The sequence below is a fragment of the Saccopteryx bilineata genome, chromosome 2 (assembly GCF_036850765.1).
Source record: "Saccopteryx bilineata isolate mSacBil1 chromosome 2, mSacBil1_pri_phased_curated, whole genome shotgun sequence".
NCBI classification, from domain to species: domain Eukaryota; kingdom Metazoa; phylum Chordata; class Mammalia; order Chiroptera; family Emballonuridae; genus Saccopteryx; species Saccopteryx bilineata.
In genome coordinates, this window is record NC_089491.1 from 103,177,394 (window position 1) to 103,321,572 (window position 144,179).

Below are 144,179 nucleotides of genomic sequence, written 5' to 3' on the forward strand. Positions count from 1 at the left end.
ACCCAGGGGGAATGCAACGTGTGGCCCACCCTGTGCAGAAGCCACATTTCACTGGGCTCAATTGTCCTTTCTAAAGACAGCATCCCTTTGGCAGCATTTGTTCTGAAGGTGGACCTGCTACTTAAATTACTACCAGTCGGGCCACTGCCTGACATTGCAAAGTCTAGCAACAAGTTTCACAAAAGCAGATGAGTGATCATGACGCCATGACGGGAAAACTTGAACAAAACACGGATGCATACCTTTAATTAAAAAGGTCAGATGGACAGTCTAGCCCTTGGTTACAATAAAATAAACATTCTGCTGGAACATCCCACTAACATTTCAAGACTGCTTATTACAATTTGTAGGTATGTGGGAGGTGCTAGTTTTTTGGGGGGGAAAGAAACAAAAGAATGAAAATTTTCCTGACATTATGGAATAAATAAATGCAACTATAAGGAACTAAAAATGTAATTTCAAAAGTTTAAAAAAAAACGCAAAACACAGCAAGGTCTTAAACAGCAATGCTGCCGCAATCTGTAAGGCCCAGCCTCCTGAGAAAATCCCAGTATGAAGGGGCCACATCCCCTCTGCATCAAACTAAGGGTGGCATCATGCCCGCTCCAGTGTCACGCTGCAAAGTCCCAGGCAGGACAGTCCCCATCGGCAGACAAGGAGGACAAGTCGGAAGGGTAAGTTACTTGCCGCAGACACCACCAAGACTAAGTGGACAACCAGATCTAGAACTCCTGTTCTTTGTCATAAACCGTATTTATCTATCCTTTATAGCAAAACATGGCATTAGTATAATTTTAAAAATTAGTCTGTCAAAATAAATGGCCTGCCTATAAGATTTCTTTTCCGTTGTGGGGTTACCAGTACGGAAGCCAACTAAATTTTAATATTATATGCTATGGGCTGAACTGTAATCCTTCAAAATCCATGTTGGAGTTGTAAACCCCCAAAACCCCTGGCTCCTCAAAGAGTGACTGTATTTGGGGTCACGGCCTTTAAAGTGGTGACTAAGTTGAAATGAGGGCCTAATCTGGTATGGCGGTGTCCTTATAAGAAAGGGGCACACAAGAGAGGAAGAACAGGTCAGGACACAGGAGAAAGATGGGCATCTGCAAGCTCAGGAGAGGCCCAAGGAGAAACAAACCCTGCTGACATCCTGACCTTGCACTTTCAGCCTCTGTTGTTTCCATCACGCTGTCTGGTACATATGGTGTGTAGAATTTTATCACAAAGCTCCCTTTCAAGGGCCTACCACATACATTTAATTAATCACAGCATGGGCTCCAGCCAGTTGGCTCAGTGGATAGTGTTGGCCCAGTGTGCAGATGTCCCAGGCTCGATCCCTGGTCAAGACAAACATGAGAAGCAACCATCTGCTTCTCTTTCCCTCTTTTTTTTTTTTTTTTTTTTTTTTATACAGGGACAGAGAGTCAGAGAGAGGGATAGGTAGGGACAGACAGACCGGAACAGAGAGAGATGAGAAGCATCAATTATCAGTTTCTTGTTGTGACACCTTAGTTGTTCATTGATTGCTTTCTCATATGTGCCTTGACCGTGGGCCTTCAGCAGACCAAGTAATCCCTTGCTGGAGCCAGCGACCTTGGGTCCAAGCTGGTGAGCTTTTTTTTTTTTTGCTCAAACCAGATGAGGCCGCACGCAAGCTGGCAACCTCAGGGTCTCGAACCTGGGTCCTCCGCATCCCAGTCCGACGTTCTATCCACTGCGCCACCGCCTGGTCAGGCTCTCTCTTCCCCTTCTTGCAGCCAGTGGTTCAACTGGTTAGTGTCAGTACCAGGTGCTGAGGATTGCTCAGCTGGTCCAAGCATCCTCAGGTGCTAAGGATAGCTCGGTTGATCGGCCCCAGATGGGAGTTGCTGGGTGGATCCCAGTCAGGGTGCATGCAGGGTCTATCTCACTATCTTGCCTCCTCTCACTTAAAATTAGTTTTTTAATCACAGCATTACCCTTCTTAAAAGTAGGATTATCAAACAAAATAAGGGCCAGTGATGATGGCTGAGACATTTCTCTACTTTTCACAAATGTGAATTAAACAAATGCACATCCGTTTCCTATGTTCTGCTGTGCTCTCTGCCCCACTGAACTGCTCAGAGGCAGTTCCTGCAGTTGTGGGGCAGTGCAGACTGTGGACTCTGTCTACGCAGATATGCTGTCCAGACTTAACACCCTGCTTTCCCTGCAGGGCTGTCTGAAAAAGACCAAGTCTTGTCCCTCCTGGTGTGACAATCAGACTAGGGATAAATTAAGACACCAACCCAGTAGTTGGAACTATGTGACAAAAGTACTACAGGACAACTCAAAGCAACATTATGGGAACATCCCTGGCACAGACAGCAAGCGCAGTCTACAATAACAAACAACTTCCAGGAAGAACACCTCATCGCCAGAGGCCACTCATTCTTCCAGTGGGTGACACAGCCTGCCACATGGGCATGGACACAGTATAGGGAGCAATGGCCAGCTTGCCTGCAAATCCTTTAGGAGACAAATTTTTTTTTGTTAGAGAAAGGGACAGATAGGGACAGACAGACAGGAACACAGAGAGATGAGAAACATCAATTCTTCATTGCGGTTCCTTAGTTGTTCATTGATTGATTGATTTCTCATATGTGCCTTGACCGGGGGGCTACAGCAGACCAAGTGGCCCCTTGCTCAAGCCAGTGACCTTGGGCTCAAGCTGGTGAGCCTTGCTCAAACCCAATGAGCCCGCGCTCAAGCTGGCGACCTCAGGGGTCCCGAACCTGAGTCCTCTGCATCCCAGTCCGATGCTCTATCCACTGCGCCACCACCTGGTCAGGCTAGGAGACAAATTTAAGGCAAAAAAGCTTTAAAGCTATCTTCACCATATTTTTGAAGATGATTCAGAAAGCTGAATTTCAATGCCACTTGCTGAGGACCTGTGTTGACATCAGGGTCTTCTGAAGGCAGCCTCTGTCCATTTCATAGCACAACCTGCTTCAGCACTGTCAACAGGAAGACACTGGACTTTAAGGTTATGTGTAATGGGCCAATCCTATAAAAAGTCACAGGTCATTTGTGTGTTACTTCAAGCTCTTACATCCCCCAGAGCGTGAATTGTCAAGCATAAGTGAAAGTCACGGAGGATGAAGAAAAAGTGGAGGCAGGAACGTGCTCATGATACAGGTGGCAGCATCCTCACCCACTGGTAATGGCCAGCGTGAAAAAGACAAGACACACAGAAGGGTCAGCGCCTGCATCAGTGTTAACCATCGCCCCGGGCCCGGTGCCCTCATGTAGAACTCAAGCAGAAAGAATGCAATGTCCTACATATGCACAATGATGTGCCAGGCAGTACCCAACACCACCTGCCACTGAGCTCCCAGCAAGACAGTACCACCTGCCACTGGGCTCCCAGAACTTAAGTGCTGAAGGCCAATGTAAGGGCAGACAGAGATTATATAAGGATGTCTGTAGAAGTAATATAAAAACACCGAATTCTCTAAAACACAGCAGCCTAAAAAGAAACTCACAAACACATGACATAAAACAAACTATTCCTTTAAAAATTCTGTGTAAGATTTTGTGCTATGGACCTAAGAAATCCAGGTTTTATAAGAATATTAATGATATGTTTAAAAGGATCTTTGAAATAGAAAATAGTGTTTACATTCTCATAATGGAAATTACTCAATTTCTTAAACATTCTTCTCTCCAAATATATACTTATTTTTGCAGGAAAAAATAACTTCAGGTTCTAATTCTTACCATACAGAGACATAGATGCCTACAATCTAGTAACTAATGTAAAAATTTTTATTAGACAATTTGGAAAGAAATTAAGGTCACAGAAATTATCCATAGAAATTAGATTACAGATTATTCAAGTATCCCGCCCAGGTAATTTAATTCCAAGGCACTAGCACAGCGGCACTGAGAGTCCGAGTTCCGATGACCTCTGTAACCCTGGACACGACACATACAATCCCCCTCCCCGGTGACAACACCGCGAAAGCTTAAGAAATACATGAGACTAACAAGATTAAGAATTACGTGGAAGGCCCTGGCTGGTTGGCTCAGCGGTAGAGCATCGGCCTGGCGTGCGGGGGACCCGGGTTCGATTCCCGGCCAGGGCACACAGGAGAAGCACCCATTTGCTTCTCCACTCCCCCTCCTTCCTCTCTGTCTCTCTCTTCCCTTCCCGCAGCCAAGGCTCCATTGGAGCAAAGATGGACTGGGCACTGGGGATGGTTCCTTAGCCTCTGCCCCAGGCGCTAGAGTGGCTCTGGTCGCAGCAGAGCGACGCCCCAGATGGGCAGAGCATCGCCCCCTGGTGGGCAGAGCGTCGCCCCTGGTGGGTGTGCCGGGTGGATTCCGGTTAGGCGCATGCAGGAGTCTGTCTGACTGTCTCTCCCCGTTTCCAGCTTCAGAAAAATACAAAAAAAAAAAAAAGAATTACATGGAATGGGTGGAAGTCCCTGACAAGGTGCTTACTTGCGAGTGCTTTTCCATGTCGAGTGCTGTCACCATCACAGAGCTGTGACACAGGAGGCAGGCTCGCCCCTGCCACTCCCCAGGAGTAATAACAAGCTGTCACCAGACCCACTCAGTGGGTTGCAAATGCAGTCAGCAACCACCACCATCCAGACTGAACCCACTTTGTTACTTGGGGGCTGGGGGTGGGGGGAGGCAGGTGTATTTCTCGAGCCGTACCTTCAGTACCACAGTAGGACTAAGATCAGGCCCAGGACAGCACCTGCAACTCCAGGGGTACTGCCCCCACACCATCTAGACACAGCTCCTGCCTCCAGTGTGCAGGACAGCAGGACAAGCCAACCCTAGCCACTCTGCCAGAGGGGAAGGTGGCCCGGCCTGGCCCCAAGTCCTTGAGCCAAACTCAACACGGGAACATAAAAAAGCAGACCTAAGAACGGCACATCATAACACTGCTCCCTACCTCACTGAGTATAACTGCCTGGGCAGATGAAACGGGACACAGGTCAGTTAGCACCTCCACTTGTTTGTCCGACCACTGAGTGACCAAGGGTTTTCCCTGCAGTCTCACGACTATAGTTTAGTGTTAATAAAGTGTTGTAGGCAGCATACAAAGCAAGAATAGATATAAAAGTACAAAATACACATTTAATTCTATTGAAAACAAGTTAAAAATTTTATGATAAATAAAAGTTTCTCATTAATGGCAAATCACAAACTTGGAATACTTGGGCTATATAATATTTGGGATACTGAGTAATGCCCCCTCTTTCAAGTATTATTAAATATCATTGTTCAAATAAAAATTCTGTATGTATACTGACATTTACATGTGGTGAAAAGGGGTAGAAAATGTTGCTTAAAATCTTAAAGCAAAACTTTAAAAACTTTTTTCAGAGACTGACTTTAACACATCACATTTGCTCATAAGCACAAAATTTACAGTCAAAAGTTGCACATAAAGGGTTTATTTTAAATGTTTTAAGGATAGGATAGAGTTACATCATAATTATAAAAATTACTTACAGAATTAACAGATTTATATTGTTTATACTTCTAAATGCAGAGAACAGGGAACTGTCTACACATTGTATAAAATAAAATTAAAATTAAAAATGAATTCAAGCTTGAAGATGAGGTCATTACCTAATTTTCGGATGCGAACACGAGGACCTCTGAACTAGACACACTGGTTCACACTGCACTACAATGGTGGGAGATACAGAGCGCAGCATTTCCAAGGAACCACAGACATTTCACCCAGAATTCACTTGTTCCTGTTTTGTCTTTGGAAAACTTTAGTTTTTTATGTTTGTTTGTTTTTTAAGACAATCAGCTTAAGAGTGTTTTCAGGCACTACAATTTGTGACAATCAAAACAGTCTTCTAATGGGTCCACAGCGTTCAGAGATTTGAGCCCAATGCACTTCAGGGTTTGGCACGTAAAACATAATAGAAACAAAACCCGATTGAGAGGTCACTGTGACTGTTTAGGATGCACAGTCCCTTCAAATGCTGCGTGACACACGACTGGACAGTCACCGCCTGCCGGCACTGTCCACCTCACCAGTGCGCCACCTACAACCACTACGACAGCACAGTACGCAAATACACAGGAAACGGAAAACAAGGAAAACAAAGATAGAAAACAAAAACCTAAATATCTTTAACATGCGTTTTCGTTAGTTACATTGAACATTCTACTTAGAATAGAGCATGCAGAGAGGATGGTCTGCTTCTAAGGTTCTCCTTTGCAGCTTCCCATGGCAGCCAGACGTCACACACGCACACGACACGGTAACACTAGAGCAGGTCAGTGAGGAAGGCCAATACATTTTATACAGAGTCATGTCTTGTGTTGTCACAAGTCCCATGATAATTTTGGAAATTAATGTTGGACTCCTAGAACAAGGAGCCAACATTCAGACACCAGGAAAAGGCAAGCAGTGCATGCAGATCTGAGACGTGAGCCTGAACCAAGCCTGGAACACTCAGCTGGGAGTGGAATTGGTCACAGCATCAGTACGTGTGGGGTAAGCCACCAAAAAAAAAAAAAAAAAGGAAAAAAGAATGGAAAAACAAAGAAAACACTTCCCCCTCCTTCAGCCCTAAAAGCGAAAAATAGAACAGTAATTAAAATGACAACAGTAATCACTTGTCACATTTGTCTACATAGAGTGGCAGGTCATGTGGTATTGAAGTTGGTAAAGGTACTTGCAGAAAACCACAATGTAAGCCATTAGGTAATGCTAGAAATGTTTTAACCCAACGCTCAGGGCACTTCCAAAACAATGTTTTTCAACCCAAAGTCACTGTGCTGTGTATATATAGTGCACATGCTAGACACACTCTCTGGCCACACTTGTCATGTCCACTTGTGCTTAGGGAGCCGGGCTTGGCCTTGAGATTCACATGCAGGCCCTCTTCCGAGAGCCACCAGGGAAGTGGCTAACAGAAGTGCAGCATGACACTGTTTACACGCAGGAGGAGGGTCTGGACCTGGGTACCCACTTCAAGAAGACACTCACCCCCAAGGCCCCGGCAATGAGGCGCTAGATACACGACAGGAATGCTGCACGCGCGGCTGCCATCCGACAGCACGAGGCGTGGCCTTCCTGGAGGCAAAGTGGGCGTCGTGGAACCACACACGAAACCTCGAATCTATGAAATCTCTAATATCAAGGACAGCATGAAAGAGGTCACACAGACCTCTGGTGCTTGACTGACAGCATGAGCTAAGTTTCGCCTTCCACCCAAATCACAGGTAAGATTTTCTATTTCCCTGAGAGACTGGTGTCACCCAAGGCCTTTATCCTAGCATGCAAAGCGCCAGGGCTTCTCTAACACAAAGTGACAGGTGGTGCCTTGCTGTACATTAACCACTTTTTCAGTTAAAGCCGCCTTGAAGGAATCAGCCACAGAAGGGTTCCGTGGCCAAGGGCTGCTATCAGTCACACCTACAAGTGAGCACAGGCAACAGGTCCACAGCGGCAGCACCGTAAGCAAGAACAGCACCCAAAGGCATCAGGAGAGTTTAGCTGGTATCTGTCTCAACAACATTCTTTGTGGGGGAAAGCTAGGGGAAAAAGCTGTTGGACCATAACCATGTATCAGCAATAACAGTAATAAAAATACAAGTGACCCAGAGAACTTCTTAGAGGGCAATACCAGCATTCTCCAACTTACATTATTAATATAAAAGTATTGTGTTCTCCCAGGAACTTACCACATACACACTAATGACCGATGTACTGTTGCTCTTAAATCTGTATACCAAAATCTGGTTACTGCTCTGTACAAATAACGGGCCCAAAGTGGGTCCAAAACACACTGCGTTACACTGTGTGGACCAAGTACCTGGGCGTTGTTTTAAAAAAGAAGTATTTATGATAAAAAAATGTAAACAAAAAAATTTACAAAGCTTAGACTTAAAGGCAGCCTTTTATCTAGATTTTAACTATTTTATAAAATTCTAACATGGGTCAATAACTGTTGAAAAGATTCACATTTGGATTTATGGTTTAAAACCTTTAAATTGAAAAGGTGCTCTAAACTTCCGACTTTCCAAAAACAAGCTGAATATACCCACGTTTCCTGTGCCCAAATTTAATTTTAAATAAACAGCAGTAATATATTAAATATGACTGACGTGGGTCAAGCACTCCTATTAAACTGGAGAAAATTATTTAACCCCCTTCCCAATCTGCAAAGAAAGGACTGCCAATAAAGGGTTCATGTGTGTGCGTGCGCAGAGATCTAGGTGTGTGTATACATGTATACACACAGATATAGATACGTAGGTTTAGATACATATATCTCTCAAAAAAAGAAGTAACAAAAATACTAAACTATGCTTGCATTGTGGCAGCAGAGCAAGATAAGAGAATGTTGAGAGTGAAGGGGAACATGGGGGTAAGATCTATTACAGTTTTACTGGACTATGATAATACCTTAACTTTTACCGAACTTGCCTGTAACTCCCCTCCAGACAGACTTCTTTTCAAAGGAAGGAGTTCCTCACACAACGTTGTTTTGTGTTCACATAAATCTGTACTATTCAGAACAGACCAGGTCTGCGGGCAGAGATTGTGGGTTCGCAGGGACATTTAAGCTTTCATTAAACTGGAAAGCAATCAAGTCTTTATGTCTACAAATTATACATTTAATAGTTCCACAAATTTGGCAAAGTTCATGATGACATCTAGGATGTTTTCACCAAATCGTAGACATAAATATGGAAATCGTCATCAAACTTGATGAAATAGACAGACGGCTTGGCTTCTACTTGGTGAATGACCATGCCAGTCCTTTTGGAGCCGTCTTCTTTGGCATACTCCACTTGCTTGCCCACCAGGCTGTCCACCACTTCTCCTGGCTCCCTTTCCGCTGGAGGTGAATCATCTGTAAGTAAAGATGGGGAAAAGAATTGAAAGTCAATTTTAAATACACAGCAACTCACATGTCTATTTTTAACAATTTTTTAGATATCCTGAGTATATCTTTTTTTTTCCCCCCCTGAAGCTGGAAACGGGGAGAGACAGACAGACTCCCACATGCGCTCGACCGGGATCCACCCGGCATGCCCACCAGGGGCGACGCTCTGCCCACCAGGGGCGATGCTCTGCCGCAACCAGAGCCACTCTAACACCTGGGGCAGAGGCCAAGGAGCCATCCCCAGCGTCCGGGCCATCTTTGCTCCAATGGAGCCTCGCTGCAGGAGGGGGAGAGAGAGACAGAGAGGAAGGAGAGGGGGGGGGGGGTGGAGAAGCAGATGGGCGCTTCTCCTATGTGCCCTGGCCGGGAATCAAACCCGGGTCCCCCGCACGCCAGGCCAACGCTCTACCACTGAGCCAACCGGCCAGGGCCTCCTGAGTATATCTTATCAAGACCAACAATCAGCAAACTTTTCTTCAAGGGCCAAACAGTAAATATGTCCAACCTGAGGCCACATGGTCTCTGTATGAACCAGTTGGTTCTGCCTTGGAAGCACGCGCAGCCGTAGGTGATACGTAAGGGAGTGGTGAGGCTGCATACCGGGAAAACTTCATCCACACAATGACGACCCCCGAGATCCAGCCATGCCAACAAATTTTAAAGTCACCCCCAGAAAAGTTCCTCTGGCTCATGTTTAATTATGGCTGTAATTACATGAGGAGGTAAGGACTGAATGAAGAAAAGGACCAAGGGGAAAAAAACCTAAATTAGGTATATTCTTAAAAATAAGTATGAGTTACTCTGAGGATTTCAAAGCAGAGAGTGCCTCCTGGGATGACTGAAAACATGCCTCAGTGTTCCTGGTCTCACAGCTTCCTTTTCTTCCACTTCCCTTCACGTCATACTAACCCAGTTTCACAAGAGGTATCCTCTGCTGAGTAAACCCCACCCCCGGACCAATGTCAACTGAATCTCCGAGGATGGCTGAAGCCCGTTCTGTTTTAAAAGGTCCTCAGCAAAATCTAAGTGCTGGAAAGCATGGTCCTAAGCAGGAACTGTTCTGTAATACACACCTGTGAAAACTCCTGCTTACATGAACACTTCCCATTACACATCTATAACAAATGTACACAAACATTAAAAGAAAATTCTCAGAAGACAGAAAGGGCCTGATGAACTCATGAGTAAATTCACTGACTGGCTCGTTCCAGAACAACTTAATATGCCAAAACTACAGGTTCCATTCCCGGTCAGGGCACATACAAGAATCAACACTGAATGCACAATGAGTAGAACAACAAATCGATGTCTCCCCACACACATTAACTTCCTCTCTAAAATCAAAATAAAATTTTAAAAAATTTTTCAAAAGGGTCCAGATATACTGTCACATGACTAAATATAGTGAGTGTCTCAGTCAAGGTTTGGCATGTTTGAAGAAAGAATAGGGGTTTGTTTTGAAAAGAACAAGTGTACTCAAAACTGAAATGAGAAAATAATTCCATTCACAGTAACATTAAAAAGAAGTGTTTAGGCCCTGGCCGGTTGGCTCAGCGGTAGAGCGTCGGCCTGGCGTGCAGGGGACCCGGGTTCGATTCCCGGCCAGGGCACATAGGAGAAGCGCCCATTTGCTTCTCCACCCCCCACCCCTCCTTCCTCTCTGTCTCTCTCTTCCCCTCCCGCAGCCAAGGCTCCATTGGAGCAAAGATGGCCCGGGCGCTAGGGATGGCTCCTTGGCCTCTGCCCCAGGCGCTAGAGTCGCTCTGGTCGCGGCAGAGCGACGCCCCGGAGGGGCAGAGCATCGCCCCCTGGTAGACAGAGCGTCGCCCCTGGTGGGCGTGCCGGGTGGATCCCGGTCGGGCGCATGCGGGAGTCTGTCTGACTGTCTCTCCCCGTTTCCAGCTTCAGGAAAAGAAAAAAAAAAAAAAAAAAAAGAAGTGTTTAGGAATAAATTTAACCAAAGAAGTGCAAAACTTACAATGTGAAAACTACAAGACACCATGCATAAAACAATCTTAATAAATAGGGAAACACCCCACGCTCTTGTGTCAGAAAGTATAACTGTCAAATGGCAACAGTCCCTGAGCTAACCCTCAGAATCCCAGCTGGTTCCTTTGCAATAACTGACAGGCTAATTCCAAAATTCATAGGAAATTCTAAGAGACCCAGAAAAGCCAAAACAATACTGAAAATAAATAAGTAAATAAATAACCAGGATTCATACTTCTGAATTTTAAAGCTTATTACAAAGCAGCATAATCAAGTGTGGCACCAACATGACCAGATATAGGGGCAAATGGGACAGAAATGGAAGGCCCCAAACACACCCATACATCTGTAATGAACTGATTTTAAACAAGGCGCCAAAACCATTCAATAGAGGAAAGAATCATTTTTTCAAAAAATGGTGCTGGGACAACTGTATTGTCACATGCAAAAGAATAAAGCTGGAGCCTTAAGCAACATCATGAACAAAACTTAATTCAAAAAGTATCAAAGATCTAAACAAAAGAGCTAAAGACATACACATAAGAGCTAAAACTTAAGTCCCTTAGGAGAAAACATAGGGGTAAATCTTTAGAGCCTTTGATTTGGCCAGAGATTGCAAGATACAACATCAAAAGCACAAACAACAAAGAAAAAATATGTAAAATGGACTTCAGAACACCATCAGAGTGAAAGGAGAAGCCAGAGAATGAGAGAAAGTATCTGAAAATCATGTATCTGACAAGAGACTTGAGCCTAGAATACTCTTACAACTAATAAATAACCCACTGGAAAAAACGACCAAGAGCACAGTTCCCGCCAAAGACATAACAAATGGCCAATAAGAATGAAAAGATAGTGACAGTTTTAGTTATCAGGGAGATAAAATGCAAACCAAAACCACCATGAGATATAAAACCACTAGAATCAAAAAGTCAGTTAACAGTGTTGGTAAAGGTGTGAAGAAATGAGCCCTCAGACACTGTTGCCAAGAATGTATGATACTATAACTTACACTTTGACAACTCGTCTGGCAGGTCAGGTCCTTAAACCTATGGTTTTCAACAACCACTCTGCCAGAAACTTTGTGTGGGTCTGCGAAACAGTTACCCACCCTCCTTGATGCTGTATGAAGATCACAGACTCAACGATAACAGACACTGTAATCTTCATACAACATCAGGGTAACTCTTTTGTGGACCAGCACAAAATTCCTGGCAGACCAGTGGTTGAAAAACACAGCCCTACACAATTCAACATAGTCATCTCTGTGATCCATCAGTTCCACTCCTAGTTATATACTCAAGAGAACTAAAACCACATGTCTACTTGGAAGCCTGCACATTTACAGCAGTAGTCTTCATAACAACCAAGGCAGAGGACAATCTAAATGTCCATCAACAGATGAACGAACACATGCCACAGAGCCTACCCAAACAAGGAGCTGTATTTGGCCATAAGATAAATGAAGCACGGACACATGCTACAACAGATGTTACATACACCAAAACACAGGTAAGACCTGAAAACACTGTGGAGTGAAAGAGGCCACAAAGAACCACACATTACACACTTCATCCACAGGAAAGGCCAAAGTCCTGTGGAGGGACCCTGCACCGAATGAGTACAAGAATAACTGTACTCTCAGCAAAAGGGTAAGAATTTCACAACCTATGACATAGGATGTGACTAAAAGAATAACCACTTATCCCTAATAATTAAAATAAAAAACTGAAAAATAGTAAATCAGGTATCTTGCTCTAAAATTCAAATTACTTTTGAAACATCAAAAATAGAAGTTGTCAATGCATACTTACTAGAATCAGGCATAATTCGAAGGTCACCTTCTTTATAGTCATCTAAGAGCTGGTACATGTACAAGACGGGGTCTTTCTCATAGGTGATGTAGAACCACGTGTTCATGATAGGGGCGCGAGCTAGTACCATTCCCCTCCACTCGTCTTTAGAGCCATCCTCGGTTTCAAACATGTGCTCCACCGCTTTGCCAATCATTGTGTCGGCCAGGTGTGCGTCGCTGATCCGAGATGTTGCTGGGAACAAAGAAGCAACAATGGTCTCTAAAGGGCTTCACTGACTATGGACACAAAGCTGAGCTGATTCAATGGGACCCTGAAATGCTGTCCACACAGTAAATGAGCCACAGCATCAGAGGCACCTGGTGGGTTTTAAGAACCACACTCAAATTACATGCAGGGCCCGCCCCAGATTTGACTCCATAAGAACTATTTCATTGCCCCAAGTCAATTATTTTGAGAATGTTTTTTTCCTTGTAATTTTTTTGAATTCATATGCTATTGGTGCTATAGCTAAATTAGGAATTTCACTTGTTTATTCAAGGTATAAATTTTTTTTACTATTGCTTAATAGTGACTTTAAATTTTGAGACGACAGACTTCCAGAAGAGTGCAAAAATCCTAGCATCCCCATTTGCTCTTCCAACCACTCCCTTTTATATTACATCTGACATGAACAACACAGACCAGTTATTGAAGCTAAGAAACCACCGCACTCCAGGGGCAGGTCTATTCCGCTCCTTCACTGGACTGCCACAGCAAACGCCAGACTGAGTTACTCATCTGCTTAAAGTGCACCAGTATTTTCCCTTATAATGTGGATAACAAACTACTCTCCACAGGCCCTCTCCCCACCTAGTCTATCTGTCCCCTTCCTCCTGCCAGCCTCTGCCTCTCCTCATCCAGGCCATGGGCTGTCCACATGGGCAAGGCTGGCTTGTGAGCAGGTCTCCTCCCACAGGCTCTCCAGGAGCACCTTGGTGAAAGCAGCCGCCCACCCAGTTTTATTCCTTATCAGCATTTCCCATTACCTGCAGTTATCTGGTTTTACGTGTCTGTTTGCTTACTTTTAGCCTACACACCATGGCCTTTCCTGTCCTGTTTCCAACACCAAGCTCACAGTGGTTCAGTATTTGCTGTATGAATTAATTATGTCAGAGAGTGGGCTGTCCTGGACAGCCCTTGTGGTTAGGGGTGTGGATTCCCCACTCATGTAGCAACAGCCCTGCTCCACCTTTTTAAAGACGAAGGCAAAAATTACAAGCTTCATTTCTTTAACTGGAAAATTATAGAAATTCTAAATGTTTTTACGGTTTCTCCTGTCCTCAAGTTTCAGACACACGTTTTTAAAATACAACAGGAATTCTATTTTACTTGTAAGTGCTTTCCTTCCTATTAAATAAGTCAAATAAACAAAGATTAGAATTTCTTAGTAAAGATACTGCTATCCAACTTATCAGAATATTCTAAAAACATGTTTTCTTCAATTAATTATGGATTAATAAAGAATACATAAAATTCTCCCTGTGCGTAATGTTAAAACAAAATCCCACTTGAGTTTTCATACCAGAAGTTCTCAGGCTCTAATCTCAGGACTCCTTGACATTCTTCATAATGTGTAAGGACTCAGAAGAGCATTTGTTTACATGAAAGATAACTATCAGTATCAACTATTTTAGAAATTATAAATGACAAGCCTAAAAATGTTATTTATAAATACTACCATAAACACATTTCTAATAAAAAATATTGTCTAACAAAAATTTAGTAAAGAAAGTGCCATGATTTCACATTTTTGTAAATCTCTTAATGTCTAGCTTTAGAAAGGACAGCTAGATTACCTTATCTGCTTTAGCACTCTTATATATTCCTCTGAAAGATACGTTGTTGGAAAAGTAGTCTATCTTTTCAGGTATTTCTAGATTATCTTTTATCATACAACATCAAAACTCAATACTTCCTGACCTACATAGAGCCTCGGCCTGGTGCACATGAGAAGAAATCAATGAACAAAGAGAGGTGAAAATAACTAAGAATTGATGCTTCTCACTCTCTCTCTCTTACTGTCTCCAAAAATCAATAAATCTTAAAAAAAAAATTTTTCTCAACACATGGCAGTTTCTTAAAAGTTAACTGCAATGTAAAATCTAAAAATCGTTATCAAGAAACTTGCCACAGTTATTTAAATTAAAATAAAATGAATTAAAACTCATTTGTCTCTGGAATATATAAAGAACTGCAACTCAACAAATAAGATCAAATAATCTCATCAAAAATGGGCAAAGGACTTGGATAGACATTTCTGCTAAGATTACATACTAATGGTCAAAAAGTATATGAAAAGATGCTCAACACACTAGTCGTCAGAAAAATGCAAATCAAAGCCAACAGAAAATATCAAACACTGGTGAGGATGTAGAGAAACTGGACCCTGGTGCACTGCTGGTGGGACTGAAATGTTACATTATCGAATGCTGCTGCTCTACCCTGACCCAGCAAATCCATTTTGGGTATACACCCTAAAGAACTGAAAATAGGATATACCCAAGGGACATTTGTACACACATTTCAGAGCAGTATTGATCACAACGGCCAAAAGCTGAAGCCACTCGAGATGAAGAGATAAACAAAAGTGGTTTTTACATGCAATGGAACACTACTTAGTCTTTAAAAGGACAGCCTGACACATGCTACAACATGAATGAACCTTAAGGCCATTATCCTAAGAGAAAGAAGCCAGTCGCAAAGACAAATACTGTAAATTCCATTTATGAGGTATTTAAAATAATCAAATACATAGACACAGAAAACAGAATGGGCCCTGGTCGGTGGCTCAGTGGATAGAGCATCAGCATGGCATGCAGACATCCCAGGTTCAATCCCCAGTCAGGGCACACGGAAGAAGCGACCACCTACTTCTCTGACCCGCCCTCTCTCCCTTCTCTCTCTTTTCCCCTCTCACAGCCAGTGGCTTGTATTGATTCGAGGATAGCTTAGTTGATTCAAGCAGCACAGGCCCCACATGGGGGATGCCAGGTGGATCCAGTCAGGGTGCATGCAGGAGTCTGGGAGTCTGTCTCTCTATCTCCCCTCCTCTAACTTAAGAAGACGAAGAAAAAAAAATGGCCAATGCCAGGGACTACGGGGAGTTGTTCAAGGAAGACAGAGTCACGGATTTATATGGTGAAGAAGCTCAAAAACCTGTGTCACAACAATGTGAATATATGTAACACTACTGAACTATACGTAAAAAATAATTCATGTAGTAAATTTTATGTTATGTTTCTTACAACAAAAAAGTGTGACAGTCTTTGAATGGGTTTTTTACAAATAAATGGATTTGTTAACGCCACACACTGCTCACATAGAACATATCAAGTGTGGCAAAAGTAAGCTTACAGTTGGCATGAAAATTAAATACATCCTGGCCAGATGGCTTGGTTGGTAGAGCATCGTCCTGAAACCTAGAGGTTGCTGGTTCAATCCATAGTCTGGGCACATACAGGAGCAGACTGATGCTCCTGTCTCTCTCTCCCCCTTCCTCCCCTCTTCTCCAAAATCAGTGAGTTAAAAAAAAAATTTATTTTTTTTAAGAAATAAAATTAAATAAAAACACAGGAATCAAGTCTGTGCTTTACATACTCACAACTGTAAACCTAGTTTGCCCCACCCTGTACTGTGTCTGCTGCATTGTGCAGATCTTCCAGACAGTGGTAACTTCAGTGTATGACTGTGAAAGAACAGGAGTAAAACAGCAAGTTCCATCTTGTTATGAAAATAAAACCTGACTGCACAGATCTCCTGAATGAGCTCAGGAGAGCTCACTCTGGGAGCCACTTCCCTGTGCTGTCACAGGCTTTCAGGCTGGCCAACATATTTTCTCTCCACCTTTAGCTTAAGGAAAACAAAATTGTAACTTAGCCTAATACGCTGCCTGAAACAATTTAGCAGGCTTTTCTTACACAGAACCTCATTTTCAGGCTAAAGTACCATAGGGGATATGATAACTGGCTATTAGTTAAACTAGGCACATGGTGCTGCTGGTTTGCAGAGACCTTTGGGTTTCCTCTGCTGCACTGCTGTTCTGTTTGCAGACACTGGCAATCTATGTCTGTGGTCGGAAACTACAATGGTCCAGAAGTACAAAGAAAAACACTAAGTAACCCTTAATCCCACCACCCGAGATACATATTTTGGTTTTATCTTTTTTAATCAAGATTAAAAAAAAATAACTAACATGATTAACACACAGGTCATGCAGCAAAATGTAGGCAACTTCAAATGAGCTAGGAATCTTGGGCATACAGACTAAACCTCAGGGTCAGAAAAAAAGATGCATGATAATTCATATAAAGGTGTAGATAATGTTTTTTAAGCCCCAAAGTCATCAATGTGGGAAACAGACTGATGTCAAGATTGAGAGGAACTGGAGGGTGTGCCTCAGGAGGAAGAGTAAAGGTGTGCAGTTGCACTTAGATGATGTTAAAAATGCCAAAGATTTCTATTACACAATGAGTTACTTTTGGGAACAATATAAAAAACAAAAACTGAACTATGCTTAAGTAGTACAAATAAAGACTTACCAACATTTGCTACCTAAAGGGAAGATCAACAAAAACTTGCCACTCTGGAAAAGAACTTGCTGGGGTGAATGCGCATCCCCAGGAGACAATGGCAGAAACAACGGGGCAGGGGACTGGGTAAGCTAAACTTCCTCCCTTGACAGACAATGTGACCCCAAGAGCTCTACCCCCAAGCCCAGACCTGCTGAGGTGATGTTTGTTCACTGCACAGGCTTTTAAAGACAGTCTCAAAAGCACAAACAAGCATTCAGCAATAGCAGCACCACACTGTGACAGCAGAAACACATTTCCAAGTTCATACTCTGAGGAAAGACATTAATTTGTCTGTAGCCTACTAATCTTAAAAATATTTTATTTTTAAAATAAAATCAGTCATGCCCTGGCCAGGTAGGTCAGTTTGGTTAGAGCATTGTCCCGACACACCAAAGGTGCAGGTTCAGTCCACGGTCAGGGCACAAGAATCAACCAATGAATGCAAGAATAAGGGGAACTACTAATCAATGTTTCTCTTTCACTCTCTCTCCCCCCTTCCTCTCTTTCTAGAATCAATCAGTAAGTAATTTTAAAAAAAGTAAAATCAGTCATCATTATTTATTGACACCTTATGCCTTAAGGTATTTAAATTATGCAAGGCAAAACCAATATTGTATGACTTTTTTTAAAAGGGCTACTTATTTCCACAAATATTGTGCAAATAAACCCTAAGAAATTTATTATAAAGTTCACATTTTGGTTGCTTAGATTTTGGCTGAGAGTGCAATAATCATTTATGTAACAACACACAAGGAAAGATACATTTCACACAATATTCTAAAATTGTGCAAGGTTTCTCCTAGCTATTATAATCCAATAAAATAAATGTACATGATATTTGAGCTAATGAGAAATATTCTTACCCATCAAAGCACAGATAAACTGTGAGCAAACATCAGAGAAACAACCATATTAAGTTATTAGGTTGTAAACTTCGTGCAGAACAATTCTGTACAGATTTGTATCCTCCAATTTCTTAAACTATAGCTTTTGAACAAGTACTTATCAATTTTTGTGGTATTAATCAACTGATTTGTTTACATACAGAGTAGTTGTGCTCCAAAAAAAAATCAATAATACAAAATAATCAGAAAGCATCCATTTCAATAATTATTTTAAAGCATATAAATGCAGAAATAGTTAAGAGAACTTACCAACTCTATCAGGGAGGACTTCAAGCGCAGAAACTCTTTCATCTTTATTAAGTTCTAGTCCATAAACACAGTCAAATCCATCGTATTTTATAAGATACAAAGAAGGGTTTACAGGCACCTGGTCCAGAACGGTTCCTTTCCACTGGGTGACAGGGCCACTCCCCTCTTTCCACCCATGCTGAATCCTGCAGCCGACGATGTTCCGCCGAGGCTGGGACACAGGCTTGCTTGGCCCCACGCTGCTCCGGTGTTTTCTGTATTCACACACATGCACACGTAAGGTATCAGCTCAAAGGTACACACCACTAGACTCAACACAGCTGCTATTAGCTGGCATGTTCACTAGACAGCCCCAATTGCTAACTAACTATGCTGCCGCTCTCAGGCAACCCCATGGCATTCCAGAAGACTCACAGGTGGGCCCTGCCCCACTGCCATATGTGTTTGTGCTGGGTTGGCAGTAGGAGCTTCTTGTGACCCCCAACTGTGGACACGCAGAAAAACTCAACTAGTCAGCAGCAACTCAAGCCCCAACATTATAAGCATCAATTTTTCAGCTGAGTTTCCTAATATAATCAGCTCACAACTGTCACAGTTAATCAAAGAAAGACACATGCATTAGGCTTTATAAAATATAAATAAATCCATTTCTAGTAAAAAAAAAAATGTCTATTCAATTTAATCCATTCTAATGCTCACATAATTTTACCCCATCCCACTACTTAAACAGTAAAAATAAACTAGACATTGAACTTTATTCTTAAATTGGAGTCCAGAATGGCTATATCCATACATTATCCATCATTCCTTCTCTAAATAACATGTATCTTTAAACACTTATATTTGTGACAAATACTTACATATTAAAAATTATTGGAGCAACACCAAAATACAATCTTTCTGGATTATTAACGATTGAAAATTTTACATAGTGTTTACAAATAATATACCTGGCCCTTGACATCAGGGAAAAAAGTCTTTGTTTCACCCAGATATCCAAAGATATCCAAAGGGTTAAGATTTAACCTGAACACAAGCTGAAGCCAAAGCCATGCTGGTCCTGGACGCTGCTCTATGCAGAATGAGAAAATGTAGACACAGAAAAGAATTCCCTCCCACACTCTTGGGGCATAAAGCCCTCAGCTGGTACACCACAATTAAAGGTGATGAACAACTGCATAAACACAAGTAAAATTAACAATTTATTGTAGGCTGTAATGGATAAAACTACAAATATATATATATATATATATTTTTTTTTTTTTTAAATAGACAGTTTGGTAAATTTAGTGAGTTTTATGAAACAGAAATAAGTGACAGCAAACCATTAGCCCTGCCTTGATGAGGCCTGAAATTTTACCTAATCAAGATGAGGAGCACTATTTGGAGAACACTCCAGAAAAAACTCCCATCAGACCAAAAAAGGTTCAAGAGGCTTCATGCGGACCTTGAGGAGCCCAGGAAAGGCCAGAGCTTCCCCAGCCTCAAGGCTCTGCAACCACGCAGAAGGCAGAGCCAACAAAAAGGAGGCACAGCTGGGGACACCCGAAATGAGGACAGGGCCACAGAATAAAGGAAAGAGGGACTCAGAGGCTGAGGGCAAGGCACAAAGAAGGCAGACCTCAAAGGTATGACCAATACTACTCAAGGGCTTTCTGCTCTTCCTGGTGGAGAGACAAACAGGTCTTCCTGCTCAGTGCCAGGCGCAACCCTAAAGGAGTATGATAAAGGTCAGAGTGGATGGATTTGACTGTACTGGGAGTCTGGTCACCAGGGCTGCTTTGAACTCTAGCAAAGTGGGTATTGTCACTGTCACTGACCTCAGCTACACAGTCTACACATTCCAGTATGGAATCCACCCATGGCAAGTTCAAAAGTACAGTCAATGCTGAGAAAGGGAAGCTTGTCATCAATAGAAAGTTCATCTCCATCTTCCAGGATTAAGATCCCACCAATATCAGATGGGGCGATGCTGGTACTAAGTACACTGTGGCACCCATGGCGTCTTCACTACCTTCGAGAGGTCTGGGGCTCACCTGAAGGGTGGAACCAATAGGGTCATCATTTCTACCCTTTCTGTGGATGCCCCCCTGTTTGTGATGGGTGTGCACCATGACCAGTATGACACTCCCTCAAGGTTATCAGCAATGCCACTTGCACCATCAACTGCTGGGCCCCCTGGTCAAAGTCAACCATAACTTTGGCATTGTGGAAGGACTCATGACCACAGTCCACAGCATCACTGCCACCCAGAAGACCATGGATGACACCTCCCCCCCCCCGGGAAGCTATGGCATGGGGGCCAAGAAACTGCCCAGACATCATCTCTGCTTCTAGTGGTGCTGCCAAGGCTGTGGGCAAGGTCAACCCTGAGCTGAATGGGAAGCTCACTGGCATGGCCTTCGTGTCCCCACCTGAACATGTCAGCTGTGGATCTGACCTGCCACCAGGAGAAAGCTGCCAAATACGATGACATTAAGAGGATGGTGAAACCTGACCTGTGGTGGCGCAGTGGATAAAGCATTAACGTGGAATGATGAGGTCACTGGTTCGAAACCTCAGGCTTGCCTGGTCAAGGCATATACGAGAAGCAACTACTACAAGGTGATGACTCCTGCCTATCCCCCCCCCTTCTCACTCCTCTCCCTAAAATCAGTAAGTAAACTATTTTTAGAAAAAGGAGGGGGAGAAATAGGCATCAGAGGGATCTTATAGGTCAGGGGTCCCCAAACTTTTTACACAGGGGGCCAGTTCACTGTCCCTCAGACCACTGGAGGGCCAGACTATAAAAAAAACTATAAACAAATCCCTATGCACACTACACATATCTTATTTTAAAGTAAAAAAACAAAACAGGAACAAATACAATATTTAAAATAAAGAACAAGTAAATTTAAATCAACCAACTGACCAGTATTTCAATGGGAACTATGCTCCTCTCACTGACCACCAATGAAAGAGGTGCCCCTTCTAGAAGTGCGTTGGGGGCCGCATTTGGCCCGCGGGCCGTAGTTTGGGGACCCCTGTTATAGGTCTTACTGGGCCACAATGAGGACCAGGTTGTCTCCTGTGACTTTAGCAGTGACACAACTCCTCCATCTTTGATGCTTGGGCTGGCGTTTCCTCAATGACCACTTTGTCAGGCTCATTTCCTGGTAGGACAATTAATTTGGCTACAGAGTGGTTGATCTTAGGGTCCACATGGCCTCCAAAGAATAAAAACCTCCTGGACCACCAGCCCCAGTGAGAGGAAGAGAGGCTCTCAGCTACTCGGGAGTCCTTGCTCCTAAGAGATCTCTCAACACACTGAGAATCCCCTGACCTCCACAGCTTCTGTTCCAAACCCTGAAAAGGAGGAGCTTAGGGAATCTTACTTGTAATGTATCATCAATAAAGTTCACTGCACCCAGTAGAGGCGGGGGAAGGGAGGAAGACTATTCAAAGGTTCTATATTAAGTATGCCAAAGGAAAGCAGACAGTGGTATGCTCTGTAGAGGCGACAGCTAACCTTCTCGTGCACGGGCACAAAGTGGAGGATCATGGTGGAACCAACACAAGACAATACTGTGACAACCAGAAAAATGCACCAACAGGCAATGGAGGTCAACCCAAAACACATGCCCACAAGGCAGAGGAAACCACCCCCTAACAGTAAGCACACAACAGAGGCCATGAAGGACAGTCTCTCGTAAGAAACAAGACCTGAGAAAGAGCAGGCATGGTTTAGGAAAAAGGCAGCATTTGAAATTTTTTCAAAAATGAAGACTAAACTAGAGAAACAGAAGAAACAGACGCCATGGGGTAAGTGAGGCAAACAGATGATGAAAAACAGGCAGATGGGGCAAAAAGAAATTAAGAAACGGTGACATATAAATGTCAGTTTGTATATTAACAGAATCACCCAAAACCTAAAAATCAAAGAAACAGAATATTAAAATAATTGAAGAAAAACTTTCTGAAATAAAAGACTTAAATGTACAAACGACCCCTAGGAGAGCTGACCCAGAACTACTGACATGAAAACATTCTAGTAGCACAAATGTACTTTAAAGAAAATAACATCTTTTGGGCACCCAGGCAGAAGAACTGCATGACATGTAAGGGAAAGAAAAGCATACTGTGACAGCAACACCATGTGCCACAAGAAAATGCAGTGACAAACAAGGTTCTCAGGGGGAAAAAATGTAGTCAAAGATTTTATAATCAGCCAAGAATTCTATCCTGACCTCATAGTAAAAGGCCATGAACAACGGTGTGAACATGTGAGAACTTGGGGGACACTGTTATCACAGAAACTTCCTACAGAAGTTACAGGACAGTGTCAGATAAATAATGAAAGAATGCGTGGGACCTATACACCTGCAGATCCGTTGCGGGGACAGAGAAACAGAACAGCGTGGAACTTCTCTGCTCTGACAACAGGAGGGGAGAGAAGAACACGTAAAGCAGAAGCAGCCCAGTATGAGCAGGAATAAACAATTGACATTCAATGAAGAGAGCATAAATTCAATACTGATCACGTGAAGGAACCAAGCTCTATCATCGGGAAATTAAGTGAGTAACAGACTCTGCAATGTAAACCTCACTGGGGAGAAAAAAGCTTAATGAGTACTATCAAGTCTGTAACTTGTAAATATGAATAACACTCAAACGTGACCCAAAGAAAGTGAAATCCAAGATCTTTTCAGAATCCCTGGGAATGTGCCACTACCTCCAATCAGCCCTCTGTGGACAATGACTGGTGACAGTACCATTCCTTTAGAATACATAAGTTTTTATTACTGTTTCTCATCAGAGAAAATCAATTTCCTACCTGCTGATCTCAGCCTAGCGATTCACTTCACGAGGGACACAGATCAGCTTCCCTCACAGCAGAGGCAGAAGCTGGCTCCTACCCTTATTGAACTCAGCCCCAGGGACCAGCGTACGACTCACAACTAAAATTATAAGCAATGCAGCATCTTCACTAGTAGGATGGTTAATTTTAATGTCAACTTGGCTGAGCCACAGTGCTCAGGTCATTACTCTACATTTTCATTTTCTGTGGGGGATTTTGGTAGAGAAACAATGTGTATATCAGCAGACTGTCCTCCATAGTGTAGGTGGGCCATGTCCAATCAGTTGAACGCTGAATAAAAAAGTATTCTCCCAGGAAGAAGCAATTCCACCTTCCAACTGCAATGCCAGCTCTTCCCTGGGTCTCTAATCACGATGCACACACTCCTGTGCACGTGCACTGGTGCTCTGGAGGGCAGGCACTCATGACAACCAGAGAAAGGCTCTGTCCTAGACGCAGACATGGAATTCCTACTACCATGATGCTGAACAAAACCTATGAGCTATTGCCACATGGGAGCAGAAAGGGGCAACTGGCAGCCCAGGCAGTGGCTGTCTCGCTTGGCTATCCCTCCCTTCTGCACTCATCAGGAGCATCCTTCTGCAATGCACAACTGGCTCTTGAACAGCAGGACATTGATGGAAAGTTCCTTTAATCACCACATTCAGAATAGCAAGTTTTCTTCTCACTCACCTGCAGGTTTGTCCAAGGCTCTCTCTACCTCCTCAGAGCTTTAGAAAGGACTCAAATATGGCTCGTGGGCACTTCCTTCAATTGGCTCCTATATTCTCGTTAGTTCTGAATACACAACCACCCTTTCTTTTGCATGGATTTTTTCATCCTCACTTTCAGGGAATTTTAATTAACTTCTGCTGTAGGAAGGAACATGCTTAAGTCGATCCTAACATCCTGTTTTGTGTTTGCAATGTTTTCATGACCTCACCCCTCTCTTCCTTTAGCTGTACTACACTTAGAACAAGTGAGGTTTCTCTGCACCAAATAAAGCTTCTAATGAAAGCAACAAATCTTATTTCTAAGCATAGAGCAATTGCCTCTAACCTTCAAAATATCAAATTTAAACCTACATTTTTTTAGACCCTGGCCGGTTTGCTCAGTGGTAGAGCGTCGGGCTGGCGTGCAGAAGTCCCAGGTTAGATTCCCGGCCAGGGCACACAGGAGAAGCGCCCATCTGCTTCTCCACCCCTCCCCCTCTCCTTCCTCTCTGTCTCTCTCTTCCCTTCCTGCAGCGGGGCTCCATTGGAGCAAAGATGGCCCGGGAGCTGGGGATGGCTCCTTGGCCTCTGCCCCAGGCGTTGGAGTGGCTCTGGTCGGCAGAGCGTCACCCCCTGGTGGGCAGAGCGTTGCCCCTGGTGGGCGTGCCAGGTGGATCCCGGTGGGGTGCATGCGGGAGTCTGTCTGACTGTCTCTCCCCGTTTCCAGCTTCAAAAAAATACAAAAAAAAAAACCCTACATTTTTTAAAATTAAATTTAATGGGGTTACATTGATCAGTAAGAGTATACAGAGATTTCAGGTGAACCTCTCCATGACATTTGAATTCCTGATTATGTTCTATGCCCATCACCCAAAGTCAATCCTTTTCCGTAACCATATACTGTCCCCCCCTTTTTAAAATTAAATTTAAAGCAGTGACATTGATAAATCAGGGTACATATGTTGAGAGAAAACATCTCCAGATTATTTTGACATTTGATTGTGCTGTATACCCCTCCCCCAAAGTCAAATTGTCTTGTCACCTTCTATCTGGTTTTCTTTGTGCCCCTCCCCTCCTGTTGCCATCACATTCTTGTTCATCTCTCTGAGTCTCATTTTTATGTCCCATCTATATATGGATTCATATAGTTCTTAGTTTTATCTGATTTACTTATTTCACTCCGTATGATGTTATCAAGGTCCATCCATGTTATTGTAAATGATCCAATGTCGTCATTTCTTATGGCTGAGTAGTATTCCATAGTATATATGTACCAAAGCTTTTTAATCCACTCATTCTCTGACGGACACTTGGGCTGTTTCGAGATCTTTGCTATTGTGAACAATGCTGCCACAAACATGGGGGTGCATTTCTCCTTTTGGAGCAGTTCTATGGTGTCCTTGGGGTATATTCCTAAAAGTGGGATAGCTGGGTCAAAAGGCAGTTCGATTTTCAGTTTTTTGAGGAATCTCCATACTGTTTTCCACAGTGGCTGCACCAGTCTGCATTCCCACCAGCAGTGCAGGAGGGTTCCCTTTTCTCACATCCTCGCCAGCACTTATTCTGTGTTGTTTTGTTGATAAGCGCCATTCTGACTGGTGTGAGGTGATAACTCATTGTGGTTTTAATTTGCATTTCTCTAATGATTAGTGATGTTGAGCATTTTTTCATATGTCTATTGGCCATCTGTATGTCCTCTTTGGAGAAGTGTCTATTCATTTCTTTTGCCCATTTTTGGATTGGATTGTTTGTCTTCCTGGTATTAAGTTTTACAAGTTCTTTATACACTGTCCCCTCTTAATGTCCCCTTAGTCCCCTCCCCTGGATAGCCACTTCAGTTTTAACTGTGTCCATGAGTCTCAATTCTATATTCCACCTACTAAAATCAACAGGAAGTCAAAACAAACATTTTCCCTTTCCCAGACCAAGCAATACTAAAAATAAAAAATTCTTAGTCAAAAAAGAAGTAAAGCCTGACCTGTGGTGGCACAGTGGATAAAGCGTTGACCTGGAAATGCTGAGGTTGCCGGTTCGAAACCCTGGGCTTGCCTGGTCAAGGCACATATGGGAGTTGATGCTTCCAGCTCCTCCCCCGTTCTCTCTCTCTGTCTCTCTCTCTCTTTCTGTCTCTCCCTCTCTCTTTCTGTCTCTCCCTCTCCTCTCTAAAATGAACAAATAAAAAGAAGTAAAGCCTGACCAGGCGGTGGCGCAGTGGATAGAGCGTCAGACTAGAATGCGGAAGACCCCAGTTCGAGACCCCGAAGTCGCCAGCTTGGGCACGAGCTTATCTGGTTTGAGCAAAAGCTCACCAGCTTGGACCCAAGGTAGTTGGCTCAAGCAAGGGGTTACTCGGTCTGCGGTCTGCTGAAGGCCCGCGGTCACAGCACATGTGAGAAAGCAATCAATGAACAACTAAGGTGTTGCAACGCGCAACAAAAAACTAATGATTGATGCTTCTCATCTCTCCGTTCCTGTCTGTCTGTCTGTCCCTGTCTATCCCTCTCTCTGACTCTCTGTCTCTGTAAAGAAAAAAAAAGAATTCCTATCATGATCCTCATCTGAAACACCTGTGTGTCTGGTATCCACCAAGGCCTGGCCTTAGGGGGAGAAAAAAGTAAAAATTTAAAAAGCAAATACAGTAGCACATAGCAACCCCACTTGGCCACTTTCATTCACCACATTGTTGAAATTTAGACTTTTGTTCTGAATTGTTGTATTTCATTTTGCTACTATCTTAAATTTTTTTTTTCTTTTAAGCGAGAGAAAGGGTGGCAGAGATAGACTCCCGCATGTGCCCCAACCGGGACCCACCTGGCAAGCCCCATTTGGGGCCAATGCTTGAATCAGTCGAGCTATCCTCAGTGCCCAGGGCTGACGCTTGAACCAATGGAATCATTGGCTGTGAGAGGTGAAGAGGGAGCGAAGGGGGAAAGGGAGAAGAGAAGCAGGTGGTCGCTTCTCCTGTGTGCCCTGACCAGGGATTGACCCAAGATGACTGCATGTGGGGCCTACATGCTATCCACTGAGCCAACAGGCCAGGGGCCTATTTTAAAAATTATTTTAAACAGTGCCTTATTACAAATAATAAAAGGATTTTTTGTTGTTTTTTTCCTTAATTTTTTCATGTATTTTCTTCCTGTGTCTAATTTTGTCTTTCTGATTAATCAGATAGGGTTCATGGATTCAAACTCTAAATTCTTGCAAGAATCAAAATATTATTTTGCCCTCATCCCTAAATAACCTAAGAATACAAGTGAGGTCCCAAAACCTTTCCTTCAGCACTTGTTCATTTTCTTGTATCTCCCAGTTACAGACAACTGATGCCAGTCTGATCCTCGCTCCTCTAAGGGGAACCTGATCTTCTCTTTGAGCTGCTCTTAAGAATTTTCTTTGTTCCTCGATTCTGAAATGCCACCAGAACTTGTGCTGTGTTTTTAGTGGCCCCTCAATAGCACTTGGCCAACCTAAAGAGAGCTGTGCAAAATCACCTGTGATAGTCACTATTTCCCTCCTCTGTCTCCTTTGGAAACTCGAGATGAATGAATGCTGGTGCCTCAGATCTATTCATCCTGTGACTCAATTTCCCTCTCACATTGTTGTTCAAGAACTCCTCAGCTCCACTGCTCTTGAATTAGGTGAAAGGGATAGGTCTGAAATTCAGCCTATCTATTGAGTATCCATATGGTATTTTTAATTTCTACAACTTGTTTCCTTATCTTATCTTGATCCATTTTTCTTTTTCATGAACATGGCACTGACCATGAAGAGCATGTTCACATCCTTTCCTGACTTCCTAGAGGAACTCTGAGGGTTGGCCTTCTGTGCTGGGCCTGGAGCTATCTGAGGGGGGGTTGCTCACATTTGTTAGCTGTCCTGGTCTATGCAGGACTCCCTTCATGCTGTCAGTGTTCCTCGGGTAACTGGTGACTCCTGATGTCACATATAAAATACCAGGTGAGGTCAGGTGTCCATGGCTATGGTGTTCTTCAGGCCAGGCCAATTGCAGTTTCTAAGGAAGAGCGGCAGGAGCGAATCAGGGAGGCAGGTGAACACCGGCTGGTGAGGTGGGTGCTTGTCATGACAACGATGGCAGTCACAGCCAGCCTTTGCAGTCTCTGGCCTAAACAGTAGGGGCCTAGCGTCAGTATACACTTTTTGGAGGTCTTCCTTTTCAGTTCAGAGTGGCTGTGAGGTCCTCAGCTTAGCTTGGTTTATAGAATCTGCCCCACTGCTTTGTACCATTCAAAGATTTCTCAGTATCTAGTCTGCTGGTGAGACAACCTTTCTGTATCAGTTATAACGAGAGCTGCGAAGTCTGGGGAATTATTTGTGTAAATTATGGCGAAGTGCTATTTGCTATCAGCTTATAGGATAGACACAGCCCTCCTGGTAAACAGTCTGGCACTCCATTGTCCCAGGGATTCCACATCCAGGAAATTCACCAAATGACAACGGATGAGCTCGAACATACAGCTACCGTGCTGCTCCGAGCGGTCTTTGTAACAAGACACTGTAGACAAACTGCCCCACAACAGGTCGCACTGATTCAGTGACTAACAGTGTACCATTATAATGAAATAACTACACAGTGACTAAAATCACAGAAAAGAGTTTAAAGACATTTTAAATACCCACAAATGAAAAAAATGTGACCGCATGAAAAACTTCATACAATTATACATTCAGGTATCTAAAAAAACTTTTAAAATATGCACTTTAAATTATTTTTTTTTAATTTTTTATTTATTCATTTTAGAGAGGAGAGGGAGAGACAGAGAGAGAGAAGGGGGGAGGAGCAGGAAGCATCAACTTCCATATGTGCCTTGACCAGGCAAGCCCAGGGTTTCGAACCGGCAACCTCAGCATTTCCAGGTCGACGCTTTATCCACTGCGCCACCACAGGTCAGGCCCACTTTAAATTATTAACAATAATCTCTAAATGATGGCATTAAAAATAATTAAGTTGCCTGACCAGGCGATGGCACAGTGGATAGAGTGTCGGCCTGGGACACAAAGGACCCAGGTTCAAAACCTCAAGGTCGCTGGCTTAAGCACAAATTCATCTGGCTTGAGCACAGGCTCACTCACTTGAGCCTGGGATCAGACATGATCCCATGGTCGCTGGCTTGAGCCGAAGGTCACTGGCTTGAGCAAGGGGTCACTGGCTCAGCTGTAGCCCCCAGTCAAGGCACATGAGAGAGATTCAATGAACAACTAAGGTGCCACAATGAAGAAATGATGCTTCTCATCTCTTGCCCTTCCTGTCTGTCCCTATCTGTCCCTCTCTGTCTCTCTCGCTTAAAAAAAAAAAAAAGAAATTATATTATCATGTTCTGTGTCTACCTATCATCTTGTGTCTACCTATGTTTTCAAATTTTTCTACAAGTACTTAAGTATTTCACTTTTATAGGCAGATAAAACACAATTTTTAATTACTGATAGATTAATGCAGTGAATGTCCCAATTCTACAAGGAAATATATATAAAGACAAATTTATGTATTTGAATGCTATCAATTCCATATTTTTTTTCCCCACTGCCTTGTTTTAGTCAAAGATAATTCTACTTTTAGAAAATAATTTTACTAGGTCTAAAACAACATCTAATATAGATATCATTCTTTTCCAATCTGTTTAATAAAACTTACTTTGACTGAAAGGTAGAGGCAACAAAAATACTTTTAACCCCAATGAACTCTAAAGGTAAAATGAGTTATTAAAGTAAAATACTTTATAAAATCATTAGTCAACTTTCTGACTATTGGGCCCAGATGCCCTTGCTGCCACCATTTATAAAGTATTTAAAAATAAGTTCTTCCAACAAGCATCTAAATTGAAGACAAGATTTAGAACATCCCTAAATAACAAGTAATAAAATATCTAATAATGAGCAATGTTGATTATTACTGAAGCTGGGCTACAAGGTACAGTACTTTTATCTATAAATTTTTCCTATTAGAAAGTTAAAAATTATATAATAAACAAGTCCTTACATTTTACTTTCATTTCTAATTGCTAATTTAGATTTTAAGAGCAACAAAAAAAACCTTGAATAAAAGTTAAAGCTGACTTTAGTTCAGAGACTACACAGAGGCTACACCAGAACATATCAGATCATGTGGAGCAGGTGGGACACCTGGTCGTCTCTGGGCTACGCATCTAAAAGCAGCACAAATAGAAACAGATTACAGCTTTAAAGTAACTTACTTTTAACAACATCAAATCTTTTTCTTTAAAGAATTTATTAATTTTTTTTGAGAGAGAGAGAGGAGGAAGGGAGGAGACAGCGGGGGGGGGGGGGAGGGATCATCAACTTGTAGTAGATGCTTCTTGTGTGCCTTGACCATGCAAGCCTGAGGTTTTGAACCGCCAACCTTAGCATTACAGGTCAACACTCTACTCACTGCACTACCATAGGTCAGGTGTAAATAACATTTTAATCTAAAATGGGGACTCCTTGAATATGGTGACTTTGTTGTATTTTTTTTGGGGGGGGGTATTTTTCCTAAGTGAGAAGCAGGGAGACAGACTCCCATATGCGCCCAACTGGGATCTACCCGGCATGCCACCAGGGAGCGATGCTCGGCCCCTCCAATCCGTTGCTTCATTGAAACCGGAGCCATTCCAGCACCTGAGACAGCAGCCATGGAGCTGTCCTCAGCACCCAGGCCAACTTTGCTCCAATGGAGCCTTGGCTGCAAGAGGGGAAGAGATAAAGAGGAAGGAGAGGAAGAGGGGTGGAGAAGCAGATGGACGCTTCTCCTGTGTGCCCTGGCTGGGAATCAAACCCGGGAATACCACACACCGGGCCGATGCTCTACCACTGAGCCAACCATTCAGGGCTATTGTATGTATTTTTAACAGCCTTCAAATCTCATGTACTCTTCCCAGAAAAGAAACTAAAACGTTCTTAACTACCACCTACCAGGTAGTCCAATGGTTGGCAAACTGCAGCTCACGAGCCACATGTGGCTCTTTGGCCCCTTGAGTGTGGCTCTTCCACAAAATACCACGTGCGGCCAGACCAGGCAGTGGCACAGTAGATAGCGCATCGAACTGGGATGCAGAAGACCCAGGTTCAAGACCCCGAGGTCACCAGCTTGGGCGCGGGCTCATCTGGTTTGAGCAAAGCTCACCAGCTTGGACCCAAGGTCACTGGCTTGAGCAAGGGGTTACTCAGTCTGCTGTAGCCCCATGGTCAAGGCACATGTGAGAAAGCAATCAATGAACAACTAAAGCGCCACAACAAAAAACTGATGATTGATGCTTCTCATCTCTCTCTGTTCCTGTCTGTCTGTCCCTATCTATCCCTATCTCTGACTCTCTCTCTGTCAAAATAATAATAATAATAATAATACCATGTGCGGGCACTACCGCGTTAAGGAATGTACCTACCTATATAGTTTATTTAAAAAATTTGGCTCTCGGCCCTGGCGGGTTGGCTCAGTGGTAGAGCATCAGCCTGGCGTGGAGTCCCGGGTTTGATTCCCGGCCAGGGCACACAGGAGAAGCACCCATCTGCTTCTCCACCCATCCCCCTCTCCTTCCTCTCTGTCTCTCTCTTCCCCTCCCGCAGCCGAGGCTCCACTGGAGCAAAGATTGCCTGGGCGCTGAGGATGGCTCTGTGGCCTCTGCCTCAGGCACTAGAGTGGCTCTGGTTGCAACAGAGCGACGCCCCAGATGGGCAGAGCATTGCCCCCTGGTGGGCGTGCTGGGTGGATCCCGGTCGGGTGCATGCGGGAGTCTGTCTGACTGCCTCCCTGTTTCTGGCTTCGGAAAAATACAAAAAAAAAAAAATTTTGGCTCTCAAAAGAAATTTCAATCGTTGTACGTTGATATTTGACTCTGTTAACTAATCAGTTTGCCGAGCACTGAGGTAGTTAATAAACAGCAATACTGCACACAAACACCAAGACACCTCATTCAGCCCAAGCCATTTGAAATTACAGCCCAGTGCAAGTAACACGATGCTCTACATCACATCCCAAACAATTCAAGGATAAAAGAGAAACCAGAATTAAACAGTGGCCACCACTTTCCTTGTTTCTTGTCTCCAGAAACAAATACTTCCTGGAGAAAAATAATACAAAGATTAAAAAGCATGAAAGCATGGGGCTCCACTGGGTATTAACCAATAGTTGTCCTGACGGCCAACAGCTCTGCCCAGTGTTAGCAGGAGGAGGTGGTTACTGAGGGTGCAACATCTCCCACCTTCCACTGTAGCAGCTGTGTGTTCTGAGTTCTCCAATGAGCCTGAGATCTCAGCCTGGTTATGGCACAGGGCTTCTAGCACCCGGGCCACGCACGCCGTCCCCTGCAGAGACGGTGCAGGAAGAGCCTGCTCCACTTAGGGGAGTGGATAGGGAACAAAGGTTCCAAGTTGCCCCAAGGGCCACTGCATCTATTGACCCAGCATCACAGCTTGGGCAGTGCTGACTCAGAACAAACCCTAATTCCCTATGCAACCCAAGTTCCTAAAAGGGTAAACTGAGAGTGGAAATATTCTGCTCACAAAAATTAGGGGATATTTTATCGCTTCATATTCATTTTGAAGTAACCCCTAATTTTTGTGAGCAGTATATTTATGTACTTTGTTCAATGCTATAAGTAAGTTCTGAAAGTATCATTCTAATTATTGTCATCAAGAAGAAAATTCCTGTTGAAAGACCTTTCATCTTTTATTTAGATTTCTTTAATGACTTAAATTAACCACTATTCCTCATGAACTGTTAAATATTTTATTTTGGTAACCAATATTTAAAGGTGTTATACTTATGAAATCAAATTTTTTACTTATACTATTTTTAATTTATTTATTAACTATAGACAGAGGAAAGGAGAGGCAGAAACATTGATCTGTTCCTGTTTGTGCCCTGACCGAGGATCAAACACACAACCTTTGCATGTCAGGACAATGCTCTAACCAATCAAGCTATCCATCCAGGGCAAATTAAATTTTCAATGATTATAATTCTATGAGCTACACCTATCACACACTATGTACTTTATTATATAAGTTAATTACTGAAACTCTTTCCTTTTTCTATTTAGTACTGTAATATAAAAGTAGTTTCCTTACTCTGTTCCATCAGATTTCAGGGAAACAGTGATTAGATCAAAATAATTGTCTTTTTGCAAGATGCATATCAGCAAGTAGAGAGAAATACAATAAAACTGCACTTCTTGGTAACTTCTTGCTTGACAGAAGTCCTATAGCTGATACCATCATTCCTAGCTTCGAGTGAGAAACAGAAAAACAGGATGGAGTAAAGGTTCCCATCCCAATCATCCCGGTTTTTTTCATTGTTTTGCCTATACACTGTATACCCGAGACTACCTGAGATGTTCAAATGCCCACTTTCACTGGTGTGAATAAGTTACACCAAGTTGATTTTTAAAAGTATGACATTTCTTGACCAATTGAAGATTGTTCCCTGATCTGTGGTGGCACAATGGATAAAGCATCAACCTGGAACGCTGAGGTAGCCAGTTCGAAACCCTGGGCTTGCCTGGTCGGGCACATATGGGAGTTGATGCTTCCTGCTCCTCCCCCTTCTCTCTTTCTCCTCTGTAAAACTGAATAAATAAAATCTTGAAAGAAAAAAAAAGATTGTCAACACCATGCTTCATTTAGATAGCGCTGTAACAGTTACCTAGTCTTTTTGGTTATGACTGAAAAACATTTTTCAGATACAAAACAACAAAACATGCACTTCAGGAAATACAGTGTGGTAGTGAGTATGGTTCTAGAATCAGACTGTCCTGTTTCTGAATCCCAGCTCAGTCACATCTTTTATGCCCTCAAACAAGTTACTTGACCTCTGTGCACAGAGGGGTTCGTGGTTCCTACTTCAGAGGGATGCTGTGAAAACGAAAAGAAACCACAGCAGGGATACAGGAGGACAATGACAGTCTTTGTCAGTGATCAGAATTTGCATTTCATGGAAAGGAAGGACAGTTCTGGCCAGGTAGCTCAGATGGTTAAAGCATCGTTCTGATATGCCAAGGTGGCAAGTTCAATCCCCAGTTAGGGCACACACAAGAATCAAACAATGGATGCATAACATCTCTCTAAAATCAATTATATTAAAAAAAAAAAAAAAAAAAACAGGAAAAAGCCTGACCAGGTAGTGGCACAGTGGTTGGAGCGTCGAACTGGACACAGAGGGCCCAGGTTCAAAGCCCCAAGGTAGCTGGCTTGAGAGCATGGGCTCATCCAGCTTGAGCATGGGCTCATCCAGCTTGAGTTTGAGAGCAGGATCACTGGCTTGAATGTGGGATCATAGACAGGACCCCACAGTTGCTGGCATGAGCCCAAGGGTCACTTGCTCTGCTGTAGCCCCCCAGTCAAGGCACATATGAGAAAGCAATCAATGAACAGCTAAGGTGCTGCAACAAAGAACTGATGCTTCTCATCTCTCTCCCTTCCTGTCTGTCTGTCCCTATCTGTCCCTCTGATTCTGTCAAAAAGGGGGGGGGGGGGGGGACATTCCTTAGAAATACACCTAGTTAATGTGTAACAGTCACAGCTCCTATTTTCTAGATGTATATTAGTGGGCAGAAGGCAAAAGCCCAGTCAGCTCCTCCACCGTACCCAGAAACGAAAACCTACCCATTATTAAAATCAGGGAAGAAAAAACCAGATTTACATTTGGAAACTGAAATAAAAAACCTCTATAGCTAAATTCACCCAGACTCCCCCAACTAAACTATCCAGGCAAAGGCATCTCCCAAACAACCCCCTGGGAAGCCTAAAGGCCTGTCTACAGGTAGCAAGGGGCCTGGCCTGCCGGAAGCCACACTGTTTGTTTTCAATTACTTGAAAAACAAAACAAGAGCCAGCTGTATGACATCTCTGGGCACAAAGGCACTGCTCCAAGCATTGGTGCCTGACTCCCTGAACCTGCCTGGCACCCATGGGGACAACAGGGACTACTGTTCTGGGGACAGTGACTCAACTGCATTCGTCTCTTGTGTGTCCCAGTGACTTTCTCTCAAGCAGAGGTGTGTGCCCAAGAGGTTACTGCTCAGCCCACCCTGTGCCAACATGTACCAGTGGGACAGACGTGCCAGCAGGACAGCCACGAGCACAGGTGGAAAGCGCAGTGGCCACAAGGGGAGAGGAAGGCCCAGCTCTGCTTTGCTATGATCGTTTCCTTTATAGAAAGCTGATGTCCCACGGTTCTGATCAAACACTGACTTTAGCCCTGAGTAAACTGAACACTAGGCAAACAGAAGAGCCCGCTGAGCCCAGCTTCTGAGCAGGAACCTCTCCACCAGCTTGGCCGTGCTGACCCACCCCAGGATAACTACTAACAGCCACCACTGGTGAAATGGGGAAATTTTTGTTGCAGTCTTTTTCCACCCATCTTCACATTTATAGGTTAGAAAAAAAAGAGGAAAATATAGTTACTTTTTCTTTCATTTCAATTTCTCCCTTTTATTACACAGTGACATTGCAAGGCCTGTCTGTAAAAAAGACAGGCACACCTCTTGTTAAAGCACCGGACAAAGTTGCCCACATCACAGAACATAGCACAGATGACCCTTTAGCTGGTACACACATGAACAGCAAACAGTCAGCAAACAGTGACCCACACGTGTTAATTCCTTGTGCTCCAGGGAGGAAGGTAAATAGCATATCAAAGCGATGAGCTGACAAAGGACACCGTGTAGGAAGGCAACTGGAACCTCTCTCACGTAAAAGGCATTGTAACAGCCAAGAACTCATATCCACAAAAGCCTGAAATCCTCTCTCTGGAAATATGTGAAAATATATAAAACAGAATGCACATTACATTCTCAAAGGTATTTATTTTAACCTAAGTAACAAAATCTGCTTTGCATGAACTATCCTGGTCTCGTAAAGTTAATGTATAATTTGCTTTCATTCTCTCCTGTATTTAAGTTTTTATCATCCCCTTCCATCTGTGCCAGGAAAAGGTTTCCCACGTATTATAGCACGATGAGTGCAGGTATACCACATCAGTTGTCAGAGCACCAGAGACAGCAGAGCTCGAGTAACAGGAAATGAAATCAGACTTGAGAACTTCATCAAACCTCGGGAACACAAGAGCATACTTACCTGCACATTTTTACTTTCCAAGTCATTTCCTAAACTGAATATTACAAACATTTACATTTCATATTCATGTGTTCATGTAAATAAACACGGGTTTGCTTCATCACCAACAGCTAGTGAAAGGAACTGGATTTCACACAGACCTTCCACAACAGCCTAGACGTAGAGGCTTCTCACACTCTTCAACCACTATAGTGTGGTAACAACTGGCATAAGCCTTTCAATAGGAAGAATTTGGAAATAACTGCTATAATGAGAGAGGCTCAGGAGGTGCTAGGGTCAAGGAATCTATGATTAACACTCATACTATGAGAAGTAATTTGTTAAAAGCGGTTTCCATGGTGTAACAGCAGATACCAGTACTGGTGGCTACTTGTAAACCTATTAATGATAATATAATGCAGGTGGATAGTATTATTTAAGATAGTGTCTCAATTTTCTCCTTGGACATAGTTACATTATACACAAAGTAACAATTTGAGGAAGAAAAAAAGTGGCTTCTGTGTTCTAGTACCTACAGAACTTAGGATTTATAACACATTTGTTACTAAATGCAAATTATTTAATTATCTTTCAATATGCATTAGCTTTCTCTACATTACAAGTTCTTCCTTCATTTGACAATGTTATAAAGCAGGGAGTGTGCCAGGCTGTGTGCCAGCCCAGCCCTGTGCCAGCTAGACCCTGATCGATGAGCTCTGGTTTCTGCCTAAGAGGAGAGGAAATCCTTGTCCAATGGCGGAGCCAACACCCAGAGAGGATGAGGGTTGAGTGCAGCTCTTCCCAACAGAGAAGTGGGGGAGGTTCCTGATGCATTTGCCACAACTGATCTCTGCCATCCATCCAGCCCCCATCAGGCTGGAGGCAGATCCTGACCCAAAGGCTCTGAAAGGCTGAAGGGCAGACCCAGACACATCCAGGCCAAGGCCAAGGGAGTGCCATGAGGGCACGCAAGGCCGGCTGCTGTGAGCCAGGACCTCCTCATGAGGGGAGAGGCCTCACTCGGCTGACCACAAACCCAGAGAACCAAAGGCCACAATGCTACCTAACAGCAAGTTTTAGAGTTGCTTACTTGTGGGACGTCCTTTTCTTCATCATGCTTGCAGACACACCAGCATGGCCTAAAAAAGAAGTGAGTATAAGTCAATGAAAACTGGATAAAAAAAATAGTTCAAACTCAAAAAGAAATTAACTTATGGAAGCTGCGACGTAAAGCATGAAATGAAAATAAACTGCAAGCAGCCAGTGTGTAAGAGCCATCTGTTTACTGAACTTTCAGAGAGGAGGGGAGGGTGCTGGAAGAGAGAATGACAGACAATTCACCTCCCAGTACACAGAAAGCCACATCAGTGAACACAAAAATACAGCCAAATAAGAATGGCAATCCTAGCCACGACGTACTGAAAGCTACAGAACCTGTCTTCCTGCCACACAGCACCTAAAAATCAGGATAGAGATGTGAACATCTGGACCCTGAGACTGAAGGGACGAGACCCACAGGACCACAGAGCCAGGGAGCAGAGAGCTAGGTTGGGTCGTCCTATACTACCCTGGCTTGCCTTCCCAACAATGTGGGTAATGCTATATGACCCGTGGAGACACGTGGTTCTGCTTACCTGAAAGTCAGAGTAGAGTTGGGGGTGGAGGAGCTGGAAGTTTTGGACAATGAGGTCTCAGAGGAGCTCAGAACACTGAGGGCGGGAGAAGGCTTAAGAAACTAACATGCCAAGGCATGAAGATTGTTCAAAGCCCGTCTAGCCACCTCTCTGAACACAGTGGGGCAGTCAGTAAGAACTAATAAAAGGTGCCCCTCCCTTAACAGGAAGTCTAAAGTAGCCCTAAGGAAAAAAGCTACTCCAGACCCATCCTGTCATCTGCTTCCAAAACACACTTCAATATTCACCAACGGACATCAACAAAACCAAACATACCACAACCAATTTCAAAGGTCTAATGCCCCATCGACAATTACTAGACATCCAAGAGTCAACACTATATCCCTTTAAAACAAGCAAGATAAGACCAAAATAGTGTTATTAGCAGGCAAGAAAGGTGAGAAGCACTATAATAAATATGCTCAAATATCTAAAAGACACAAATACTCCAAACCAAAAAGTGATAAAAAAGCAAATTTTAAAAAAGTAGAGAATACATGATCTGAAAAATTTTTTTAAATCACTGAATGGGCCCTGGCTGGTTGGTTCAGTGGTAGAGCATCGGCCTGGTGTATGGATGTTCCAGGTTTGATTCCTGGTAAGAGCACACAGAAGAAGCACCCATCTGCCTCTCTACACTCCCCCTTTCCTTCTCTCTATCTCTCTCTCTCTCCACTCTCCTGCAGCCATGGCTCAGCTCAACTGGTTCTACCAAGTTGGTCCTGGCCTCCACTTTAGGAACTAAAAATAGCTCAGTTGCCAAGCAACACCCCAGAAGGGAGCCTGTCTCTCTGCCTCCCCTCTACTCACTTAAACATATCACTAAATGTGATTAATAGCAGATTCGATCCCATGGATAAAAAGATCAGTGAACAAACCTGAAACACAGCAATACAAAGTATCCAAAATGGAACAATACCAGCAAAAACACTGGGAAAACAAACAGCCTCAGTGACCCGTTGGACACACAACATAAATGAAACTGGACTCCACACAAGAAAGGACAGAGGGTAAAGGAAAAAAACAAAGCTGAAAACTGTAATGGCAGAAATTTTCCAGACGTGGTGAGTATACAGCCACACATCCACAAGACCAACATTGCCAAACTAAGATAAAAACACAGAATACTGTGCCAAGGCACATCCTAGTCAAATTTCTGAAAATTAATGACAAAGTTTCCCCCTCCCCCAAAGACAGAGTCAGAGAGAGGGATAGATAGGGACAGACAGGAATGGAGAGAGATGAGAAGCATCAATCATCAGTTTTTCGTTGTGACACCTTAGTTGTTCATTGATTGCTTTCTCATATGTGCCTTGACCGTGGGCCTTCAGCAGACCGAGTAACCCCTTGCTCGAGCCAGCGACCTTGGGTTCAAGCTGGTGAGCTTTTTCTCAAACCAGATGAGCCCACGCTAAAACTGGCAACCTTGGAGTCTCGAACCTGGGTCCTCCGCATCCCAGTCCGACGCTGTATCCACTGCGCCACCGCCCAGTCAGGCTAATGACAAAGTTTTTTAAAAACAGCCAAAGTACAAAAGACATTAAACATAGGGAAAGAGGAAATATTAATTCCAGACTTGTCAGAAACACTGCAAGCCAGAGGATGGTACAACTAAATCTTTTTTTCCTCATGATTTCTCTGGTGTTAAATATGACAAGACTGGTTTTTTAGTGTGTAAAAAGTAGTAAATTATTTGGGCATCGTCTTTATGTAGAAAAGAACATTCTTAACTAGTGTTCAGCTAAGGGATTAAAGTATATTTTACCTTTATATATTTTTTAATTTTTTATTGAATTTATTGGGGTAGCTATATAAAAGAGATGATATCAGACAAAGTAATTTTGGGGTACAAAAAATTTTTTTTAAATGACAAAAGGATCAATTATTGAAGAAGCCATAACAATCTTAAATGAGTCTAAACCTAATTACAAACTACTAAAATATATAAAGCAAAAATTGACAAGAAAAATTGACATTCCCATACTTAAGAGATTTGAACTCTTTTCTCTCCATGATTAATAATGAGCAGAAAATCAGAAAGGATATACAAGACATGATCAGAAGCAGTCAACCTGAGTTGATCGATTTAGAGTAGTAATCCAACAGTGCCAAAACACACTCCCCCCCCAAGTTCAAATGGAATATTAACTCAGATGCGCGATATGCTAATTATAAAGCAAACTCTCAGTACACTTAAAAAAAACTTAAAAATCAGATGAAGTACATTCTCTGACCCCATCAGAATTAAAGTAGAAATAAATAATAAGATATATGGAAAGACCCCAATGTTGAAAATTAAAAATCCATGCTCAAAATACAGTATCGTAATGAAAATTCAACCTATTTTGTAATTTAAAATATGAAAACTATCAAATCAGTAAAATACAGCAAAAGCAGTATTTATCATATAAATCAAAATTCACACTAAGTAATTAGAATATAAAGAAAACAAAAAAATTATTAACCATGAACTCAAACAAAGGGTACCCTGGATGGAGGGAAAAGGCTTCTGAGTTCTCTCTCCATACCCTTAGGTTAAGGCGACCATTTGTAAACAAAAACTTTCGTACTACTGTTACATTCACAATTTTAAAAAGTTAACTGAGACCGAGAGATCTGCGTGAGACTGCCGTCTAGCTCATAGATAACAGCAGGCACAGCAGTGATGCTGAGCCAAGCTTGCTTCCACTCTGCAGGTCTTCATGCACTCAAGGACGTGGGTAGCTCAGGATGAAGAAAGGTGCCTACTGGAGGGAGAGCAAAGCTACCTGAAGCATTCCTGGGACAACTCTACATTTCAAGTCGGTGAAAATGAGGAGATGAGAAACACAAAGTAGTTGGAAAATACAGTGTTCTATCACGTTTCATCAACACTGCACAGGCTTGAGCCTCCTCCCCTGTCTTCCCATGCTGAGCACACAGGAAAGGGCAGCTGATGTCAGCACTGAGCGCACCCCTAGACTAACAGACACGTCCCTGCCCACCTGTCCTAGACACAGCTCATCAGGCCCCACATATCCTGACCAAGCTGACTTTACCAATTATAAGAGAATCATGGTAGAAACAATTTTCTACTGATTACTCAAGAAAAGGTAAGCCATTTGTAATTCATCCTTAATTCTTAGGTATGAACGGACAAAGAATGATCAACAGTCACATGACAAAGCCTCAATGGCACAACTGAGAAGGACGAAAAGAGGCAGCACTACTGCTCACGAAATGTTCCAAGAACTAGAAAGATTTAATGAAGAAAGTAGTATTCTCAAGAAACTGAAGATACTATAGTATCACAAATGGGAACAAGACACTATAAAAAAAGGAGGGAAAAGCTCTTGAAAACTAGGAAGAGTCCCTGGCCGCTGGCTCAGTGGATAGAGCATCAGTCTGGTGTATGGACATCCCAGGTTCAATCCCAGGTTCAATCCCCGGTCAGGGCACACAGGAGAAGATACCTTCTGCTTCTTTTTCCCTCCCCCCTCCCCCTTCTCTCTCTCTTCCCCTCCAACAGCCAGTGGCTCGGTTGATTTGAGCATTGACCGCAGAGGGGGTTTGCCAGGTGGATCCTGGTCAGGGCACATGTGGGAGTCTGTCTCACTATCTCCCCTCCTCTCACTTAAAAAAACAAAAAGAGGCCCTGGCCGGTTGGCTCAGTGGTAGAGCGTTGGCCTGGCGTGCAGAAGTCCCGGGTTCAATTCCCAGCCAGGGCACACAGGAGAAGCACCCATCTGCTTCTCCACCCCTCCCCCTCTCCTTCCTCTCTGTCTCTCTCTTCCCCTCCCACAGCCAAGGCTCCATTGGAGCAAAGTTGGCCCGGGCGCTGAGGATGGCTCTGTGGCCTGTGCCTCAAGTGCTAGAATGGCTCTGGTTGCAACAGAGCGACGCCCCAGATGGGCAGAGCATCGACCCCTGGTGGGCATGCCGGGTGGATCCCAGTTGGGCGCATTCAGGAGTCTGTCTGACTGCCTCCCCGTTTCCAACTTCAGAAAGATACAAAAAAAAAAAAAAAAAGAATTATGTAAAATAATGTCCAATTAAAACCGTAGAAGGCAAAAAGAGAATAGAAGACAAAAACTGGAAGAATCAACATGGACAAGAAACAGAACACATTAACAAATAAGGCAAACAATCATTCAAAAATTATCTTAATGTCAATGGTCTAACACACCAGTACAAAGACAGATTGTCATAATCCAGCAACAACCAACATCACACTGTATGTTATCTATGAGAAATTCACTTTAGATATAAAAATACATTTAGGCCAGGCCTAGGATTGCATAGTGGGTAGAGCATCAAACTGGAGCACTGAGGTTGCCAGTTCCAAATCCTGGGCTTGCACAGTCAACGTACATACAACAAGCAACCAATGAACAACTGAAATGAGGTAACTATGAGTTGAAACTTCTTGCCCCCCTCTCCCTGTAAAAGCAGTAAATAAAACCTTAAAAAAAAGACGTATTTAGATTAAAAGAGATGGAAAATATATACTATTGCTAACAATGACTAAAATAGGTTAACCAGTGGTGGTGCATTAGATTGAGCTTCGGCTCAGGACGCTGAGAGCTCCGGTTCATAACCTCGAGGTTGCCAGCTAAAGCGCAGGCTCATCAGCTTGACCAAGGGGTCACTGGCTGGGCATGACAACCCCCCATCAAGGCACATATGAGAAGCAATCAATAAACAACTAAAGTGAAGCAATTACAAGTTGATGCTTCTTACTCTCTATCCTCCTCCCGCCTTCCTTTCTCTCTCTCTAGAAAAACAAAACAAAAAGCAGGAATCGCTATACTAGTTACAAGCAAGGACTGTCACTGGGGATAATGAGAAGCATTCCACTACGACAAAGATGTCAATCTTCAAACAAGACATATCAATTCTCACTGTGTACATACCTAACAAACTATAGGAGACAAAACTGACAGAACCACAAGGAAAAACAGAGACTGATATGTCTCTACCACACACACATGGACAGTCCAACCAGCTCACAGTTCATCTGCACAGCGATCTCTATCTGCTATTTCAGGGGTCCCCAAACTTTTTACACAGGGGGCCAGTTCACTGTCCCTCAGACCGTTGGGGGGCCGGACTATAAAAAAAACTATGAACAAATTCCTATGCACATTGCACACATCATATTTTAAAGTAAAAAAACAAAACAGGAACAAATACAATATTTAAAATAAAGAGCATGTAAATTTAAATCAACAAACTGACCAGTATTTCAATGGGAACTATGGCCTGCTTTTGGCTAATGAGATGGTCAATGTCCGGTTCCATATTTGTCACTGCTAGCCGTAACAAGTGATATGACACGACACGCTTCCAGAGCCCTGATGCATGTGTTCCACCGGAAGTAGTACTGTATGTGAATGACGCCGCGCTTTGCGGCGCCGCCACATACAGTGCTCCTCTCACTGACCACCAATGAAAGAGGTGCCCCTTCTGGAAGTGTGGTGGGGGCTGGATAAATGGCCTCAGGGGACCACATGCGGCCCACGGGCAGTAGTTTAGGGACCCCTGCGCTACTTCATCCAACAACAGCAGAACACACCTTCTCAAGCTCCCAAGAAGCATTCACCAAGACAGATCACATTCTGGACCATAAAACACACATTAACAAGTTTAAAAGAATAGAAATCAGCCTGACCAGGCGGTGGCGCAGTGGATAGAGCGTCGGACTGGGATGCAGAGAACCCGGGTTCAAGACCCTGAGGTCGCCAGCTTGAGTGCGGCCTCATCTGGTTTGAGGAAAAGCCCACCAGCTTGAACCCAAGGTCGCTGGCTCCAGCAAGAAATTACTCGGTCTGCTGAAGGCCCGTGGTCAAGGCACATATGAGAAAGCAATCAATGAACAACTAAGGTGTTGCAACGCGCAATAAAAAACTAATGACTGATGCTTCTCATCTCTCTCCGTTCCTGTCTGTCTGTCCCTGTCTATCCCTCTCTCTAACTCACTCTGTCTCTGTAAAAGATAAATAAATAAATAAATAAATAAATAAGAATAGAAATCACAGCATGTATGCTCTTAGACCACAATATAATCAAACTAGGTTCAGTAACAGAAAAATAGCAGGAAATTCCCAAACTACTTGGGATATTAACCAACACATAAGAAAAGTTTTAAAATATTCTGAACTAAATGAAACTATAACTTACCAAAATTTGTGGAATGCACAGAAAGCAGTGTTTAAAAGGAAATTTATAACTGAATGTATACAGCACTGAAACATTTCATCAAAGGGAAAATGTAAATGATCCAAAATTTAAAAAGCTAAGCTTCCATCTTAGGAAAATAAAAAAAGAAGAGCAAATTAAATGCAAATAAGCAGAGGAAAACACATTTTAAAAAAATCAAAATTTAAAACAGGAAATAAACAGAAAAACCAACAAAATCAAGAGCTGGTTCCTTGACAAGATCAATAGTGATAAATCTCTCGCCAGGATGACTAAGAACAAAGAGAGAAGACACAAATCACTAAATGAGAAAGAAATGCAAGAAAGGACATCACCGCAGACAAGATATACATGAGGTACACTACAAATCTGATGAAAGAAATGAAAGAACTATAGCCTGACCAGGCAGTGGCACAGTGGATAGTGTTGGACTGGGATGCAGAGGACCCAGGTTGAAAACCCCCAGGTCATCGGCTTGAGCGTGGGCTCATCCAGCTAGAGTGCAGGCTCACCAGCTTGAGCTCAGGGTCTCCAGCTTGAGCGTGGGATCATAGATCCCAAGGTTGCTGGCTTGAGCAAGGAGTCACTAGCTCTGCTGTAACCGCCTCACCACCCCCGCCTCCATCACAGCACATATGAGAAAGCAATCGATGAACAACTAAGGTGCCGCAACAAAGAATCAATGCCATTCACCTCTCTCTCTCACCAAAAAAAAAAAAAAAAAAACAACAACTATAAACACAGACAGATATTCCATGTTGACGGACAGGAAGACAATATTATTAAGATGTCAGTTCTGCCTGACCAGGCGGTAGCATAGTGGATAAAGCATTGACTGGGATGCGGAGGACTCGGGTTCAAAACCCTGAGGTCGTCAGGTTGAGTACGGGCTCATCCAGCTTGAGCGTGGGCTCACTACCTTGAGCGTGGGGTCAACGGCTTGGCATGGGACCAAAGACATGACTCCATGGTCGCTGGCTTGAGCCCAAGGTCACTGGCTTGAGGAAGGGGTCACTTGTTCTGCTGAGCCCCACCTGGGCAAGGCACACATGAGAAAGCAATCAGTGAAAAATGAAGGAGCCTCAACAAAGAATTGATGCTTCTCATCTCTCTCCCTTCCTGTCTGTCCCTATCTGTCCCTCTCTGTCAAAAAAATAAAAAGAAGCCCTGGCTGGTTGGCTCAGTGGTAGAGCGTCGGCCTGGCGTGCAGGAGTCCCGGGTTCAATTCCCGGCCAGGGCACACAGGAGAAGCACCCATCTGCTTCTCCTCTGTCTCTCCTTCCTCTCTGTCTCTCTCTTCCCCTCCCACAGCCAAGGCTCCATTGGAACAAAGTTGGCCCGGGCGCTGAGGATGGCTCTATGGCCTCTGCCTCAGGCACTAGAATGGCTCTGGTTGCAACAGAGCAACGCCCCGGATGGACAGAGCATTGCCCCCTGGTGGGCGTGCCGGGTGGATCCCGGTCGGGCGCATGCAGGAGTCTGTCTGACTGCCTCCCGGTTTCCAATTTCAGAAAAATACAACAACAACAAAAAAAAAGGACACAAAAAAAGAAAAAAGCCCTAGCCAGTTGGCTCAGTGGTAGAGCGTCGGCCTGGCGTGCAGAAGTCCCGGGTTCGATTCCCGACCAGGGCACACAGGAGAGGCACCCATCTGCTTCTCCACCCCTCCCCCTCTCCTTCCTCTCTGTCTCTCTCTTCCCCTCCCGCAGCGAGGCTCCATTGGAGCAAAGATGGCCCGGGTGCTGGGGATGGCTCCTTGGCCTCTGCCCCAGGCGCTACAGTGGCTCTGGTCGCAACAGAGTGACGCCCCGGAGGGGCAGAGCATCACCCCCTGGTGCGCAGAGCGTAGCCCCTGGTGGGCGTGCCAGGTAGATTCCGGTCGGGCACATGCGGGAGTCTGTCTGTCTCTCCCCGTTTCCAGCTTCAGAAAAAGAAAAAAGAAAAAGAAAAAGAAAAATAGGATGTCAGTTCTTTCCAACTTGATCTACAGAGTCAATGCATTCCCTAACAAAATCCTAGCAAGTTATTCTGTGGCTATATAAAAGAACTAATTCCAAAGTTAGTAAGGAGGAAAGGCAACAGATACGGAATAGCAAATAAAATACTGAAGTCAAAAGAAGTTGGAGGACTGACACTACCCCACTTCAAGACTTACTATAAAGACTCATTAAATGAAAAACTGCTCTGTGAAAGACATTTTCAAGGGAATAAAAAGACAAGAGAATGAGAAGACTAGGAAAAAATATTTGCAAAAGACATCTGAAAAGAATTTGTTATCTAAAAATATACAAAGAACTTTTTAGATAAAAAAAATGACCGAATTAAAAAATGGGCCAATCCCTGGCTGCATAGCTCGGTTAGTTAAGAGAATCATCCTAAAAACGCAGAGGTTGGTTTGATCCCTGGGCCAGGGAACATACAGGAACAGATCGATGTTCATTTCTCTCTCCCTTCCTCCCTCCCCCCTTCCTTTTTTTAAAATCAATCAATAATTTTTTTTAATGGGCCAAATACCCTTATAAAAACCTCACTGCGGATGATCTAGAAATAGCAAACAAGCTTTCAAAAAAGGCTTCACATTGTTATGTCATCAAGGAACTGGAAACCCAAAACAATGAGACACCACTGCACAGCTATCAGAATGGTGAGTATCCAGGACAACACCCAATGCCAACCAGGATGCAGAGCAACAGCAACTCTCACTCATCGCCACGGGAAATGTAAATCTGGCAATTTCTTATAAAACTAAACGAACTCTTACTATATGACCCAGAAATTATGCTCCTTAGACTTTTACCCAAAGGAACTGAAAATATGCCCACACAAATATATGAACACAGTTGTCTATAGTAGCTTTATTTATTCATAATTGTCAAAACTTGAAAGTAACCAGGATGTCCTTCAGTAGGACAATAAAAAGCCAGTGGTTGAAGGTATTAAGAATCACAAATTGGTACAAATACTGATCAACTTACGACCTATGCAACTTATGACCATTCAACTTTAGGACCACAATCACTAGCCATGGCTGCTCCGTGTCTGGCAGCTCAAGCGTTGCCCAGCTGGGTGTATGACAGTGCGGACCAGCCTCCAGCAGCACTACCATCTCCGCGTGCACCATTTCAACTGTTATCCCAGACTCAGTACAGCAATTTGTTTTGTGTCTTGAATGTTTTGTGTCTTGACCCCTCCCCAAGATGTCTACCAAGAGGAAATTGTCTTTGCAAATATTAAACCAGTTGTACTGGTAATGCAGTGTTTTATTTAAACCTGATGAATGTAAAAATAAGAAACAAAATGGTGTAGAGATGATACAAATAGCATAAAATGAACAAAGAAAATTATGATATATAATAATGAAAGAAAATTATGATAAAATATGACTTAAAGATTTTTATAACATCATTTCACAGTACTCTACATATAGCCTACTCAACCTACGACCAAACCGTGTTACGAATGGTCTGTCAAAACCAATCGTGGTCGTTAGGTCGAACACTAGCTGTAGTTACAGAATAGTCATGAGGATGTAAAGTACAGCATAGGGCATATGGTCAATAATACTGTAATAGCTGTGTGTGGGTGCTAGACTTACCAGGAACAATCACATAATAAGTTATATAAATGTCTAACCACTATGCCGTACACCTAAAACTAATACAATATTGAATGTCAACTGTAATTCAAAAAGAATTTAAAAAGTCAGTGATTGCCAGGGGTTAAGGAGGAAGAAGGGATGAATATTTGGAACACAAAGATTTTTAGGGCAATAAGACTGCATATGTCCATAATGGTGGATACGTTATCAATATATATTTGTTAAAACTCAAAGAATGTATACTACAAAGAGTGACCCTAAGGTAAACTCTTTGAGTCCGAGGGATGATGGGTCAGTGTAGGTTGATCAACTGTAACAAGTGTACATTCTGGTGTGAGACTCGGCTAGTGGGGGAAGCTGGGGAGAGGAAGAGGGTATATAAGAAATCGTTGTCCTCTCTGCTTGGCTTTGCTGTCAACTTAAATCTGTTCTTAAAAAAATAAAGTGCAAGTCCTTTTTAGAAAAATGAAGAGGTACTTAAGACTTATTCTTCCACCATCAAAACTGAACTAGACAAGAAACATGTGATGCCTTCAAAGTTGAGGTAAAAGGATTTTGAACTCTGTACCCAAGAAAATTACCAACTGACATTTACATTCATGTGTGGCCTCAGAATTCACATCTCATACAGGTCTCTCAACATTTTGGAGGAAACCCTTCAGAAAACGGAGAGAAAGCACCATAAACACTCGGGAGCTGAGAAACCATGGACCTAGCCCTAGAGTGCAGAGGTCCAAAGCTGACTGAGGCCCAAATCAAATTGTCGCAACATAGTGAGAAGATAAATTATTCCCAACAAAAAGATCAATTAACTCGGACATTTTTCAAAAGAGCTTCTGAAAGGATATTAAAGGGTGAGATAAATACAGAAAAAGAAAGGCCAAAGAGGCCCTTACAAGACAAGATATTCAGCCTCACACTTAAAACTACACTGAGACGCAACATATCTCACTCATGAGATGGACAAAAACCCATGTAGCTGTCAACATAGTACTCTGGCAAGACTGTGAGAGAGAAACGTTTACATACAGCTCACTGGAGGGATGAAAAACAGCACATGGCTATGGAGGGGAACCTGGCGGCATCTCACAGAACTACACAGACACTAGGACTTAATTATACTGCTGAGCATCTACCCCAATGACACACTGGCCAGACCTATGGACCAGTCTATTCACTGCGGTTATTACTAATAGCCCAAGAGTAGAAACAACCCAAATGTCCAAATAATCAACTACTGAGCAAACTAATATGGTACTAACGCACCTGGAATTTTTTAAAGATTTTACTTATTGATCTTTTAGAAAGAAGAGAGAGGAGAGAGAGAGAGAGGGGCAGAACGGAGGAAGGAGATGGAAGCATCAATTCATTACATCTCGCATGTTCCCTGACTGGGCAAGCCCAGGGTCTCAAACTGGCGACCTCAGCATTCCAGGTTAACGTTCCACCCACTGTGCCACCACAGGTCAGGTCACACCTGAAATTCTATGCAGTTGTAAAGAGCTGTAAGGAGGATCCATACACTTCTGAGGAGTGGTCACCAAGACACACACTTAAGTGGAAAACACAAATAACAAGACGGGATGAGCGTTTGCATATTCAGTGGGCACACTGACAGTCAGTTTGTAAAGGAAAGTAGCTTGTGTCGCCCATTGGAGCACCACAGGTTCTTCAGTAGAAACAAAAAAGAAGGTAGCTTACACCTATTTGTTGACTGAAGTGAAAAAGAAACAGCTGTGTTTACAAAATAAACTGTTCTAGGCATAAAAAAAAATACATACACTCAAACTGTTCTAACAGAAGCTCATTCAGACACGTTCCAAAATTACCAACTTTTAACTGTGTGTGAACTCAGATGTCCCAAAGATAAAGACGAAGTCTGTTCCAGCAACTCATTTAAATTAGAAATGCTCAGCAATGCCCTCCACACCACACTCACCACTTTCAACCCTATCAATTCACTCATTCCTCCCATAGGGACACCTCTTCCTCTTGTGAGGGCCAGTAAATAAAATTTTTTTTAAAATAAAATAGACCCTGGCCGGTTGGCTCAGCGGTAGAGCGTCAGCCTGGCGTGCGGGAGACCCGGGTTCGATTCCCGGCCAGGGCACACAGGAGAAGCGCCCATTTGCTTCTCCACCCCTCTGCCTAGCTTTCCTCTCTGTCTCTCTCTTCCCCTCCCGCAGCCAAGGCTCCATTGGAGCAAAGATGGCCCGGGCGCTGGGGATGGCTCCTTGGCCTCTGCCCCAGGCGCTACAGTGGCTCTGGTCGCGGCAGAGCGACACCCCCCGCCAAGGGGCAGAGCATCGCCCCCTGGTGGGCGTGCCAGGTGGATCCCGGTGGGGTGCATGCGGGAGTCTGTCTGACTGTCTCCCCGTTTCCAGCTTCAGAAAAAAAAAAATTTTTTTTAAATAAAATTGTCAGAATAAGAGAAATCTGTATACTTATACTTACAAATTTTGAAGATAATAATCAGAATAAATGGAGCACCTACTCTTTGTTCTAAGTCTTTGGCACTATTTGACTATTTCAATGGTGAATTTTTATTAATTTTATCAAATTAATAAAGTAAGTCTATCAAATTTATCAAAATAAAAGTTTTTTAAATATTTAAATTCAATATAGCAAAAATTAATTGTTAAGTCTGAGTGCTAGGTGCATGAATATCTATTATTACCATTCCTTGTATGTAACACTCTTGATTAAAATATGTCATAAAAGGAGAAAAACTGCAGCCTTTGGTAAACTAGTGAAAATGGAGGCTAAATCTAGGGTAAAAACATGAAAAGAGTTGTATGGTATAGAAGGACTTGCCACCTGAGAGATGGTACCAGTGGAGCCACCCTCAACGCTGGAACGCCTCCCTGGGCTTCCTGTTGTATAAGGAAAAGAAACCCCTCCTCCGATGAACTTTCTTTATTTGTAAAGGGCACACTCATTACAGATGTAGGGATTTAACAGCAACAGACCCTTGCCTTTGTTAACAGAATACTGATCAAGGAGTATGCAAACCTCTAAAATCACTCAACAGTGAAAACTAGTATGACCTCATGGTCTAACAATGAACTTAGAGCCCCTTTCCATTTTAGTTTTACAGCATATGCTCTATGAGGAAGAGTAAGAAGATATAAGATCTCACTATTGTTTGTGCTACCACTAAGTCTCATCTCTTTAATGCCAAGGCTGAAAAAACACTTCGCTGATCACACGAATCACTGCCTTCCAGAAAAGGGGCTTCCTTTCTGTAAAGTGTAGGTTTCCATGAACTTATTTTAAAATTGTATCCTGAACTTGTGTTGAGCAATACCAAAAACAACAAGCTTATTTAAATTAGTTGGGAAAAATCTACCATCTTTATCAGACTGCTGCTGACTCAATTTTCAACTGGTTGTTAATACTCCTAAAATAAAGACACAACTCCAGGACTTGGGCTCCACAACTCAGGCTCCAGGACTTGGGCTCCAGAACTAGGGAGGAAATGTGAGACAGGGAAGCAAAAGCCACCACACAGATTCTAGCATTTCAAATCATCAATTATGAAGAGCCAACTACTGTCAAGTTCTCTTTGATTCCTTTATGGAAATGAATACTTCTTCACCAATATCTACCAACTTCAGCCCTTCATCCCCTTCCATAAATCTCTGTGTGAACTCAATTTTTTTAAATTTATTCATTTTAGAAAGGAGAGGGAGAGAGAGGTGGGGGGGAGGAGCTGGAAGCATCAACTCCCATATGTGCCTTGACCAGGCAAGCCCAGGGTTTCGAACCGGCAACCTCAGCATTTCCAGGTCGACGCTTTATCCACTGCACCACCACAGGTCAGGCCTGAACTCAACTTTTTAATATCATAAATACCTCATCAGATTGCTACAGGGGCCATGCAAAAAACTTAACAGCAGAAGCAAAGCGGTAAGTAATATCTCGTTTACTGTATGTTGAACATAAAGTTACTAGTTTGGGGACCCCTTAAAATACCAAATATAAAAATTAAAGTTAAAATACATATATATAAAAGACCAAAGTACTGGCCAGCATTAACGATCTCTCCCTCAGAGATAATAACATCTCCTGGTTTAGCGCCTTCACTCACTTATACCATACCACACATTGCTCTGGTGAGAGCACTCTCCTCCTAAGATGACTTCAAGATCAGTAAGAAAATAGGAATGTTGAATTTGGAATGGCGTGCACAAAAAGAACTTTGGAAAATCAAACTATTTCATATTTTTTTAACAATTTTAATTACTGATTTTTTAGAGAGAGAATGGAGAGAAAAAAAGGCATGGGGAGGATTGAGAAGCATCAAATTATAAGTAGTTGCTTCTCCTTTTGCCTTGACCAGGCAAGCCTGGAGTTCTGAACTGGACACCTCAGCGATCCAGGTGGACGCTCTGTTCACTGCACCATCACAGGACAAACTCTTTTAAAATGACAAAAATGTGGGAGGTTTCACTAGTCAACCAAAACCTGAAATTTTTACAACAAATGAACTAAAATAACTATTTTACTGTGAACAGGGTTGTCACCAGCAATGCGTCTGCACAGGAGCACCTGGCTTAGCACCAGACACACAAGCTCATTAATTCCTCATAACACCTCCAACCCAGCACAGACCAACAGTCCCCACTGATCAGATGAGAAAAACCGAACCTTAAGCACACTGACATTCATACAGCTAATGAGAACACGACAGAGCTGACGGGAGCTGGGACCTGAACAACCCTCAGATGACTGAAACTTCAGTCTGTCATGGCTACAGGAAGTTCATTATCTCAATATTATCATTATAATATAAGAGAAATTAAGATCAAAAAGAGATAATGGGTCCTTAAAATTGTGAATCCCTGTGGCTCATCTATAAAGGAATTCCATATAATATAGTTAATAAATATAAGAAATAGTTCTAAATTACATAGCAACCATTTCTGTAAGATTAATAATTTCACTAGCACAATTCTCAGATTCAGTTATCAAAGAAGCTTAAAATGTATGACAGGCTTTTTTCAACATTCATATGTATTTCTGGAATGGAAAAGAACCTGAGTCCCACAGAAAATATCACTTACCTATTTTATCATAGAACCTATTAAGACTTTTTTTGTGTGTGAGAGTAAAAATCATGCAGTCTAAATTTCTTTCGTAGTTGCCTTAGCTAACTACATTCCATAAAAAGTAATTTCTATTAAATATTAATTTTCATACATTTCATTCCAGTCAAGTTCTTCCAAATAAATATACAAAAACTCAGTTTATTTTTCCTTCAAATTTTTAATAAATATCTTAAATCTTACCAAACCTAATATTCATCTACTCACCTTACTTTCACTTCTTCCTTCGAAAAGAAATGTCAACTCCTTTATTTACTATAACCCTATTAACTATGTATTTGCCGCTCACTTGCTAAATTTACTGAGCATCTGTAACCTGCTAGAAGGTGAGACACCACAGGCAGAACAGTATGATCCTGCCTCTCAAAAAAACTACACCTGCTGTTCTGCATGTGTGCATAAGAGATACTGGAAATCACAAAGCTTTAAGAAGTACAAACCACTAGGAATTATATAAAAGTATTCCTCAACTTTACAACTAAGTTCAGTTTATCACACTAAGGTATGCAGAGAACCACACTGCCTACCTGCATCAGCTCTGGACCGCTGGCCAGGTGTCTTCCCGAATGGGGTCTTCATTCATCTGTGTTTAAGTGAGCAGCAGAGCTGCTGAACTAGGGTGAAAATTCAGTGTGCTCCAATTAAAAAGTGTGCACAGAATTTCAGTGTTCTTGTTAATCCATCATCCAAGTGCCTCTTTTACAAGTCCAGCAAAAATACGTGAAATCATAAGCACTCTGTAAAATAGTGGAATAACAGTTTGTTACTACAGTATCACAAGAATAAGATTACCCGAGTCAGCCATCAAACATGACATCAGATTTTAAGAATAATGTTGCATGCCTGACCTGTGGTGGCGCAGTGGATAAAGCGTCGACCTGGAAATGCTGAGGTTGCTGGTTCGAAACCCTGGGCTTGCCTGGTCAAGGCACATATGGGAGTTGATGCTTCCAGCTCCTCCCCCCTTCTCTCTCTCTGTCTCTCTTCTCTCTCCCTTTCTGTCTCTCTCTCTCTCTCCTCTAAAAATGAATAAATAAAATAAAAATAAAATTTAAAAAAAAAAAAAAAAAGGAATAATGTTGCCTAGAATGCACCCTGCCCAGAAAGAAACGAACTTTATTTCCTCAGACCAGGGCACCCAGGACAGCACAGAGTTAGGGGAAAAGGAAGTGCTAGACTCTTCAATGAGGAAGTCTGGGGCATCTGCAAGAACCCAAAGTACATTCCTTTCAGGTCAGCTGGAACCCAATCTAGCACCCAGCTTCACTCACTGTGACTCGGGCCATTTTGCTGCTGAAGTTTGAAAAGGGCAGTGCTGGGGTGTCAGAAAAGATTTAGATTGGCATGGCTCATCTCCTCAAGTGGAAACAATGAATGACCCACTCACCCATCACATGAAGGCAGTGAGTGCCATGTGAGGTCGAGACAGAAAGGGCGGAACAACAGTTAGAGAGGGGACAACACAGGAATCAAATTCAAGACAGAGCTACAGGCTCAGGAGGCTAGGAGGACAGGAAGCCAGAGGCCTTGTACAAGAGAAAACAATCTCAGCCAACCAGATTTGGCAGTTCCCTTTCTGCTCCTAAGCTTCCAGAAACCCAAGGAAAAGACCCAGTAACTTTGGAGGCACCTCAAAGAAACATCCAGCTCATGTAAAAGTTAAGTTATCTTGCAGAAGCAGTTTATCATTTAAACCAAATTTTGTTCCAGTTTTAGTCCACATAGCAAGACATCCATGGAGACATATTCTCGTAAAACATGAAAATGTCTATGCCAATTTCATTTAACCACATGACTACACTTGGCTCTCCTGTATCAGTCTTCACATCTACACTTTATGACTCTGTGTCCACAGCGTAAGAATTAAAGGCAGAGCAGCACTGGACTCTGCCAGGCTGTCTCCCAAAACTCCTATCACAGTCGTGCTCTGGGTCCTGCCTTGGATCGCCAGTGAAGCTGCAGGTATGGAAAAAAAAATAAAGGCAATACATACTGAAATAATTTTCTAGAAACTAAAATATACTGAAATAGTTAAAAATAATTAATTTAAAAGCCTAATTAATGAGGGAGAAAGGAACCAGTTTAACTGGTAAAAATTCTTAAGCATATAAAACATATTCAAGGAAAATAGATTTAAAAGCAAATGAACTGTATAACTATTTCATTCAATAAATATTTACTGAGTGCCAAATGCTTGGGAATTTTATGTAGGAGGTGAGAGACAGTACACAAGTAGAATAGCATCTCAAGTGGCAATAAGTAATCCTGAGAAAGACACAGGAATAGACCTTCTCTGGAGGGAACTCTTTCCCAGGTGAGGTCCACGTGCCCTTCCTAAGAACTGCACCAGCCTGCTTCACAGCCCCAAAGGCCTAGGAGACAGAGCCTGGGGAACACTGCCAGGACGATTGGTCACGCATCTTTCCCTTAGTACACCCAAAACCACGCGAACCTCACATCCCTCCAGCAACAGACATCTCAGCTTTCCTCATCAAACTCTCCCCTCCCCACATTAATCTCTCACACCTACTGGGGCCCCACTGTGCTCCCCTCCCCCACTGATCTCCCCTGGCCTACCTTCCAGAAGGCAGTCTGCCTTGAGCAAGTCTGTCCAGGGTCCCATCTGTCCAGCAGCTCTCTGCAGAGCTGTTGTGTATGCTCCCCACTGTCTGTACTTATATTATAGCCTCTCCTGTGCTAACTCCCCACATGAAGGAATGTGTCACAACTCCAGTAACAGCAGCCGCCCTTTCTGCTGCTCTTTTCCTAGTAATCTCATCTGCACACATTTTGAGGACTTTAGTGTACCTCCTTTTCCATCACTGTCATCATATTCTTGCCAACATATGAACCTTTCAACAACCTGCCCCCTCGGTTCTTCAACGTCCTCACTTCCAACTATAGACAGCGCCTGACCAGGTAGTGGCGCAGTGGATAGAGCATCGGACTGGGATGTGGAGGACCCAGGTTCGAGACCCAGAGGTCGCCAGCTTGAGCGCGGGCTCATCAGGCTTGAGCAAAAAGCTCACCAGCTTGGACCCAAGGTCGCTGGCTCGAGCAAGGGGTTACTCAGCCTGCTGAAGGTCCGCAGTCAAGGCACATATGAGAAAGCAATCAATGAACAACTAAGGTGTCGCAATGCGCAACGAAAAACTGATCATTGATGCTTCTCATCTTTCTCCGTTTCTGTCTGTCTGTTCCTATCTAGCCCTCTCTCTGACTCTCTCTGTCCCTGTAAAAAAAAAAAAACAACAAACTATAGACAGCCCCCCCTTCAGGCCATCTGTCTCCAGGATCACAACCTTGACCTTTCATCACCTATGACTGCAATACCTAGAATCTCTGTTTCAAGCATCTCAAAACTCCAAACTGTTATGGTCAAGTGTATCCTCAGGTCTCAAAACTGCTCCCTCCCTACCTTCCCGTCAATATGTGAACTGTATTTAACCTTTAAGTTGATGAAACAGGAGCAGGATACCAATGCAGGGAGGAACAGAAACAACTGAAGAATACCACAAAGCCCAGGCCGATGCCTGGTAACCAGTGTCCACAGAAACTGCCAGAAGGAGGCAGCAGAGTATAAAACTAAGCCTCTCAACCCTGCTCGGGGCTGACTTCCTCATCAGACTCAGTCAGCTTGCACCAGGTGCTTACAATAAACCCTATTTTCTACACTTTGGGCTCTATGTTGTTGATGCAACTCCTGCCGGGTCAGGGACCTTCCACAAACCACCTCTGATGATTCCCCTTTCTAACATAACACCTCACTCTAACAACTCTTTGATGCAACATCCACCTCCCTAGTGACCCCTTTTTCACTGTCCTAACTCAGCGCAGATTCCATGGACTGTCAACCACTACAGTGACTCCCGGACTTTTTTCTGTTTTCTCCCTCCTCTTTCTGTCACTTTTGTGGCAAAACCCTCAGCTTAAGCTGATATGTATGGCCTAAAAACTGCAAATTTATCATCTCATGTCTCAAGTGAATGTTCAAGAATACAACCCCAACCCTGGTCAGATGGTTCAGTTGGTTAGAGCATCATTCCAATACACCAAGGTTGTGGGTTCAATCCCTGGTCAGGGCACACACAAGAATCCATCACTGAATGGTGTCTCTCGCCTTCTCTTTAAAAAAACAAAACAAAACAAAAAAACATAAAAAAAGGCCCTTAAGCATACTACCCCAATAATCTCAGCAGATAAAGCCTGTTATCTGCTAAGGAAACAAGCAAACAAAGAAATACCTTCCCACCACCAAATCCACCGACTACTATGCGCTGCTGCTACAGTAACAGATAAATTTCCCTTGTCTCATCTATCCCAGTTCTCTCAGCATTACTAATTCCTACGGGCATTAATAAACGATGTAGTATTTCCCAACTTTAAAAACATCCCATGACTCCGCTCCTTTTTATCCACTTCTCTTTACTCTTTACAAGACTACTTCAAAGACTGAGGAATATTTTAATATAAACACATACCACTGTAGCCTATCTTAAGTAAGTCACATTGGTTCTACAAAAATAATTTAGCTCACCAATGTTCTAAAGTGTTTACCCTTTTCACTAAGATATTTCAGCTTACCACTTTAAAAGTTTCAGGTTGAAATTGTTACACTTCTAAAAAATATAAGATGTAGCTGAAAAAAAGCTGCAGTGCGGGAAAGCTACAGGAGCATTCTGAATAATGTAAGATCGCAAGATCTCAGAGTCAAGTCCTTTCTCTGTGTAAGAATTGCAATTATACTGCTCACAAAATTTAGGGGATTTTTCGAAATGAATATGAAGCGATAAAATATCCCCTAATTTTTGTGAGCAGTAATATTCCAACTGACGTTATCCTGACCCCTGTGAGACCAGGAGGAAACATGCAGACTGAGGGAAAGAAAATCCTGAAGATGGTCATTAAGGAAACACTGGCTTCACGTGGCTTCGATAGTGGCCATATCATGCTTTGAAAATTCATTCAGAGCTTTCCTAAAATAAATCTCAACTCTTTTCTGACAAAACCTCCTTTCCAGGGCAAAACTTACTTCATGTTTTTCTAAAAAGCACCAGGTTTTACCCTACTTTATTCTACTAAATTGTTAATCTATTAAATAACACAAACTAAAGGGAGAAATTTTTTTTTTGTATTTTTCTGAAGTTGGAAACGGGGAGGCAGTCAGACAGACTCCGGCATGAGCCCTACTGGGATCCACCCGGCACAGCCACCAGGGGGCAATGCCCTGCCCATCTGGGGCGTTGCTCTGTTGCAACCAGAGCCATTCTCCATCTGGGGCGTTGCTCTGTTGCAACCAGAGCCATTCTAGAGCCTGAGGCAGAGGCCACAGAGCCATCCTCAGTGCCCGGGTCATCTTTGCTCCAATGGAGCCTCGCTGCCAGAGGGGAAGAGAGAGACAGAGAGGAAGGAGAGGGGGAGGGGTGGTGGAGAAGCAGATGGACGCTTCTCCTGTGTGCCTTGGCTGGGAATCGAACCCAGGACTCCTGCATGCCAGGCCGATGCTCTACCACTGAGCCAACCGTCCAGGGCCTTAAAGGGGAAAATTTTTTAACTTATTTAAGTGCTGATAAAATCTCATTTCTAGGACAGCAAGAATTATCAAGTTTTTTTCAAGTATTACAAAAATATTCTCAAATGGATCTTTACTTCAAGGCCATAAAAACATAGTTCTATATTCAGAGACCCCACAGATGTCAATACCAGTGGTTGGAAAAACAGTATTGTGTGGCACACAGGTCACCCAGAGTACCTGAGTATAAATGCCGCCTCATGACAGAGGATACAGCAGTGCCACACCAGCAGTGAGCACCACCACAGTGCACCAACAGTACAACAGCTGCAGTGAGCATACCACACCAGAGACTTCTTGATACAAAGGTTGTACACACATCTATGTGATTCTCCAGACCTAGTTTCCAGTTTATAGGAAATACAGGTCATACAGGAATGAGAAGTTTCTACAAGACCCATGGCCCACACTCTTCAAAAAGTCAATGTCATGGAAGGAAAAAAGGTAGCCATAATTGTTTTAGATAAAGAGGCTAAAGGGAGACTACAACACAGTGAGTAAGCCAAGAGGGAATGGTTTGGATAAAAACTCAAGGTATTTAAGACAAATGGGGAAATGTAAATTGGGGCACAAAGTATATGAAATTATGTAACTATAATAAACCTTTAAAAGAACAACAATCACACTGTGGTTAGCATGAAACTATATTTGTTTGTAGAAATGCATGTTGAAATTTCTAGAGGTAGACCGTCATAATATCTGCTGTGAACGTCAATGGTTCATGGAAAGAAAACTACATACACAACCTGACCTGTGGTGGTACAGTGGGTAAAGCATCGCCCTGGAATGCTGAGGTCGCTGGTTCAAAACCCCGAGCTTACCCAGTCAAGGCACATATGAGAAGCAACTACAAGGATTTGATGCTTCCTGTTCCTCCACCTTTCTCTCTGTGTCCTCTAAAAATCAATAAAATCTTAAAAAAAAAAAAAAAAAAGGCAAAAGAAAACTACATACACAAAGAATAAGGTAAAAATGGAAAAAATAATTTTTGAATCTAGGTGAAGAGCATACTAATTTTTTTTTAATTTTTATTTAACTTGAAATTTTTCGTAATAAAAAGTAAGGGGAGCCTGACCAGGCAGTGGCACAGCAAGAGTGTCAGACTGGGATGCAAAAGACCGAGGTTCGAGACGACCGAGGTCGCCAGCTTGAGCAAAAAGCTCACCAGCTTGGACCCAAGGTCGCTGGCTTGAGCAAGGGGTTACTCAGTCTGCTGAAGGCCCACAGTCAAGGTACATGAGAAAGCAATCAATGAACGACTAAGGTGTTGCAACAAAAAACTGATGATTGATGCTTCTCATCTCTCTGTTCCCATCTGTCAGTCCCTATCTATCCCTCTCTCTGACTCTCTCTCTGTCCCTGAAAAAAAAAAACTTTGTAAAAAAAAGTAAGGGGAAAGATCCTGATTGCCCCTTGCTAAGCTCACCTTTATTAAACACAGTGAACAATGAGGCTGGCAGTTTTGCTAAGTCATCTTGAAAACACTGACAACTCTATGATATGACTGCTGCTGGACCCTCATGCTGTGTTCAGCTGGATCTTGGCAGAGCAGTGTTTGCTTTTGTAAATCCCCTCAGACTGACTGACCAGCCCTCCCGTGCCCAGGAAGCTGCTCCGGAACAGGCATGCACGCAGGGTGTTCTTCCTTCTCCAGAGCAGCACACGCACCAGGACAAACCATCCTGCCTGGCCTGCACATGGCCCTTTGGCATCTGCCATGCAGCAGACAGGATCTGTGTCTTCCTGCCTCCACCCCAGACACACCTAGTATGTGCAGTAAGGCTGAAGTTGTCAGCCTCTTTCTTTGGCCTCTCACTCCAGAAAAAATTTCCCAACAGTCATGAATCTCTGAACCTCAAAGTTCTCATTCTGTAATGATCTCAAAGGGGATCAAAAAATTCTCAAAAACTACTTCACAGAAAAACTAGTGTCCCAAAGCACACACTGCAGTATATGCATCAACTCACGGGCTTTTCACGACAACCAGGAGGCACAGACTGTACCTGTTATGTTTTGGAAACTTAAAACCAGTAGCACAGCAATTAAAATAGCTCACGATCACAGAGTGCAAGTAGCATTGCTGAGATAAACTTCCTATATTAAAAATAAACATGTGGCCTGTCAAGCGGTGGTGCAGTGGATAGAGTGTTGGACTAGGACTCAGAGGACCCAGGTTCTAAGCCCTGAGGTCACCAGCCTGAGCACGGGCTCATCCGGCTTGAGTATAGGCTCACCAGCTTGAGTGAGAGATCACAGAAATGACCCCATGGTTGCTGGCTTGAGCCCAGAGGTCACTGGCTTGAAATCTAAGATCACTGGCTTGAACCCAAGGTTGCTGGATTGAGCAAGAGGTCATTCATCCTGCTGTATAGCCTCCTGGTCAAGGCACATATGAGAAAGCTATCAATGAACAACTAAGGTGCCACAATAAATAACTGATGCTTCTCATCTCCCTCCCTTCCGGTCTCTCTCTCTCTCTCTCTCACACACAAAAAAAAATTAAAAATAAACACATAGATTACTCTCAGAAAGGAAGAAGCAGTGTTGTAAAGTAAACGTATCTGAAATCCACGGGTTTACATAGAGACACCAAGTCCAGATTATTAAAAGAGGATTTATTAAATATGCCAGTCACATATAGCTGACATGGGGCAGTCTGAAAGCCCAAATCATGTGCCCCAAAAATATTTCAGGGGCTGTTTATATACCCTTGATCACACATGGGCGGGTGATAGCATGACATCATGGCACAAGCTTACGTTTGTTTAGGGCAGGGGTTCCCAAACTACAGCCAGGCTGTATGCGGCCCCCTGAGGCCATTTATCCGGCCCCCACCGCACTTCCAGAAGGAGCATCTCTTTCAATGGTGGTCAGTGAGAGGTCCTGGAGTACTGTATGTGGCGGCGCCGCCGCAAAGTATAGCATCACTCAATACAGTACTACTTCCGGTGATGCGGGACTCACGCGTCATATAACTTGTTACGGCTAGCAGTGACAAATATGGAACTGGACATTGACCATCTCATTACCAAAAGCAGGCCCATAGTTCCCATTGAAATACTGGTCAGTTTGTTGATTTAAATTTACTTGTTCTTTATTTTAAATATTGTATTTGTTTCCGGATTTGTTCATAGTTTTTTTTTATAGTCCGGCCCTCCAACGGTCTGAGGGACAGTTAACTGGCCCCCTGTGTAAAAAGTTTGGGGAACCCTGGCCTAGAGTTATGTTACTCTCCGGATTCCAGGGAGGGGGAGGAACTACAATCAATGTAGGGTGGTATGTAAATTGTTTCCTATTATAAGAGAAGAAGTTGCTTGGTTAATCTTTATTTTAGATTTAAAACTAAATGACCCATTGTTCTTGCAAGCGAGAAACTTCTACATTCTCCTCCCTCCCTTTCCCAAAGGAAGAAAGGGATAAGAAAGCCTGACCTTTCCTCCTAGAACAGGAGTCAGGAACCTATGGATCGCAAGCCAGGTGTAGCTCTTTTCGTGGCTGCATCTGGCTTGCAGACAAATCTTTAATTAAAAAAATAATAATGTTAAAAATATAAAACATTCTCATGTATTACAATCCATTCATTTCCTACCGCTCATGTTCATGGTTGCGTGTGGCTGGAGGCAATCACAGCTGTCTTCCAGGACAACACCAAATTTTATTTTTATTTTTTGTATTTTTCTGAAGCTGGAAACAGGGAGGCAGTCAGACTCCCCCATGCACTTGACCGGGATCCACCCAGCATGCCCACCAGGGGGCGATGCTCTGCCCCTCCAGGGGCGGGGGGGGGGGGGGGGTCGTCACTCTGTCGAGACCAGAGCCACTCTAGCGCCTGGGGCAGAGGCCAAGGAGCCATCCCCAGCGCCCGGGCCATCTTTTGCTCCAATGGAGCCTCGGCTGTGGGAGGGGAAGAGAGAGACAGAGAGGAAGGAGAAGGGGAAGGGTGGAGAAGCAGATGGGTGCCTCTCCTGTGTGCCCTGGCCAGGAATCGAACCCGGGACTTCCGCACACCAGGTCGACGCTCTACCACTGAACCAACCGGCCAAAGCCAACACCAAATTTTTATTGGATAATGCATAACGTGCACGGGTCGTTGTATGGGTCTCACGGAATTACATTTTAAAATATGTGGCATTCATGGCTCTCTCAGCCAAAAAGGTTCCCGACCCCTGTCCTAGAATATCAATATTTATTTTTTAGCTTTTTGGTACCTTACTACAGCACCACAAGTCATGCCACTGTATCCTGTCTCCAAAAAGGTTAAGAAATGATGTTTCAACATTTCAGATATAATAGTAATAAATACAAAATAGAAATTATGTATCAAAATATTTGCTGCCAACTGCTATCACCAAACAGTGCTATTTATGAAAAGAAAATAAATTTCCAGAATTGTTAAAGTCCCAAAGAGAGCACAACACCCAAATCACATAGAAAAGTACATAGGAGCAGCCACAAGCATGGCAAGTGTAAGCTGTAGGTGGAATGTCGTCACAGAGGGTTCAGCATGGTGGGAGGAATGCATGTTATCACAAATAACTGTAAAAAAGGACATATGGATAAAATATAAATAGGACCAAAATATTAAATAAATAACTGTCTTGTCTGCCCTGTGATGGTGCAGTGGATAAAGGGTCCAATGAGACGCTGAGGGGGCAGGTGTGAAACCCCAGGCTTGCCTAGTCAAGGCACAAATGGGAAGCAAGTACGAGTGGAGGCTTCCTGCTCCCTACTCCTCCCCTTTCTCTTTCCCTCATCTCTAAAATGAATAAATATCTTTTTTTTTAAATTGTCTTAATTATGATATTGGAGATACACAGAAATATAATTTATTTCAAGACATCTTGCCCTGGCTGGTTTGCTCAGTGGACAGAGTGTCAGCACAGCATACGGACAACCTGGTTTGACTCCCAATCAGGGCACACAAGAGAAACAACTATCTGCTCCTCTCCCCCTCTGCCTCCCATTCTCACACCCAGCGGCTCAAATGGGTTAAGCGTCAGCCTCAGGCACTAAAAGTAGCTCGAATGACTCAAGCATTGGCCCAAGACAGTGGATCCCAGTCTGGGCACCTGTGCGAGTCTGTCTCACTATCTCCCCTCCTCTCACTTGAAAAAAAAAAGTCTCATGTTGGCAATTTACTACATGTCCCAGTAGAACCAGAGCTCTAGTCAATCAAGCGATCCTGATCTGACATCCCCATGCAGTGGGACAATCCTGCTTAACAGTAGGGCTGGCAGCCTCTTCAAGACTATTTTTGAGGCAGCTGTGAGGATTCTACTTATCAGTACAGAGACCAATCGCCACCGGAGGAAAGACATGACCAAAACACACAAATTAGTTGCAAGAATAACGGGCAGTTAATTACACTCAGATCCTATGGTGCACCTGGGTACAGCTTAAGCCCCCCACTCCATCGTGCTCCTCTCAGCTGTCCTTGGTCAGAGCAGTGTGTAGCAATCCACATTCAACATTGGAGTCTGGATGACTGTATCTTGGCCCCTTCTGTTTAAGTACCCTTTCTGGCACATGCCTTCTAACAGGTGTTAATCTACAAGATTATCACAACAAGCCACTTTTAGGGAATTCCTCCCAGGGAGTTCTTTTTATCTACATATCATTTCACACAAACATACTGACTGAGCCCTGCATAAGCCTGGCCTTGCCTAGCACATCTCTACACGCTAGGTTAGCTCTTGTCCAAAGGGTGTAGTCTTATTCACTTGCCTTCATGGCTTTTAATATTATATCCTTATTTCTATGTTTTCTATATTTTTCTATATATTTACTATGTTATATATTACTGTAACACTGCACCTTTCAAATAGCTTAACAAAAAAAGTTAACAGGAGCAAATGAACATCAAGGGATAATATCTCTAAGCTAATATCTATAACTCAGCTACAGTTTCAACTTTTCTATGTTTAGAAAATTACCTTTTAAACGCTTGGGGAAGAAAACAGCAGACGAAGAACAGCCATATTTGGAACTGGTGATAACAATATGGGTTTACTACAGGTGCGCAAAAGTCTGTAACCTATTTTCAAAGTTCTGAGTTTTAAAAATTAAGATGGCAAAATATTTGCAATTCCCAAATCTGAGTGGTGAGATATTCAAACTGCCTATTTCAATTTTTCTATGTGCTTGAAAATTTTTACAATAAACACTTCAGATAAGGGTCTGTGGTTTTAGATTCTATATATCTGGAAAGAAAAGGCACTAAAATGTAACTCAGAACCTTTCCAGGTACCTGAAGGAATTTACTAGAGAGCTGTTGGGTAAACAAATGTTTTTTAGGTATGCTAGCTAGTACTGGGGCAGCACCAGGTGTGTATAGTCTATGGAAGGCTGCGGGAATGCTTGCCCTCAGGGCAGCAGATTGCAAACTACAATAGCCTTCCTGCTTGGGCCATTGTTTGCAGTTTGCTGGAGAAGGGATTTTTCCCCAGCCAGTTTTGGCTAGAGAGTCTAGAGCTGGCATGGCCAACTTATGGCCCACAGGCCGGATCCAGCCAACCTAATGAGTTTATGCAGCCCGCGATTAAATTTTTAATATTCTCCACTACTTTAAAATCTCAGCTACTCAGAAGCGGAAGCATCTTTGATTATTGGAAAGTGAGATATTTAAGAAGACAGTGATACGTGGAAAAGAAATCCGCGTGTGACTAATCTAAGGTTAACTTCCAATAATTGGTTGAATGGATTCACGATACTTCATTTTTTAAAAAAATTCCATTATAAAGATTTACAACTTTTGTACTCGTCTGTACTTGATATGAACTGTTTGACGTTTAGCGGCAGTGTGAAACCCACATTCTTTTAGGCGGAGTTTGCTAGTGTGCACCCAAGGTCAAACAATCATTATTTTTGTGGTCAAGTGTGCTGAATCAAGTGGCACTGTAGCATAGACAATAGCTGCAATTGATAACTGAAAACGTGTTCAGGTTGTTTGTAAAATGAAATAATTGTTTTATTTGCAATATAACCCCCTCAAGCTCATCCTATTAATTAAAGTTTTGACTGATTGCGATACAGTTTGGATATTTATATGGTATATAATTATATTTTTATTTAAAAATTGTATATTAAAATTTTTTCACTCACATTTATTCATAAACAAATTACATAATAAAATTTTGTTTACTTAAACGTATCATTTTGTATTTAACATTTTTTAATTTTAATATTTCGACCAGCCGTGAAAAGTTTTCTTTCTAATCTGGCCCGGGGGCAAAAACTGTTCGCCATGCTTGGTCTAGAAGGTGAGTCTGGAGAATGAGTCCAGATTGTGAACCCAGAGACCAAGTCAGGAGGTGGGAGCCCTGAGAAAAAGGGAAGCAGTTTTCCCTGTTTGCTCATCCGCTTTTATAAGACTAATAAACCCAACAGCTCACCATTTTCTGGCTCACAGTTCCTTTACCATCTGCCCAAATCTAGTGTGAACCTGCATGGCCACGGTGGTGGCCACAGCCTTACAAAAGCCCACTCACAAACATTTCAATGGGTGGCACCTGAACACAACACTCTAGAGGCCTCAAGTACGGTCTGGTCTGTCTCTTTGGCTAGAATCTCAAAATTAAAGTACTCAATCTGAATAAAGCATTTTTAGTTACCCAGTGTTTAGCTATAACACCTACTAAGTCAGAATGTGAAGGCCTTCAGAGCCCTAACCTCTCATAACCAATATAAAAAAAATTTTTTTTAAGCCAAATCACTAAAAATCTAAACACCAAGATCTAATGAACATAAGAGCTCTTCAACAAGAGTGAAATCCAGGGGTACTATGAATTTGGATGGGGGGGGGGACAAAACTCGACCTTCCTTTTCCTAGCCTTCGTATAAAATATATCACTTCCTTCATCACAAATGTATGCAACTGTGCCCCAAAACCAGGATGTGCAACAACCCTGACAAGCTCAGGGCCTCATGCCTGACAAGCTCAGTCACTATTGGTCAGATCACAAACTCCTAATTAGGCAGGTCAAAGCAGTAGTCAGGCCCCAGGCCTTTAGCTTCCCTACTAAATGGTCAATCTTTAAGCAAGCCTACCCATTGTTCTGAGGCATCTAGAATAAGAGACCTTTAAAATGCAGAGTAATTTTCCTTTCTAGGCCCCAGAGGCACAACCTTGGCACCAAAGCACAGACCAGAAGATAACTTGTACTGATAATAAGGTACCTGTAATTTGTTACTGGCATACCATCTCTTTACCATAAATATTAAAATTAAGTGTGCATCTCTCTTGTTTATCACATCCTAGATATCTCCCCACATTGCTTTCTCCCACCTCCCTTAATCTACCACCAATGGAGTCCATCAAAGCTTCCTTACATTCTCTCCTTTTGACACCATGCACACAATGAGCTGCAAAGCTGCCCTTTTCTCCAGAGCATTTTCTCAACTGGTAAAATCCTGTTTAGTCCTGTTTACAATGTCCTCAGACTTGGCTTGAATCAATGCTTATAAAATGTTTTAATAGGTTCAAAAAGTTCTTCTGTCAACACAACAATCCACAGTATTATTAACTAGTACCCCTTACTTTCTCAACCAAAAAAATCACAGATATTCCCAAAACAGTGCACTTGTTGCTGATCTCAAAATAGCTTAAGCTCATAAACTACTTCTAAATTTGGTTACTAGGCCCATCACGGAATGGGTATGCAGAGATCAGCTGTCAGATCACTAGTGATCAAACTGGAAAAACAGAATTGGTGAGTGTTGTAAAACAAAGTCTAGTTGGACCTAGTCCCAGTTCTTGGGAAGCACCCTTTCATTCCTGGGATTTCCTCAGTGACAGTTCTTGTGATTTATGGGGGGCTCTAGACAGTTTAACAAGATGACTCTGGATGGGGACTGGCCAAATCAGAAAGACCAACAACAGGATAGAGGACTGGGGCTTTGAACTCCATTACAGTAGCCCAACTTCCGGGGAGGAAAACTAAAGACTGAGTTCAGGCCTGACCACGAGGTGACACAGTGGACAGAGCGTCAGACTGGGATGCAGAAGGGCCCAGGTTCGAGACCCCGAGGTCACCAGCTTGAGCGCGAGCTCATCTGGCTTGAGCAAAAAGCTCACCAGCTTGGACCCAAGGTCACTGGCTCGAGCAATGGGTTGCTCAGTCTTTTGAAGGCCCGTGGTCAAGGCACTTATAAGAAAGCAATCAATGAACAACTATGGTGTCGCAACGAAAAACTAATGATTGATGCTTCTCATCTCTCTCCGTTCCTGTCTGTCTGTCCCTCTCTCTGACTCTCTCTGTCCCTGTAAAAAAAAAAAAAAAAAGACTGAGTTCAACCTCATGGCCAAAGCCATGCTTACATAATGAAACCAAATAAATATTCTAGACAATGAGCTGAGGTGAACTCCCAACCAACAGTGCTCCCACTTCATGTAGTCACACATCCATGTGCAGAAGGGAATAGGCCTAGCTTCCCTGAGAAAGCCTCCCCTCATCCTCAAACTCCCAAACCTCACCCCATGCATTTCTTCTTCTGGCTGGTCCTGACTTGGATCCTTTTCAGCTGTAATAAAACTGGAATTCATAAGCATAGCACCTGAGTTGTTCTAGCAAACTGTTAAACCTAGAGAGTCCTGGGAATTCTGCATTTGAAGCCAGCGAGTCAGAAGTGTGGTGGCCTAGGGACCCTCAGGACTGCAGCTGGCATCTGCAGTAAGGCCAGTGTGGAGAATGGTGCCTCAGCCTGTCAGTCTGACCTTACGTGGAGTGGCTGGCCTGTCAGGACTGCACTGCAGTGGTCACAGGTTTACACAGCTCTCAGTACTCCCTCCTATCAATTACGCATGGAGTAACATGTCAAAAGAGAGAACTCAGAGACCAACTGAATATTTCTAGTAAGCATCAAGTGTCATTTTAGTATCCTAAAATATAATTGTATGTTTGTGATGTCTTGTCACTTAACACATTAAGATGCCATGTTACATTAAAATTGCTTTTACAGTTTTATAACTAAGTATAATTGATTTTTTTTGTGACCCTCTGTATTTTATTGACTGTATTTATCAGAAGCATCCTGAGAAAGTATCCAGGTCTGACCAGATTGCTAAGAGGTTCATGGCATAGCCCCCAACCTACAACTACTGACCACAACCAACTCTGAATCCTTGATGAGTCTTTAGAGCAGGGGTAGTCAACCTTTTTATACCTACCACCCACTTTTGTATCTCTGTTAGTAGGAAAATCTTCTATCCGCCCACCGGTTCCACAGTAATGGTGATTTATAAAGTAGGAAAGTAACTTTACTTTATAAAATTTATAAAGCCAAGTTTCAGCAAGTTAAAGCATATAATAATTACTTACCAAGTACTTTATGTCGGATTTTCGCTAAGTTTGGCAGAATAAATCTTTATAAAACTTACTATAGCCTGACCTGTGGTGGCGCAGTGGATAAAGCGTCTACCTGGAAATGCTGAGATCGCCAGTTCAAAACCCTGGGCTTGCCTGGTCAGGGCACATATGGGAGTTGATGCTTCCAGCTCCTCCCCCTTCTCTCTCTCTGTCTCTCTCTCCTCTCTCTCCCTCTCTGTTTATCCTCTCTAATAATGAATAAATAAATAAATTAAAAAAAAAAACCTTTAAAAAAAAAAAAAACTTACTATAGTTAAACCTATCTTTTTATTTATACTTTGGTTGCTCTGCTACCGCCCACCATGAAAGCTGGAACATCCACTAGTGGGAGCTAGGAACCAGGTTGACTATCAAGAGGATACTTGCAGGCATGAATTTAAAGAATGAACAATTTCTGGTAGGATGGACTGATAGTAAATACTTTAGACCTCTCCTGAAAGCTTAAAACAAATAAAACAGCCTGACAATGGTGCACTGGATAAGAGCGTCAGACTAGGACGCAGAGGACTCAGCTTCAAAACCCCAAGGTCACCAGCTTGAGCATGGGCTCGCAAGCTTGAGCAAGGGGTTACTGGCTTGAGTGTGCTATTACAGACATAACCCCATGGTCAGTGGCTTGAGCCCAAGGTCATTGGCTTGAGCATGGGGTCACTAGCTCTGCTGGAGACCCCTGGTCAAGGCACATATGAGAAAGCAATCAATGAACAACTAATATGCCACAATGAAGAATTGATGCTTCTTATCTCTCTTCCTTCCAACCTGTCCGTCCCTGTCTCTCCCCTACCCCGACCCCTCCCCGTGCTAAGAAATATAAAATAAAAAAACACTAAATGAAATATAACCTAACTACCTTAGCAGAAACTATTTAGCAGGAATCAGGGTTTCTTACTGGATGGCTAATTCCAAGTCAGAGGAACCTGGAACACAATGTCATACTAGAAGGCAAGAAGCTTTCAAAGCCAGGAAGACATCACTGGCATGGTATCAAAGAGAAAGGGGGCTGTTTTACACACTTTTCTTTACTTTTGTATATGATAAACGACTTTCACGAATAAAATTTGTGCGCGCACACAATGACATGTATACTGGAACCACACCTGAAGACAACAGAGCTCAGAAATGCAGTCTGGGGAAGCAGTCTGGGGAAGCAAACCCACACTGGGACCCACTTTTACCCCTAAGCAACAGCTGAAGGCTGACAGCTTTGCAAGGAGAGGGGCTAAAGACCAGAATCCAAGGCCTCCCAAAGGAAGGAAGGGCTGAGCCCTGGCCGGTAGGCTCAGCAGTAGAGCGTCGGCCTGGCGTGCGGGGGACCCGGGTTCAATTCCCGACCAGGGCACATAGGAGAAGCGCCCATTTGCTTCTCCACCCCACCCCCTCTCTGTCCCTCTCTGTCCCTCTCTTCCCCTCCCACAGCCAAGGCTCCACTGGAGCAAAGATGGCCCGGGCGCTGGGGATGGCTCCTTGGCCTCTGCCCCAGGCGCTACAGTGGCTCTGGTCGTGGCTCTGGTAGTGGCAGAGCGACGCCCCAGAGGGGCAGAGCATTGCCCCCTGGTGGGCATGCCGGGTGCATCCCAGTCAGGCGCATGCGGGAGTCTGACTGTCTCTCCCCGTTTCCAGATTCAGAAAAAGAAAAAAAGGAGGGGCTGAAAAACCCATGTCACATGAGCTGGAATCCTAAATTGCTCTCAGGAACTGGAGGAGTGGTGAGAAGCCAGACTAAGAAGGGCCGCCAGCCGCCACTGCTCTCTAACCTACACTGAAATGAGCTGACCCCAGACTGCCCACGCCCTCAGAGGCCTGGCAGAAGCAAGTGTAAATCCTAGAAATATCATCCTAGACCCTAATTATTCCAAACAACTTTTAAAATGTAATGTAATGCACATGCACACAAGTATACACATTCAACCCAGCCACAAGAGACAAAATAAAAACTAGGAGAAACAACAAGTAAAAGACTAAAAAGGGGGCGGCCAGGTATTGAAACTGCAAAATTGTAATTGTAATTTCAATCTGGGCAGCAGGGGGAGGGGGGGGAGCTGGAGATGTAGCTCAGTTGGTAGAGCACCGTCCTGATACACCAATTCGCCGGGGTTCTGGATTCAATCTCCAGTCAGGGGCACATACAAGAAGCAACCAACTGATGCATAAATAAGTGGACAAAATAATTCAATATTTTTCTCTCTCTCAAATCAATCAATAACTTTTTTTTAATTTAGCTGTGGAAAGAACACAGAAATAAAATTATTAAATAATAAAATTGCTATAATATATTCAAAGAGATATGAGGAAAGATATTAAATCCAGGTACAAGTCCTGGCCAGTCGGCTCAGTGGTAGAGCGTCAACCTGGCGTGCAGGAGTCCGGGTTTGATTCCCGGCCAGGGCACACAGGAGAAATGCCCACCTGCTTCTCCACCCCTCTGTCTCTCTTCCCCTCCTGCATCCAAGGCTCCATTGGAGCAGAGTTGGCCCGGGCGCTGAGGATGGCTCCATGGCCTCTGCCTCAGGCGCTAGAATGGCTCCGGTTGCAACAGAGCATCACCCCCCCTGTTGGGCATGCCGGATGGATCCCAGTCGGGCGCATGTGGAGTCTGCCTGACTGCCTCCCCGTTTCCAACTTCAGAAAAATAGAAAAATAAAAAAATCTTGGTACAATTATATCAAAAAAAAAAAGGTTTTCCAGGAGTAAAAACGTACAGTAAGATCAACAGATCTGAGTAACAGTAGGCTCATCCTCATCTTGTTAAAAATTAGTGAACAATGAGAAATCAGAAGAAAACACCTGAATGGCGAGGGTAAGAGACGGGGAAGGTCTAACTCGCACTGAAATGAGCTCTCAGACACTGCACAGATTCATCGAGATCTACAAACACAAAACAGAAATAAGAACACACATCTAGACACAGCACAGCAGTAGGGTTGAAAACTAAAGACAAAAAAATCATAAAAACATTAAACGAATCACAGATTCCACTCATGGGAGCAAATACATATTTTTTTCTGAGTAAGAATAAAGGAAGTTTTATCCTAGTAGAGAGAAAAAAAGAGGCTGGGGTACAAACACCACTATGAAAGAAGCAGAAAGTGCTAATCATCCAAGTGGATATGGGCCAACTTGAGAGAGAGCTGCGCTCATGGGAGCAAATATTAAACTGACTTCTTACAAAAAGTATGGAACCTAAGGATGTATGTAATTCAATACCTTCTTTCAGTGCCTTAGAAGAAAACTGACAACTTAGGAGTCTACCCTTATCAAAAATATCCACCCTGAGGCTCCGGCTGGTTGGCTCAGTGGTAGTGTCGGCCTGGCGTGCGGGAGTCCCAGGTTCGATTCATGGCCAGGGCACACAGGAGAGGCGCCCATCTGCTTCTCCACTCCTCCCCCTCTCCTTCCTCTCTGTCTCTCTCTTCCCCTCCTGCAGCCAAGGCTCCATTGGAGCAAAGTTGGCCCGGGCACTGAGGATGGCTCTGTGGCCTCTGCCTCAGGTGCTAGAATGGCTCTGGTTGCAACAGAGCGATGCCCCGGATGGGCAGAGCATCGCCCCCTGGTGGGCATGCCAGGTGGATCCCGGTAGGGCACATGCGAGAGTCTGACTGCCTCGTTTCCAACTTCAGAAAAATACAAAAAAAAATACACACACACACACACACACACACACACACACACACACACACACACATATCCACCCTGGCCAGTTGGCTCAGTGATAAAGTGCTGGCACAACGTGTGGATATCCCAGGTTCGAGTCCTTGTCAGGGCACACAGAAGAAGCAACTGTCTGCTTCTCCTTCTCTACTCCACCCATCTCTCTCTTCTCCTCCCACAGCCATTGCTCAATTGGTTCGAGTACATTGGCCCCAGGCACTGAGGATGGCTCCATGGAGCCTCCTACACCTCAGGTGCTAAAAATAGCTTGGTTACAAGCATGGCCCTAGATGGGCAGAGCATCAGCCCTAGACAGGAGTTGCAAGATGGATCTTGGTCGGGGAGCATGTGAGAGTCTATCTCCCTTCCTCTCGAGGAAAAAATAAATAAGAAAAATAAAAAATATAAATACATACATACACACACACATATATGTATTTATATATCTCCTTCAAAAAGGAAGGTCGGCCCTGGCCGGTTGGCTCAGTGGTAGAGCGTCGGCCTGGCGTGCAGAAGTCTAGGGTTCAATTCCCGGCCAGGGCACACAGGAGAAGCGCCCATTTGCTTCTCCACCCCTCCCCCTCTCCTTCCTCTCTGTCTCTCTCTTCTCCTCCCGCAGCGAGGCTCCATTGGAGCAAAGATGGCACGGGCGCTGGGGATGGTTCCTTGGCCTCTGCCCCAGGCGCTAGAGTGGCTCTGGTCTCAACAGAGCGAACCCCCCCCCTGGAGGGGCAGAGCATCGCCCCCTGGTGGGCGTGCCGGGTGGATCCCGGTCGGGCGCATGCGGGAGTCTGTCTGACTGTCTCTCCCCATTTCCAGCTTCAGAAAAATACAAAAAAAAAGGAAGGTCAATTTCAGATATACTCAAATCAACACATACTCAAAGAATTCACTATCAGCAGTCATACAACAGGTGGGAAACAGAAAATGCTCAAGCAGAAGAAAAGAAAATGTTCAAAGATGGAGGGTTGGAATTATATCAAGGAATTAAGAGCAATGAAGATGGTAAATCAAAAAGGCTACTGACTGCATAAATTAACAATGTCTTAAGGTAAAATACACATAGAATTCTAACAGCACAATAGTGCTATCAGTGAAAATGTGATAAGTAGAGTTGAAGTGCCCAGGAAAAAGGAGATATAACGAAATATTAGATTTTGATAGGTTAAAGATCCATGTTTAAAGTAATTTTCAGCCTGACCATGTGGTGGTGCAGTGGATAGAGCGTCGGACTGGGATAAGACCCAGGTTTGAGACCCCGAGGTCACCAGCTTGAGCGCGGGCTCATCTGGTTTTAGCAAAAGCTCACCAACTTGAGCCCAAGGTCGCTGGTTTGAGCAAGGGGTTACTCAGTCTGCTGAAGGCCTGCAGTCAAGGCACATATGAACAAGCAATCAATAAACAACTAGAATCCCTGGCCGGTTGGCTCAGTGGTAGAGTGTCAGCCTGCTGTGCAGGAGTCCCAGGTTGGATTCCCGGCCAGGGCACACAGGAGAAGCACCCATCTGCTTCTCCACCCCTCCCCTTCTCCTTCCTCTCTGTCTCTCTCTTCCCCTCCTGCAGCCAAGGCTCCACTGGAGCAAAGTTGGCCAGAGCGCTGAGGATGGCTCTGTGGCCTCTGCCTCAGAGGCTAGAATGGCTCTGGTTGCACCAGAGCGACGCCCCAGGTGGGCAGAGCACCGCCCCCTGGTGGGCGTGCCGGGTGGATCCCAGTTGGGCGCATGCGGGAGTCTGTCTGACTGCCTCCCTGTTTCCAACTTCAAAAAAATACAAAACAAAATAAAAGTAAAAAAAATAATAAACTAAGGTGTTGCAACATGCAAATGAAAAACTAATGATTGATGCTTCTCATCTCTTCGTTCCTGTCTGTCCCTGTCTATCCCTCTCTCTGACTCTGTCTCTGTAAAAAACAAAAAATAACTTTCAAGTTAACAGAGGAGGCCTGACCTGTGGTGGCACAGTGGATAAAGCGCCCACCTGGAATGCTGAGGTCACCGGTTCAAAACCCTGGGCTTGCCTGGTCAAGGAACATATGGGAGTTGATGCTTCCTGCTCCTCCCCCTGTTCTCTATCTATCCCTCTCTCTCTCTCCTCTCTCTCTAATAAAAATGAATAAATAAAATCTAAAAAAGTAGATAAATTATTTTTTTTTAAAAGTCTAATCTGTGGTGGTACAGTGGATCAAGTGTCACTCTAGAATGCTGAGGTCCCCAGTTTGAATCCCTGGGCTTAACCAGTCAAGGTACATATAGGAAGCAAATACTACAAGTAGATGTTTCCTGCTTCTCCCCCTTCTCCCTCTCTTTCTCTCTTCTCTCCAAAAATTAATTAATTAAATCAACAAAGTTAACAGAGGAAAGAAATAATAAAACTTAGCATTCCAAAAAAATGAGAGAAAAGTGGCACAAAAAGCAGGTACATAAACAGAAAGCACCAAGACAACAGATACAAACACTACTATGTCCATTAATTTGTTAAATATCATCAACAGACCAAATGTTCCAATTTTAAGAAATACTGGATGTGAGGGCAATCTGACTGTGACATCTGTCAGCCCACTGATCGCCAGGATTGATTTAGCTGATCCAGCTGGCTAGGCGGGTGTCCCCTTCCTCCCTCATAGAGGGTATGTGCATCCTTCGGGAAGTTGCACGCTCAGTTGAAGAGGATGACCTTCCCTGATTGAGGAGAGGACCGTTCTTTGGTCAAGGGTATACAAAAGTAGCTGTGCTCCCTGCTAGAACCTCCAAACAAGCTCTCAAGAAATATTGTAACAAGATTTTAAAATTTCAACAATATATTGTTGACAATATAATTATATAAATATAAACACACAGATTGAAAATAAAGGGTTCAGCCTAACCAAGTGGTGGTACAGTGGATAGAATTTCAACCTGGAACACTGAGGACCCAGGTTTGAAACCTCGAGGTCACCAGCTTGAGCATAGGCTCATCCAGCTTGAGTGCTGGGTCACCAGTTGAGCGTGGGATCATAGACATGACCCCAAGGTCGCTGACTTGAGTAAGGGGTCACTGGCTCGGCTGGAGCTCCCAGGTCAACGAACATATGAGAAAGCAATCCTGGTCAGATAGCTTGATTGGTTGGAACATTGTCCCAAAATGCAGAGTTGAAGGTTTGATTTCTGGTCCGGACAAATACAGGAATAGATGTTCGTGTCTCTTTCCTGCTCTCCAAAGATCAATAAAATGAACCAAAAAAAACAATGAACTAAAGTGTGCAATTATGAGCTGATGTTTCTCATCTCTCTCCCTTCCTGTCTCTCTTGCTTAAATAATGGAGGGCAGTCAAAAATATATACACTTGTCATGAAGACAATGCCTACTCGGAGACCAGATGAGCTACACCGAGGTTACGTAGGGGAGCCTACCACCAAGACCTCTTGCAGAGGGTACAGACGGTAGCCCCAAGCACCATCTTGCAGGGATATTTATTAGCAGAAACAAACAATTTTAAGGAAGTAAAAGAAGGAACTTCTCAGGGGGTAACGTGGAGGATAAGGAATATGCTGACTCCAAGGCCTAATAATGTTTCTGTCACTATTTACAAGGGGTCCTTGGGTTACAACAGTCTCAACATGAGACATTTCAAGTTTATGCCTCTCACTTCCATAAAAAAGTAAAAAAATTGAGACACGAGTATTTTGACTTATGCCATTAGTGTCGTACTTACTGACTACATGGGCGAACTAGTTTGGTTGCACATGGCAGAAGTATATGCAGTAACACAGCGTATAAGTAAGGGAGTTGGTGTCCCCCAAACTAGCCTGGAACAATTCTTTAAGAAGGCGGAGAGGGCCTGGCCAGGCAGTGGCGTAGTAGATAGAGCGTCAGACTGGGATGCAGAGGACCCAGGTTCGAGACCCCGAGGTCGCCAGCTTGAACACAGGCTCATCTGGTTTGAGCAAGGCTCGCCGGCATGAGCCCAAGGTCACTGGCTCAAGCAAGGGATCACTCAGTCTGCTATAACCCCCCAGTCAAGGCACATATGAGAAAGCAAGCAATGAACAACTAAGGTGCCACAACGAAGAATTGATGTTTCTCATCTCTCTCCCTTCCTGGCTGTCTTTCCTTATCTATCCCTCTCTCTCTAACTCTGTCTTTGTCACACACACACACAAAAAAAAGATTAAGGATATAGAAGAATTTAACATGATTAACCAAGCTGAAGTGACAAAAACCTGCACCCAACAAATCCAGAAAAACACTCTTTCCAAGTACACATGGAACATTTACAAAACTTGATCATCTCTTGGGCCATAAAGCTTCAAAAACTCTCATAAACTTTAATTATAATGTTTAGACCACAAAGGAATTTAGAAATGAGTAAAACATAAGCAGAGAACAGAGTATTCTTAGAGCAGTGAAGCTATTCTATATTCTACTATAATGGTGGATACTCACCATATATTTGTAAAAACCCACTGAACATAATACATACCAAAAGTGTCCCCTAATACAAACTATAATGATGTGTCAATGTAAGTTCACTAACTGTAACAAATGTATAATCTGGTGCAGGACATCGGAGTCTATGCCTGTGTGGGGTCAGAATACAAAAAACCTTATACTTTCTGCTCAGTTTTGCTGAGAACCTAAAACTGCTCTCAAAAATAAAGTCTATTAAAAAAACAAAGAAAAGTTTACCTGTCAGGATAGGTTAATAAGTATACAATGTTCACAACCCCAGAAATCCTAGGTGCCTGAGAAAAATTCCCACTCCCTGCTCCCTGGTCTTTCCCTCTTTACTCCACTCTTGCTCCTCCCCTCTCCTCCCTTCCTCCCTCTGCTCCCAGGTCCTATAAAAACATACAAGACCTGCACTACAGGAAGCTCCATTTCAAAACAGAATCACCAGGAAGTAGAAGATGTGGCAAATCTCACCACTGTGATTACAAGTTTTTGTGGCCCTCATATATATTTCTTTCTCCCCCCCCCCACTTACTCTCTCTCTAAAATAAATCAATTTTTTAAAATAAATAAATAAAACATTTCTGTAGCCCTGGCTCAGTGGATAGAGCATCAGCCCTACTTATGGACATTCAGGTTCAATTCCTTGTCAAAACACACAGGAAAAGCAAACATCTGCTTCTCTCCCCCTCCCTTTCCCCCTCGCACAGCAAGTGGCTCAACTGGTTCAAGCATGACCCCAGGCACTGAGGAGCCCATCAGCCTCAGTCACTAAAAATAGCTTGGTACTAGAGCACTGGCCCCAGATAGAATTGCCAAGTGGATCCATTTGGGACGCATGTGGGATTCTGCCTATCTCTCCTCCTCTCACCTAAAGAATAAAAAGTTTTTGTGACAAGTCTCTTCTGCTCACGTGTCACTGGCTAAGACAAATCACATGGCCACATCTAACATAGACAAAAGCCAGAGTAAGATACAGCTAGTGCTCGACTTACAACCACAATTGGTTCCGACAGACTGGTCGTAACACAGTTTGGTCGTAAGTTGAGTAGGCTATGTGTACAGTACTGAAATGATGTTATAAAAATCTTTAAGTCATATTTTATCATAATTTTCTTTCATTATTGTTATATATCATAATTTTCTTTGTTCATTTTATGCCATTTGTATCATTTCTATACCATTTTGTTTCTTATTTTTACATTCGTCAGGTTTAAGTAAAACACTGCATTACCAGTACAACTGGTTTAATATTTGCAAAGACAATTTCCTCTTGGTAGACACCTTGGGAAGGGTTTGATGAAAAATATCCAAGACACAAAACACAAATTGCTGTACTGAGTCTGGAATAACAGTTGAAATGGTGCACGCGGAGATGGTAGTGCTGCCGGAGGCTGGTCCGCACTGTCGTACACCCAGCTGGGCAATGCTTGCGTTGCCAGACACAGAGCAGTCGTGGCTAGCAATTGTGGTCCTAAAGTTGAATGGTCGTAAGTTGCATAGGTAGTAAGTTGATCAATATTTGTACTACTAACCACCCACTGGGATGACTAAAGTTAAAAAGAATAACAATGCCAAATATTGGTGAGGATGTGGAGCCACAAAAATGCATTCACTGCAGCAGGAACAAAAACCAGTGTGTCTACTCTGGAAAGGTACGGTATTGTCTACGAATACTAAACACAGCGTAATATGTGGCCCAGTAATTGCATATGACAGAAAAGCGTGCCAGGAACATGTACCTGAATGTTCACAAGTCTACTCCCATGAGCTCCACACCAGCCATGAAAATGGAACAAGCTGAGCCCCTTTGAAGAAGGAGCAAGCTTCCCTTTTCTCTTGAGAGGGGAAAAACCAGAGGAATACAAGGGAAAGGAGCCAGCAGGGATAACTGAGTCAGCCAGTTATAAATTAACTATATCCCATAGTTCTCTAAATGGTTGCTTGGAGCTGCTTGCAACACAAAGCAAGAAAAGCAGGATCTGTATATAGTTAAGCTAAGACCAGTGATCTGAAAAACCCTTTTCCCCTTGTTGACCCCACCAGAACTCCCCCACCCCTCTCGAGTCCTGGGAAACCTTAAACAAAGGAATCACCTGCCCATTGCTCAGATACTGTAAAGGTAAATAACCTGTTCAGAGAGCTCATGCTTTGGTGCTATTAGGCCCACATGCTCTACCAGCTACTAATAAATTCTCCTTCCTCTATTATTAAGTTGTCTGAGCATCTTTGGTCTCCTCCGTCGGGTGTCACTTCCTGCAACACCTGGGACCACCGCTAAATCCATCACTACCCTCCCCTCAGCCTCAACCCCGTGCATCCCTTACACAAACTGTTTCAAGTAGTCAGGATGCTCAAGTAGGCCCACTCCTGCAGGACAAGGGATGCCTCTGACGCAACTTTGGCTGCAGGACTCACTGGCCTTGCTTAAGCTTTCTCAGAATTACACTGTGTTCGTAAGTCTGCGTCCCCATTAAACACTCTCCATCCCTTCCTCCTCCACATTCTTCAGATCTGCAGGAGGCTGGCCTCACTGCTATTTACCTCAATACATTTAGATCTAATCCCAACTTGCTTTTTTCTTGTTCTTTGGGGACCTGAACTAACAGTCTCAAACTGGAAACAACTCAACACTTACCAGGAAAATAAGAAGCCATGAGTAATACACAGAATAGACTACAAATGCATGTGACCACATGAATAAAATTCATAATGAATCCATAGCTGGTGTGTCACAAACCATGGCTCTGTCACTCTTCTGTACTCAGTGTATTTTACAATTAAAAAAAGACATACAAGACTGAAAAGTCAACAGTCCTCTAACCAAAGGTAAATTTGCTATTAACTCAAATTAAGAAGCTATTTGCACCTGACCAGGTGGTGGCACAGTGGATAGAGCATTGACCTGGGACGCTGAGGACCCAGGCTCGAAACCTTGAGGTCACCAGCTTGAGCGTGGAATCATAGACAAGACCTCATGGTTGCTTGCTTGAGCTCAAAAGGTCACTAAGCCTAAGGTCACTGGCTCAGCTGGAGCCCCCCCACCCCACCAAGGCACATATGAGAAGCAATCAATGAACAATTCAGTGCCACAATTACAAGTTGATGCTTCATCTCTCTCCCCTTCCTGTCCGTCCTTCTCTTTCTACCTAAAAAAAAAAAAAAAATTCTGAAGCAAAAGTGTTACTTTTTTTTTTTGTATTTTTTTTTTTTTTTTGTATTTTTCTGAAGCTAGAAACAGGGAGACAGTCAGACAGACTCCCTCATGCGCCAGACCGGGATCCACCCGGCACGCCCACCAGGGGGCGATGCTCTGCCCATCCGGGGAGTCGCTCTGTTGCGACCAGAGCCACTCTAGCGCCTGGGGCAGAGGCCAAGGAGCCATCCCCAGCGCCCAGGCCATCTTTTGCTCCAATGGAGCCTTGGCTGCGGGAGAGGAAGAGAGAGACAGAGAGGAAGGAGAGGGGAAGGAGTGGAGAAGCAAATGGGCGCCTCTCCTGTGTGCCCTGGCTGAGAATCGAACCTGGGACTTTCGCACGCCAGGCCGACGCTCTACCACTGAGCCAACCAGCCAGGGCCGAAAGTGTTACTTTTTTTAGACAGAACACTCCGCCCCCTTTCTTCATCAGTCCATCTCCCAGAGATAACCACTCATGAGACATCTACGAATCTAACATATTGTTGTACAAATATTTAAAGCATAACATAACTACACAAACATCTTAAAACAAAATATACAATTCTACAATTTGCTTCTCTTACTATGTTTCCCATGCACTATAACAGATTCTTAAATGGATATAAAAACCATTTATTGGCCTGACCTGTGGTGGCGCAGTGGATAAAGCGTCGACCTAGAAATGCTGAGGTCGCCGGTTCGAAACCCTGGGCTTGCCTGGTCAAGGCACATATGGGAGTTGATGCTTCCAGCTCCTCCCCCCTTCTCTCTTCTCTCCTTTCTCTCTCTCTGTCTCTCCCTCTCCTCTAAAAAAAAAAAAAAAAAAAAAAAAAAAAAAAAAGCCTGACCAGGCAATGGCGCAGTGGATAGTGCGTTGGACTGGGATGCGGACGACCCAGGTTCGAGACCCCAAGGTCGCCAGCTTGAGCGCGGGCTCATCTGGTTTGAGCAAAAGCTCACCAGCATGGACCCAAGGTCACTGGCTCGAGCAAGGGCTTACTCGGTCTGCTGAAGGCCTGCGGTCAAGGCACATATGAGAAAGCAATCAATGAACAACTAAGGTGTCACAACGAAAAACTAATGGTTGATGCTTCTCATCTCTCTTTGTTCCTGTCTGTCCATATCTATCCCTCTCTCTGACTCTCTGTCTCTGTAAATAATAATAATAATAAATAAAAATTTAAAAAAAAAAAAAAAAACATTTATTTTACCCTGTTAACCCCAATACTTTTACACATACATTTGTATACTTGTGCACTTGCACCTATACAAAAACTTCCTAGCAGTTGAACTTCTAGGCCAAAGTATGTGCGTTTTAAATTAGGTATAATGAAGTTTGCCCTGTCCAGTTGGCTCAGAGGTTGAGCATTGACCCAGCTGTGGAAGTCATTCCAGTCAGGACACACAGAAGAGGCGACCATCTGCTTCTCCACCCCTCCCCCTTCTCTCTCTCTCTTATCCCACAGCCATGGCTCAATGGATTTGAGCACATCAGCCCCTGGCATTGAGGATGGCTCCATTAGCCTCCAGCTCAGGTGCTAAAAAGAGCCTGGTTGCGAGCATGGCCCCAGATGGGCAGAGCATCAGCCCTAGACTGGCAGAGCCTCAGCCCCAGATGGGTGTTCCCAGGTGGATCCAGGTTGGAGTGCATGCAGAAGTCTATCTCCCCTCCTCTCACTTGGAAAAGAAGAAAAAAAAAAGTATAATGAAGTCACTTTCCAAAAAGGCCCTACTAAATTATAATCCCATCACTAACATGAATTATTTAAAGGCCATGTATATATTTTAGGTGAACCTTACTTTATAAATAATATTTCAAAAACTGTGAAAAGTGCCTGACCAGGCAGTGGCGCAGTGGATAGAACGTCGGACTAGGATGCAGAGGATCCATGTTGGAGACCCCGAGGTCGCCAGCTTGAGTGCGGCCTCATCTGGTTTGAGCAAAAGCTCACCAGCTTGGACCCAAGGTCTCTGGCTCAAGCAAGGGGTTACTCGGTCTGCTGTAGGTCTGTGGTCAAGGCACATATGAGAAAGCAATCAATGAACAACTAAGGTGTTGTAACGCGCAATGAAAAACTAATGATTGATGCTTCTCATCTCTCTCCGTTCCTGTCTGTCTGTCCCTGTCTATCCCTCTCTCTGACTCACTCTGTCTCTGTAAAAAATAAATAAAATTTTAAAAAAACAAAACTGTGAAAAGTAATTATAAATGGAAAGTACGTGGGATTGCTTTTATGTTTTACTGAGTCCATTTAAAGCAGTGGTAGTGAACCCTACCACCCACTAGTGGGTGTTCCAGCTTTCATGGTGGGCGGTAGCGGAGCAACCAAAGTATAAATAAAAAGATAGATTTAACTACAGTCAGTTGTTTTATAGATGTATTCTGCCAAACAGCAAAAATCCAACATAAAGTACTTGGTAAGTAATTATTATTATATGCTTTAACTTGCTGTAACTCTGCTTTATAAATTTTATAGTTACTTCCCTACTTTATAAATCACCATACTGTAGAACCGGTGGGCAGTTAAAAAATTTTACTACTAACAGATATACAAAAGTGGGCAGTAGTTATAAAAAGGTTGACTACCCCTGATTTAAAGGGAAAAGTTTATAGGATTAAACAATAATACCAGGGTAAACCAAAAAATTACCAATAGCTGTAACCTGGAGATTAATTCTAAATAAAAAAGACCATTCAACAGACCTGCTGCCCTAGGATTCACATTTACTGTACAGTCACAGTTCAGTGCCCACCAGTTCCCAGTGTTACTTCAGACCCACAAAGAGAAGTGACCAGTGCTCTCAGGAATACTGGGCTCTCGGCCTGGCGTGTAGAAGTCCCGGGTTGGATTCCCGGCCAGGGAACACAGGAGAGGCGCCCATTTGCTTCTCTGCCCCTCCCGCAGCCAAGGCTCCAAAGGAGCAAAGATGGCCCCGGGCACTGGGGATGGCTCCTTGGCCTCTGCCCCAGGCGCTAGAGTGGCTCTTGTCGCAACAGAGCCACGCCCTGGAGGGGCAGACCATCGCCCCTGGTGGGCGTGCCGGGTGGATCCCAGTCAGGGGCATGCAGGAGTCTGTCTGACTGTCTCTCCCGGTTTCTAGCTTCAGAGGGATTAAAAAAAAAAAAAGAATACTGGGCTCACCTCACAAAGGTTCTACAGTTGTGGGATGAGGCAGGCATGGGCTCTAAACCCCCAGGGTGGGTGAGCAGGTCTTTCATGACAAATCCACTCTGACACTCCAGTCTCCCTAAGTTTGTGGACCCTTCTTTTAAGGTACACCAAGGCAGTTCTAGCAGTTCAATGTCACTTGGCACAGGCCACCTTTTGAGTTATCTCAAATGATCAGAGCCCTTTTTAACCCCTCAAGCAACATGAGTTGTCAAGAATCTCTGCTGGTGTGCCCACATCATCAAATCCAGTCTAACCCAACTTCATGTTCCTTCCACTGTTATCCCACACCCTTGAGATCCATTCCCACCCATATTCCCCTGGTTCCTACCTATACAGTGGCAAACCAATCTTTTTGAGGGTAGCATACCTCCTCATGGGTCACATGTTGCACCTCACCCTTAGGAGTCTTGCTGGACAATGTACAAAGAGGGCAAGTACCAGTTTATCAGGCAAATGGAGATTAAGCTCCTCAGGAATGAGAGCGAAAGTCTTCTTTTATCAGCAAAGGTAGTCCAGCAGAATCTAGGGTTTCAAGGTCTCCAGCTGTTAGAATCTGATCATATGCCCTTAATCCAATTTTCAGGATCCCATTCTTTACAATCAATGCTCTTACTTACAAATCAGGAATTTAATTTGTACTTTTAGGGCAGACACTGAAACTCCCTTATGTGGAACCTGGGAATTTAAAACACTGAGCTCATCATTTTGCTCTATAATGTTTTAACATGGCTGAATCACATTCCCAGAATTTCCTCTCCCATCTGTTTCTGGTTTGGGAACGCCACAAGAGAGATTTCTTGTGCAGCAGGCAGGAGCACAGTAAAGGTGCACTCTGTAACCTGTACCCACTGATCTTCCCCTCCACCTCACTAATTCAAGACATGGTTGAGACTACAACTGCTTGTACCTTACCCTCCCCCTAAGCAACTCTGCCTCCTGGGCCAAGTGTGTGTGGTCAGTTAACTCCACAACAAGGACCCAACTCTTCTTATAGGTTGCCCATATGACCAAGGTCACAGACAACAATAATGACACAGCTTTCAACCTAGCCTGCTGTGGCCTCCAGCTTGTTCATGTTCTTCCCCACTACACACCCATCTTCCTTTTCTACATGCCTGCCCTGTGAACTTCAAACTCTACTTCAGGCATACAGACAACAGCCTTATTGTCTGCAAGCTGCTACATCAGCTCTTTGGACCCCTAACAACCACTGTTGCAAAAACCTCTGTAGCAGATCAGACATAAACACACAGGCTCCCCTTTCCCTGGACAATTCCAGTTACTGTCCCGGGGGTTTGAGCACTCACAACCCAGGCACTGAGCAAAGTACTAGAAAAGTAATTATGGGCAAAAACAGAAAGTCTCTACTTTAACAAAGTTCAGCCTTTCTGGGAAAATAAAAATTCATTAAATTATATAAACTAACATAGCACTATAAATTTAGCAAGAACCAGGAACAGCAACATCTCCTCAGGGAGGTCAAAAACACTTTAGAAAATGGATGGTTGTTGTAGCAGGTATATGGGGTGCCCTGGCTACTGTTTCTATCTTTATTGTGCATATTCACAAATTCACACGAAAACATTTCATGAAAAAGTGATGCCTGAAAATACTTCTGAAGACTAGGAATAGCAAGACAAGGAGAGAAAAAGAACAAGTGTGGGTTCCCTGGTACAGGAGGAGTTGGTGCTGAGCACAGGAAATGGCAGGAGGATCAGCATGGCTAGAGCTGGAAAAGCATGGGAAGACATAGTGCACGGTGAGGAAGAAGTTCCAAAAGATGAAAATGATGTTTGTCCTTGAGACCATGTGATATAGTTCCATCCTTACAGCAGAGGCAAGCTACTGAGAGTTTTAAGTAAAAGTGTGACATAATTAGATCTGCCTTTTAAAATTTTTTGACACTACCAGAGTTAAACATATTGATCCTTTTCTCAAAAATCTATCTTACAGCCATTCCTGTGTAAGTACTATATACACTATTGTCCACAAGGTTATTCTCTTAAGCAGTACACGAAACAGACTATGAACAGACCAAGTGTGCGTTGTTAGGACACAAACTGCAAGCACAAAAGAAAAAGAGTAACCTTATGTAAAATGATCTCTATTTTGTCTAAGAAAAGAAGAGAAATAAAACACATATAGGAGCTTATATGTGCAAAAATGAAACTGGAAGAATAACCAAGAACTAATAAAAATGGGGCAGAAGTGGGAGACTGTAAATATACCTTTTCAGGTATATTGAACTTTATTTTTTTTAACATGGACAGAGAGAGAGATGGATAGGGAAAGACAGGAACAAAGAGACGAGAAGCATCAATCATCAGTTTTTCGTTGCGACACCTTAGTTGTTCATTGATTACCTTCTCATCTATGCCTTGACCGTGGGCCTTCAGCAGACTGAGTGACCCCTTGTTCAAGCCAGCGACCTTGGGTCCAAGCTGGTGAACTTTGCTCAAACCAGATGAACCCGCACTCAAGCTGGCGACCTCAGGGTATCGAACCTGGGTCCTCCGCATCCCAGTCCGTTATTCTATCCACTGTGCCACAACCTGGTCAGGCACGGCTTCAACTTTCTGAACACATGTTTCTTACACTGAGAAAAACTACATTAAATAAGAATTCTTAAAAGGTAAAGATTTCACTAATAATCAAATTGGTAACATAATCAAAGAAAAATATTTTTAAATAATTTTGTAACTCAGAATGTCAACTGTATGTATTAAGAAAAATATTAATAGCCTGACCAGGAGGTGGCGCAGTGGATAGAGCGTCGGACTGGGATGTGGAAGGACCCAGGTTCAAGACCCCGAGGCCACCAGCTTGAGCGCGAGCTCATCTGGTTTGAGCAAAAAGCTCACCAGCTTGGTGGACCTAAGGTTGCTGGCTCGAGCAAGGGGTTACTCGGTCTGCTGAAGGCCCACAGTCAAGGCACATATGTGAAAGCAATCAATGAACAACTAAGGTGTCGCAACGAAAAAAAATAATAATAAAATATAAACCTACAAACATTATTAGTGTTTTCAAATAATAATATACTATATAAGTATATTATATATATATATATACATGCTACAGTATAATATGTACTATGTAGTGTAAGGGCAAAGAAAAGTAAATGATGTTGCTAAAAAAAGGGCAAATTTTCAATGGTATGAATAGGAAGTATCAATACAAAAATCAAAATCTACATATTTCCCATGTCTGTACAATGAAAACAGAGGCATTCCAGTAGCAATCAGGATGCACAACACCATTTGATATCTAAATTCTACTCCAGATAAACAGGGTTAAAAAAACCAACTGACAAGTACTGGGTAGGAAAAACAAAAAATACACCTCAGACACAGGAACAGTTCAAAGATTAATGGGGTTGCATCCAAGTTAAGAAAACTACCCGGAAAGGACACCACCACACCCTTAAGGACTACCTTAAGGGCAAGCTTAAAACTACCCTTAAGGACAAGCTTAAGAAAAAGAATGAGGACTACCTGATTAAACAAACTGAATACACAAGACCCATGGACCAGTGATACACAAGAAAAAAGCAAAAATAAAGGAACAAACTATCCACACACATTAAAAGGAACAACATTCTTATCACTTTTTTCAGGCTCTAAAACTCAAACTAGGAATGTCATTCAGATTGCGATGAGTTACTATTAAATCATACACACACACACACACACACACACACACAAACTCCACAACATACAGACATGTGGTTTGCACACAGATCAAAAAACTACACCTGGCCCTGGCCGATTGGCTCAGTGGTAGAGCGTCGGCCTGGCGTGCAGGAGTCCCGGGTTTGATTCCCGGCCAGGGCAAACAGAAGCGCCCATCTGCTTCTCCACCCCTCCCCCTCCCCTTGCTCTGTCTCTCTCTTCCCCTCCCGAAGCCAAGGCTCCATTGGAGCAAAGTTGGCCCGGGCGCTGAGGATGGCTCTGAGGCCTCTGCTTCAGGTGCTAGAATGGCTCTGGTTGCAACAAAGCGATGCCCCAGATGGGCAGAGCATCACTCCCTGGTGGGCATGCCGGGTGGATCCCGGTAGGGCAATGCGGGAGTCTGTCTGACTGCCTCCCGGTTTCCAACTTCAGAAAAATACAAAAAAAAAAGGAAAAAATTAAACCTAGGTTATAACTATAACCAAAGTGATCTACTTACAATAAATATAATCTAAGTTTAAAATAAAATTGTTTCACCTTTTATTTAAAAGACATTATTCCAACCTGAAAACATCTATAATGGAATAAGGTGCTTTACTAGTCTTTTGATGTTCTTCCTCAACACTACTATATCAATATCTAGATAAAGTAAAAAACCCCAAAGTCAACACATTAACATTAGACAACTTTCTCCTGCCTCAGGTGATGTCACCCACCTTCCCCAGCAGGCCAGACTCTGGAGACTAGAGTTACTACAATGGCAGATTCCTCCAGACTGCCATCACACTGTTCAATGCCTGTCAATGGCTTCCCCCACCTAATGGATAAACACCAATTGCTTTAACGTGATATGCGGAATTACATAAAATCTGGCCTCAAAATCATCCCTAGAAAAACCGGCCCTGCAGAGACCAGGCGGTGGCACAATGGATGGAGCACTGGATTGGGATGTGGAGGACCCAGGTTCGAGACCCCGAGGTCTCCAGCTTGAGCGTGGGCTCATCTGGTTTGAGCAAAGCTCACCAGCTTGGACTCAAGGTTGCTGGGCTTGAGCAAGGGTTACTCGGTCTGCTGAAGGCCCGCAGTCAAGGTATATATGAGAAAGCAATCAATGAACAACTAAGGTGTCGCAACAAAAAAACTGATTATTGATGCTTCTCATCTCTCTCCGTTCCTTCTGTCCCTATCTATCCCTCCCTCTCTCTGTCCCTGTAAAAACAAAATAAGAAAAACAGGCCATGCCAAACTACAGCTGGCTCAGCAGTGGTTAGTATCATCCTGCTCAATACACACAAGGCACTTTCTACACCCGGGAGCCACTCCACTGAAAGGTACTCTTGATAAGGTAAACTGTCCTCTTTCCACTCCACAAACATACACGGGGTAAAGGCAACGAGGCCCATTTCAGTTTGGGATTCAAATCTAAGATGGCCTCCCGTCCTCCCTCAGGCCTCTGCTGTGACGATCCCTCCACCTAGACTTCTGTCCTCTTCCTACTCTGTATTCTGCTGGAGCATCACCTTCACTTCCCAGATACCCTCATACAGACTTCCTCATCACATACAGGTGCATCTTCCTTGTAATGGGCTCATCGTCAGTATGGCCATACTCGATATGTACTATAAAAGACTTATGGCAATTTTAGCACCAAAAAATAAGCAAATAAATATTTAATTAAAAATTAAACTGAATACTGGGACACAACTAAGAACTTGTTTACTTCAACATGAAAAAAATATCACGCTAAAAGAACGAAAGCGCCTGACTAGGCAGTGGCACAGTGGCTAGAGCGTTGGACTGAGATGCGGAGGACCCAGGTTCAAGACCCCGACGTCACCAGCTTGAGCGCGGATTCACCTGGTTTGAGTAAAGCTCACTAGCTTGGACCCAAGGTCGCTGGCTTGAGCAAGGGGTTACTCGATCTGCTGAAGGCCCACGGTCAAGGCACAGATGAGAAGGCAATCAATGAACAACTAAAGTGTCACTACGAAAAATTAATGATTCTCATCTCTCTGCCTTCCTGTCTGTCCCTATCTATCCTTCTCTCTGATTCTCTGTCAAAGAAAAAAAAAAAAAAAAAAAAAAAAAAAGAGAGCAAAGTTCAAGAGCAGGAAGAACAAGGAAATCAACAATATTTGGCATCCACTGCTCATTTTCAGGAATTGTATTGGGAACTCTCCAGTCTTTGTAATTTAATAGCCTTAAACGATAGGTTTCATCCCAGTTTACAGATGAGAAATCAAAAGTTTAAAAGGGCTACGTGATGAACTAGCTGCGTGTCTCTGGACCAGTGGGGTGGATTTCAACACAACGCTTCTGAATTGAAAGTCTGAATACTATCTGGATTTCAACACAACGCTTCTGAATTGAAAGTCTGAATACTATCTCTGCCCTGGTGGCTTAGCTCAGAGGTAGACCATCTATCTGCCTGGCATGTGGCTGTCATGGTTTGATTCCCGATCAGGGCACACAGAAGTTCCCATCTGCTTCTCCACCCACCCCCCTTTTGCTTCTCTTTCTCTCTTTTCCCCTCCTGTAGCCAAGGATCGATTGGAGCGCAAGTTGGCCCCCGGCGCTGAGGATGGCTCCTTGGTCTCTGCTTCAGGTGCTAATAAGCTCAAGGAATGCCCCAGAAGGGCAGAGCATCCCCCCTAGTAGTTTTGCCAGGTGGATCCCAGATGAGGCGCAAGCAGGAGTTCCTCTCTAACTCCCCTCCTCTTACTGTACTTAAAAAAAAAAAAATCTATATCCACATCCAATTTCAAAGCTCATCTCCTTTTCACAGTACCATCATGTCTCCCAAACTGAACAAAATACTTGATTCCCCTCTTCCAATTTTTTATTCAAGAAAAGAAAAAGAAAACAATTTGATTAAGCATCTAGTAAACATAAGGAAAGATTTACATGGGTATATACTAAGCGCTTCCTCAGAAAATCCAGATCCTGCCAGCAGCTAAGCCAAAAGAAACATCCAACAAGCACTACTTTCAATCTTTAAATTGGCCTTAGTAACCTCAGAACCTACTATATCCTCTTCATGTAGTTCTAAAATACCAGGGGAAAGAAATGTTAACAAGTAAGGAATGCAGCCAGGTTAGCTGTACAATCAGGCACTGGGTAGTGAAAACACTGTAATTACACTTCTAGTTAAGACTTCAAATTAATAACTTTCACAATGTCTCATCAATACAAAAAGAGTCAGCTCTGACACTAAAGGCATACACAAACCATATCAACCTCCCAGTTCACAATTAAAGGAGGGGTTCTATTATCAAAGACACACTTTTGGGGCTCCCATGACCAACATTACCTATATTTCACAGGTGTTAATACATAACACACTAAAAACAAAACAAAAAGGGGTCTGGGCTAAATACAAAAATCACTACTGCACCATTTCTTACAGCCCAAATGTAAAAATTTAATTGTGACTCTAGGAGAGAAGGAAAGGAATAGCATTGTTTCCCAAACTTAGGTGACTCTGGAGCATCCCTTACAACTACAGATACTCTTAGACTTACAGTGGGGTTATATCTCAACAAACTCATTGTAAGTTGAAAATACAATAATACCGTAATTCAAAAATACATTTAGCCTGACCAGGCGGTGGCGCAGTAGATAGAGCATCGGTACGTGGAGGACACAGGTCTAAAACCGCTAGGTCACCAGCTTGATCAAGGGCTCATCTGGTTTGAGCAAGGCTCACCAGCTTGAGCCCAAGATCGCTGGCTTGAGCAAGGGGTCACACGGTCTGCTGTAGCCCCCTAGTCAAAGTACATATTGCAACTAAGGTGCTGCAACAAAGAATTGATGCTTCTCATCTCTCCCTTCCTGTCTGTCCCTATCTGTCCCTCTATGTCTGGGACACACACACAAATGCATTTAATACATCTAACCTACCAAACATCATGGCTTAGCCCAGCCTACCATAAAAGAGCTCAGGACACTTAACATTAGCCTACAGTTGGGCAATTATCCTGAGTTTAATCTCAATAGTAACTGCCTTTCTCTTTCTCACCAGAAACAGGACACACTGATGGCCATTCGGTAGACATGATGGAATGCAATAACCCAAACAATGTCCCAAATACACCAGCAACACAGTTCACAGTAGAGTACTGGTTGCGATCATGTGCCTGACTGGCAGCCAGGCTCACTGCCCAGCATCAGGAGAGAGTACTGGACAGTATACCAACAGCACTGTAACAGATCAAAATTCAAAACTCGAAGTCCGATTTCTATGTAAGGTACACTGCTTCCACACCGTTGTAAAGTCAAAAACTGGGAACCATCTGTAGTGCCACAAAGAATTGCCCTTAAGCAATACTACTTTGGATATACCAAAACTAAGTAAAAACAGTTTTACTGGGTTCTGATTTGGTAATTAAAGGTACCGTTAGAAATAATACTAGCAACATTCCTGGAATCATCACAAGTCTTTAAACAAAAAATCCCAAACTAAGCATAAAGAATCATCAAAGACCCTTTTCCTTATCCATTTCACAGCATTTTAAGTTACTCTTTCTCTACTCAAAAGATTAAAAATAGCCTGACCAGGCTGTAACGCAGTGGATAGAGTGTTGGACTAGGATGTGGAAGACCTAGGTTCGAGACCCCGAGGTCGCCAGCTTGAGCGCGAACTCATCTGGTTTGAGCACAAGCTCACCAGCTTGGTCCCAAGGTCGCTGGCTCAAGTAAGGGGTTACTCGGTCTGCTGAAGCCCCGTGATCAAGGCACATATGAGAAAGCAATCAATAAACAACTAAGGTGTTGCAAGCGCAACGAAAATCTAATGATTGATGCTTCTCATCTCTCCATTCCTGTCTGTCTGTCCCTGTCTATCCCTCCGACTCTCTCTCTGTAAAAAAAAAAAAAAAAAAAAAGATTAAAAATAAGTTGTTTTATTCCACACAAGAAACTGATATCTCCTGCCGATATGATAAATATTGAGCAACCTTTACATATATTACTATCTGATAATAAACGTTTTGTAAATTAGTAGCTACTGTAATTTTTGCGTTGTTTGCCCATTAACCAATGATGGTGTAGGGAGAAGTCTCATTTCACTTGAGCCCCGTCTGAAATTTTGCAGGCTAAGTTCACAAACAATAAGAGTGCCCACAAACTCAGTCTGTCCTAACATACATCCCCAAGTATAGGTTTAATGCTCACCTCCTAACAAAAACTATGAAGAAAGCAAGTACAGAGTATCCTCCATCAATCCTTTCCAATTGTATAGATCCTTTCAGAAAATTCCAACAGAAGTTATATAGGCATTTGCATTTAACTATGTCTTTTGCAAAAGCTACATTACACAGTGTAATCCTTTAAAACACTTGTGTGTCTCGAGTTGCTTTGTAATGTGCAGTCAAAATAGCCAAGTAATACCAGTTCAACGTTCAGGAAAAATCCTCTCCGAAACCTGGAATCCCAATCCACAAATCACAAAAAGCAACAACAACAAAAACCCACTGAAGACTTGGAATGCCTTTTTCGAGGCATTTACTGCGGAGACTGCCACTAAAATCCAGTCTAGTTTTAAAGTGGGGGGGTCCGAACCCCCGTTTCAGAGGCGGGCAGAACCGAACCCAAGGCACTGCGCAGTTTCCGCGTCGTGCAATTCATCCCCACAAACGCTGCAGAATGCGCTCAAGGTCATCGTGAGGAAAAGTGTAGTAGGTGCGAGCACACAGACCTCGCCACCCGCCCGCTCCGAGCGAGGAGCCCGGGACACAGGGTGCCGCGCCAGAAAGGGAGCGGTGGGCGTCACGGAAAGCCCCGAAAAGCCGCATTCCCCGCCAAGCCCACAGCCCAGACTGAAAGGCAGCGGCGGGGTGCGGCGTGCCACCGGGACAGTTTCCTCTCCTCCTCCCCACTCCGGGGTCTCAGCCCCATCCATCCCCTTACAAGTGAATCCGCGCCACCACAACCCGAACCCCGCGGACCCGTCCCCGCCACGCCCCTCCCCCCACACGGCCTCTCCCCCGCCCTCCCCCCTTTCTCCCCACTTCCAAGCCCCAGAGGACTCCTAGCCTCCCCTTCCCTCCAGCCCCTCCCCCGCCTGGGGGTCCCGTTCCCCTCCCTGGCTCCGCTCATGTTATGCAACTCACCCCACCCGCCTCCGCCGGCGCCCGCCGCATCGCCCCCCCTCCTGAGGCCGCGGCGCCCGCCCGGGGCCGCTGCGTCCGGAACAAAGCGCGCGGTGTGCCCGGACCGGGGGCGGCGGCCATGTTGGCGGGGGCGGTGAACAAAGGCGAACGGCCGGAGGCCCCCGCCCGCGACCCGGCCGGCAGGGGGCGCTGTGCAGGCGCCGCCCGCCGCCCGGACAATACTCCGTGGCTCGCCGCTCTCCGGGTGCCACCGCCCCTCAGCGAGCCCGCCGCGCCCCCCTCGCGACGCCTGCTTCCCCACGGCACACGGGCCTCACCTGTTGGCCTCCGAGGCCGCTGTCCTCAGCCCGTGGGCCCAGCCGTCCCGCGCCGCGTTCCCACCCTGGCCCAGCCAAACCAGACGGCGCCGCCCCGCCCCCGCTCTACCGCCGCCGCCGCCGCCGCCCGCCCGCCCCCGGCCGCGCGGCGCACGCGCACTGCGCCCGCCGAATGCGCTGGCCGCACTGCCCGGCCCCGACTCGACGGGCCACACTGCGCAAGCGCTGCCGGCAATGGGCGGGGACTGGACCTGCTCACCTGGCGGCGGGGCGGGACCTGGGGTGCGACGGAGTCTACGGGGCGTGGGCCGGCGGCGGGGCGGGGCCTGGAGCCGCACTCTCCGGGCCGCGTGGTCAGCTGGGCTCCAGGTACCTACCGGGAAGAGGTAGTGATCGGGGCGCGGAGCCTCCAGACCGGGGGCTGACGCTACTGACGCCGGAAATAGGGCTTTTAGGGAAGTTTCATTTTCGCGCATTGGGAGGCCTTGGAAGGATGACCTGCTCTCTCCTGTGCTTAGATTGAAGCAGGTCGTGTTGCGGCGCGGACGCCACGCCGCCCGTCTGATGAGGCTGGACACGGTGGCACGGGCATCCGCGGGCTGAACCGTGGTCCCCATCGCCGGTTCGCTTGACGGGAGACACCTCCGTCGCCCGGGCCCGGGCCTCGTCCGTCTCCTGCCCTACCTGGACAGTGGAGGGGAAGGGAGGCCTCTGCAAGACCTGAACACCCCTCCCTCCCTCCCCCCGTGACCAGCGCCTACCGCAAACTGAAGAGCTCGCCTGGCTCTCCTGAGATCAGGAGCAGGCATGCCCACAACCGCTGGCGAATTTGTTCGACTTTAGTCCACCCAAGGATTCCTCTGTGGGTAGGGTAGGTGTTTGCAGGAGGGGAGCAGAGGAAAAACAGTTTTCACTCCTACGGAGTTAAATGCGAGACCTGGAAGCTGAATCCCGCGTCAGAACCCTAACCCTGCCCTCTCACCTTCTGTCCTAATAATCCTCGGAAGAATATGTTGTAAAGTGACCAGCGAGTTCCACAAACACAGCAACTCCTGCAGCCCCCAACACAGCTCTGAGGCCCCTTTTTAAAGACCAAATTCCGCACTAGCTGGGCTTGGGAGGAGGAGGAGCATGGTATAAAAGTCATTAATCTCATTAACAAGCTCATTGAATTTTACTGCCTTCTTACAACATTTATCTATAGATCTATCAAAAGGAGAATATTGCTACACCCTAAAGACTTTTAAGAAAAGAGAAGTGAAGGGATTCTCTAAGTTCCATCTTCCTTGCTCTGTAGTTAAATTATGACTTAGCTGACCCAGTTGCCCTTGCAAGCCCTACTGCATTCTTCTCTTTCCTTTCTTCACAGAAAGGAGGGGGTAGGAGTCCTGACTTTCCCTCTTTAAAATAGCGTTGCTAATGCTGTTTTATAGTTTCTTGGCACCTTATCACATGTTTATGGCTGTTGAACAAGGGTTCAGGATGTGTTAGGAAAATTTAATTTAACTTAGAGACAGACAATATGCAAAGTAAAAATCACATACGCTTTTACTTCATTCACAATTCAGACAAGTGGCCGGCTCAATCTAGGTACAGTTTAAATGGCCCCAAATGACCTTGCTTGGTGGAATGAAGTCTTCAAGTGTTTGTGATGTTGGGGGGGGGGGGGGGTGCAGGAGGAAAAGAAGTCCAAGTGCCGAAGAAAGATTGAGGCTTTAGTCCTTTCGATAGCTATGTATATGAACCAACCACCGCGCCTGTTTGCAATTTTCTTTGCTTCACATGTAAATATAGTGCTCACAAAAATTAGGGGATATTTCAAAATGAATATGAAGCGATGAAATATCCCCTAATATTTGTGAGCAGTTGTTGGTCAAATAAGTTTTTAAATATAATGTATGTTTGCTCACTTATAGTTTGCATTGGGTGTGGGGGACAGGCTATAAGCAGACAGGATGGTTATAGCCTAAGACTTAGTTTTAAGACTAAGCTTTTTCACCTGACCAGGTGGTGGCGCAGTGGATAGAGTGTTGGACTGGGATGCCAAGGACCCAGGTTCGAGACTCTGAGGTCGCCAGTTTGAGCGCGGGCTCATCTGTCTTGAGCAAAGATCACCAGCTTGGACCCAAGGTCGCTGGCTTGAGCAAGGGGTTACTCAGTCTGCTGAAGGCCCGCGGTCAAGGCACATATGAGAAAGCAATCAATGAACAACTAAGGTCTCGCAACAAAAAACTGATGATTGACACTTCTCATCTCTCTCCGTCCCTATCTATCCCTCTATCTGTCTCTGTAAAAAAAAAAAAAGACTAAGCTTTTCCCCACACCCTTGACTGATTGCATGATGTGGGGTGGTACACTCATGAGAAATCCCATTATGCCTCAGATAAGTGACTTTGTATCAGAGACTTCCTTGTTTATATATTGGATTAAGGGTTTGGATTTCTACACTATAAAGTGGGGCAGACTGGGAGCTTACTCTTTCTAGGTTCCTGAGATTAGCATTAGAGAGGAGAGCAGAAAAAGGCCACATGAAGGAGGCCAGGAGAAGCAATCAAGATGGTGGAATGCTGAAAGAGAAGCCAGTTAGTGCAGAGTTTGTGCGGGGAGAAGGAAGGAGATGGCGAACAGAGGTGAATAAGTCTGGTGAGCTAGAAACCTTTGATTCTAGGAAACTCGGATAAGTCAGTAGCTTTGTGAGCACTGAACAAGTGGGTTTTGGAGCCCAGTGTGTGTTTTTATTGCCCGCCGGGTGCAAGCTAGGATTAAAGGTGATGGCCCACCAGTTCTTGGCTCCATTGTTTCATTACCAACTATCCAAATCCAATTCAAACCTGCATATGCCAGGCGGCTATGATGATGGCCATGGCTACTGGCCATACAGCAGTATATTTACATTGTCTTGTTCAGTAACAAGTTAAAAGTTCTATAAAATGCTTACATACATTTTGTTTTTATCATTCTCAAACACCCGCACTGTCAACTTACAAACACCCACACTTATCAACTATCAAAACATGTTTACTATAACGCCTTCCCACATTGCCCCCCCATCCTAGGTTTTCCCCATCCCTCCCAGACCCACCTTGCATTTCAGGCTCTCTTCTGCCCCCACCTTGCCCTCCACTAGCTGGTGTCCTCCCATGATAGACATGGTTCCTTGAGGATGAAAGCACAGCCAGCCACTTCCTGATAAACTACCTCCCCAGTGTTGTCAAGTTAAATGACAGGACTTGTTAAAGGAAAGCATGCAGTATACTCTAACCTGCAGCACACTTGTTAGTTAGCAATGCTCTTGGGATTTCAGTGGCGCCTTTTCTTCCAAATAAGTTTGGTACAGTGCCTGCTCTGACAAATTGCTCATCCCAGATGACGCATTGGCAGGCACAGGAAGTTCACAGGCCAACTAGAGATCCAATTTAAATACAGGTGTATAAAAGTGAATCTCTGTACTTAACAGGAAGTATTAGAAAATTGCTACTTTAGTTTGTGTGTTTAAGGTTGATGGCCCAGACAGTAGTAGTAGAGCATTTCAGGAACAAGGAGGAATGGTGCCAAAGAATCAGCTGGTTGGAATATTTCAGTGGCTTCCTGGGTTTTTCCACCTCTCTACAATTGACATTTGGGATCAGATAATTCTTTTCAAGAGAGATGACTGACAGCACCGCTGGCCTCTTACTAGATACCAGCAGTACACCCAGTCCCCCCAACAGTATCACAACCAAAAAATGTCTCCAGACAAAACTAAATGTGCCCCCACCCCAAACCCCTGGTTTAAATGTTACCTCTAGTACGGGTCACTAGAGCTATCAATGCCAGGGAACTCAGCCAGCCCTACCTTTGAAAGGGCCACACTCTCCAGGAGGCAACTACCCGCCCTGCTAGTAGTATCTCAAACTACCCTCTGAAGTCTTGCTCATTAGCATGCTGAATGTCAAAAATAGGGGGTTTTTTTGTTTTGTTTTGTTTTTTGCATTTTTCTGAAGCTGGAAACAGGGAGAGACAGTCAGACAGACTCCCGCATGCGCCCGACCGGGATTCACCCGGCACACCCACCAGGGGCGACGCTCTGCCCACCAGGGGGCGATGCTCTGCCCATCCTGGGCGTCGCCATGTTGCGACCAGAGCCACGCTAGCGCCTGGGGCAGAGGCCACAGAGCCATCCCCAGTGCCCGGGCCATCTTTGCTCCAATGGAGCCTTGGCTGCGGGAGGGGAAGAGAGAGACAGAGAGGAAAGTGCGGCGGAGGGGTGGAGAAGCAAATGTGCGCTTCTCCTGTGTGCCCTGGCCGGGAATCGAACCCGGGTCCTCCGCACGCTAGGCCGACGCTCTACCGCTAAGCCAACCGGCCAGGGCCAAAAATAGGTTTTAACATCACTCATGTAGAGCTGCCAAAAAATGTTTAAAATGAATCTAATTCCAGGCAAAAAAATCAGGCAAATCTAGATTGAGAGACATTCTACAAAACAGTTCTACCAGACCCTTCAAATAATCAATATCAATAGAAACAGCCCTGGCTGGATAGCTCCGTTGGTTAGTGTTGTCCCAGTACATCAACATTGCAGGTTGGATCATCGGTCAGGGCACAAACAGGAATCAATCAATAAATGTATAAATAAATGGAACAACAAATTAATGGGGTTTTCTCTCTCTCTCTCTCTCTCTCTCAAGTAAATATTATTTTATTTTTAAAAAAAAAAAAAAAGCTAAGAAATCTTTCCATGGGAGATGTTGGGCAGATAAAATATATTATTGCTGCCCTGGCCGGTTGGCTCAGTGGTAGAACGTCGGCCTGGCGTGCAGAAGTCCCGGGTTCAATTCCCGGCCAGGGCACACAAGAGAAGCGCCCATCTGCTTCTCCACCCCTCCCCCTCTCCTTCCTCTCTGTCTCTCTCTTCCCCTCCCGCGGCCGAGACTCCATTGGAGCAAAGATGGCCTGGGCGCTGGGGATGGCTCCTTGGCCTTTGCCCCAGGCGCTAGAGTGGCTCTGGTCGCAGCAGAGCAACGCCCCGGAGGGGCAGAGCATCGCCCTCTGGTGGGCAGAGTGTCGCCCCCTGGTGGGCGTGCCAGGTGGATCCCGGTCAGGCGCATGCGGGAGTCTGTCTGACTGTCTCTCCCCGTTTCTAGCTTCAGAAAAATACAAAAAAAAAAATATTATGCTCACTATGGCCCTGGCCAGTAGGCTCAGTGGTAGAGCATAGGCCTGGTGTGCAGGAGTCCCGGGTTTGATTCCCAGCCAGAGCACACAGGAGAAGCGTCCATCTGCTTCTCCACCCCTTCCCCTCTCCTTCCTCTCTGTCTCTCTCTTCCCCTCCTGCAGCCAAGGCTCCATTGGAGCAAAGTTGGCCTGGGCGCTGAAGATGGCTCTATGCCTCTGCCTCAGGTGCTAGAATGGCCCTGGTTGTAAAAGGGCAATGCTCCATATGGGCAGAGCATCGCCCCCTGTTGGGCATGCCGGTTGGATCCCGGTCGGGCGCACGCAGGAGTCTGTCTGACTGCCTCCCCATTTCCAACTTAAGAAAGAAAAAAAAAAATCAAAAAAAAAAAAATATATATATATATTATGCTCACTTTGTTAAAGATGGCGCTGCCCACATGAAAGCCAGTTGCCCAAGTGATAACATTAGTATGTTAATGTGTGTTGGGGGCGGGCTGTGGGCAGGCAGGATCCTTGTAGCCTGCGGCTTGGTTTTAGGACTAAGTCTTTCCCACCCTTTTTGATGTGGGGTGGTACACTCTCATGAGAAATCCCATTATGCCTCAGATAAGTGACTTTGTATCAGAGACTTCCTTGTTTGTATATTGGATTAAAGGTTTTGATTTCTACACTATAAAATGGGAGCAGATTGGGAGCTTGCTCTCTCTGAGTTCCTGAGATTAGCATTAGAGGAGAGAGCAGAGAGAGGCCAGGTGGAGTAGGCCAGGAGAAGCAGTCAAGATGGTGGAGTGCTGAAAGAGAAGCCAGTTAGTGCAGAGTTTGTATAGAGAGAAGGAGATGGGGAACAAAGGAGATTGAGGATAGTGAGCTAGAAACCTTTGACTCTAGAAAACTCAGATCTGTCAGTAGCTTTGTGAGTGCTGAATGAGTGGGTTTTGGAGCCCAGTGTGTGTTTTTACTTGCCTGCTGGGTGCAAGCTAGGAATAAAGATGATGGCCCACAAACTTTTGTTTTCGTTGTTTCATTACCATCTGTCCGAATCCAATGCGAACCTGCATGGGCCAGGTGGCTGAGATGGTGGCCGTGGTAACTGGCTTTACACTAAGTAAGTCACATTGCTTCAGCCTCCCAAGCTTCCCCTGCTTTCTTCCAACTTGCTAAACAAGCATTTCCAGAAACAAATACTGTAGATCAGGGGTTAGGAACCTATGGCTCACGAGCCAGATGTGGCTCTTTTGATGGCTGCATCTGGTTCGTAGACAAATCTTTAAAAAATAATAATAAAGGCCCTGGCCGGTTGGCTCAGCAGTAGAGAGTCGGCCTGGCGTGCAGAAGTCCCGGGTTCGATTCCTGGCCAGGGCACATAGGAGAAGCACATTTGCTTCTCTACCCCCCCCCCCTCCTTCCTCTCTGTCTCTCTCTTCCCCTCCCGCAGCCAAGGCTCCATTGGAGCAAAGATGGCCCGGGCGCTGGGGATGGCTCCTTGGCCTCTGCCCCAGGCACTAGAGTGGCTCTGGTCGCGGCAGATCGACACCCCGGAGGGGCAGAGCATCGCCCCCTGGTGGGCAGAGCGTCGCCCCTGGTGGGCGTGCCAGGTGGATCCCGGTCGGGCGCATGCAGGAGTCTGTCTGACTGTCTCTCCCCGTTTCCAGCTTCAGAAAGATACAAAAAAAATAAAAAATAAAAATAATAATAATAATGTTAAAAATATAAAACATTCTCATGTATTACAATCCATTCATTTTATACCGCTCATGTTCATGGTTGTGGGTGGCTGGAGCCAATCACAGCTCACAGCTATCCTTTGGGACAACACCAAATTTTTATTGGATAATGCGTAACGTACACGGGTCGTTGTATGGCTCTCACAGAATTACATTTTAAAATATGTGGCGTTCATGGCTCTCTCAGCCAAAAAGTTTCCCGACTCCTGCTGTAGATAGTCAATTTCTTTACAGTTTTTTAACCACAGTAGCTCAGATGAGCCTATTTCTATATTCCTCCTGCAAGAACTGTTTTGCTGGCAATTATAAATTGGCATGTTAGAAGTTTACCTATAATAGAGCCTGTACTGGGGATACAGGAATTTCTGTCTCAGAGATTAAAACATTTGTTTACCTAAAAATGAGAGACCAGAAGGAGAGGCAACAAGAATTTACTTGAGATTCAAAAGAATAGCTATTGGGAAGCATGGATTGAAGCCAAAATCTAAAATAGTGTTCCAGTAGGAGGTGATGGTAAAGGGAGCCCTGGCCAGATGGCTCAGTTGGTTAGAGCATTGCCCAATATGCAAAGGTTGCCAGTTCAGTCCCTGATCAGGACACCTATTAAAACAGATGCATGTTTCTGTCTCTTCCTTCCTCTCTCTAAAATCAATCACTCAATAAAAAGTAAAAAAAGAAAGAGAAAGGAAACAATCACATCAATAGAAGGAAGGAATTCCTCTGAGTGCAGATAAGCTAGCACAGTGATGCGAATTCTAAAGAACGCTTTTAATTTTCAGTCTGGTAGACATCCATCCGGGAGTCAAAATAACTGCTTTCTTGTTATCTTTGCAAACAGTTGTTTGGGACACAGTGTTGCATTAGGCCCAGTTATTTTGCCCTGTTTGAACATTCCAAAGGTTTGAGGCACAGGACTAAAAGGCAGTTCCTCTGGAGTGGCAACTCTACCTCCATTTTTAAGTGGCTTCATGTCTTTCTTTTTTTGTTTTTAAACATTTGTGATGTGGGAGTGGGGCAAACGGACTCACAGTGAACCCCACTGACATTGATATGACACTTGGAAACCAACCCTTTTAAAATTAGTTATAGTCATTAAAGAATTATTCCAGGCCTGACCTGTGGTGGTGCAGTGGATAAAGCATTGACCTGGAAATGCTGAGGTCGCCGGTTCGAAACTCTGGGCTTGCCTGGTCAAGGCACATATGGGAGTTGATGCTTCCAGCTCCTCCCCTCTTCTCTCTCTCTGTCTCTCCTCTCTCTCTCTCTCTCTGTCTGTCTGTCTCTGTCTCTCCCTCTCCTCTCTAAAATGAATAAATAAAAAATTAAAAAATTAAAAAAAAAGAATTATTCCATTATTCAATAGAGCAAAAAAGCATTCAGTATTCAGTATATATACTTCAAGCACAGGGATAATTCTTTGTATTAGCTTAACTTCTTGGTAAGTGAGCTTGTTGGGCCACCAGTCACCTGGTATATAAGGATGCTCACTTCCCAGTGGCTGTCTGGGTCATCCCTCAATAGGTCCTCTAGCCTCGCCCCAGGCAGTGGGGGCAAAGTCATTGAACTGCCAGTGTTAGCATAGGTAGCTCATTAGTTAGAGGGAGGGAACAAATGGAATCAGACATTAAGCTTGATTCACTAGGAAGCCACAACATTCACAGGCTACCCAGAGACAGCTGCATCCTCCACTGAGGGGACTTGATCCCCTAAGCGCGCAGGAAGAACCTACTACAGTCATTGGCTAGAACTACTGAGTGAGGGAGAAATAAAAACAACAGGGGAAATTCTTTGCTAGGCACATGCAAGTAGAATCCAAGATGGCATGGGGGACAGAAAGCACATGTGCACTAGAAACCAGATCATGCAGCAAAACTTTGAGGTATGTGCAGTAAAGGCCAAAACAGCAGCATAAAGAGGGCAGTCTAGCCTGAAGAACCTGGGGAATAAAATGAATAGGATGGGGGAGGACCCAGCACAAGCCTGCAAAGATTATGGAAGAGATTGGTTAGGTTGAAAGAAAGCCTACTTTCCCAAACTCAAGGCAATAGAATCAAAGCTTAACACAGGCGCGTCTAGGTCACATACATTCATTTGTGTTTTTATTTGCCATGTACTCTCTCTAGTAGCCATTTGAGTCAAAGCACCGGTCACAGCCCAGATGCAAACTTGACAGGAGATGTGCAGATGGGGAAAGATCTGCATCTCTGAGTCCTGGTCCTCCTGGGCTTGGTGAGGACAAGTGAGAGCTTGCAGCTCCAGAGACTGGATTATTTCTGTAGGGAGACGGAGTTGAGCCATCCGGTCATGGATGAGACACTGGGCACCTGGGACTGCTGCGGACGAGCGCAGATCCAAATAACGGTGCGGAATTAAGGAAACACACTTGTCAAAACAAAAACGATGGGACAGGGAGGACTCTTCAAACTGCCTGGCAGTATCTGAGTGCCTCATAGCCCCAGTTTGCTTTATTATATAGACCTATGCAAATCAAGGACCTTGATACAAAGTTGCACATCAAAGGCTAAGTCAGGAACTCTCCCAAGGTAAAAACAGGATACATTAGTGAAATCTACCAACAACTGAAACTAACAGAGTCAGAGGAAGGGCAGGTATATTGTTTCCAGCAACCCAAGGAAGCAAGCGGAGATGGAGGGGGGAGAACTTAGCCTTTTGCTAAGCCTCGAATCTACAATGGCTTTTTGCCATTAACGGTCCACACATGGGACAGTTCTTTTTTTTTTTTTTTTTTTTTTATTTATTCATTTTTAGAGAGGAGAGAGAGAGAGAGAGGGAGAGAGAGAGAGAGAGAGGGAGAGAGAGAGAAGGGGGGAGGAGCTGGAAGCATCAACTCCCATATGTGCCTTGACCAGGCAAGCCCAGGGTTTCGAACCGGCGACCTCAGCATTTCCAGGTCGACGCTTTATCCACTGCGCCACCACAGGTCAGGCAACAGTTCTTATTTTTTGATCCAGTAAATCTTACCACCTCATCCAGTGGTGGGATTCAAATACAATCAGTTCTCTGCCCTAATGACCATTGTAAGTATAAAAAACAATATATCAAAAGGGAGTTTATTATTTCATGCATTCAATACTTAAATAAGAACAATAAAAGAGTTACACAAAACTAGATTATAAGAAAAAGTTTTAAAATATTAATGAAAAAATATTAAATAATATCTGACAAAAAACAATAAAACTGTTATTTAAGATATTTCCGTATTGCTTCTTTTTTAAAAAAATATTTTATTTATTGATTTTTAGAGAGAGGAGAGAGAGAGATAAGGGAACAGGAAGCATCAACTCCCATATGTGCCTTGACCAGGCAAGCCCAAGGTTTCCAACCGGCAACCTCAGTGTTCCAGGTCGATGCTTTATCCCACTGCGCCACCACAGGTCAGGCTCGTATTGCTTCTTGATTGGCATTCTCCCTTGCAATTTTTTTCACCTATGGACAGAATGAACATTACTCTGGGTGCTCAGAATACACTGTTGTACACATGAGCATTAAAATGAGTGAATAGTCTGACCAGGCGGTGGCACAGTGGATAGAGCATTGGACTGGGATGCTGAGGATCCAGGTTTGAGACCCTGAGGTCGCCAGCTTGAGCGCGGGCCCATCTGGTTTGAGCAAAAAGCTCATTAGCTTGGACCCAGGGTCACTGCTCAAGCAAGGGGTTACTTGGTCTACTGAAGGCCTGCAGTCAAGGCACATATGAGAAAGCAATCAATAAACAACTAGGGTGTCGCAATGCAGAACAAAAAAATAATGATTGATGCTTCTCATCTCTCCATTCCTGTCTGTCTGTCCCTGTCTATCCCTCTCTCTGACTCTCTGTCTCTGTAAAAAATAAGAAAGAAAGAAAGAAAGAAAGAAAGAAAGAAAGAAAGAAAGAAAGAAAGAAAGAGTGAGGAATGTAAATTTGTGATTTCCACATTTGGCAGCTGCCCAAGCACCCACCTTAGAGAACCCTGTTGACAAGTGCCATTTTAACAACCAGTTTGCTGAACTCAACAAAAAATTAGGTATCATTCTACCAAACCAGTGCAAAATAGCTGAATCATACCACTGACCTCATCCTCCAATGGGGGGGTCACCAATGGGCTTTTCAGGTGACTCATTGGAAGAATTCTGTTTCCATTGGCAACAGGAGTGTTCAGGGTTCTTACACTAAGAACATGTTGACCTTCACTATAATTGGGAAAGAAATGAACTTTCCTCTATCTCTAAGGTTCTTCGGGCTGGTCTAGTAATCTGTCAATAAAAAAAATTTCCAAATCTTTAAGAATTTTTATGAGTTTATTTGAGTTAAACTGTTAACAATTGCCAGGAAGCAAACTCTAAATGGATTGAGAAAATGCCAATTTAACCACTTATTTTATATAGCATGAAATTGATTGGATTAATGATAAAGTAAGGAGGTGGGAGAAAGCAAAGCAGGAAATCTCTGGGATTGGATAAAAAGTACTGAAACTTCTTTTACATAGGCAGGAATAAAATAGTTCATAGTTAATTAACATGATAACAATAACAATGAGGGGATTTGTAGTTCCTGCTCTCTTGGGGTGGCTGCCCTGAGGGGGGCAGGAAAAAAACATTACCATATAAGACATGTTGTTGCAGATGCAGAAGAAAGCTGACAGGCTCCATTAAGGTAAGTATTGACCTTTGTCAGAGGAAAAATACCTCCCTAAGACTTAACTACTAACCATGAACTGCTTTTAGTTAAGAATTTTAATTTCAGATCATCCTGTGTGTTTACTTCAGGTCTCTGAGATTGTAAGGCCATCATGCAGGCCCCCCTTGAGCTTGCCAGGTTAAGCATGTGGCCCTTTTTTCGTCCACAAATCAAGTAGCCATGAGATAGGTTAACAAAAGAAAATAAATAAATTTTATACATATATGTGTATGAAAACCACACATATATGAGAGGTTCAAAGATTTCCACTTGCACAAGAGGTTCAGAGATCAAAAGGGAGATTGTGACATATAAAAATTTCTGAGCTAGCAAGGGATAAAGTAATGTACCATACAGGCTTTTATGGATCATTGAAGGATGATAAGAAGAGAAGATGTTGCTGGGTAGCTCAGTTGGTTGGATTGTTATCCCAATGTACCAGGGTTGTAGGTTCCATTCCCAGTCAGGGTACATACTGAAATCAACCAGAGAGTGCGTAAATAGATGGAAAAACAAATTGATGTTTCTCTCCCTCCCTCAATCTCTCTCTGAAATAAATAAATATATAAGTGTTGGGCAGATAAAATGTATTATGCTCACTTTGTTAAAGATTACGCTGCCCACGAGGAGGTCATCACCCAGGTGATATTAATGTGTGTTGGGGTGGGCTAAAGGTAGGCAGAATCCTTGTAGCCTGGGGCTTGGTTTTGGGATTAAGCCTTTCTTACCCTTTTTTGATGTGGGGTGGTACAATCCAATCATGCCTCAGAGAAGTGACTTTGTATTAGAGACTTCCCTATTTTGTATATTGGATTAAGAGTTTGGATTTCTACACTATAAAATGGGGACGGAGCGAGAGCTTGCGCTCTTGGTTCCTGAGGTTAGCATGAGAGAGCAGAGAGAGTAGAGCCAGCAGTGGAAGGAGGCCACGTGGAGGAGGCCAGGAAAAGCAGCCAAGATGGCGGAGTGCTGAGTGAGATGCCAGTTTGTACAGAGTTTGTATCTGGGATAAGGAAGGAGATGGGGAACTGAGGAGAATAAGGCTGGTGAGCTAGAAACCTTTGATTCTAGGAAACTCGGATAAGTCAGTGGCTTTGTGAGCACTGAATGTGATTGGGTTTTGGAGCCCAGTGTGTGTTTTTACTTGCCTGCCAGGTGCAAGCTAGGATTAAAGACTATGGCCCACCAGTTTGTGGCTCCGTTGTTTCTTTACCGACTGGCTTCTGGCTTTACAATAAGCAAATAATTTTTTTTAAAAAAAGAAAAGCAGAGGTTTAGTAAATTAAAGTTTGCCCCACCATATTGGTGGGTGTAAAGCCAGCAGCCACGGCCACCATCACAGCCGCCTGGCCCATGCAGGTTTGCATTTGATTCGGATAGATGGAATGAAACAACAGAGCCAAGAACTGGTGCCATTACCTTTAATCCTAGCTCACACCCAGCAGGCGAGAAATACACACAGTGGGAAAACACTTCCCTTTCCATTCAAGGCTCCCAAAGCCACTGACTTATCCAAGTATTCCTAGAATCAAACGCCCCACCAGACTTACTGTAAGGCCAGGAGCCGCCATCGTGACCATTCACATGCAGGTTCCCATTGGATTCGGGCAGACGATAAAGAAATGGCGGAGTCAGAGGATGGGGGGCCATCCTATTTATTGGTGTCTCACCAAGACAGGCAAACCACAAAAGAAGACAAGGGAAAAGCAGAAAACCAGCTCTTCCCATGAAGGGCAAGGGATCAGGGGAGCCCCTGCAATTATGATAGCAGGAACTGTGTGTCTGAGCTCCTGGTCTGTCCCACTTTATAGTGTAGAAAACCAAAATCCCTTAATCCAATATACAAACAAGGAAGTCTCCGATACAAAGTCACTTATCCAAGGCATAATTGGATTCCTCATGAGAGTGCACCACCCAGATCATACAATCAGTCAAGGGTGTGGGGAAAAGCTTAGTCCCAAAACCAAACCTCAGGCTACAACAACCTGGCCTGCTTACAGCCTGTCCCCCACACCCAATATAAGTCACAAGCGAGCAAACATATATATCATGTTTACAAACTTATTTGACCAACACTTACCTCTGTTCCTAATCTTCTTCTCTCTGCACAAACTCTGCAAAGTCTGGCTTCTCCTTCAGCACTCCTCTATCTTGGCTGCCTCTCTTCTGCAATGCTAATAGCAGGAACCAAGAGAGTGAGCCTCCACTCTCCCCACCCCACCCTGTCTGCTTCATTTTACTTTTTTTTTTTTTTTTTTTCATTTTTCTGAAGCTGGAAACGGGGAGAGACAGTCAGACAGACTCCCGCATGCGCCCGACCGGGATCCACCCGGCACGCCCACCAGGAGCGATGCTCTGCCCACCAGGGGGCGATGCTCTGCCCATCCTGGGCGTCGCCATGTTGCTACCAGAGCCACTCTAGCGCCTGAGGCAGAGGCCACAGAGCCATCCCCAGCGCCCGGGCCATCTTTGCTCCAATGGAGCCTTGGCTGTGGGAGGGGAAGAGAGAGACAGAGAGGAAAGCGCGGCAGAGGGGTGGAGAAGCAAATGTGCGCTTCTCCTGTGTGCCCTGGCCGGGAATCGAACCCGGGTCCTCCGCACGCTAGGCCGACGCTCTACCGCTGAGCCAACCGGCCAGGGCTTACTTTTTAATTAAAAAAATTTTTTTGTGTGTGTGACAGAGTCAGAGGGACAGATAGGGACAGACAGACAGAAATGGAGAGAGATGAGAAGCATCAATTCTTCATTGTGACACCTTAGTTGTTCACTGATTGTTTTCTCATATGTGCCTTGATGGGAGGGGAGGGCTACAGCAGACCGAGTGACTCCTTGCTCGAGCCAGCAACCTTGGGCTCAAGCTGGTGAGCCTTGCTCAAACCAGATGAGCCTGTGCTCAAGCTGGCGATCTTGGTGTCTCGAACCTGGGTCTTCTGCCTCCCAGTCCAACGCTCTATTCACTGCACAACTGCCTGGTCAGGCTGTCTGCTTCATTTGATAGTGTAGAAAATTAAAGCCTTTAAGCCAATATACAATAAGGAAGTCTCTAATACAAAGCCAATTATCTGAGGCATAAATGGGATTCCTCATAAGAGTGCACCACCCCTATCATGCAACAGTCAAGGGTGTGGGGAAAAGCTGTTTTGAGAAGATCTTAGTATTGGAAGGGAGGGAAAGGCTTAGTCTTAAAACTAAGTCTTAGGCTATAATGACATTGCCAGCTTACAGCCTGTCTCCCACACCCAAAGTGAGCAAACATATACATCATATTTACAAACTTATTTAACCTACAGTAGGTCAAAAAGGTTACTGCTGATAATCTCATTATGAGCAAGGCCCCTAACACAGGTTTTTCCAGGTAATTAAAGGGAATGGCAGAAATTGCCTGAAGCTAACATTGCCTTTAGCTCAAAACAGTCTGTATAGGGCAGAGGCACACCTTGAGATGACTCATTCTGAACCCCCATACTGGCTCTCCCACATCTGTCCACGGCTACAGGATAATGTCCACAGTGATTTCTCACTCCTAGCGTGTGAATCCTGAGAAGATGGTGTGCACACTGGGATGGAGGTAGCTCTTCTCTGCTGGTCCTAATCAGGTGCTGGGGCCAGGTCTCTGACTGAGTGCCATGTTGATACATGCTCTACAGGAAGAAGCACAAAGCCCAGAATCAGAGGTAACCAGAGCCTCCCTGAATGGCCAGCAGTGGAACCAGCAAGGGGAGAAGGGAGTCAGGAGTGCTGGAGAGGGCAGAGTCAGCCGTGCCTGGAACCCCTCCAGGTATGTCCTCACTCAGGGCCACAGGAGGTTGGAATGGGTGAGAGTGGGTTCTCCAAGCCTCTACCATGTTATCTGAGGGCTGACCCTTTGCTTCCTTCTCCTGCTATGTCTCTGTGGAAAGGTACCAAAGAATTACAAAAATTAATATTAATATTTTAGGAGGAAAAGTCAGGCTTCTTGCCCAGTCCTTTCTTTAGAAGGGAGAAGAATGCAGAAGCTTTTTGCCTTGCAAGGACAATTAGGTCATTTAGTTTAACTATAGATCTCTGAAAGGATAAAGGTTATCTGAAGAACTTTCTTTCCCTTTCAATAGGAGACAATGTTTGCATGCCCTACACTGATTTTAACTCTCCCTCCCTTCCTGGAATCCTGAGAGTAACATATACCTCTAGGCAAAGGAGGGGAGATAGACACTAAAAGATTTGTGAATGAATAAATTAATTAAAAACAAACAAACAAAACAGATTTGTGAATGTCTTTGATATGTAAAATGACATCACTATTGTGTTACCTTGAAAATTTTAATGTTTTTTATAGATCCTCTAGACAAATGTTATAAGCTTGTTAATAATTGTGTCATGCTCCCTGTTATGGACTAAACACAAATAATTATTGATCGAATCCCAAATTGATTATAAATTTTAAAAAAGCCTTTCTTAGCTGGCTGGCGACTGCTAGCTGAGAATCCACACAGGGAAAACAGCTAACAGCCCCGAGCCTAAGGAGAGAGCATTATTTAAGGGGATAAACCACAAAGTCATAGCTATTACAACAGTATGCACAACATTCTTGACATTTCGGTAGTGTAAAGCCAGTAGCCACGGCCACAGTCACAGCCGCCTGGCCTGTTGGAATCCATGGGAGTCCAAAAGACCAGAGTAACAGGCTTTATTGAAAGGAAGAAAGGAACCCTGCCGGGCACTCCTCTTGGGAAGAAGAGCACCGGTTACAGACTAGGGGCGAGTTATATAGTGTTTGGGAGAGCCTGAGGGGATACTGAGGGAAAAGTTCTGGTATGTCCGGAATGCTCCTCCTTGAGGGGCTTCGAGCATGTGTTGAATCAAAAGTCCTGGTGTGTCAGGAGCCCCTCCTTGGGGTGGCTTGTCAGCTTTTTGGAATTCCTCTGTCTCAGGGGCAATAGTCCAGTAAGAGTGAGTTCTGACAGATAAGTGGAACATCAAGAGGGCAGTTTGGAATACACATATCTATCATGGCCCATGCAGGTTCGCATTGGATTCGGTATGAATCGCATACAGACGGTAATGAAACAACGGAGCCAAGAACTGGTGGGCCATTATCTTTAATCCTAGCTTGCACCCGGTGGGCAGGTAAAAACACACACTGCGCTCCAAAACCCACTCATTCAGTGCTCACAAAGCTACTGACTAAGAGTTTCCTAGAATCAAAGGTTTCTAGCTCACTAACCTTATTCACCTCTGTAAAGCCAGAAGCCGCCATCGTGGCCATTCACATGCAGGCTCGCATTGGATTCGGACAGTCGGTAAAGAAACAACGGAGCCACAAACTGGTGGGCCATAGTCTTTAATTCTAGCTTGCACCCGGCGGGCAAGTAAAAATACACACTGGGCTCCAAAACCCAGTCACATCCAGTGCTCACAAAGCTACTGACTTATCCAAGTTTCCTAGAATCAAAGGTTTCTAGCTCACCAAACTTATTCTCCTCAGTTCCCCATCTCCTTCCTTATCCCAGATACAAACTCTACACAAACTGGCATCTCACTCAGCACTCCGCCATCTTAGCTGCTTCTCCTGGCCTCCTCCACATGGCCTCCTTCTGCTGCTGGCTCTACTCTCTCATGCTAATCATCCCAGGAACCAAGAGCCCAAGGTCCCGTTCTACCCCTATTTTATAGTGTAGATTCAAAACTCTTAATCCAATATACATAATAGGGAAGTCTCTAATACAAAGTCACTTCTCTGAGGCATGATAGGATTGTACCACCTCACACCAAAAAGGGTGGGACAGGCTTAATCCCAAAACCAAGCCTCAGGCTACAACAATTCTCAACACACATTAATATCACCTGGGCAACGGCCTCTTTAACGAAGTGAGCATAATACATTTTATCTGTCCAACAACCTCTGTTCCTCATCTCCTTCTCTCTGCACAAACTGGCTTCTCCTTAAGCATTCTGCCATCTTGGCTGCTTCTCCTCTCCTCCACATGTGGCCTTTATCTGCTCTCCTTCTAGAACGTAATCTTTCTTCCCTGGAACAACGTGATCTCTCTTCCTTTTAAAACCTTTTGGCATGAAAGCCCTCCCCAACACATATTAACATAATCACATCCATCCTAAGCAAGAAGGGCAACTAATATTATCACTTGGGTGACAGGCTTCCACATGGGCAGTGCCATCTTTAACAAAGTGAGCATAATATATTTTATCTGCCCAACAGTGTTCATTAACAACTCTACTGAAGACCCTTTGTCTCGTCTAGATGCCTCCCCAGGTTTTATCCACAATTTTGGTGCTGAAGTTACTCTTTCAGGGAAAGTAACCTGTTGGAAAAAACACCCAGGTTTACCCACTATGGCCATTACCATTAGATGCAGGCACTGGAGGAGCCACACCCAGTTCTATGGCCAAGCTCCTGGCTTCAGACCTCTTCCGCACCACCCCATGTCCTCTCTGGAGTACACCTCAACCAGGGTAGGAGTTCCGTCTTTTCCCATTCAGAATGGAGGAGTCTGACCACCTTGCTCCCCTGGAAGCTTCAGACCAGGTAGACCCTACAGTATAGTATCTTCCTATTATCAACAAAAAAAAACAAAAAAAACCTTCTGTTGGTCAAATAAGTTTGTAAATATGATATATATGTTTGCTCGCTTATAGTTTGCATTGGGTGTGGGAGACAGGCTATAAGCCAGCAAAATCAGTCATTATAGCCCAAGGCTTAGTTATAAGACTAAGCCTTTCTCACCTTTTTAATACTAAGATTTTTTTCAAAACTAAGCTTTTCCCCACACCCTTGACTGTTGCATGATGTGGGGTAGTACACTCTTATGAGGAATCCCATTTATGCCTCAGAAAAGTGACTTTACATCACAGACTTCCTTATTTGTATATTGGCTTAAAGCAGGGGTCTCAAACTCACGGCCCGCGGGCCGCATGCGGCCCGCCAAACAATTTTGTGCGGCCCGCAGACTAATCCACGAAGTTCAAAATATTTTGGATAAAATTAAGTAAGCTTAGGGGCCTACTTGTATTTTTCATTTCTCTAGCATCCTAGCTAGATATTAGCTTAGTTAACAGCAGTTGTGATGCGAACTACAGTTTCTGGTCGTTTTGTGACACTGAGTAAACTGCATGTACGATTGTGCTTGTTGTACTGATTTTTTTTTGTTTTCAACTGCAGTGAGAAAAGTGTTGCCTAACAGTTGCCTTTTGTAGACCTAGTGCGGCCCGCCGAACGGCTGTGATCTTGCTCTGCGGCCCACATGCTGAGTTGAGTTTGAGTCCCCTGGCTTAAAGGTTTTGATTTCTACACTATAAAATGGGGCAGCAGACTGGAGGTTTGCTCTCTCTCTCTCTCTCTCTCTCTCTCTCTCTCTCTCGTTTCCTAAAATTAGCATTGCATAGGAGAGGCAGCCAAGATGGCGGAGTGCTCAAGGAGAAGCCAATTTGTGCAGAGTTTGTGCAGAGAGAAGGAGATGGGGAACAGAGGTGAATAAGGCTGGTGAGGTAGAAACCTTTGATTCTAGGAAACTCGGATAAGTCAGTGGGTTTGGGAGTCCTGAATGGAAAGGTAAGTGTTTTCCCACTGTATGTATTTTTCGACTGCCGGGTGCAAGCTAGGATTAAAGGTAATGGCCCACCAGTTCTTGGCTCCATTGTTTCATTACCATCTGTCTGAATCAAATGAGAACCTGCATGGGCTAGACGGCTGTGATGGTGGCCATGGCTACTGGCCTTACAGGATTACATGAAATTGATTGGTGATACATTAGGGGGGTGTTGGGCAGATAAAATGTATTATGCTCACTTTGTAAAAGATAATGCTGCCCACGTGGAGGCTGTTGCCCAGGTGATATTGATGTGTGTTGGGGGGCAGGCAGAATCATTGTAGCCTGAGGCTTGGTTTTGGGATTAAGCCTTTCCTACCCTTTTTGATGTGGGGCGGTACAATCGAATCATGCCTCAGAGAAGTGACTTTGTATTAGAGACTTCCCTATTTTGTATATTGGATTAAAGGTTTTGAATCTACACTATAAAATGGGGGCAGAACGAGAGTTTGCTCTCTTGGTTCCTGGGATGATTAGCATGAGAGAGCAGAGAGAGATCACTGCAGAGAGCAGAAAGAGGCCATGTGGCCAGGAGAAGCAGCCAAGTTGGCGGAGTACTGAGTGAGACGACAGTTTGTGCAGAGTTTGTATCTGGGATAAGGAAGGAGATGGGGAACTGAGGAGAATAAGGCTGGTGAGCTAGAAACCTTTGATTCTAGGAAACTCGGATAAGTCAGTGGCTTTGTGAGCACTGAATGTGAGTGGGTTTTGGAGCCCAGTGTGTGTTTTTACTTGCCCGCTGGGTGCAAGCTAGGATTAAAGACTACGGCCCACCAGTTTGTGGCTCTTTTGTTTCTTTACCGACTGTCCGAATCCAATGCGAACCTGCATGGGCCGGGCTGCTGTGATAGTGGCCGTGGCTTCTGGCTTTACAGGGGGGAAAAAGCAAAGCAGGGGTTGGGGGAATCTCTGGGATTGGATAAAAGTGAAAATATATACACTAAAACCTCTCTTACAGAGGGAGGCACAAGACAGGTGTAAAGCCAGTATCTAAGGCCAGAGCCATTATCACAGCCATCCTCTGGCCCATGCAGGTTTGCATTGGATTCGGACAGTCGGTAAAGAAACAACGGAGCCACAAACTGATGGGCTGTCATCTTTAATTCTAGCTTGCACCCGGCGGGCAAGTTAAAATACACACTGGGTTCCAAAACCCACTCACATTCAGTGCTCACAAAGCTACTGACTTATCCGAGTTTCCTAGAATCAAAGGTTTCTAGCTCACCAGCCTTATTCTCCTCAGTTCCCCATCTCCTTCCTTATCCCAGATACAAACTCTACACAAACTGGCATCTCACTCAGCACTCCGCCATCTTGGCTGCTTCTCCTGGCCTACTCCACGTGGCCTCCTTCTGCTCTCTGCTCTGCTCTCTCCTCTAATGATAATCTCAGGAACCAAGAGTGCAAGCTCCTGTTCCACCCCCATTTTATAGTGTAGAAATCCAAACTCTTAATCCAATATACAAAATAGGGAAGTCTCTAATACAAAGTCACTTCTCTGAGGCATGATTGGATTGTACCACCTCACATCAAAAAGGGTGGGAAAGGCTTAATCCCAAAACCAAGCCGCAGGCTACAATGATCCTGCCTGCCCAGAGACACACATTAATATCACCTGGGTAACACCATCTTTAACAAAGTGAGCATAATACATTTTATCTGCCCAACAACAGGTTAAGTTAATTAACATGAAAATAACAATGAAAGAGTTTGTTGGTTCCTGCTGTAAGGCCAGTAGCCACAGCCACCATCATAGCTGCTTGGCCCATGCAGGTTCGCCTTTGATTCGGACAGACGGTAATGAAACAACGGAGCCAAAAATTGGTGGGCCATCATCTTTATCCTAGCTTGCACCTGGTGGGCAAGAAATACACATAGTGAGAAAACACTTCCTTTTCCATTTAGGGCTCCTAAAGCCACTGACTTATCCAAGTTTCCTAGAATCAAAGGATTCTACCTCACCAACCTTATTCACCTCTGTTCCCCATCTCCTTCCTTCTCCCTGCACAAATTCTGCACAAACTGGCTTCTCCTTCAGCACTCTGCCATCTTGGCTGCTTCTCCTTTCTTCCACGTGGCCTTTCTCTGCTCTCCCCTTTAATGCTAATCTCAGGAACTGAGAGAGAGCAAGCTCCCGGTCTGCCCCATTTTATAGTGTAGAAATCAAAACCTTTAATCCAATATACAAACAAGGAAGTCTCTGATATAAAGTAACTTATCTGAGGCATAATGGGATTCCTCATTAGAATACACCACCCCAGGGTGGGAAAGCTTAGTCTTAAAGCTAAGCCTTAGGCCTGACCAGGCGGTGGCGCAGTGAATAGAGCGTCGGACTGGGATGCCAAGGACCCAGGTTCAAGACCCCGAGGTCACCAGCTTGAACATGGGTTCATCTGGTTTGAGCAAAAGCTCACCAACTTGGACTCAAGGTCACTGGCTTGAGCAAGGGGTTACTTGGTCTGCTGAAGGCCCACGGTCAAGGCACATATGAGAAAGCAATCAATGAACAACTAAGGTGTCGCAATGTGCAACGAAAAACTAATGATTGATGCTTCTCATCTCTTTGTTCCTGTCTGTCTGTCCCTGTCTACCCTTCTCTCTGACTCTCTGTTTCTTAAAAAAAAAAAAAAATTAAAAAAAAAAAACACAACTAAGCCTTAGGCTATAATGACCCTGCCTGCTTACAGCCTGTCCCCACATCCAATGCAAACTATAAGAGAGAAAATATATACATTATATTTGCAAACTTATTTGACCCACACTGCTCTGGTAGGATGTCTGCCCTGAGGGGACAGAAAAAAGATTACTCCTACATTTCAGAGGCATGTTATTAGATACATTATTATAGATGCAAAAGGGAACAGACAGGCTTCAGAGCAAAGATTGACCTTGATCAGATAGAGAATAACTCCCTAGGACATGACTGCCCACCATAAACCGCTTTCCGTTAAAAAGTTTCCATTTCAGAAAAATACAAAATAAATAAATAAATAAAAATAAAAATAAAAAGTTTCCATTTCAGACTATCCTGTGTGTTTACTTTACATCCCAGAGTCTGTAAGGCCATCGTGCCAGCTTTCCCTGAGTTTGTCAGGTTCAGCATGTGGCCCCTTTTCATTCACACTATTGAAGGGGCAGGGAGCCAGCCCACTACAATACCCTCTCCTTGGAAGTCTGGCAGCAACAGAACTGAAAGTGACAAAGAAGATCATTTTTCTCTCAAAAGTCCTGTGTCTCAGATGTTACTGTCTCTCCACACTCTTTTTTTTTTTTTTTGTATTTTTCCGAAGCTGGAAACGGGGAGAGACAGTCAGACAGACTCCCGCATGCGCCCGACCGGGATCCACCCGGCACGCCCACCAGGGGCGAAGCTCTGCCCACCAGGGGGCGATGCTCTGCCCCTCCGGGGTGTCGCTCTGCCGAGACCAGAGCCACTCTAGCGCCTAGAGCAGAGGCCAAGGAGCCATCCCCAGCGCCCGGGCCATCTTTGCTCCAATGGAGCCTTGGCTGTGGGAGGGGAAGAGAGAGATAGAGAGGAAGGAAGGGGAGGGGGTGGAGAAGCAAATGGGCGCTTCTCCTATGTGTCCTGGCCGGGAATCGAACCCGAGTCCCCCACACGCCAGGCCGACGCTCTACCGCTGAGCCAACCGGCCAGGGCCCACACTCATTTTTGACTTAATAATTTGCTCCTGGAACCATTAGGTCAAAACCATTAGGGCAGCATGCCTCTTCCAGGCTTCTTTCAGACTTGAAGCTGTCACTGTCACAGCACCGCTGAATTGGGAGCGGGAACAGTAGAGCTTTTCCATTCCCGGCTCAACAAGTGTCCAAGAAGCCCTGTCTGGTGAAGCCCTGCCCAGCGTCTGGAGGGGCACTGTGTCTACAAACATAAGAACGTTTACAGGTCACGAGGGAACATCAGAGGGTGCTGGGGAAGGGTTGACTGCATGAATGACTCCAAGAGAGAAACAGCAGGGGCAGGGTCCTGCCATGCCATCTGGTCAGCTATGCAACTTCCTCCCCTGTCTCACTCCCACCTTCCTCCAGGTCATTTTCTACACAGCAGTCTGTGGATAAAAAGGGGCCACACGCTGAGCCCGGGGAGCTCAGGGAAAGCCTGCATGGTGGCCTTACAGACTCAGGGACCTAAAGAAACCACACAGGATGGTCTGAAATTAAACTTTCTAACTAAAAGCAGTTCATGGTGGATAGACATGTCCTAGGGAGGTATTTTTCTTTAAGAAAGGCTAATGCTTACCTTAATCAAGCCTGTCTTTTGTCTTTTGCAACTACAATATTGGACCTGATAACAGTCAGGTAATCTTCTTTTTCTGCCCCACCCTCTGGGCAAGTGTCCCACCTGGGCAGGAATCCAGGATCCCTTCATTGTTATTGTTATCATGTTAATTAACTATGAACTATCTTATTCCTGCCTATGTAAAAGAAGTTTCAGTACTTTTTATCCAATCCCAGAGATTTCCCGACCTTGCTTTCTCCCACCTCCCTAATATGTCATCAATCCAATCAATTTCATGTAACTCCTTACATTTCTGTATAAAACAGCAGTTCTCAACCTGTGGGTCGTGACCTGGGCGGGGTCTCCTAAAGCCATCGGAAAATACATAATGCATATCGGGTATTTACATTCCGAATCATAACTGTAGCAAAATTACAGTTATGAAGTAGCCACCAAAATTATTATTATGGTCACGGCAACATGAGGAACTGTATTGTGGGGTCACGGCATTAGAAAGGTTGAGAACCACTGGTATAAAAGAAGTGGTGAAACCTCCCTATTCTGGAGCACTTTCTCAATCTGTTGAGACTTTGCTTCCCCGCAATTGTCGACAGTTTGGCTGAAACTCATAAAAAATTCTTATAGATTTGGAAGTTTTTTTATGTTGACAAGGCAAATAAATACTTGTAAACATTACCTCCTCAGAGAAGCCTCCCCTGACCAACTGCACAAGTAGATTGTGATAGATATATGAATTTACCAGAAATTCCTTTGATTGTTCTGCCTGATTACCTGACCTCACCCTTATTTACTGGATAATCTCCCCTGAGGCAGAAGAGTTCCAAGAAGTTGGTCAACTGCCCTAAGGAGGAGTGTTCCAGAAAGCCAAAACCATAAATCCACAGGAGGGGACATACCAGAACTTCTGACTCAGTACCTCCTCAGGCTCTCCCAAACCCTATAAAAATTCGCCCCCTAGTCTTCTGTACCTGTGCCCTTCTCCCAGAGAAGTGCCCTGGCAGGTCTTTCTCCTCTAATAAAGCCTGCACACCTGGTGTTCGAGTGCCATCTCATTCTTTTTTTTTTCTTTCCTTTATTCATTTTTAGAGAGGAGAGAGAGAGGGAGGGAGAGAGAGAGAGACAGAGAGAAAGAAGGGGGGAGGAGCTGGAAGCATCAACTCCCATATGTGCCTTGATCAGGCAAGCCCAGGGTTTCGAACCGGCGACCTCAGCATTTCCAGGTCAACGCATTATCCACTGCGCCACCACAGGTCAGGCGTGCCGTCTCATTCTTACATCTGGTGCTGAAACCCGGGATAGGGTACTAATTGCCTGGACAACCTCTCTTTGCTGTCAAAGGAAGCCTGGACAAGCAATTGTAGGTCGATTGGCCGGCAATCTAACCCTGTCATGAACCCTTGCCAAACCAGAAGGTAAGGAGTTTCTCCCTTCCCCTTCCCTGGTCGGCTTCTCTTTTCCACAAAATTTTCTCCGGTCAGACGGTTTTCTCTGACACGCCTCAGCTTTTGAGGGGTTTGACTTTCAGTCTCAGTAGACTGCATGGAAGACTAGGCACCTAGCCAAACCTCTCCACTCTCTCTCTCGGAGCTCCCTGACAGGTGGTGTTGACCTCTATCAGGGACGACTCCCCCACTTGGAGATTTTCTCCTCTTAGGACAGTGAGAAAAGGCGGGGACTCCCGCTCTTGCTCACCTGTCTCCACTGTGGGCTTTTCAGAGTCTAAGCCTTCTGACCAGACCCCTCTAGGATGTCTCATAAAAAAACCTCACTAAGTTGGGCCTCTCTTACCTTAAGCTAAAAAATTCATTTTCACCTGACCAGGTAGTGGCGCAGTGGATAGAGCGTCAGACTGGGATGCGAAGACCCAGGTTTGAGACTCCGAGGTCTCCAACTTGAGCGCAGGCTCATCTAGTTGGAGCAAAAGCTCACTGGCTTGAGCCCAAGGTCGCTGGCTCGAGCAAGGAGTTACTCGGTCTGCTGAAGGCCCGCAGTCAAGGCATATATGAGAAAGCAATCAATGAATAGCTAAGGTGTTGCAACACGCAATGAAAAACTAATGATTGATGCTTCTCATCTCTCCATTCCTGTCTATCTGTTCCTGTCTATCCCTCTCCCTGACTCTCTGTCTCTGTAAAAACAAACAAACAAACAAACAAAAAACTCATTTTCTTCTGTAACATGGCGTGGCCCCAATACAAATTAGACAATTACTCCCATTGACCTGAAAACGGGACATTCGATTACAATATCTTAAGAGATCTTGACAATTTCTGCCACCAGACAGGGAAGGCATCAGAAATTCCTTACGTGCAGGCTTTCTTCTCCCTTCGCTCCTTTCCTTAATTTCTGTGCCTCCTGTTCTACATGCAGGCCGCTTTTGGCCAAAGAAACCTCACCTAAAACCTCCACTCCTAATCTTTCCTTCTCCGCGGACTCCCAACTCTTCCCCTCCTGCCTGACCCCCGTTGGTGCCCCTCTCTTGGGACTGCTCTCTGGTCCCTCTGTGGACATCTTTCACTCTGGTCTCTTCCCTCCAAGAGCCCCCTTCCCTCCTTTCACAGGATTCTGTTTCTCATTCACTTGCAAATACCAGTCTCTCTTTCTCCTCCTATGCTTCTCCACTGTGTTCTTAAATCCCTCCTCGCTCCTTACAGATGGGCGGCTCTGTCTCTTTCTTCTTTGACCCATTCCTCCTAGCCCACCAGCTTTGGCTCTGTCTTACACAGTTCCCCTCCACACCAGCTTCGGCTAGAGCTATGCCCTTCTCCCCCTCCTCCTCTCCCCTCTCTTCAGAGCTCCAAATCTTTTTGACTCCTCTGACCACATGGCGCCACCACCAGCACTTTAATCCCCTCCCCCCCTGCAGATTCTGATCCTTCTTCTTTCCATCCAGCTGCTCACACTGTCCATCCATCTGCTTTCTCTCTTCCTCACCTCTATGCTGACAACTTCCTGCCATCTCGAAAAACTTAAAAAGGCAGAGTTATGTATTAAGCTGTGTGAGTAAGTAATTATCTCTGATATATATTTTTTTTTACATAGACAGAGAGAGGGATAGACAGGGACAGACAGTCAGGAACGGGGAGATGAGAAGCATCAATCATTAGTTTTTCGTTGTGCATTGCGACACCTTAGTTGTTCATTGATTGCTTTCTCATATGTGCCTTGACTGCGGGCCTTCAGCAGACCGAGTAACTTTTGCTCGAGCCAGCGACCTTGGATCCAAGCTGGTGAGCTTTTGCTCAAACCAGATGAGCCCGCACTCAAGCTGGCGACCTCAGGGTCTCAAACCTGGGTCCTTGGCACCCCAGTCTGATGCTCTATCCACTGCGCCACTGCCTGGTCAGGCTCTAATATAATTTTAATTGAAACAAGTAAAGCGCGCTCATTTAAATTTCTTAATTTACAATTTATATGTGAAGTCTTTGTTTAATGTGTAACTTTGTCTGTTTCTAAGGCCTTAAACCAATAATTACCTGCCTCTTAAATCAAGGCTTACTCATCTCCACAGACTCTCCCTGCAATAACCCCATCCTTCCTGTTCAAAACCTTCAGGGGCTTATTGCCTCATATAAGACTTACGCCTAGTCAATGAGGTGGTAGTTCCCCTCCATCCAGTAGTCCCTAATCTCTACAGGTTACTGTCACACATTCCCTCAAATACCACTCACTTCACGGTCCTAGACCTCAAGAATGCCTTCTTTACCATTCCTCTACACCCTGACACTTACATTCTGTTAACCTTTATTTGGATTCTAACATTCAGACACTACTGCAGCCAGCAACTTACGTGGACTGTCTAACCCCAGGGATTCAAAAATAGCCCACACCTGTTTTGGCAGGCACTAGCTCGGGATTTAGCAGCGTGCAATCTCAAAACCAGTACTCTCTTACAATATGTAAATAACCTACTCCTCTGCAGCACTTGCCTGTCTGCCTCAAGGAGACACATCGCCACCCTTCTTAACTTCCTCGCCAAGTAGGGATATTGTGTCTTCTCTGCTAAGGTTCAACTTCACTCTTAGTCTGTAGTTTATCTGGGCATCACCTTAACTCCCACCACCTGAAATCTCACCCTAGATCGAATTCAGAGCCTCTACAATCTCCAACCACCTACCACCGCAAATCAAATCCTTTCTTTCCTCAATCTAATAGGCTTCTTTAGACACTGGATTCCCAATTTTGCTCTCTTAGTCAAGCCCCTCAGTGAGATCTTCTGAGCATGACTTTTAAGGTCCATAATGGCCAAGGGAGTAACAGAAAAGGCAAATAAAGCCCAAAAGAGGTCAGGAAATACCAGCTTTTTGCATACGCTCTTAAGGGCTCCAGTGCCCTAAAGGGCTTCATAGGATTCCATCAGGGCTCTGCTTCAAGAGTGGAAAGAAATGTCATTGAACTGAAGCCTGCCAGGCTTCCCGGCCACACCAGTTGACATGTCTTTGCTGTGGAAAGAGGGACACGAGAAGGTAAGCTGCCCCCTTCCTCCATGGAGGGAGGGTTCAGACTCTTCTAGCCCTGCTCCAGCTACCTGTGACCTGACCTTGCCCAGCATGCTGGGAATTGCCACTGAAGGCCCAAAGACATTGTTCACGAGCCTATGGTATTTCTTCCAAGTAGCAGATAAACTGATCTCATTTCTTGTAAACACAAGGGCCATCTACTATGCCTTGCCTGAATATTTGAGTTTTATTTATCCTTTGAAGATCTCTACTGTGGGTATTGACAGTCTGATTTTGTTACTTTATTTCATGTATAGCATCTCCTTTATTCCTCTTGTCTCAATGCCCCATATCTATTGTAGGCTAGGACCTGCTGCTAATTCCAGCTAGAAGCAGTGGTCACTAGGACTTAAACTGTAGCTGCAAAGTGGAGAAATATAATCACCCTTTCCTTAAGTACTTGCAGGATTTACAGATTACTCAGCAAACTGTTCAAAGACTGTCCAAGAGGCGCTTCCAGCATTACATCACCCAAAAACTGGCTTTCATGTGGGCAGGTCCACACACCGTGATCCTGACAACTCCCACTGCTGCTAAAGTAGAAAAACGGCATGACATCTATATATGTCTCCCTACTAATTGGACAGAAACCTGTACCCTAATCTATCTTACCCCAAATATCAACCTAATCCCACCCCATGAGCCTCTTCCAGTTCCTAGTATACTACCCATCAATCTAAGGACCAAACAAGCTATACGGGTAATTCCTCTTCTTGTTGCTTTAAGAATTTTTATAAATATATGTCTAGGGACAGGGGGACTAGCTACTGCCCTGTCTTATTCCCCCCCCCTCTGAAGCCCAGCGAATTCGTAAAAAACAAACTGAGACATGGAATCAGTGGTTTCACACAAACTGAGTGTCTTGACTATTACCTTCCATTGGTCCACTCGCCCTCCTATTTATTTTTCTAACTTTTGAACCCTGCCCTTATGTTTGTTCACTAGTTTCTTACAGAACAACATGTAGACCTTCACCAATCAGAAAATTGAAAAAATCTACCTAACCCTGAAACCTGCCCTCGCAAGACAGAAAATTTGGAGCCCTATAAATATACCCCTGCTCCATGCCTGACCAGTTGGTGGCGCAGTGGATAGAGCATCGGACTGGGATGCGGAAGGTCCCAGGTTCGAGAGCCCGAGGTCGCCAGCAGGAGCGCGGGCTCATCTGGCTTGAGCAAAGAGCTCACCAGCTTAGACCCAAGGTCACTGGCTCCAGCAGGGGGTTACTCAGTCTACTGAAGGCCCGTGGTCAAGGCACATGTGAGAAAGCAATCAATGAACAACTAAGAAGTTGCAACGCGCAATGAGAAACTGATGATTGATGCTTCTCATCTCTCTCCATTCCTGTCTGTCTGTCCCTGTCTATCTCTGCCTCTGTAAAAAAAAAAAAAAAATATATATATATATATATATATATGTATATATATATATATATATATACACCTCTGCTCCAAACAATGGTGGAAAAATCCCTTGTTCTCCATGCTAGCACCAATTATAGGACCAATCTTAATTTTGTGCCTAATATTAATGCTTGCCCCTTTCTTTATCAAGTTCCTGCAGGATCGAATGTGAGAAATCTCCAGAATTACCTACAATCAAATGCTTTTACAACCCCTACTCCAACTGCCCCAGGGAGGGGTTCACAAAGGAGGCCCCCTATAGGGATAACAGCAGGAAGTAGCTCCAGAAGATAGCCAGTCCAAGACAAACCTCCTTCCTGAACCCAAAACCCTTTCCTTCCCCCCACCTCTTTCCCTTTTTATCATATCACGGAGTTGAGAAATGATAGATTCATGAATTTACCAGGAATTCCAACTGCCCTTTGGTTGTTCCACCAGACTGCCTGACCTCACCCTTACTTACTAGATAATCGCCCCTGAGACTGAAGAGTTCCAAGAAGTTGGTCAACCACCCTAAGGAGGAGCGTTCCAGGAAGCCAAAACCGTAAATCCACAGGAGGGGACATACCTGAACTTCTACTAAGTATCTCCTTAGGCTCTCCCAAACCCTATAAAATTCACCCCCTAGTCTGTGCCAGTGCCCTTCTCCCAGAGAAGTTCCCTGGCAGGTCTTTCTCCTCTAATAAGGCCTGCACATCTGGTGTTCGAGTGCCGTCTCATTCTTACAGATTGCCCTCTGTTTTGTTACTTACATCCTTCTGTATTTTTCTTTGTCGCACAGATTCTCTTTTGTATTTTTTTTCTCTTTTGTATTGATTTGTTTACTGTGTATTATCTGTTCACCACCCCATTATAAAGTCCAAGGACAGAGACAAGATGTTTTCCTTATCAGTATAATTCTAAAAAACAGTAAGTGTTTAACAACTATTTATTATAAATGAATGCATGACTTGTTCTGGGAATATTGGATGATGTGAATTTAGTAGGACATAGAGTTTGTGATAGGCCTCAGATGCCAGGGTACTGGAAGGTTTAAAGTGTAATGTCAGGATCAAAATAACTTTTATGTAGACTTGCATACAGGTAAGAAGCTTCACCATCCAATAGGAAACAACTGAAGATTGTGGGGGCTTAAAAAAAAATCAGTACTTATCTTTCCATCTCCTAAATTCTTCTAGCTGGGCTAATAATCAAATTAACAGAGACAGAATAACAGGAGAACATCAATACACAACATAGTTGGGGAAATAACATGAGTGAACATTTGTTAGTCAAATTGTTGTAAAGTAACAAAATCCACAATTCCGCGAGTGTTTGTAGAGGTACGTAGTCCAAATAAGTTTTTGAAAAGTTTTATTAAAGGAGGAAGTTTATTAAATATGCCGGCCGCATATGGCTGACACAGGGCAACAGACCCAAAAAATAGTTCAGGGGCTGTTTATATACTCTTAATTATACATGGGAGGGGAAAAAAACCTGACATCACGGCATAAGTTTATACCTTTTGTTTAGAGATACATACATTAACTACATGCTTTCATAAGGGGAGGGGTAGTTTCCATAGGAACAAATGCCTGTAAATGGTTCATCAGTATAAGGAAATATTTTAATTTAATCTTTTTCTTCCTGTACCTGGAAGTTATTCACCCTTCCCCCATAGGTATGAGGGAAGGTCAGAGAATCCAAGTCTTCTTGCTCTTCTGCATTTACAACACAATGCCGTTGGTCATCTTTGTTTTATGCTAATTATATAGTGCAGAGATTATTTACAAAATCTCTCTGTACTTCTAGCACAAATCAATAAAATGTTCTTTAAACTTCCTAAAATATTAATATTAATTCTGTAGCTTTTGGCACCTTACAACAAAAGAAGTTTGTAAATATGATATACAGTATATGTTTATATGTTTGCTCACTTATAGTTTGCACTGGATGAGGGAGACAGGCTGTAAACTGGCAAGGTCCTAAAACTAAGCCTTTCCCACTGTTTCAATACTAAGATTTTTTCAACATCTTTCTAATACTAAGATCTTCGCAAAACTAAGCTTTTCTCCACACCCTTGACTGTTGCATGATGTGAGATAGTACATGCTTATGAGGAATCCCATTTATGTCTCAGATAAGTGGCTTTGTATCAGAGACTTCCTTATTTGTATATTGACTTAAAGGCTTTCATTTTCTACACTATAAAATGAAGCAGACCAGGGGCTCTTGCTTGCTCGGTTCCTGCCATTAGCATTGCAGAGGAGAGGCAGCCAAGATGTTGGAGTGCTGAAGGAGAAGCCAGTTTGTGCAGAGTTTGTGCAGAGAGAAGGAGATGGGGAACAGAGGCAATTAAGGCTAGTGAGGTAGAAACCTTTGATTCTAGGAATACTTGGATGAGTCAGTGGCTTTAAGAGCCCTGAATGGAAAGGGAAGTGTTTTGCCACTGTGTACATTTTCTCACCTGCTGGGTGTGAGCTAGAATTAAAGGTAAAATGGCCCACCAATTCTTGGCTCCTCTGTTGTTTCCTTACCATCTGTCCGAATCAAATGTGAACCTGCACAGTCCAGGTGGCTGTGATGGTGGCCGCAGCTATTGGCCTTACAAAATTCCAAAGACAGTCCACTTTAGGTATATTAAGGTGACCAACATTTTTACAATGAAAAGGAGGACAAAAATAGATTGAAGAGGAAGGCGGGGCCTGCGGGTCAAGATGGAGTACCTGAAGGTTTTGCAGAGCACCCTGCAGCAGGTCACCAGCCACGGTGGCCTCCGAGGCTATCTCCGAGTTTTCTTCAGGACAAATGATGTGAGAGTTGGTACATTAGTGGGGGAAGACAAATATGGAAACAAATACTATGAAGACAACAAGCAGTTTTTTGGCTGTCACCGATGGGTTATATATACTACGGAAATGAATGGCCAAAACACATTCTGGGATGTGGATGGAAGCATGGTGTCCCCTGAATGGCATCATTGGCTTCACTGTATGAGTGATGACTCTCCAACAACAAAACCTCCTACTGCTTGTAAATTCATTTGGAAAAACTGCAAGTTTAACCTCAGTGGCACTCCAAATCAGTATGTACCTTATTCCACCACTAGGAAGAAGATTCAAGAGTGAGTCCCACTTTCAACACCTTACAAGTAAAGATAATGGAAAACAATTTAACATGTAAAATACGAGGCTTTTCATGTAATTGCATTTTTGCTTCTCACTGGTAACTTTATTTGATTAAACAAACAAACAAAATTATTTGATTAAACAAACAAACAAAAATAAATAAAATAGAAGAAAACAGTATCATAAATAAAAGAAATATTTTATTCATTGCAACAATAATACACTATAATATGATAAATACATTATAAAAACATTTGGAATATTTTATATTGTAATTATGCTTACATGCCCATTAATTTTTTTATAATAACTGTAAGAAAAAAGTTTTTAGATACAAATACGTCACATCACACGCAATGGGTCAACTCTGCATCGATTGAATATGGACATTTACAGATTAGTCTTCTAATATCAAAAAGGAGGACATGTAAGAGGACACTTTTCAAGGGAGGATGGAACTTACAAAAGAAGGACTGTGCTCCTCAAAGGAGGATGATTGGTCACCTTAGTATAAAACATTTTTGGACAAAGCTGTCAACATAAGAAACTTCCACATGTGTAAGAATTCTTTATGAGTTTATTTGAGCCCAACTGTTGACAATTGCCAGGAAGCAAAGTCTCAAAGAATTGAGATAGTGCTACAGAAAAATGGTGGTTTCACCACATATTTTATACATTAGAATCAAAGGGGAAGAGGTAAGGGGATTACATGAAATTGGTGATAGATTAGGGAGGCGGGAGAAAGCAAAGAGGGAAACCTCTGGGATTGAATAAAAGTGAAAATATACATGCTGAAATTTCATTTACTCAGGCAGGAGCAAGACAGTTAACAGTTAAAGATTCACATGATAATGGTAAAGATGAGGGGGTTTGTTGGTTTCTGCTCTGCTTGGGACCCTTGCCCTGATGGGGCAGAAAAAGAAGATTAGACTTACATTTTATCAGGTACCTTATCACAGATGCAAAAGACAACAGACAGGCTCAACTAAAGTAAGTGTTGGGCAAATAAGTTTGTAAAATTTGAGTTGTTTGGATTTGCTCACTTTTATTGTTAAAAATGGCATTGCCCATGTGAATAGCTGTTGTCCAGGTGATATGGCTAATTACCTTTCTGCTTGAGAAGGGGCTCGGTTATGCTCAAGTGTGCTGGAGGAGGGGCTTTCATGCCGAAAAGTTTTAAAAGAGGAGGAGGCCATTTTTGCAGAGGCCACGTGGTTGCAGAGGAGGCAGACAGCCAAGATAGAGGCATGCAGATGGGGAAAGGGAGGTGACTGAGGCTAGTGGGGCCTTTGGTTTTAGGAAAACCCGGATGTATCAGTAACTTTGTGAGTGCTGAGTGAGTGGGTTTTGGAGCTCAGTGTGTTTGTGTTTACTCGCCTGCCACGTGCAAGCTAGAATAAAAGATATGGCCTCCCATTTTTTGGCTTCGCAGTTTTATTACCGTCTATCCAAATCTAATGGGAACCTGCGCAGGCCAGGCAGCTGTGACGGCTTCAACTACTGTACTTTTTTTTTTTTTTTTTGTATTTTTCTGAAGTTGGAAACGGGGAGGCAGTCAGACAGACTCCCGCATGCACCCGACCGGGATCCACCTGGCATGCCCACCAGGGGGTGATTCTCTGCCCATCTAGGGCGCCACTCTGTTGCAACCAGAGCCATTCTAGCGCCTGAGGCAGAGGCCATAGAGCCATCCTCAGCGTCCAGGCCAACTTTGCTCCAATGGAGCCTTGGCTGCGGGAGGGGAAGAGAGAGACAGAGAGGAAGGAGAGGGGGAGGGGTGGAGAAGCAGATGGGCGCTTCTCCTGTGTGCCCTGGCCAGGAATCGAACCCAGAACTCCTGCACTCCAGGCCGACTCTCTACCACTGAGCCAACCAGCCAGGCTGTAACTACTGTACTTATAGTAAGCATTGACTTGTGTTAGAGAAAAATAGTCATCCCTTGCCATATTGTGGTTCACTTTTCACAGTCTCACTGTATCATGGATTTTAAAATTGTATATATTTAAAATTTTATATTGCAGATTTTTCACTATATCGTGTGATTTTGCAGTATATAGGTATTTTTATATTTATTATTTTAATTATTTGTGTGGTAAAATAAGCATTTTCTCTTTTTTTTTATATTAATTTTTAGAGAGGAGAGAGAGTGAGAGAGAGAGAGAAGGGGGAGGGAGGAGCAGGAAGCATCAACTCCCATATGTGCCTTGACCAGGCAAGCCCAGGGTTTTGAACCGGCGTCCTCAGTGTTCCAGGTCGACGTTTTATCCACTGCGCCACCACAGGTCAGGCAAATAAGCATTTTCTAGTCTGACCTGTGGTGGTGCAATGGATAAAGCATCAACCTGGAACGCTGAGGTTGCTGGTTCAAAACCCTTGGTTTCCCTGGTCAAGGCACATATAGGTGTTGATGCTTCCTGCTCCCCTTCCTCTTCTCTCTCTCTCTTTCTCTCCTCTCTAAAATAAATAAATAAAACCATTTAATAAATAAATAAATAAAATAAGCATTTTCTAGCCTAAAAAATTGAAAACAATATAAAAATTAAAACATAGTAAAACAATATTAAGTCAAAATAAAACACGTAGCATACAGCAGATGAGTAAACAAAGACTTGCACGTAAGGAAAACGCATAAAAAGTGTTTATAAAAGTGTGGGAAAGGTAAATAACAGTGTGAGAAAGGTTTATAAGAGTGTGTTGAGGGTTTATAAAGCCTCAAAATATATATAAATAATAAAATAAATATAAGGTCTCTACTTTGTGGATTTTCATCTATTGTGGAGGGTTCGAGAACCTAACCCCCGTGATAGGCAAGAGACCACTGTACCTCCCTAGGACATGACTACCCACCATGAATTGCTTTTAGTTAGAAAGTTTTCATTTCAGATCATCCTGTGTGGTTACTTCAGGTCTCTCAATTTGTAAGGTCACCGTGCAGGCCTCCCTGGAGTTGGTCAGGTTCAGCAGGTGGCCCCTTTTTAGTCCACAAAGCAGAAAAGGAAGTGGATGGGGTCTTGGATTTCAGAAGTGAGAATGGCTGATTTACAAGGAATTGAGGGAGAGAGGAACACTCAGGGGAAAATCTTGGCTAGGTGACTCAGAAACAATGGGACACAGGGCATCTAGCTAACAAGCTGAGCTGGAGTCTTCCTAACTAATGCTAGAGAGATGATTCTTTTTTTTTTATTACAGTTTATATTTAATATTATTTGCATTAGTTTCAGGTGTATAGGGTGAAGATTCTTAAGAGGATTAAGCCAAGGCTTCCTAAAGCAGGTTTCTTTACATCTCTTGAGCAGGAAATGGGGGAGGGTCCAAAGCTTCCTCTGAGTCACCAACAGCTTAAAATCAATATTGCCAAAAGCAGCTTTGGGGTGGAAAATTTTGTTTCCCTTGAAGATGTCCTGTCAAGTTTGTGGGGTGACTTTGTTGAGTCAATCTGGTTCTATCTAGAGGAAAAGGTATAGTATGAACCGTGAAATATAGGAGACCATGTAGAAGATTACTATAATAACTTTTGGGGACAGGATTTTTTTTTTTTTTTTTTTTTTTTTTTTTTTTTTACAGCGAGGGGTGGGGTTAGGGGAGCAGGAAGTATCAACTCACAGCTGCTTCTTTAGTGTGCCTTGACCAGGCAAGCCCTGGGTTTCAAACAGGCAAGCTCCACGTTCCAGGTGGATGCTTTATCCACTGTGCCACCACAGGTCAGGCTGGGGACAGAATTTGAATCAGATAGAGTGTTTATGTAAAGAGTATTATAATAAATCCTAAACAGCAAGCAAACAACTGGGTACTTGATGATAGTGGGGAGTTATTATTTTACTGGGGAGGAATAGAACTGTAAGCATTGTGGTTAGGTTGAGGAGAAAGTCCTCATTATTGAAAAAAACATCTTGAAGGATTTTTATTAAATGATATGATAATACAGTTATGCTGATTTTGTTTTTTAACAGATTAGTAATCACCAGTTTTTGAGATTCTTTTATTAATTGATTTTATGGAAAGAGGAGGGTGGGGGAACGAGAAGTATCAACTCATAGCTGCTTCACTTTAGTTGTTTATTGCTCACTTGTTTTATGTGCTTTGACCAGACAAGCCCAGGGCCCCGAACCAGCGATCTCAGCATTCCAGGTTGATGCTCTAGCCTCTGTACCACCACAGGCCACGCTAGTTTTTGACTTTATATAAATAGAATCAAATAGGGACATGCCTGCATATCATGAATTCCTGTTTATTCGTACCTTGGGGTGCTATATGCAAACTAGAACATAGCTCCTCTAGGATATGTTCTTAGAAGTAGGATTGCTGCATAAAGGGCATGAGTATCTGTTAATACAAACCACACCTGTGCAATGATATCAAAATTGTATGGGTTTTTAATTGAATTTATTGGGGTGACATTGATTAATAAAATTATGTAAGTTTCAGATGTACAATTCCATAACACATCATCTGTGTACTGTATTGTGTTTTCACCACTGCAAGTCTCCTACCATCACCATTTACCCCTCCTTTATCCTCTTCTACCTCCCTTCATCGCCTTTCCCTCTGGTTATCACCATAATGTTTTCTAGGAGATTTACTGTGGTCTGTCTATGAGGGTTTTTTCTTTTTTTTTTATTTTATTTATTTTTTTTTCTTTTTTTTTTTTTTTTCATTTTTTCATTTTTCTGAAGCTGGAAACGGGGAGAGACAGTCAGACAGACTCCCACATGCGCCCGACCGGGATCCACCCGGCACGCCCACCAGGGGCGAAGCTCTGCCCAGCAGGGGGCGATGCTCTGCCCATCCTGGGCGTCGCCATATTGCGACCAGAGCCACTCTAGCGCCTGAGGCAGAGGCCACAGAGCCATCCCCAGCGCCCGGGCCATCTCTGCTCCAATGGAGCCTTGGCTGCGGGAGGGGAAGAGAGAGACAGAGAGGAAAGCGCGGCGGAGGGGTGGAGAAGCAAATGGGCGCTTCTCCTATGTGCCCTGGCCGGGAATCGAACCCGGGTCCTCCGCACGCTAGGCCGAAGCTCTACCGCTGAGCCAACCGGCCAGGGCCTCTTTTTTAATTAATCCCGTCACCTATTTCATCCATTTCACTCAGTCCGGCAACCCCCTCTTCTCTGACAGCTGTCAGTCTGTTTGTTCTCTGTATCTATGAGTCTGTTTCTTTTTTGTTTGTTAGTTTATTTTGTTCATTAGATTCCACATGTAAGAATTGAAATCATATGGTACTTGTCTTTCTCAGACTGGTTTGTTTGTTTGTTTGTTTATTTGTTTTTCTGTGGCAGAGACAGAGAGCAAGACAGAGAGCAAGACAGATAGGGACAGACAGGAAAGGAGAGAGATGAGAAGCATCAGTTTTTCATTGCGGCACCCCAGATGCTCATTGATTGCTTTCTCATATGTGCCTCCCCCCAGGGGCTACAGCAGAGCGAGTGACCCCTTGCTCAAGCCAGTGACCTTGAGCTCAAGCTGGTGAGTTTTGCTCAAACCAGATGAGTCCATGCTCAAGCTGACGACTTTGGGGTCTCGAACCTGTGTCCTTCGTGTCCCAGTCTCACGTAGAGTATCCAGAGGAGAACAATATTGTGCTCAACTGAAGGGAATAATGATGACAATTGTAACATGAATTCTTTAGTGGGGCAACCACTACTCTGGCAAATTTCAGTCTAAAACCATCACAGCATGTAATAACAGCAAAATATCAATAAAACTCAAAAATAAGTAAAAGATAAAATAAAATCTACTAAAATGAAGCAATATTATCTCCTGGGATGAAGATCTCCACAAGATACTGCCATTTGCTTTGTTATCCCTTATGCCAAAGGTGTAGAAGTAACGAGGCATGCAACTTATAGTTATAGATATCAGGCTTCGCTTTCTGCCCTCTGACCTTATTCAGTCAACAAATATTTGTTGGGAGCCTACTGAGATTGTAGCCACTGTTAGGTAGCAAGGATATTGTCCTTAGCAAGATATGAATAATGCCTGAAAAAATGAAATGCACCACTACCACCAAAAAGCCACAAGCCAGTTTCCATGAATGAAACATGAGTACTAGTCATATCCTTTGTGCCAGAACATCAATCCAGTTGAGAGACATGATGAGGTCACATGAGTCAGTCATCTGAACCTCAGAGGCAGGGAATCACCCTAATCCAAGTGCAAATCCACAGAAGCCAAGAGCACCTGTGGTGCAAATAAAGACATTCTATTTCAGTGAAGTGTTCTTCTTCTGGTTCATCTTAAACATATTTGGCTAAGCTTGGACAAACTCGATGGAAAACTTTTCTAAAAGATTTCACTGTAGCCCTGGCTAAGTAGCTCAGTTGGTTCGAGTGTTGTCCGGATACGCCAAGGTTGCGGGTTCAATTGCCAATCAGGGCATTTACAAGAGTCAATCAATGAATGTATAAATGGAACAAATCAATGTTTCTCTCTCTTTCTCTCAGATCAATCAATAAATACAAATTTTAAAAAATGATCACTGTATTTTTAAGTTAGAAGGTCTGAACTTTTGAACATGGAATGATACATTAGAAATGTCCAGTAAGACATTTCAGAATATTCTAAGAGGGATATACGGCATTGTACCTTAAAAAGATTTATTGTTCTTGACCAGATGGTGATGCAGTGGATAGAGTCTATTTGGGACATTGAGGTCCCAGGTTCAACACCCCAAGTTTACTGGCTTGAGGATGAACTCATCCTGCTTGAGCACAGGCTTGCCAGCTTGAGCTCAGGGTCACCAGCTTGAGTGTGGGATCATCACATGATCCCAAGGTCACTGGCTTGAGCCCAAGTTTGTTGGCTTGAGCAAAGGGTCACTGGCTGGGTCTGAGTACCCCCCCCCCCAATCAAGGCACGTATGAGAAGCAATCAGTGAAGATATAAAGTGACACAACTACTGCAAGTTGATGCTTCTTATCTCTCTCCCTTTCTGTCTCTCTTTCTCAAAAAACAAATAAATAAAAGTAAGGTTCTTGATTATTAAAAAAAATTTATTGAGATATAATTCACACAGTGTACAGTTTACCCATTTAATGTGTACAACTCAATGGTTGTACTGTCTCCACAGAGCTGTGTAGCCATCACCACAATCAGTTTAGAATATATTTATAACTCCTAAAAGACCCCATAACTTTTAGCAATTACTCTCTGTTTCCTCCTCTTCCAACTCTAGACAACCACTAGCTTACTTTCTGTCTCTACGGATTTACCTATTCCGGATATTGCACATAAATGATATCACACAATATATAATTTTTTGTGATTGGCTTTTTTTCCTCAGTATAATGTTTCCAAGTTTCCTCCATGTTGTAGCATGAATCAGTGCTTCAGTCCTTTTTATTATCGAATATAATTCCACTGTATTTATGTATGGCATTTTATTTATCTATTCATCAGTTGACGAACATTTGGGTTATTCTATTTTGGGACTATGTATTATGAAAAATGCTGCTATGAACATTTGTGTGCAAATTTTTGTGTGGACATACATCTTTATTTTCTCCTGGTTAGATGCCACTTAGGAGTGAAATTGCTGGGTCTAATATGTAGAAACATTGTGTTTATCATTTGAAGAACTGCCAAACGTTTCCATTGTTCCATTTTAATTCCCACCAGCAACACCCTTCCCCCTTCCTCACACTCTTCATAGTCTGTCTCTGATTATAGTGTGGATGAAATTTTATCTCGTCGTGGTTTTGCTGTGTATTACCCTGGTGGCTAATGACGCTAAGCATTTTTTTCATGGGCTTATTGGTCATTTGTATATCTTCTTTGGAGAAATGTCTATTCAAACTGTTTGCCCGTTTTTAAATTGTGAGTTTTTTAAAACAAACTTTTTATTTTGAGACAGTTTTAGATTCAAATGCAGTGGGAAGAAATAATAAAGACCCTATTTCCCACAAATGTGTAGCACCTTGCAAAATGATAGTACTATGTTAAAATCAGGATATAGACATTGAACCTTTCCACTCCCGCAAGAATTCCTCTTGTTACCTCTGTATAGCAACACCCACTTCTAACTTAGCCCCTCCTTAGTGTCTGGCAATCACTAATCTGTTCTCCACCTCTATAATTTTATAATTTTAAGAATGTTATATAAATGAAATCATGCAGTATATAACATTTTGATATTAAATGTATGTTTTTTTTAATTTTTTTTAAAGATTTTATTTATTCATTATAGAGAGGAGAGAGAGAGAGAGAGAGAGAGAGAGAGAGAAGGGGAAAGGAGCAAGAAGCATCAACTCCCATATGTGCCTTGACCAGGCAAGCCCAGGGTTTCGAACCGGTGACCTCAGCATTTCCAGGTTGATGCTTTATCCACTGCACCACCACAGGTCAGGCTAAATGTGTGTTTTTTTAAATTGATTTTAGAAAGACAGAGAGAAGAAGGGAGGGAGAGAGAGAGAGACAGAGAAAGAGAAAGAAAAGGAAGCATTCATCTCTAGTTCCATTTAGTTGTGCATTAATTGGTCGCTTCTTGTATGTGCTCTGACCAGAGATCCAACCTCAACCTTTGTGTTTCTGTTGTTCTAAGCCCCAGATTGTGATAATGTGTTATGGTAGCCCTAGAAAACTAGCATACCAGTTAATCAAATTTCTCCTTAAATGGATTGTGCTTTTGGTATCAAGTTCAAGAACTCTTTGCCTTGCCCTGGGTCCTAAAAGTTTTCATTTATGATCTATTTCTAAAAGTTTTATAGCTTTACATTCTATGTTTAAGTCTGTGATCCATTTTGGATACATTTTTCTGAAAGTTCTGACACTCGGGTTTTGCTTAATTTTTTTTCTTATGGATATCCAATTGCTCCAGTACCATCTGTTGAAGAGGTTACCTTTCCTCCATGAAATTGTTCTTGTACTTTTTTTTTTTTTGTATTTTTCTGGAGTTGGAAATGGGGAGGCAGTCAGACAGACTCCCGCATGCGCCCGATAGGGATCCACCCGGCATGCCCACTAGGGGACAATGCTCTGCCCATCTGGGGTGTCGCTCTATTGAAACCAGGGCCATTCTAGCGCCTGAGGCAGAGGCCGCAGAGCCATCCCCAGCACCTGGGGCCAACTTTGCTCCAATGGAGCCTTGGCTGCGGGAGGGGAAGAGAGATAGAGAGGAAGGAGAGGGGGAGGGGTGGAGAAGCAGATGGGTGCTTCTCCTGTGTGCCCTGGCCAGGAATCGAACCCAGGACTCCTGCACACCAGGCCAACGCTCTACCACTGAGCCAACTGGCCAGGGCCTGTTCTTGTACTTTTGTGAAAAATTACCTGGGCACATTTGTGTGAACCTATTTCTGGGTTCTGTTTTATGCTCTGTTGATCTATGTGTCTGTTCCTCTGCCGAAACTACACAGTTTTGGTTGCTGTAGTTTTTGTTTGTTTGTTTGTTTGTTTGTTTGTTTTGAGAGAGAAGCAGAGAGAAAGACATTGAGTTGCTCTTGTATGAGCCCTGACCAGGGAATTGAACCTGCAACCTCTGTGCTCTGGGACAGCACTCCAACCGAGCTTTCTGGCCAGGGCTTTTTTTTTTTTTTTAATTTATAGACAGAGAAAGGAAGGGAAAAAGATGGGAGGGGAAGGGAAGCATTAATTTGTTGTTCCACTCAGTTGTGCATTCTTTGGTTGCTTCTCGTGTGTGCCCTGACCAGGGATTGTACCTGCAACCTTGTTGTTTTGGGAAGACACTCTTTATTTTTTGACACAGAGAGGGAACAGATACGGGCAGACAGACAGGAAGGGAGAGAGATGAAAAGCATCAGTTCTTCATTGTGGCACCTTAGTCGTTCATTGACTACTTTCTCATATGTGCCTTGACTAGGGGGCTCCAGTAAACCGAGTGACCTCTTGCTTAAGCCAGTGAACTTGGGTTGCAAGCCACCGACCTTGAGCTTCAAGCCAGCGACCTTTGGGCTCAAACCAGCGACCATAGGGTCATGTCTATGATCCCACGCTCAAGCCAGCGACTCCTTGCTCAAGCTCGTGAGCTATGCTCAAGCCGGATGAGACTGTGCTCAAGCCGGTGACCTTAGGGTTTGGAACCTGGGTCCTCTGTGCATCCCAATCCAATGCTCTATCCACTGCGCCACCGCCTGGTCAGGTGGGAAGACATTCTTAATCGACTGAGCTAACTGGCTAGGACCAATTGCTGTAATTATATTAAAAATCTTGAAATCAAGTAAATTGATTTACTTACTTATTTTTTTTCAAAATGTCTTTAATTATTCTAGCTCTTTTGCCTTTTCTTATAAATTTTTGAATGACCCCTGTCTATATCTACAGACAATCTTGCTGGGATTTTGATAGTAATTACACTATACCTACATATCACTTTGGGGAGAATTGCCATTTTTACTATGTTGAGTCTTCTGATCTATAAATATGATATGTCTGTATTCATTTAGATTGTCTTTCATTAGCATTAAGTCATTTATAACAAACAAATCCTGTAAAGTTTTGTTACACTTACACCTAAGCATTTTTTGAGTGAATTTAAATGGCATTGTATTGTGAATTTTTTGGTGTCTACATGTTGATTGCTAGAATATAGAAATACAATTGACTTTTGTATTAATTCCAGGAACTTTTTAATAGAAATGCCTTGTAATTTTAATTTTGTCAAAAGCTTTCTCTGAATCAATTAACATGGTACTATGATATTTTCTCTCTTTAGTTGCTAATAAGGTGAATTACAATGATTGCTTTTCAAATATTGAACCAGTCTTGCATTGCTAGAATCAATGCTACCAGGTCATCATGTGTAATTCTTCAATATGCTGTGGAATTCTGCCTGCTAATTGTTTGCATTTATCTATTATTTTCTTTTATTGCATTATCTTAGTCAAGTTTTGATGCCAGGATCACACAGGCCTCAAAAAATTAAAAGTCCCGCCCTGGCCGGTTTGCTCAGTGGTAGAGCGTTGGCCTGGCGTGCGGAAGTCCTGGGTTCGATTCCCGGCCAGGGCACACAGGAGAAGCGCCCATCTGCTTCTCCACCCCTCCGCCGCACCTTCCTCTCTGTCTCTCTCTTCCCCTCCCGCAGCCGAGGCTCCATTGGAGCAAAGATGGCCCGGGCGCTGGGGATGGCTTCTTGGCCTCTGCCCCAGGCGACAGAGCGACGCCCCGGAGGGGCAGAGCATCGCCCCCTGGTGGGCAGAGCTTTGCCCCTGGTGGGCGTGCCGGGTGGATCCCGGTCGGGCACATGCGGGAGTCTGACTGTCTCTCCCCGTTTCCAGCTTCAGAAAAATACAAAAAAAAAAAAAAATTAAAAGTCCCAATAAAGACCTCTAGACCTAGGCCTTTTTATTAATGGAAGATGTTTTATTCTGAATTAAATTTCTATATAGATTTGGGGTTCTCTAGATGTTGTTGTGCTATATTTGTGAATGGTTTTTTTTTAAGGGATTTCCTCTAAGCTGACTTAAATCTTGAATGTGGGTTACAGACTGAAAGATAGACAAACATTTCTATTTATTTATTTACTTATTTAGCTGAGAGGAGGGGAGATAGTGAGGCAGAATCCTGCATGTGCTCGAATCAACTGAGGCACTGGCTGCAGGAGGGGAAGAGAGAAAGAAGAGGGAAAGAAAGGGGGAGAGAAGCAGATGGTTGCTTCTCCTGTGTGCCCTGACGGGGAGTCCATCTGCCAGGCCAATGCTCTATCAACTGAGCTACCTGTCAGGGCCAATAGACAAACATTTCAAGCACAGACAGTTGCGTTATCAAAGGATTGGGGTGTGTATATGTAGGTAGGTCTAAGCAGGCTACTCTGAGCCCTCTTTCAGCTGTTTTTTTTTTAATTTTTTTTTTTTTTACAGAGATAGAGAGATAGATAGGGACAGACAGACAGGAACGGAGAGAGATGAGAAGCATCAATCATCAGCTTTTCATGTGACGCCTTAGTTGTTCATTAATTGCTTTCTCATATGTGCCTTGACTTCGGGCCTTCAGCAGACCGAGTAGCCCCTTGCTCGAGCCAGCGACCTTGGGTCCAAGCTGGTGAGCTTTTGCTCAAACCAGATGAATCCATGCTCAAGCTGGTGACCTTGGGGTCTTGAACCTGGGTCCTCTGCATCCCAGTCCGATGCTCTATCCACTGCGCAACCGCCTGGTCAGGCTCTTTCAGCTGTATTTTGTCCTGTGCTTTGACCTTGGCCTACCTAGTCCAGCTGTAGCCAAAATCCTGCTGAATCAGTTGAGAGAGAATTCTCCACCTTTGATACTATAAAGCAGGGGCCCCCAAATTACAGCCTGCGGGCCACATGAGGCCCCCTGAAGCCATTTATCCGGCCCCCACCGCACTTCCGGAAGGGGCACCTCTTTCATTGGTGGTCAGTGAGAGGAGCATAGTTCCCATTGAAATACTAGTCAGTTTGTTGATTTAAATTTACTTGTTCTTTATTTTAAATATTGTATTTGTTCCTGTTTTGTTTTTTTACTTTAAAATAAGATATGTGCAGTGTGCATAGGGATTTGTTTATAGTTATTTTTATAGTTCGGCCCTCTAACAGTCTGAGGGACAGTGAACTGGACCCCTGTATAAAAAGTTTGGGGACCCCTGATGTAGAGAAAGAAAGACTCCCTTTGCTTCTTAGAGTCTATGGCTGGGCTATGAATTACAGTGGTGACAAATGACCAGGAGAAAAGGCATACACATTTATTCATTTTTCATATTATGTGCATGGAGGCATTATAGGAAAAAAAGTAAGTACCCAAAAAAGCAGTAAGAGCAAATACACCAACTTAGTAAGGGAAGAGGACAGAAACTATTGGCCTCTGAGGAGAGAGACAATTATTATTATTATTTTTTATTTAAATTTTTTATTTTATTCATTTTAGAGAGGAGAGAGAAAGGGAGCGAGAGAGACAGAGAGGGAGAGAGAGAGGAGAGAGAGACAGAGAGAGAAGGTGGGGAGGAGCTGGAAGCATCAACTCCCATATGTGCCTTGACCAGGCAAGCCCAGGGTTTCGAACCGGCAACCTCAGCATTTCCAGGTCGACGCTTTATCCACTGCGCCACCACAGGTCAGACGAGACAATTATTTTTTTAAAAGATGACTGGTTCCTTAGAACAGATGGGACGTTTGGGACAAAATGTAACGGTGACTTCTAGAACCCTCTCCTAATGGATAGAACTCCCAGGGAGGGAATGTAGGACAACAGAATTCCTTTGGGATGATCTGTCTTTAGGTAAATCAGGAAAGTCCAGAGAAGGCCTCTCCCAGAATTTGCTGTTCTTCAAGTGTCTTCAGCTCAAAATAACCAATACACGAAAGTGGCCTACTTTGGGGTAGCATGTCCTAAATTCCTTCAGTGTCTGCTGACCCTGTGTACCCTTGACTTCTGACCACATCAGTGTGTCTTCAGCAAGAATCCTGTCAAGTAGGGTTAGAAAGAACCCCACCCTGCATTTCTCCTCTTAGTTTTTTTAAAAGTGTTATTTATTTATTTTAGAGAGAAGAGAGCGAGAGAGAGAGAGAAGGGGGAGGAGCAAGAAGCATCAACCCCTATATGTGCCTTGACCAGGCAAGCCCAGGGTTTGAACCAGCAACTTTAGCATTCCAGATCAACGCTTTATCCACTGCACCACCACAGGTCAGGCTGCATGTCTCCTCTTAGTGACCCTCCCAACACTGCCCCTGCTTCATGTGTTGGCTGCCACTGCCGAGCATTGGGAGTTGGGCCTGATCTCTCTCCTCTGTTACAGCAGTCTCAACACCTATTGCCATAGTGTTGAATAAAGTTTTCCTTGCTGTTTTATCAAGTATCATAATAACTTTTTATTTTTTCCTGAAGAGGCCATGGTCTTAAGAATTTTCTAAGCTTATAGGCATTAGAAAAAAAAAGTCTAACTCATGGTTAGATTTTTCAGTACAAAGCTTGAAGTAATGATGCCTGACCAGGCAGTGGTGCAGTGGATAAAGCGTAAGACTAGGACACAGAGGACCCAGGTTCAAGACACCGAGGTCACCAGAAGGACTCATCTGGTCTGAGCAAGGCTCACCAGCTTGAGCCCAAGGTTGCTGGTTCGAGCAACGGGTCACTTGGTCTGCTGGAGCCCCCCAGTCAAGGCATATATAAGAAAGCAATCAATGAACAACTATAGTGCCACAACAAAGAATTACTGCTTCTCATCTTTCTCCCTTTCTGTTTGTCTGTCCCTATCTATCCCTCTCTCTGACTCTCACTGTCTCTGTCACACACAAAAAAAAATATCTTGAAGTAATGATTCTTTTTGATGGGAGTTCAGGACACCTTGACACTTTGACTGTTTTAGGCGAAAGGATCTTGAGAACTGAGTGGTCCTGAAAGGATTCTCTGACCTGCCCTTTCCCCTGAATCTGGTCACCAGACCCTCAGGTGAACAGTTCCTTCTTTGTGTCCAAAAGAAAGGGAAGTCCTTTCTTCAAAACAAAGGAGACACTGAGCAGATCCAGAAGAAGCAGGTCCTGCTGTCTCCCCCAGTTCGCTACACTGACTTTTAATTCTGTTCTGTCATATTCCTCCGCATCACCAAATCTAGCACAAAAACACTCAGGTTTAAAACCCTTTGAGTAGTGAGTTTTTTTTTTCATGCTTGCTGACCCTTGTGAGTGAGTTGTTTTTTGTTTTTTTCAAAAAAATGAAATTAGTTCCAGTTTCAGTTTTATAAATTTAAAATCATGTTTGTTTGATAACCAATTTATGGAAACAAGAAAAACATATATTTGCCTTTTTAAAATGTTGCTTGCCTTACATATTTTAAAAATAAATTGATCATACTCTGATTGGTCAAGAGGCACGAGGACGTACATGAATGTTTATACTACTCAAAGGGTTAATGGTTTCTCTGGGTTTGCATTTTTTTTAAAGAAGGATCCCAGGTCACATAACACTTATGTTAAATAAAGCTGTATGCTTTTCTCCTGTTATTCTATCTTTATCAGTTTAATTTCCAGATCAAGCCAGGGACCCTGCCAGGGTCAAGGACAACGTTTTTCCTCCCCTGTGCTTCCTTAGGATCTCTTTGTTAGGTTTTCTCATTGTAGCTAACTTTAGTTAGTAGAAATGAAATTAATTTAGTTAGTAGTAATGGTGAATTCTAGACTTCAAGACACTTGAAGTAACATAATCTAGTTAGTAGAAATGAAATTAATGGCAACCTATTGCTCCTCAGATTGGAAGAAAGGCTAGAGACCCAGGCTTGTAAAGGATGGAGAGCCAGTGAAGGCTGAAAGACCTAGATCAGGAGGAGGTGGGGCGCTGCAGCTCAATCCCACTGAGAGCACATTTGTTTGGTCTCCACAAGCCACAGAGCTCAGCTGAGCCCGCACACTCAAACCCACGGGGAAGCTTAAAACAACACGTTGATTTCCCAGCCCTACGCCAGAGACTCTGATGGATGGTAATTGGGGGGTCTCCCTCTGGCCCTTGGTCTTTTCCAGAGCACCCCTGGGAGAGAAGTGCCCGCTGCAGTGGGGCCGAGGGCCTGCACCCACCTGCATGTGCTCTGAGGTGGGTGCCCTGAAAGTGGTTCTTGGCTAGTTAGTGTGGGGGAAATATAATTGCAAATAAAGTTCTCTCCCACCTCAGAAAACCAGTCAACAAATGTAGAAGAGAAAGAAAATGAGGCAACCCACTAAAAGGACAGCAAACACTGAAAGAAATCTGACACTTGGGTGCCACGGCACATACAACCCACCACATTAGGTAGGCTTTGCTATTCGGAATAGGGTGACAGGCTGGCTCCCCTCTGCCCCAATGAGAACATTTCAAAGAGGCAAATATTCAGGCCCTCAGGAAACATTCCTTTAAGACAAGCAAGAGGCCATTCAAGACTTACCTACATTTGAGAAGCACAGATGAAAAAAGTTTTAAAAGAAATGGAAAGAAAGATGTCTCTTATTTTCACCAGGGACAATGACATCTCTCTCTTTTTAATTTGTTGATTTTAGAAAAGAAGAGAGAGAGATATTGATTTGTTGTTCCACTTATTTATGCATTCATTGGTTGTTTCCGACTAGGGATCGAATCAACAACCTTGGTATTTGGAATGATGTTCTGACCAACTGAGATACGAGGCCAAGGCAATGAAGCCTCTTATTATTTATTTATTTATTTTATTAATTTTCATTAAATGAGAGGTGGGGAGGCCAAGAGACCAACTCCCGCATGTGCCTAGACAGGGATCCACCAGGCAAGCCCCCCTACCAGTTAATGCTCTACTCTGAGGCCATAACTCTGTTGTTCAGCAACTGAGCTATTTTAGCACATGAGGTGAGGCCATGGAGCCATCCTCAGTGCCTAGAGCCAACTTACTCGAACCATTCCAGCCATGGCTGTGGAGAGGAGAAGGAGGGAGAAGAAGAGGGGTGGAGAAGCAGATGGTCACTTCTCATGTGTGCCCTGACTGGGAACTGAACGTAGGATATCCACACACTGGGCTGATGCTCTACCACTGAGCCAACTGGCCAGGGCCAACGAGGCCTCTTTTTAATTTATGTTTACCCGTACTGGGGAGCCCTCTCCATTTGCAGGGCCCTAGCTCACACTCTTGCAGCCACGCTATAATTCCTTCATTTTGCTGGAATACAGATTTACCCACCACCACCTTCCACCAAGATGAGGGGCTGTGCTGGAATTGTCCAACTTTCCTACTGAGTCACCTGGTTGGCACAAGGTATCACTGTCCTAAAGGGATTAGCTCTGTAATTGTCCTGAAGCTTGGCACAGCAGGGCCTGCGTGTGAGAGTTGGGACTGCGGCCCAAGATTGAGCTCACAAGGAACCAGCAGCCCATTGGCTGACTGTAGACTGTGAGAGCTCTGGGAAAGGACAGTAGGATGCTGGCTACCAGACTCCAGACTCCAAACTCTCAACAGCGCCTCTGAAGAGTCTCATCAGTGAGGCCACTGCTGGTGTTACAGATGGGGGTGTTTCCCTTGGTTTCTGGTGCCCTGGAGGGCATTCTTGTCTCACTGGTTGCTTTGGAGCATTCTAAGCAAAAGCTGGCATCGTCCTTGTGCGGAATGGTCAGTGGCAGTGGTCAGGCAGTTGGCCTTTTTACAAAGGCAAACGTCTTCTCTCATCTAATAGAAAGTGTTGATAAGAAAGAGATGCCAGGTGCCACCAGTGAAAAGTGGTCCCATCCTTCAGCAAACTCTTTTTCCACAGTTAGGGGGCACTTCTTTCATCTCGGACCCTGCTCCTGCTCAAATGGACCCATCAGACAGGCAAGAGGTCTGCTTCTCAGAGCCGCGGGGTATTTGGGACAACCTGCACAGTAACAGGGAAAGGTTTTTAGTATGCTTGTAATTTTCTCACCTCTCCAAGTCTGTGTAATCAATGACCAGAAGTCATGTGCACTTCAGGTGGATGCCCTGAGGGTCACTTGGCCTGACTTGGAACCCGTGTCTGTTCTCTGCCACCTCGATGCCTGAACCAGTTGAGACGACAAACAGACACTTCTCCAGTGGGTGGTGGATACCAGGAGCGTGGTGCTGGTGCATGGATGAGGGATTCACGCAGAATGTTAAGTGAAAAACAATGTCAACAGCAATTCTAAATGGCTCGCAACATTTTTTTCCTTTCCATTAACTTTTCTTCAGAAACACTGATTTCCCCACATCGTTTTCCGAGGGAACTGCATATAAATAAAGGTTGTATTTCTTGTCTGTGCATGTTTATTCTATGTTCACACTAACTTTCAAGTAAATGCATTTCTGACATAAATTTATTATTTTGTGGGCACTATCACTAACCCTACATAATTTTTATGCTATTTGAATATTTACGATATTTGAATATAGAAATGTTTATGAGTTTATTTGAGCCAAAATGATAACTGCTGGGACGCAAAATCTCAACAGATTGAGAAAGTGCTCCAGAGAACGGCAGTTTTGCACCTTATTTTATACATCAGAATCAAAGGGGAAGGCGTGAGGGGGTTACATGGAATCCACTGGTGGTCGATTAGGGAGGCAGGAGAGAGCAAAGGTGGGGGGAGTCTTTGGGACTGGGTGAAAAATAAATGAATAGTCACACATTTTTCTTTTATATAGGCAGGTATAGGATAGATAATAGATAACAATTAACATGTTACTAACAATGAGGGGATTTGTGGTCTCTGCTCTGGTAGCCTGAGGGGTCTGGAGAAAAAAAAATTACCCTGACATTCCAAAGGTTTGTTACCATAGATGCAAAAAAGACAACGGACAGGCCCAGTTAAGGCAAAGACCCACCATGACTCACCTTTAGTTAGAAAGTTTTAATTTTAGACCATCATGTGTGATTACATTATGTCTCTTAGTTTGTAAGGCCGCTGTGCAGGCCCCCTTGAGCTTGTCAGGTTTACTATGGGGGCCCCCTTTTCATCCACAATTGTAAAGAAGTGATTTTATTAGAAGTTTGAGCAGATCTCTCTTTTATTTTTTTTTATTGATTTTATTGATTTTAGAGAACAAGGAAGGGAGGGAGAGAGAGAGAGAGAAAGAGAGAGAGGAATATAAATCTTCTCCAGCATGTGCCTGACTGGGGATGGAACTGGTAACCTCTGTGCTTTGGGACGACACTTTACCTAACTGAGCCATCTGTCCAGGGTGAGCAGACCTCTTTACTCCAGTTATCTTTCTACATTTGTAGTACATTAAAAAAAAATTTAAAAACTGTATTTTTTAGAGCAGCTTTAGGTTCACAGTGTGTGTGAGGGGT

The 144,179-nt window shown here is 43.9% G+C and overlaps 1 protein-coding gene and 2 pseudogenes across 4 annotated transcripts; 2 read left to right on the plus strand and 1 right to left on the minus strand.

The window, feature by feature from the left end:
* Window positions 1-5,419: 5,419 nt before the first annotated feature.
* SPIN1 (spindlin 1) lies at window positions 5,420-93,227 on the minus strand. 4 transcript variants are annotated; one of them, XM_066257552.1, is made up of 6 exons: window positions 93,098-93,227; window positions 53,167-53,376; window positions 37,174-37,222; window positions 18,471-18,724; window positions 12,704-12,937; window positions 5,420-8,867 (listed from the first exon to the last, which is right to left on the minus strand). In XM_066257552.1, the coding sequence occupies exons 2-6, from the start codon at window positions 53,216-53,218 to the stop codon at window positions 8,668-8,670; spliced, it is 789 nt and encodes a 262-aa protein (XP_066113649.1). In that variant the 5' UTR covers window positions 53,219-53,376; window positions 93,098-93,227; the 3' UTR covers window positions 5,420-8,667. The 4 variants fall into 4 exon arrangements, with proteins under 4 accessions (XP_066113649.1, XP_066113650.1, XP_066113651.1 ...); XM_066257553.1 differs by lacking the exon at window positions 93,098-93,227 and adding an exon at window positions 92,781-92,910; XM_066257554.1 differs by lacking the exon at window positions 53,167-53,376 and having other exon boundaries at window positions 93,098-93,201.
* On the plus strand, window positions 20,002-21,689 carry LOC136322905 (glyceraldehyde-3-phosphate dehydrogenase-like; annotated as a pseudogene).
* A 31,854-nt stretch (window positions 93,228-125,081) lies between the features above and the next one.
* On the plus strand, window positions 125,082-125,585 carry LOC136322906 (NADH dehydrogenase [ubiquinone] 1 alpha subcomplex subunit 12 pseudogene; annotated as a pseudogene).
* The last annotated feature ends 18,594 nt before the right edge of the window (window positions 125,586-144,179 follow it).

Excerpts from the sequence above, each read along its gene's own strand:
- SPIN1 (XM_066257552.1), bottom strand. The coding sequence starts at position 53,218 with ATGAAGACCCCATTCGGGAAGACACCTGGCCAGCGGTCCAGAGCTGAT. Across the intron at positions 37,223-53,166 it reads GCGGTCCAGAGCTGATGCAG|GCCATGCTGGTGTGTCTGCA; the intron begins GTAGGCAGTGTG and ends CTTCTTTTTTAG. Across the intron at positions 12,938-18,470 it reads AGTCCTCCCTGATAGAGTTG|CAACATCTCGGATCAGCGAC; the intron begins GTAAGTTCTCTT and ends CTTTGTTCCCAG.